General features: G+C 57.1%; 1 protein-coding gene and 1 long non-coding RNA gene across 3 annotated transcripts; both read right to left on the bottom strand.

The window, feature by feature from the left end:
- Positions 1-22,772: 22,772 nt before the first annotated feature.
- Positions 22,773-99,788, bottom strand: CDH22 (cadherin 22). Of its 2 annotated transcripts, none has more exons than XM_068150148.1 (12): positions 99,494-99,788; positions 69,699-70,707; positions 65,024-65,318; positions 57,030-57,149; positions 49,490-49,657; positions 48,422-48,609; positions 47,420-47,673; positions 39,523-39,659; positions 31,682-31,803; positions 31,276-31,393; positions 27,433-27,684; positions 22,773-25,662 (listed from the first exon to the last, which is right to left on the bottom strand). In XM_068150148.1, the coding sequence occupies exons 2-12, from the start codon at positions 69,921-69,923 to the stop codon at positions 25,124-25,126; spliced, it is 2,418 nt and encodes an 805-aa protein (XP_068006249.1). In that variant the 5' UTR covers positions 69,924-70,707; positions 99,494-99,788; the 3' UTR covers positions 22,773-25,123. The 2 variants fall into 2 exon arrangements, with proteins under 2 accessions (XP_068006249.1, XP_068006250.1); XM_068150149.1 differs by having other exon boundaries at positions 25,595-25,954.
- Positions 99,789-104,649: 4,861 nt separating this feature from the next.
- LOC137447135 (uncharacterized) lies at positions 104,650-113,492 on the bottom strand. The gene is made up of 3 exons (XR_010988800.1): positions 113,049-113,492; positions 106,385-106,542; positions 104,650-105,446 (listed from the first exon to the last, which is right to left on the bottom strand). It is a non-coding gene; the product is annotated as an uncharacterized lncRNA (long non-coding RNA).
- Between the last annotated feature and the right edge of the window lie 5,746 nt (positions 113,493-119,238).

The raw sequence follows: 119,238 nt of genomic DNA, 5'->3' as shown, positions 1-119,238 counted from the left end.
ACGCACGGGTGGAGAGGGCAGTGCCAGCTGCACTGCCATGCCATGCCCCCAGCCTGGCACCCTGCCCCAAGGACCCCCGATGGGGCTGTCCCCCCCACCAGGGCTGTGCCAGGCATGTGCCTAGCCCAGGGGATGCAGGGCAGTGCCATGTGCCAGCCCTCGGTGCCCTCCAAGCCTGGTCAGCAGTAGGGAGCTTGTTCATGGCTCCCAGAGGCAGCGAGGGCAGAGCTGCTCAACTTAATTATAATTAGTGATGCTTACCATGGGAGTTTGCAAACATGGTTTAATTAGAGCAGCCAGGCTCCCTCCACCCGCTGCACCCTCCCCGGGGTCAAGGACAGAGCAGAGCACAGGAAGAAGGAGCTGGGGCGTGCTGGGCAGGGCTTGGCTGCTGGGCCCACACCAGAGTTCCCCCTTCTCTTCACCCACAGCCATGGCCTGGAGGGCTGGCATGGCTCAGCTCGGTTTTGCTGGGCAGACATCTCCCCATGCCTCTGCAGAGACCCTTTCCCAGGGTCCCAGCACCACCAGGGCTTAATTCTGCTCCTGGGGCTGGGGAGCAAAGCCGTGTGCACCGACTCAGCCAGAGGCCAGCAGACGTCGAGCTGGGAAATTTAATCTACAGCTACAAGAAAGGGCTGTGGAGTCTCTAGATGCATGAGCCTGCTTCTTCTGTCAGGAAGAAAAATAGGAAAGGGGCGTAGGGAATTAGACAAAAGCCATGAAGCAGAGGAGGAGGGTGAGGGAGCGCAGGAGGTGGCTGACAGCAGCCCAGGCTGGTGCTGAGCCAGGGCAGGGCAGAGCCCCACGGTGGGAAAGGCTGTGCCTCTCTCCAGATGGATCTTCCAGCAGCCTCTGTCTGCTGTCTGCAGCACTTTGGGCTTATCTAAGGTGGGCCAGACTGGTGCTCTGGTTTGTCCTTGCAGCCTTACCTTGGACCGTGGCTGATGGCTGCATTGTTCCTGTGCCCAAAGCTCTGCAGGAGCTGTGGGAGTCATCAGTGAGTGCCAGGAGGGGATGGTGCTGAGCAAGAGCAACACCCTGTCAGGCTGTGTCCCTGAGTGCTGCCCAGCCACCACTGCCCATGTTGTCCCATGACTGATCAGGTGATCTGGAGGGGTGAACTCTGGCAGCCTGAGTGGGAGCATCCTGAGCTCAAGGACAGTTGTCCACTCAGGCCAGGCAGTGGCAGGTAGAGCATCCACAGAGACTGAGCTGGAGGTCTGGGGTCACGAGTGGAGAGCAGCGACCTGGCCAGAGCTGCCTGCAGTCCCAGGCACTGCACCGGGGACCTGGATGACTAATTGCCGTTGTCACCAGACCTAATGAGGAGGCTGGCCACAGCCAGATGGAAACAGGAGGTGTTAATTCTTCCTGGCAGGAGCAGTGCCCAGTTCAGAAGAGCTCCTGCACCCCGGCCTGCCCAGAGCAGCTCCTTGCCCCAGCTTCCCACGAAGGCCCTGCGTGCCCTGGCACCGTGTCCCACGCGTGGCTAAGCCCCATCAGCAGGATGAACCTACCCGGGTGCTGTCAGCGAGCAGAGCCCCCTGCACGGAGCGCTGTGCTCCAGGGGCATGGTGAGGCTCCTTGCAGGGGGCGGCTGGGGCTGGTGCCGGGGCCCTGCGCGCTGCGTGGCTGCTCACGGTGCTCCCCGTGTCTCCGCGGGGCTGCGCAGCAGGGAGGGGGAGCCGGGCTCCGTGTCGCGGTGACAGGTTTACAAATCACCACTGCTGTGTGCAGAGCCAGCTCCGCTGCCCGGCATCCATTCTCGCACTAATTACTGCCTCCCCGAGGAGCCCATCTCGCTGTAAGTGACAAAAGGCAATTAAAAAGCAGTTGTGAATAAAGGGGGACATCTCCAGAGGGCCTGGCAGGAGAGATTGAGGTGCTTTGCTCCCTGATGCCTTGGACATGTTCCAGCAGTGCAGCTGGGCAGAGATGCTTGAGTCGGCTCTGCACCCTCCTGCCCTGCTGCCAGCTCAGCCCTGGGCACGGGAACTCCTCCCAGCACCCAGCTCAGCCCTCTGCTTGCCCATGTCTCCTCCTGCCCTGCCAGTTTGCAGGACTGGCTGCTCACCCCATGCCTGGCCACTACACAGACCCAGCGATCTGTCTGGCCATGTGCTTCGTCTCCGACCACCTTCCCACAGGCAGGGACCAGGGCAGGAGCAGCAGTTCCTTGCACCTGTGTGGGGCTAAAGCCAGCACCTGGCAGAGAGCCCATCCTGGAGCTGGGAGAGTTCCAGCATCATCCCTGGCTGGGAACTGCAGGGGGACATGGGGAACACGGGGAGAGGAGGGCACAGCCACACTGGCAGCATCACTGTGCCTGCCATGGGAAGGCCACAGTCCCATTGCTGAGCTGCCACCACACATGGCCTTGCATGAGACAAAGGGCAATCAGTGGCGAGTGGCACGGAGCTGGGCGTGAAGAGCAGCTGATTGAGGAAGAGAGGCATCAGAAGCCTCTTGTGCACAGCAATCTCCTGATTGTGAGAGCAGCAGGTGCAGGTGCTGCCAGCTCACCTGTGGAGATGCAGCCACGGAACTGCAGAGCTGGAGGGCAAGAGGGGACACGGGACAGCGTGTGCCCTGCACTGTGTGTGCCCTGTCTGGCAGTGCCCTGCATTCTGCAGGCATTTCCCTCCTGCTCCAGCCTCGCAGGGACAGACCACAGGGGAACACGTGCCAGGCAAGCCCATGGGAAGAAGTGAGCAGGGGCACCAGGCCACAGCCTCCAGCTCCCCAGGGAGCAGAGCCTGTCAGCAGGACAAGCTTCGCCTGCCTCGAGCTGTGCCAGCTGCCGGTGCTGCCATGCAGCCAGCCCCGAGGCACAGCAGAGCACAGAGCTTCCCAGGGAGAGGTGAAACTGCCCTGGGCAGACCTGCAGCCCTGCCAGCCACATCACGAGAGGCTCAGGCAGCCCTGGCTCCTCTGCTCACCCTCTGTGCCGGCAGTGGTGCCAGCTGCACAAGTGTGCGGCAGACCCACGGCTGCCACGGCGTGTGTGGGTCTGGCAGGGCCACCCCACGCTGCAGAGGTGGCAGATGGCAGGATGTGCTGATGCTGGGATGCTCTTCACCATCTGTTGGGTCTAATTGACTTCCTGCAGAAGTTCTTAAAAAAAAATAATAATGAATTAAGCCAGTTGCAAGAAGAAAATTGTTAATTAAAAGGCCTTTTGATTAGCTAGACAAATATTTACCAATTATGGCTGACCCTGGCCACTCTGGTTTTTGTCTGCAAACTCCATGCTCAGCAGATATCTCAGCAATTGCATCTGTGCCAAGGATTCCCCTGTGCAATCCCCCCCCGAGGTCTCCCTGCAGCAGGGGGCTGGCCAGTGGAGAGGGCACCCTGGTGCTGCCAAGTGGAGGGAGAGCTGATGGCACTGGTGAGCTGCCCTGCTGTGCCCTAGGCATGGCTGCCCTCACCCTGCTGGGGCACACAGGCAGGCTCCTGCTCCTGCTGCACCATGCACCACGAGGATGTGCCCCTAGATGAAAAGCTCTGTGCTTTGTGGGGAGCCCCAGTGGTTGGTGCCCAGACTGTGGCCAGCTGTTTGTGGCCCCCTCTTACTCCTGGGCAGTGGTGCCAAGCACTGTGCCAGCCTCCCAGCACCCTGCTGCTGTGCCTAGCCCCACTCTCAGCCAACTGCAGTGGCAAATCTCCCTTCTCTCTGCACCCCACCAGCCCCTCATTGGCCAAGGGGCTGCAGGATGGGGAGTCTGTGCCTGCCCTTGCAAACGTCCACCTGATACCCACTGGTCCTGGGCACATCATGGCCCAATTCCCATGGAGCTGCACCAGGGCAGGACTGGAGTGGCCATGCCCTGCAGCAGGGGGAGGGAGATCCCTCTGCAGAGGGGACCTGCAGTCCCACTGTGCCAAGGACTGTGCTGTGAGGGAGCTGCTAGGAGCAGCACCAGCCAGGCACTCCCGGGGAGGGACGTCGGTTTTAATGTGGTAAGAAATTGATGGATGATTCTGAGTGAGCGAATGCTCAGTGTAAATTACCCATGTTAGGCTCCAATCCGTGGCTAATTCATTAGACACATGGTTCTACACAAAAATAAAAAGCTTTCTGCATGCATTGTTCACCAAACACTCTGAAGAAAAGCTGTGAGGAGGCGAGGCAGGCTCCTGACCCTCTTCTGCTTAAATCCTAATTCCCAGCCTCTCTGCTCCCACCACAAGAAGTGGGGATGGCTCCATTCCCACCACACAGCCTGCCAGGGATGTGCTGCCAGCGTGTGCCCATCCCCAGAGCTGTCTGGCTGTAGGGCTCAGCACCTCTCAGAGGCCAGGGGGCCACGGCACGGCACAGAACGGCACAGCATAGCACAGCATGGCAGAGCACAGCTCAGCATGATGAGCATCGACTAGCAGCTCTGGTGGGAGAACAAACCTGGCCCCGTGCCAGCTGCCTTGCCATACCTGCCTGCAGCAGGGTAGCTCCTGGGAGTCCATCCTGTAGCCATCCTTCCCTCAAGGCTCGGCTGCTGATGGCAGCAGATCCCAGGCCCTTTAAGGGCAGCAAACCTCTCATGGCTGCTCCTCCCCGCGGTGATTGGCTCAGGAGGCAGTGGGGCAGGGGTCTGCGTGTCAGGACTGCTGGAGGCCACAGCTTTGGTACAGAGATGGCACACAAGCACCCGAGGTAAGCGAGGCAGGAGGAGAGCCCACGGCTCAGCACAGCCCCTGCCCCAAACAGCTTTCACCTCCTCCTGCATCTCAAGGGCTCCCCGGGGCCCATCCCTGCCCAGTGCTTGCTGGGCTCCTGCCTCCCTGGGTGCCCCCTGGGCGTTCTGCTCCCCAGCGCTCTCCCACCCTTGCCCTGCATTTCCCTTCGCCCCCTCTAAATGTTCTCTCATGCTGTGAAAGATCCATCAGAACCCTTCCACTCCAGAGGGATGTATATTATCTAAATTTGATAAGACAACTTAATTTCTCTCCGTGTCTGTTACTGGCGATAAAACCAGGAGACTTTTATGACCCGGAGTCCTCTGTAAGATTGTCAGGAACTTATTATACAAGGTATAACTGGATTTCTCTCCACAGATGGCTCGCAGCCATGAGCTGTAACGCAATTCTGCAGCACATTTGGTGGAATAAATGCAAAGAGCTTGTTACAGCGAGTTAGATAAGAGAGATGGGAGCACGGCTCTCGCAGGCTAATTCCGCATCCGATCCGCCTTTTCCCTGCCTCTGAAGGACGACTTGGAGAAGTGCATTTCACGCTATGGAAGGAGCCAAGCCCTTCCCAGAGACAGCCGGGAGGGGCTCGGCAGCCGGCGCAGTGCCCTCGGCAGGACGGGAGCCGCTGTGCCGCCGCGGCGCTGCCGCCCTGGCCCTTCGCCCACGCCGCGGCCGTTTCGCGGCGGAGCGGCAGGGGTGGGTGCCCCCCTCCTGGCAGCTAGGGTCCCTCTCCGAGGCCCTCTGGGCAGCCTCATCCCTTACAGTTATCACACAGCCCCGTTCAGGCTCTGACCAGATAAAGACTGGTGATTTTTTATTCACTGATTTTTCAGTTGAGCATCCTGCAGGCAGAGTGCCACGGAGCAAACTCATTTATCTCCATTTGCTCCCTCCCACCTCCCATCCCTAATTTTTCATCAGAGCCTCAGAGGTGAAAAACCTTATCTGTGTGGCTCTCCTGCATGTGAAAAGCGATCATGGCCTCTCCTTGTAGGGGTCCTGATGGAGCTCCTTGCTGGAGGAGCAGTGGCTGCTTGGACTGGAGGTGTGATCGGTCCCTGTGCAGCCCTGGCCCAAGCCAGACCCTGTACTGCTGTGCCCAAGTCTCAGGTGTGGGGCTGGCTGTAGAGGCCCCTCAAGGACCACCCCCAAACAACAAACACTGCCCTGAGCTCAGAACACGTTAGAGCAAACTGGAACTGCTGTAAAGGATCAGCTGGTGACAACACCTTCTGGGTGGTGCTGGGCCCTGGCACTGTGGGCAAGCAGTGCTGGGCCCTGGCCATCAGAGCATGCCAGGCACGGCAGGGCCAGGAGCCTGGCTCAAGAGCAGAGGCTGCAGCACAACGTGGCCATGTTAGCACGGGGTGAAGGATGTGATGACGTGCATCAGGCTTTGAAACAGAACAGGTTTAAAATTCAATGGAAAGCAAGATTACAGAAAAAAAAAATAAGTTTCTTATCTAAAGGAGCCATGGAGCCAGTGAGGAAATTATGAATGTCTCGTTGTCCAAGGTTAAAGAGTGAGAGCTGAGGCATGAAAAGGCAGGAGATAAGATGAAATGTTTTCTGTTGAAATGAATGGGCTCCACTCTGCTCCCTAATAAATGGTCAGTGTCAGCGTGACAAATTAATTCTGCATTGAGCTCCATTCAGCATGTGCAGGGTGCAGAGGGGCTGGGGGAGCAGCAGAGCCCAGCCACAGCCTCCATCACCAGACCTGTGCCATGGGACCACGCCAGGACCTCACAACCTGCTGCTCCTGGAGTCTACCCTGCAGGATGGTGCAGGAAACACCTCTGTGTCCCCACAGCTGCCTTTGCTCACAGCCACAGCCTGACCCTTCAGCCTCTCTCTGCAGCTGAGGGAGAGGAGGGGATGCTTTGGGCCCCAGGCACTTGTGGGAGCTGCAGCCATTCCTGGGCACCCCCATGGCCCTGGCTGCGAATGCTTCTCTGCCCATGGGGAGGGCAGGACCACAGCAGCACCCCAAGGACAAGGGGACAGGGATGGTGCATCCTGGGCTGGCAGCTGCAGTGGCTGCAGCAGAGCTGTGCCAGCATAGGGAGCTGCTGGCAGAGCAGCCAGGTGACCCCGTGGAAGAGATTGGACCTTTCAAAAGAGACAGTGACAAATGGAGCTCCCTTCCAGCTCGAGGCACGGAGGAAGGAGGCAGGGAGGCACTTCCAGGAGCTGCCTGCTGAATGTCACCCAGACAGTGCTGCTATGGGTGAGAGGGGGCCTGGGAGAGGACAGGGTGGGACAGAAGGGAGAGGACAGGGTGGGACAGAAGGGAGAGGACAGGGTGGGACAGAAGGGAGAGGACAGGGTGGGACCAGCGGGTGCAGGATGCGGATGGTCAATGCCAGAGGTGCTGACAGTGGAGGGGGGTAGCTGGAGCTGTCCTCACCCTGGGAGAGCACAGGCAGAGAGGAGGGAACCCCAGCAGCAGCAGCTGGCAGAGCCAGGTGGCAAAGCTCCCTTTGGAGCCTGGTTCTCCCACAACGGTGCCTGGTTGAGCACCCCAGCAGGGGTGGGAGCTCTCGCTGTGCCATCCTGCTCCTCTTGCTCAGCACCACAGGTGCCATGGGAGCCCAGGGAACCCCAGCAGCCAGGCTTCAGGGCCTGCTCCTGGAAGGGTTAAACAACCTTCCCCATCTTGTGTTCAAAACACTGACACTGGAATGGAAATGGAAACAGCATCTCAGCAGCTGAGCCTAACACAAGAAAACGAGGCCAGAAATGATGTTTGTTAAAGCAAAACAGCTAATATCATCCTCAAAGGAGTTTGCCTTTTGACTTAAAAAAAAAAAAGCTAATATCTTCATTTCCATACCTTTTTTTAAGCTAATTTGTGGGAAATTAAACTGGTGAGCCCACAAAGCCTGCAGTTTAATTGAATCTTGCATCAGCCCTCGGTGAGCAGTCTCTCTTGGATTCCTTGATTAGTTCCCTCCATTAAATCATTTGTGCATCGTTTAGCTGAGCTGCTGTCATCTGGCAGGCCTGGGACCCCGGGAGCTGGACAGCTCAGTCTCCACCTGAGCAGGTGCAGAGGGACCTGCCGTGCTCTAGAACTGCCTGTGGGACTTACCCTTGCACCTCGCTGGCAGGCAGTGCCAAGGGGGCCTGCCTGCTGGCACTGGGCACAGACAGGGCTCAGCACATCCCCAGGCACTGGACATGGCACTGTGTGACTGGCACAGGGAGTGGTTGGAGCAAGCCCAGGGACAGCAGGATGGAAAACAGCAGGAGCAGCAGCACTCAGACATCTCAAAGCAGGTGCCGGCCAGGCTGTGGGGAACACAGAACAACTGTGGGTCATGCTGGAAATCCCTCTGCTCTGCCAGCCTGGCAGTGCCCTGTGCACGGTGCTGCGGGCACCAGGTCCTCAGGGTGGAATACAGATGAAGGATGCAGCTGCAGTGCTGGGAGCTGTGCGAAGTTCACCTTCTGTCCCTCCCTGCTGAACATCCCCTCTCTCTCTAAGCGCAGGCAAATCACACCTACCGGGGACAGCTCCGAACGCGGTGGGAAGAGCATTTACAACCTCCCTGTCCCGTGGCACAACACCCTGAGAGAGAAAGAGCCACTAAACCTCACTGAAGCCGCCAGGACAACCAGCACGGTGAGCCACAGCCCAGCCCAGCCCTGCCAGCTGCCTGACTCTGCCCTGCTGCACCCCAGAGACACGGGCACTTGAGGAGCCAGCCCTCCCTGCTGGGTCTGCCCAGCTACCCTGGCGCTGCTCCCTGTCCCAGCCATGGCACACTGGGTTTCTGATGGCCTCGTCAAGGCTATCATGTCCTGTAGATTTAAACAGATTTATATAAAGTCCTTTTCACCCCATTAGATTACTCTGGATTAACCTTGATCTCAGTAATAGATGCTATAAATGTAAGTCCTGCTCAGGGGGATTTCATCCATATGTTCTTGGAAGGCAGAAAGTAGATAAATTCTTAGAGAAGGCCTTACTGAGCGATTAGAAAGATTTAACCTCTTCAGAGCCAGCCAGAGCAGAATGCCCCTCTGTGGGGCGAGTGTTCAGCCCTGCTGCCTTGGGCAGTGCCACCCCCAACCCCAGGGAACACAGCAACTGGTGGGACGCTGGCATGACACTGCCTGGAGCCAACCCCTCAGCATGCTCACCCTGCCCAAAGCTCTTGAGGCAGCCCTGCCTTGATCCTCTCCTGAGGGATGCTGGCACATGAGCAGGGCTGGAGGGCAGGGCTCTGTGGGGCAAGCAGGGCAAGGCTCTGTCCAGCCACCCTACAGCAGAGCCCTGACTGTGCACCTGAGTGAGTCCCAAACGATTCCCCCCTGCACCCTGCAGGGCCGCGGGTGCCCTGCTGCGGGTGGCTGCCGCCAGCAGCTGAGCTCTGCCTGCGCGCCTTGCATGGCCTCCTCAGAGCCAGGAGCTGCCCGGTGCTGCTGCTGCTGCAGTCCTTTCAGCGTCTGATGGCTAAGGAACAGTTAATTCAAGGAGTGGTGAAGGCAGGGCAGGGAAATTCAGGCAGCAGTGAGAGCAGAGGAAGGAGGGAGCCAGCACATCGCTGTGCACAGCACGCCCGCGCCCGCAGGTGTGGCCCGAAGGAGCAGCAGCAACCAAAATTAATTCCCCATCCCCTCGTGCTGCTGATATTAAATTGCTCTAAGTGCAGGCTAGAGCCAGAGCCAAGCTCAGCTCTTCCAGGAGACTTTGGCCAGCAAAATTGCCTTCTGCTTCCTGATCAGAAAGGCACCTAATGGAGGAAGAAGAGTTTGGCAGTGGGCTGGGCTGCAGAGGGCTGGAAGCTGCTGCGATCACGCAGAAGACAGGCACAAGCTGTTGACAGCAAGCACCAGTAATGAAGAGGAGTAAGCTCTGCATTGCCACACAGTGCTGCAGGCAGCCAGGGTGCATCTGGAGTCATCCTGGCTCCTGGGGAGTCACTGTTTTTGGCTGCGGTGCTGCTGCAGAGTGCTCTCAGGGCTGGAGCTGGTGAGAGGGGCTGGCACCGCTGGCTTTGGCTTCACTTCAGCATTAATCACTGACTGCCTGTCATGCTCCTGGCAGGGATGGGGCAGCAGTAGGAAGGGGCTGCAGTTTTGCCTCTGGCAGCTGAGCTGGGTCTGGCAGGCTTGGCAGTGCACTGCCCATCCCACCCCTCGTGCCCAGCACTGCCACGGGGTGCAGGCACCCACACCTGCCCTGCCAGCAAGTGCAGTCCTGCCTGGATGGGGTCACTCATTGCACACCGACAGGATCCCCATGAACCACAGACCTACCTGCAGCAGGAGGGACAGGGAGAGGGGCTGCCCCCCAGCTCCTCTCCCCCAGGCAGGAACCTCTGCTCACATGGCAGATGCCAGCGCCAGAGGAGGACTCACACTGGTAGCAAAGTTTGATGAATATGCAGATGGTCGGCAGTGCCCTGCAGTCAGGGTCTCCACCTGATGAACTGCAGCATGAGGACAGCTGATCCAATCAAGCTGGCATGAGCAAGAGCTCTCTGCTAGGCAGCAGGCACTTGGGATGCAGGGTGGGGAATACACTGCCTGCCCTCAGAGGCCAGCGAGTTCTTTAGTGCGTTGGCCTCCCTCCCCTGCCGGCATCCACAGCACAGCCTCCTCACACAGCTCCCCAGGCAGGGGAAGCCCCACATCCCCCACATCAGCCGGGGCCCACGCTCTGTCCTCTCTTCTCCTGCAACAGGAGATGTTCCCCATGCTGGTTTTGTGTCTGTCTGCGGGGCTGCATCCTGCCCCACGCCCTGGGGCACAAAGCACTCTCTGCACCGCAGTGTATGCTGTGGCTGGTGACTGCTCCCCATTAACAGCAGTGGGATCAGGGCTGCTGGCAGCAGCACTGGGAGGAGAATGTCTCCTGACAGGCTGCTCCTCACCATGCCCCGAGCAGCCCTGCTTCATGACTGCACAGCACCATGGCAGCTCCAGGTCCTGCCTTAATGCTGCTGCCACTGTGGATTTGCAGCACAACTGTGCACACCCTGACAGGCTGCAGGTCCCCTGTCTGGAGGCACTTTTCTCCAGAGGGCAGCTCTCTGACCAGGCTGCTCCATGTGCCCAGCCAAGCCCATGCCCCTGGCACCAATTTCCCCAGTCCCACATTCCTCCAGGCCCAGAAGCCTCCAGCACAATGCTGCTCCCTGGACCTTTGCTCAGAGCATGACTGCCATGGCCAGCACCAAAAATCTGGGGCATGCCAGCCCCTGCATGGTGCCAATGAGAACCCCCAGAGCCCTGCCATACATCCCCTGTCCCACCAGCACTCACAATGGCATGGTGGGCATGGGCAGTGCAGCTCCCAGGGAGCAGCCAGGGGCAGACCAGGCCCAGTGACAGCCTTGTCACCAGCCACCAGGTCACCAGCAGCAGGGAGCAGAGAGAGCCCAGGTCAAGTGTGGTGTGGTCCCAGGCCACACTGTCCCCAGCCACTGCCTCGAGGTGCCAGGGTTTGTCCTGCCGTGCTCCCTCTCCCTGGGGGCCAGGAGGTCTTCCTGAGATGCACAGAAATTCTGCCTGCTGCCATGAGCTGTCACCTCTGATTCTGCTGAATATTTAAAAACTGCCTGAATCTGAAGTGACAAATCCATCATTGACCATCTGCCACTCTGCACGGTCACCCTGCAGCAGTCCCTGACATTTCCAGCTCTGCCCTGACACGAGCCAGTAACTCAGAGATGAAAGGCATCAGCCTGAGCAGGCTGACAGGCACGGCGCCCCCTCCCCCCAGCCCCAGGACACCGCATCCCATGCAGACAGGACAGCCAGGGTACAGGGACCCCTGCTGCCCCTCCCTGGAACAGGCTCGGTGACTGTCTGCCAACTGCTGCTAAGCGCCTGGCTCCACACACACCAGCCCCACCGCTGGCACAACCTGCAGGGCAGGACCTTTGGGACACCCTGCTGAGGGCATGGCCATGCCCAGAGCTGGCTGGGAGCTGCACCCCGGGCATCTCTCAGAAGGGTGATGTCCCCATGAACAGTGCTGCCACAAGCCCTGTGGGCAGCACTGTGTCCTCCTGCAGTGGTGCCATGGGTTCCCTCAGCAGAGCCAGCATGTGGGGCTCCAGAACAGGATCCTTGGAATCCTGCCCCTCCTCAGGGCTGCACAGGAGCCTTGCCAGATCCCTGTGGTGGGATGAAGCAGCAGGGCTGCCACGCTCTGCACAAGGACCTCTGCTAGCACAGGAAGGACAGCCCCCAAACAGGGCCCCCCCCTGTCACCTGGGGTGTGTGTCCTGTTCACTCCAGGTGGATCAGCACTGGCATCCTGCACACTCCCAGTTTCCTGGGATGGCAGCTGGGAACAGGCTGCTCAAGGCAGGGTCATACCCAGGGCTTTAATTGCCACTTGTCCCCTTGGCAGCAAAACGCTCAAGACTCCTCTGCTTGGCTGCAGCAGCTCCTGCAAGGAGCCCTCACTCAGCCCTGTCCCCCTCTGGCACCACAGGACTGGGCACACAGAGTCCCCTTGCTGCAAGGTGCACACCCCCCAGCTGGTCCCCACACTGGCTGCAGGATGAGGGGAGCCACTGCCAGCTTTACAGCGAGGCTACTGCACCCTGGCAGCATGGTCTGGGGCTCCATGACAAGGCCACCAGTGGCACTGCTCATCCCAGGCCCTGAGCCAGCAGCCAGTGCTGTGGCCAAGCCCCAGAGCCCCGGCATGGCCAACAACGCCCACCAGGGCTGCTCCCGGCTGCCCTCCCACAGAGAAACCATGGCACAGCACGCCCGCGGGACTCCTCACTACCTCTGCTGTGCCCACAGCGGCCTCTTGGGGTGGGGGAGCAGGGCTGGGTGCCAGAAGACCCCAGGGAGAATGCTGGGGACTGTGGCCCTGCACCTCCAGCTCGGCCCCGGGCACAGGCAGCAGGGCTGCAGATCTCCTGCCTGCCGTTTGCTCTGTGCTTGTAGCTGGCTCAGAGCTGCAATTTACAATCAGCCTGCTGCTTGAGCTAATTGTGCTCTAATTGCTGAGCTGTGCTCCCTCCTGTTTCACCAGAGAGCGGTGCCTCTTAGCTCCTCTTGCCAAGCCGGCACATCCCGCCCTCAGCCCCATGCTCGCTCCCAGCCCAGCCGTGCCACAGGCAGAGGCAGTTTTCCTGCCACTCCCTCTGCCAGCAAACAGCATTTCCCGTGTCTGGGAGCTGCTGGTCCCTCTAAAGCCCTCAGTGGAGGAGGTTGCCGGAGGGCACAGCCTGATCAAGCATCGGCACAGCACGGGATGTGCGTGGGCAGGCGCAGGGCATGTCTCCAAGAGACGCCTCTGCCTCCTGGGAAGGCAGCTGGGCAGCGTTTCCTTGTGGTTAGGGAAGGTCTGTGCCAAGGGAGGAGCAGAGCAGACCGCGCCTGTGCCCAGGGGATCGGCAGGATGGGGTCTAGGGACCCCATTGCCCCGCTGGGGGGCACCGAGGGAGTGTCACCAGCCGTGATTAAAGGACACAGTGACTGGAGGTGCCAGGCTGGTGCCCAGCAGCTCGCCACCACTCCCCCGTGCTGATACCGCAAAACTCGCACGTCCCCCCTGCTAATTAAAAATCCTACCGTTAAGGGCTCCGGGAGGTCGGGAACCGGCAGGGCAGGCGCAGGGCACATCAGGCACCGAGGGGGCAGGCGCAAGGGGAAGCTGGTCCCCGGGGAGCGGGGGGGCTGTAGGCAGTCCTGGCCCCTGGACTCGATGCCCCCGGCTAGGTGCGCCCAAGCCCGGTGGTCCTCGCCGTGCCCTGCGATCGCCCCTGGGGCCGGTGCGCAGTCGCGGCGGGCAGCGTCAGCAGCTCTGCAGGCAGCGCCGGGCTCGGGGGTGTTGGAGGGGCGCAATCAGCACTAATCAGGTCGCTCACTAATTGTTGGGCCTCCCGCCGGGCGGTGACGGCTGGAGGGCGGAGGGCTCCGGCTGTGCCCCGCTGCCTGCCCCTCGCAGGTGCCCAGGCTGCTGCCTACCAGCGCCTGCAAAGAACGGCGACGACGACAAAGACCCTGCCACGCTTCCGAGGGCAAAACGGGCTTAAATGGCAGTTTTTCTGGGAAAGCTCTTCTTCCACATCCCAGGAGTTTTTCTCTAGGTGTTGTGCTCCCCACAAAGCATCTCTGCACGGTGCTGGCATGGGCAGTGTCCTCCCTGCCCACTGTGCCCACTGGCTGGGCAGGCGAGCTGGGCGCTGCAGGGTGTCTGCCCACACCAAGGGGCATTGTGCCACGTTAAGGGGCATTGCACCACACCGAGGGGCAGCACACCACACTGAGGGCCATCCCTGCCCTGACAGAGGGCCCTGCCTGCAAGCACAGCCTGGCAGGATGCCCGCAGCCCCTCCTCAGCGTAAGCTTGTCCCATCACACACCCCTCCACCTGACAGGCTGGGCCCTCTGGAAATTCCCTCCATAATCACACCAAGAGCTATCAAGCTATCTAATTTAATTTCTTTCTGAAAATAAATAGCTAAAGTGGCCCTAGGTACATGCATAAACACTTCAGCTTTTTGTTGGGCCTGTTATTACTTCTCCCAGCTTGTGTGGTTGTAATGCACACTTAATAAGTGCATATTTATTGCACATCTCGCCCTGGTGGAACACTGAGGAGTTTTTGCTGAGTAAGCAGGATAACAGCTTAGCCTATAATGGAGAAAAGGAGAAAAAAAAAAAGGAAAAGGAAGGAATTAAGCAAACAAAAAACATATGCTGGGTAATTAATGATTGGGGTTTGAGCAGCCACAACTTTTCACTGATTATGCAAACAGGGTGTAAGTGCTAGTGCCTCATGGCTTCTCTTAAACATGGGTGGCTGAGCTCTCCTCCTGTGTGCCTGTGTGCACAGGGAGGTGATGGTGAGCACCCAGCAGCGCTGCTGGGTGTCTGTGCAGGTGCTCAGGAGCACCCAGGGGGCACTGCTCGAGTGCAGCTGCAGCCAGCAAGGGCACGCGTGGCCCCCCCTGCACAAACCCCACAGCCCTGCTCCCATCTATTGTTTTCTTGCTGCTTGCTTTTCCTCATCTGTGTGTTTGTTGCACGCTTCATTAACCCTGATAAATGTCTGATTGGTGCTACATGGGGCTGGGGAGACTGGGCTGGGAGAGGCAGCTCCAGGGATGCTGCCAGCGTGGAGCCAACAGCTCTCACTCCTGCTGGCACCCTTCAGGCTGCCCATCCACCAGCCGTGCCCAACAGCACTACCAGGTCCCTGCTGCATCCCAAAGGACAAGGTCTTGCTGTGTACCTGTAAGTGTGTGTGGGGGAGAGGCAGCAGCCTTGACTGTCCTCGAGCTCCTCCTGTCCTGCAACATCTGCAGCATCCCTGCGGAGCTGGGGGTTCCCCACGCAGAGCTGCTCCAGCACCAAGCAGCACAGCCACACAAGCCAGGACAGATGTGCAGGTGACAAAAAGCTACTGAGCTGTGGCCAAAGCATCCAGGGCTGCCACTCTTCTGCTTTCCAGAGACCATCTGGCATGGTGGGGTAGATCAGGGTGCTGATGTAGGCCACACAAGTGAGGAGGGTCCCGGGAGCGTGGCTGTCCTGGGGCTGTGGGGCAGAAGGGGCTGTGCTGATGCTGCAGGTGGCCCAGCCACAGGGTCTGGTCAGGGCTCTTGGGGTGATGCTGTGACACTGTGGGGGCTGCCCACAAACAACAGAAGGATGCTTAACTCCCTCAGAATGAGTCCTGCTGCTTGCTAGTCAGAGAAGACAGCTCAGCAGAGCACTTTTTGACCCACCAAGCTGGAGCTTGCTCTCTGGGGAGCAGACCCCAAGTCCCCATCACCATGGAGCCACAAAGCAAGGAAAGGCTGCAGGAGTGACAGGGCCATGGCAAAGCACAGGGCAAGGCTGGCAAACAGCAAGCTGCTCTTCCCATTAGCCCCTCATTAGCACGTGGCTGATGAGTTTAAATTAAGAAGCCACAACAGTGGTCCCAGCTGTGTTACTGCTGCGCTCAGGAAGAGCCCACAGCTGCTGTTTGAGGTGCCTCCACGGTCCATCAGGACATCTGACAGGCTTCTGCATGGCTGCACACAGCCAGAGCCTGCCTCAGCATGTGCCAGGGCTGCACACGTGTGACACTGTGCAGGTGTGGGTGGGTATGGGGGGCAGGACACCAGTGCTCAGCCCTGCGTCCCTGTGCTGCCAGCCTGGCCCAGGGCATGGTGCCTCCAGTCTGCTGCCAGGGCACAAGGATGTTTCTTTGTCACAGAACACCTTGCCATGGCTCTGTGCTTGCCTTTATGCTGGGCAAGGAGGGTGTGCCCCGTGCACACCTCTGGCCATGGCACAGTTGTGCCTTATGTATGCCCCCCCTGCACCCCAGTGACACAGCTGGGAGGAGCCTGGCTGCAGGCTGGCACAGCCAAGGGGCAACAGGGCACGGGCTGCTGGGGCAGATGGCATCACACCAGGATTTCTGCTACCATGAGAGGTGATACCAGCTCTCAGTAGTTATGCTGCCTGTTCCCAATGTGATGCTTGCTACTGACTCCCACTGACATGGGGGAGCTGGTGGCTGTCATGAGAAGGGAGAAAAGCAGCAACTTGCTCGTGGGCATGGAGGAAGCCAGGACCTGTGTAACAGGAGGTGTGTGTGGGGGGGTGATGGTGAAAGTGTGAGCTTATGCCTCTAACCAGAGACAGCACCCTGCTTTGGAGGCTGAGCAACCTGATGGGGTCCCACACTGGCATCCCACACTGATGTCCCATGCTGCTGCCTTGCCTGCAAGCTCAGATCAAGAAGGGCACCTGCCCTCTGTGCCAGGATATGCAGGAGGGCTGGAGCAGTCTGTCTCATAATGGGATGGGTGGCAGGCTGTCATTGAGACCACCAAAACCCTCTGCCTGAGTGCCTGAGTGCCAGGCACTGCTCACCTACCCCTCCATGTGTGGCAGTGCCTGGGGCAGGAGCCAGGCACCACTTGCTGCACCACCCTCTATTTAGCTGCCCTTAAGGACAAGATCTGAGGCCTGTGCTCACCTCACTGCATGGAGCACACCAGAGCCCTGGGAAAATCCTGCACGACCTGGGGGACACAGCAGGAGTGTGGAGACAAAGCACCAGGAACCCCTTCATTTCAATGATGATAAATGGGAGAAGCAAAGGTCATTTTCCTGGGCCAGGAGGCCCAGGAGGCTCACTGGAGGAGCAGAAAGCTGCAGCACAGAGCCTAGAGCAGACCTGCTGCCTCAATTATTTATAGGTACCACGGGTGGAACATGTTTAGGGGACATTTGTGGTGGAGCTCAGCAGTGCAGACCTGCACCAAGCCAAGAGGAATATGTCAAAGGCTTTATGGGTGGTAAAAGCAGCACATCAGTCAGAGGGGCACACACCCACCCCTCAGCCCCTGCTCCCTGCTCCCCTGCCCTGCAGGGAGGCTGCCTGCAGCCCCCGTGATGGGTTGATGGGCAAACCCATGGACACGCAGTCATAAGTCACCAGGCTTTTTATGAGTACATCACAAGGAACAAGCTTTCCCCCCAGGATTAGACTGACATCCTGGAAAAATCATCCTCTGGTTTTACAGCAGATGACAGAAAAGCAGTGGGCTCCAGAAGGCAGAGTCTGCCCTTCTGTCAGGCAGCCATGGGCAAGAGGTCGAGCAGGACCTCAGCACCCCGTGTTGGGCAGCCTTGGGGAAGCTCTTTCCTGCTGTAGACATTTGCCTGTCCCAGCCACACATTTACCTCTTTGTCAACCCCTCCTCAGCCCTCCTCAGCCCTAGGGTGGGGCAGAATGGGATGATGTGGTGCTAAGGGACATGGTTTAGGATCAGAGTCAGATAATGGTTAGACTCCATGGTCTTAAAGGTCTTCTCCAACCAAAACAACTTTATGATTCTATGATTCTGATTCTATGTCTGAGCTGGCTGGGCAGGGATGTGGCACACCTGGCAGATGCAAATCCAAGCAGCAGACAAGGGAGTAGGACCTGGCCTGTGGCTGGGCTACCTCAGCTCTGCACACAGGGGCCCATCCTGGACGGTAGTGGCCCCAGCGTGATGGCAGAGGGTCGCCGTGCAGAGGCAGTGCTGGGTCTGTGCAGCCCTGGCAGGGGAGCACAGCTACCTCTGGCTCCCAGCAATGCCTGCTGCTGGCAGGAAAGGGAAGCCTCTGCCTCACCTTGTAATCCTCCAGCCACCTTTCTGAACCTGCTGTGCTGGAGGTCCACAGGCTAAGGTCCTGGCAGCCAGAGCTGGAAGCAGCAGAGGCTCTCAGCCAACCCACCTGGACATAACACGCTCCAGCACCTCGGGCAGCTTCCTGGAGAGGAGCCCAGGACACCGAGATGTGCTGCTGCAGCACCTCCAGCTCGCTGCTCCGGGATTCCAAGCTCACTGGTCCTCGTGTCTGTTTGCATTTCTGCCTGCAGAAGATCATTTTCTTCAGAAACTGCTCCTTTGCAAGGGTGTGAATTACAGAGGAAAAGCAAGCAAGCACTATCGATCAGAGCCCGGGAAAAGCACCAGGGGCATTTAGAGCAGATTCACTTTTCTTTTCTGGAAAATGGGTTCAGAGTTATTTAAAGAGCTCAATCAGTTCATCTCAGGTCGTTTACCATTGTTTCTGTGGAGTAGCCTCCCTCAGTGCACAGCTGGGAACATCCCCTCCACACTATGGGAAGAGCTGAGCCCTTCCTGGGAGATGTGCCAGGGCAGCAGCCCTCGGCGTGGCAGAGCACAGGGTGCTGGGCACGGGGTGCTGGTCCCTGCTGGCAAGGCAGGTGCCCACCAGGGCTGCCCAGGTATGCACAGGGGATGTCCCCTCAGCTAGTGGAAGGAGCAGTGAGCTCCAGGTGCAGCAAGGGAACTCTAGAGCAGTGTGGCTGGAGGCAGCCCCTGCAGCAGGCCAGGGCTGGGCAGCAGCTCCTGGGAGCTGAACTTCCCAAGTGAGCTGTGGCTGGGCTGAGGCCTCACAGAGCTGCGTGGAAGGGCACTGGAGAAGGCTGCAAACACAGAGCGCAGCTTTCCACTGCCTGACAGCCACCTCAGAGCCAGGGCCTATACTTCATGCTGGGTGGCACCCACTGGTCATCGCACCTGCACGCCCTCACCCTGCTCCTGCTCCCCACGGGGCAGGGTGCTGAGGCTGCCCAGCAGCCTGCAGACGTAGCAGCCTCACTCCCTAAAATATTTCAAAGCTTTTTTTTCTCCCCCCTCTCTATTTAGTTATATTTTTTTCCCCTTTTGGGAAGAAAGTACTGGAGTCAAATGGCTCCTGTGGTGGAAGACTTTGCAAATGTCACCACAATCCGTGCTGCTCGGTGGCCAAACGTGATCATCTTAACGCCTGGCTTCCTAATGGCAGCAGCACTGAAGGCTGATGGATTGACAGCCAGCCCAGAGTGACACGAGCCAGAGCTGATAAGGGCTCTCTCCAGGGAAATCACAGCTTTTTAAAGATGTTGGCAGCTACTAGCAAGTACCTTCTTTTTTTCTCCCTCTCCCCCCTCCTCCTTTAAAAGGATTACAAGCATTGATTGCACTTCCTGTTTTCTTTTTATCACTGTTTCTGCTCCGAGTCTGCGAGCTGAGCCTTTCAGACAATTACTGTGTGATAATGAAGGCGTGGTGGGGTGGCTCTAATGAGTGTTTTCAATGCCTAATTTGCGTGCAGCGTGGAGGGATTTCAACAGCCGCCTGGTTCCTGGCTGAAGGTGAGTGACTTCTGACCGGGGAGGAAGCTGCTGGAGGCTGACTCAGCTGGGGGGGGATCGTGTCTGCTAGCAGAGCGTGCTTCCTCCAGCAGAAGAGGGATTAAAACTTCCCCAATTACTGTGATTAAAACACTGGCTGAGGGGATGCATTCTGTTCAGACACGGCTGCTGTCTGCTCCTCCAGCCCACAGCTCACCTGAGCAGCTCCTCTGCACGGAGGAGATGAAAAATGCATGTCCAGAAACCTGCAGTGTAGCTGGAGAGGGCAGCTAACAACCACCGAGCACCCAACACTCACACTGGTGCTAGATGAGGGAGGGCTAAGGGCACCTGCCTGGCATCCTAACCTCCAATGCCTGGCAAAAGCACTAGCAGCAGAGGTGGGTGGGCAGCATGCCTCCCTGCACAACCCGGGAGAGGCAACTGCTGAGGCACTCAGCTCCCACTCCCATGTCTACTCTGCCTTGCTGTGACATCAAAGGGTGAGGGCAGCAGCGTGGGCAGGCTGAGCCAGGCCCTTTGCAGAGCTGGGGCTGTGCCATCACTGCACAGGGGCCCCTGGCTTTGCTTAGCTGTGTCAACCACACATCCCAGCTGCTTCAGGCTCTGCCCACCCATGCTGGGTCCAGACTTGAAAATCTCCCTAAAACTCTGAAGAACAGACTTTAAATCCTGACTCATCCAGAAAAGGAAGATGAAGCCAGGGGAGAGCCCAGGCTGGGATGTGAGCAGCTCATGTCCCACAGGAAATGTCCCAGCAGGCAGCCGGAGTGCCCACCTTCACACACTGTCCTGGCATGCTCAGCCAGGCAGCAGGGAGGTTTCAGCCCCTCTGACTGACTGCCCAGCAGCAACTTCCCAAGGCCAAGTCAAATTCAGTGATTTTGCTTCTCCTTAACTTCTCTGGCTTGTGGCAACACACAACCATGACAGCTGCCTGGGAACTCATCCCTGTCCCCACCAGTGAGTGGGAGGAGTACCTGCTGCTGCAGACCACAAGCCTAGGTCACCTCCAGGACGCTGGAAACACTCTCAGAATGGGCCAGGAAGCAGTAGAGAGAGCACAAACCAAAAGCACTGTGGCACAGCAAGAAACCCCTGACAAGAGAGAGCTGCTCTCTGCACTGAGCACGAGGAGCAGAGACACAAACTGAGACTGTGCTGAGCAGGGCAAGCCTGGTACCAACCCTAATGGAAGCTCAAGGGCTTGGTTAATGGGAGGGCACAGGGAGTGGTGTATTAGCTGTGGCAGGAGTCAGCTTCCTTGGAGGACACGGGGGGAAGTGATCGCCCTCCTGAGCAGCGCGAGCAGACGGCAGAGGCTCACACAGCCTTGCTTGCCCTCCCTTTCCAGAGATGTATTTTTCTCCTGGGGGTGCAGATATCACTGCCCTTTTTTCATTGCCCCTTAATGATCCCAGTGGATCACATCCATCTTTTGTAAATAACTCCCTGGAGGAGGCTTGGACACCTTGCCTTCTGGAGCTCACCGTGGCTCAGAGTGAAGGCAGCAAAGGTGACCTCTACAGGGAGTGGAGCTGCAGCATCCAGCTGCTGCCACAGCACAGGGGCACCGACCTGGGAGCACTTGTTCAGAAAGGGACAGTGGCAAATGCCACCATGCTCTACCAGCAGACAGCTGTGGGCTGCATCCCGTGGGGCAAGGGTCCTGCATTGGCCTCAGAGGGGTGGTGAGGGGATGGCTCAGGTGAGGGTCTCAAGAGCCCCGGGGAAGGCTGGGGAGCACTGCAGGAGCTGGGGCACCTGAGGAGCTGCTGTTCAGCAAAAACACCAGACAGTGCAGCACCACACTCTGCTCCTGCCAAACCAGCTGCAGCACACTTCCTTTGGGCCAAGAAACACCTGAAGCTGCTGCCATCAGCACACAGGGCACAGGACGGCTGGGTTCCAACCACTGCCATCACTCCTGAGCACACAGCAGCCACCTCCCCACACACCCACTTTGCTCTGCCCAGCCACTGCCCTGCTGCCCCCCTGACAAATGCTGTGTGCTCCACAACCCCAGGGACTGCCTCTGGAAACTCACCTAGAAGCATCATCTTCACCCACCAGCAGAGCACCTGGGTTTGCCAGCTCAGCCCCTGGGTCTAAGACATACTTGCCACTGGACACTAGCCTGCAGAGCAGGATGGGCTGCTTCTGCAGAAACACAAAAGAGATCAGCTGGCTCTTGCCCTCCCCTGCAAGGAGCCAGAGGCTGCTGTGCAACTGCTGAAGAGAGAGAGAAGCTGCTACAGAAAAATGTCCTCAAAAGGGGCTGTGTTGAGGGGGCTTGGAGCTCTTAGAACATCTTCAGAGATGCTTCTGCAATCAGAGCTCTCAACAAGCCTTCTCTTTTGTCACTAAAGGTCTGCTTCTGGCTGGCAATTTATTGCTTTGAGCTCCCTCTGTTCTTTCACAATATCCAGAAGTAAATCCTTCTGTGTGACCCAGGCTCATCACACTCAATGGTAGGCACTTGTTAGCTCTGGCAGGAGCACACTAACTGCAGGCACTTCCTCTCTCAACACCAACTTGGATGATTCAGCCAACTGATCCCCAGTCTCAAGATAACTGGGCTGTTTGTTTGGGTGCCTCAAGTTTGGGTGCCAGCAGGATTAAAAGACAACACAACTCTGAGCTGGCTGAAATATCAGAGCTCCTGTTTCTAAGATCCTGACCTGCAAACCCAGTGTGGAAGCACACAGCAATCATCAGCACCCTTTGCAAACAGCAGCTGGCTGATGTGCCCAGAGCTGCTGGAGCACACAACTGCTGACAGTTGTGTGGGCACCAAGAACCATGGGGCTGCCCCTGGCTTCAAAGGGCACAAGGCTAAAGATGCACTTTGGAAAGAACATTAAAGAAGGCTGTTGGCTCAGAAAGGAAGGAAGGATGACTCCTTCCCAGGACAAGCTGCTGCTGCTCTCCCACAGGGACAAGGCTGCTGGGAGCATGCCAAGGAGCCTGTGGTGGGCTGCAGCAGCTTGGGTCCTGGGCCCTGAATGCAAGGGTGGCTCTGGCTGGGAGCAGCCATGGCATGCAGACACCATGGCCAGCCTGGGCATGCACACCCAGCACCTTGTGCCACTCACAGCACAACCCTTCTCCTCCTGAAGGGATGGAGAAAGCCAAGGGCACTTTTGTCCATTTCCCTCAAATTCAGACATGAGAGTTGACTCTTCTCCTGGAGAAGCTCTTTGTGATGAGCATGTCAATGAAAACAGGAAGCAGCATCCTGCCAGTGGGAAGGAGACACGGCAGCTGCTGGCTCCTGGCAGGGAACTCACTGTGCCAGGCTGTGCCACGGCCTGTCCTGCCAGCAGAGCAGCCAGACTGGTCCCTAAGGGAAGGTGAGGATGGGACTATGCTGATGGTGGCACCCGAGGAAACAGAAACAAGACGTAGTAAGCAAGCGAGATTCAGGTTAGACGACAAGGAAATAATTTATTCCCGGGTCCCAGAAAGACCTTGCAAAAATAACCAGGGTGAGGAAATTAACCTCCTAATTTCATCTGGGTAGAGAAAGAAAACCGAAGTGACTCCATCAGACGCGGTGGCAGCTGCCAGCTCCTGCCGGAGGCGGCGGCTGCAGCGCAGGCGGCCCCGCGGGGGCGGCCGGCCCGGCCCCGCACTCCTCCCATGCTTAGGTGTGGGACAGAAAGGAGCCGCAAGCATGCGGGCATGCCGGGAGGGCTGGCTGGGGAGGGGGGGACCCGCTGGGGGGCTGCTAAACACGGACCCTGTCAGGCCCCATCGCCTACGGACGGGGCCCTACTATTGCACAACACTTTTGCTAGAGGAAAGGCCAGCTCCGGAGGGACTCAGGCACAGCTCTTCAGCCTGGAGGGAAAACACAAACACGTTCCTGAGGAAAGAGAGGGCTTCTCCATTCTCCTGCTCCAGGGCATCGCCGTGGCCAGAGCTGGCACTCAAGGGCCAGTGCAAAGCAGCCCCTGGGCCCGGCTGCCTCCCCAGCATCATCACAGTGAACCAGCAGCACGCTGGGCGTGGGTGCCGGCAGCAGGCACCTGCCACCTCCTTGGGTGGGGACTGGAGAGACTCCGAGAAGTGAGCAGCTCCTGGTCCTGGTGTGAAAGCCAAGGTGCAGCTCCTGTGTGGGCAGACAAGGTGGCAGTGGGTGGGTGCAGCCAAGGGCAGGAGCAGCGGCGGAGGTGCATCCTGCAGCCAAGGGACCAAGGCCAGCAGCCAGGAAGCAAAACACAGTAAAAGGTGACCAGGCATGGACATTTACAGTCACATCTCTGAGGAGAGAAAACACTGGGGCTAAAGGAAAAGGACAAACCCAATGACAAGCCCAGGATGTGTCAGGCCTCGGGAGACCTCACCGGTTACCCATCAATGAGGCAGTTGGGAGTTTTTCCAACGTGAACAGAGAAGGAGCTGCAGTGCTGCTCAGCTGACTCCAGGGAAGTCAGCAGCTGGAAAGGTGCCAGACACTGGGCACTTTTCTCCAGCACCATCTGCAATCCTGATGGCCTCCTCCTGACCTGCCTCCCAAACCCAGAGATTTCATGCCAAGGCAGCTCTGCTGCAGGAGCTCCTGCAGGGCACTGTGTCAGGGTGGGGACACCCTGGGCCCCCAGGGTGTCACAGACCCACTGCCCAGCCTACCGCAACCAGCTTAGTACCAGCAGCACCAGCAGGATCTGGCCTCAGGCATGTGTCCTGAGGATGGTTCTCTATTGCCAGTGGTGATGCTTTACTGTCAGCTGGGTGTAAGCAGGAATTATCCCCCCAGAACAGGGAACTGGAGTCCCCTCATGCCCTACAGCATAGTTCTCTCGCTGGTATGCAGCTCTCCTCAACACTAAATGATGGCCAGGGTGCACTGACCTCTGCACTGTGCAGCCCACCCTGGCCCAGCTGGCCCCACAGGGGTGACAAAGCCAGCCTAGGGTGTGCCACTCCCCAGCACCATGGCTCAGGCTATAGCACCATGGCTCAGGCTATAGCACCATGCTTCAGCAGCGGGCAGGATGTCCCCATCTGTCTCCAGGGCTGTGGTGCACATGAGGACCTTGCAGACAATGCCTGCTTGGTGGGAAAGAGAGAGCTCCATCACATCACCAGCCTCTTTGAAAGGTCTAAGCACTGAGCAGTGAGGAAGCTGCAGCTCGGGGGGGTGTGTGTGGGAGTATGTTTTGAGGTGGGCTGCAGGGCAGCAGTCACCCCGTGGCAGGACGTGACTGTGGAGCCTGCACCCAAACACGCTCCCACACTGTGCCACCTGCTGGGCACTGCCCAGGAGCCCAGGGGCAGAGAGCAGAGGGCTCCAAAACCCCAGCAAATGTTAAAAGCTGTCCCCTCTGCAAGGAAGGCTCCCACAGAAATCAAAGCACGTCAGATGCTCTGACTCAAGTGACAAAAACAATTTAGACAACAAAAGGCTCTCGGTTTACTCTTCCTCTCCTGAACTGGGCTCACTGAGCAGATCTATTGAAATGATAATTTGCAGGGGCAGAAACCCCCTCCAAGCTATCTGGAGCTAGATTTTCTTTCTTAAATTAACGGGTAGTGCTTCAGTGGAGACTGCTGATAGGGAGATGAGGATGGCTGCAGCAGCTCCTTTGGGCTCTCCAGCCTCGTTGTGCAGGTCAGAGGTCCCCGGGACGGGAGGCGGTGGCCAAGGAGCACATCATTGCCCGGTGCTCCTCGGTCCTGTGCTGCTGCCCAGCGCCTGTAGAGCCCAGCTGGTGGCACAGGCTGTCCCCTCACGGTGTGGAGCCCTGGTGCAGGGGGCATCAGGGGCTGGCAGGGCGTCTAGGACTCCTCGCTGTCCTCCTCGCCCCTGCGCCCAGCGTACAGCGCCGCCAGCTGCCGGAACCGCGGCCCCCAGCCCCCCAGGTAGGAGAAGTCCTGCTCTGAGCCGCTGGACCACGTGTTGATGGAGCTCAGGGAGGGCACGGGGGAGTCTGAGCCCTCGAAGGCGTAGGTCTGGAAGGAGTCGTAGGGCGGCACAGAGAGGTCCTCGTCTGCCTGCTGCACCTTCCTGCAGATATAGTCTCTGAACACGGAGAAGTCCAGGTCTGGGCTCTGCACCCACTGTGGGAGGGAATGGAGCTGGGAGGCTGGGTTTCTGCTCAGGACCCCTTCTCCTGGCCCCCCACCTCCATCGCCACCTTTGATCTCACTGAAGTCATAGAGGCTGCGCAGGGCTGACATGTCATAGGCCTCCGTGTCCTGCTCGCCACCCCCTTCGTCGTTGTATTTGATGACATTGTCCCTCATGTCCTCGTCATCCTCGGCTGCCAGATGGCTTTTGTGGTGTCTCTTCAGGGTGAGAATCAGAAGGACCAGCACTGGGAAAGGAAGAGACGGTCAGACGGGCACGGGGGCTCGAGGCAGCTGCGCTCCCACGGGATGAGGACAGCCCCTGCCAAGACCTGGCACCCTCGGGCATGGGTAGCCCCACACCAGCTGCTTCCCATCAGCCAGGCTTAGCGGATGGCAGCTGGGCTGCGTCACCGGCTTGGAGAGAGCTTTGCCTGGGCTCCAGTGCGGACCAGGAGCTTCCTTTCCCATGCAGTGCCACCGCTGAGACAGGAGGGACAGATGGATGAAGGCACAGCTGGACAGACAAACGGATGGATTCTGCAGAAGATGAGTAGGAAAAGGGGGGTGCATGAATCAGAGCAGCAGCCAAGGGTGGGGAGGGTGAATGTGGAGCAGATGGCAGTGAGCTGCAGCTGTGTCCTGGATCATCAGCCATTCATCCCATCACCTTTAAAGCACCCATCTGCACTTCAGTCCTTTGGGGAATTAGGCAGAAATTTGTTTGCACTGTGCTGGAAAATGAAACCAGGGCAAAGTGCACCCCGTGGGAAAGAGGTTTCTCAGTGCAGATGCAGCAGGAGATGGGGACCAGAAGTGTGCCAAGGAGAGGAGACGTCACTGAACACCATGCTGGCACCACAGATGTCCAGAAAGCCTCAGGAGCCACCTGAGAGCCAGCACTGATGCCAGAGGGCTTGCAGCAGCAGTGTCCATCCACTGCCCTGTGCTAAGCCTAAGGGGACTGCAGCACCTCTGTCTGTGCCCTGTCCCTTGCACACACAGAGCCGTGCTTGCCCTGAACCTTCACACCTTGCCCTGCAGCCCAGCACAAGCTTGTGCCTGTGTGGCAGTGGCAGCCAGCAGCATTCCCAGGGTGCAGACCCTGAGCTGGGCAGTGTTCTGGTTTGTGTGCACCACTTCCTGCCCACACGCTCCAGTCCTGACCCTCCCAGCACTCCAAGGCAAGAGCTCAACTGCGTGCCTCACCCCTGCCACCCTTGCCCACCACACTGGCACACACATGTGCCCCATGTGCTGCAAGATGCCTGCTGTGGGCACAGCATGGCAGCTGGCAAGGAGCTCTCAGCTCCGGCCTGTCAAGGTGAGGAGCAGGCTGGCAGCTTTGCAGGCTCTGCTGGTCAGCAGTTCAGTGCCTGCACACAGGGAGCCCTGCCCTGGAGCCAGGGTGCAGGAGCTGGGTGAACATGGAGGCTTCCAAGAAGGATCTGGAGGTGCTGAAAGGTGTCCAGAGAAGGGCCATGAGGATGATCAGAGGGCTGGAGCTGCTCTGCTATGAGGACAGACTGAGGGAGTTAGGGCTGTTCAGTCTGGAGAAGAGAAGGCCCCGAGGAGACCTTCTTGGGGCCTTCCAGTATCTGCAGGGGGCTCCAAGAAAGCTGGGGAGGGACTTTTGAGGGTGTCAGGGAGAGATAGGACTGGGGGGATGGAGCAAAACTAGAAATAGGTAGATTCAGGTTGTATGCTAGGAAGAAATTCTTCCCCGTGAGGGTGGTGAGAGCCTGGCACAGGCTGCCCAGGGAGGTGGTGGAAGCCTCATCCCTGGAGGTGTTTGCAGCCAGGCTGGATGTGGCTGTGAGCAGCCTGCTGTAGTGTGAGGTTCCCTGGCCATGGCAGGGGGGTTGGAACTGGATGATCCTTGAGGTCCCTTCCAACCCTAACGATTCTATGATTCCCTGCTGGTGCCCACAGCAGCTGCTAGCGCTCATTGGGGTGATGCTGGCTGGAACGGGGATGGGACAGGATAGGAGGAGGCTGGGGACGGGCGGGCAACTCACCGACCAGGATGAGGACGCACACCAGCAGCGCGATGAGGGCTCCGGGGCTGAGCGTGGCCGACACGATGTAGGCAGTGCTGTTGCAGGACTGGATAGCTCCGTCGCTGTCGCAGCCGCAGACGCGGATGGTCAGGGTCCCCGTGCTGCTGAGGGCTGGGGGGCCGCTGTCCACTACCAAAATGGGGAGCAGGTACACGTCCTGCTCCTGCCGGTTGAACCCCATTCTCTGCGTGTGCACCGCTGCGGTGTTGTCTGCAGGGAGGAAGCAAGCCCACGGCAAAGTCACTCTCCCCAGCGCGGACAGCAGTGCTCACCGTGAGCTCCCGCACGCTCCTCAGCCACTGCTTGTGCGCCAGCTCCAGCCACCACCCGAAAAAGGGACAGGGCCTCCCTCCTCTCTGCTACCGAGAGCACAGAGCCAGCTCCTGGCTACCCTGCAGCCAAGCCCTCAGCAGAGTGCTGGGAGTTTTCCAGCACCTCTCGAGCACATGCCCCTTCACTGGGCATCTTGGTGCCAGCCCAGCTACCTCGCTGGCCAGCCCACCCTGGGCATGGGAAACTCGGCAAAGGAGCAACAGCACACAGGTGTCTGAGCCCTGATGACCAACAATGCAGTAGAAGCAGTCAGAGAAAAACCTTCCAGAAGGGGTGGCACAGAGCAGGAGATCAGAGTAAGAAATCAGTTGCTGACATGGAGACCAGAGCAGACAGGGTGGCATTGAATTCAGGTAGCATTGAACCTGCAAGAGCAGTTACTGCCTCTAAATCTGACAGCTGTGAGTGAGAGGTCCTGCCTCAAACAGAGGGCCAAGTACCCCCAGAATTCTTTCTAAGTGCTGAAGGAGCAGGCAGAGCTCCTTCCAAGCCTCCCAGCCGAGCTAGCTAGCTCCTCCCCATGTGCTCAACCCAAACCCTGCTGTTTCAGGGGCTCAGCCAGCCCATGCTGATCCCATTACAACCACCACTTCATGGGACTCTCCAGAGCCTTGCTGCCAGAGATGAACCCAATCCTAGCATTTTGCTTTTGATTGCTGTGATTTTCAGCTCTTCTATCACACATGACATGCTCTTAATGAGACCTGCAGAGAGTTCAGTCAGCTGCTCACTTAGCCCTTGAGCTCTGGAGTCAGTAGCTCCATGTGTCACTCCGTGTTATCCAGCACCCCTTCCAGGTTGCTGGGCCTGGATGCTTTCTGCCATCTTTTCCAACATAATGAGCATTTTCCAGGAGAACAGGATTCCAGGCTTTAATTGCCTTTGATCCTTCTGTGATCAATTTTCTCAGGCCAGAAAGAGCCAAGCAAAAGGCGAGTTTGGAGGCAGACGACGGCGAATGCCTTTGGAATGCCATCAACTGGATCTGGGTGACATCAGCTTTTCCCTTTCTGCCCATGGTTACCACTCAAGGTTTATTCCTTCTCTGATGAAGGAGGAACTGCTGGAGCACTCCCTTGGGCAGAGCAAAGGTCAGGCTCCCCTGCTGCCAGCCCTGCTAGGGCTGGGTGCTCTTGCCCTGCCCGACAGACTCTAGCAGGAGCCGGTCCCTGCCAACGCTGAGGACCGTCACCTGCCCCAGGTGGCTTTCTGCTGCCTTGCAGGAGGCGAGGGAAGTAAGTGCAAAGTAAAAGAGAGAAGGATTTAAGCAAGAGCCCTGTGAATCCATCTGTGCTGACATCCATCAGTGTCACTCCTTGGCTGCAAAAGCAATATTTATAAATCACGTTTCAAAACTGGCTACAAATTTGTACAGAGAAACAGATGGGCTGGTGGCAGCAGTTTGTCACCACTGATATTTATACGGAGGAGGAGAGACAAGAGCGAGGGGAGTGGAACACTTGAGAGGGATGCAAGGGGGAGGACAAAGTGGTGCAGCAAAGGGAACCCACAGGAGCAGGGCGTGAGGCTGAGAGCACGTGGGGTGGTCACCAGGCTGGAGAAGGCAGGCGGGAAGCCAGGGCAGGGAGCTGGCACCGCCACACACGTTCGAAACGAGGGGTGCCACCATCTGCAGAGGCAGCCTCCTCCCCTGGCTGTGCATCACTTGGCAATTGGGAGGGCCTGCAAACGCCCTCAGAACAGCCCTGCAGCAACAGATTTGTTTTCCCGGGAGCAGCAGGCGGGAGGTGATGCCAGCTTGTACTCATTTTATGCAGTGTTGCACCACATGCAAGGTTTGTGGGATCATTTAGCTTGAAGGACTACCCTGTGCAACAAGAGCCTTGTCCCACTCAGGGGAGGAGCAGCTTGAGAGGAGGCAGTGGCACACGAGTCTGTGTCCTGCACTGCCATCTCTGTGCTCGCTGCTGGTGAGCCCCAGCTGCACCAACGGGAGGGTGTGACCCCTGCCTGTGCTGCTCATCACAGCCCAGCCATGGTGCACCCCCCAGCTTGGAGCAGAGAGTGCAGCTCGGGCCCCTTGGAGCTCCTAGGGGGGTCCAGAAGGAGGGATGCTGGGGCAGGTTTCCTAAGGTCCTTCAGGGAAAGCGAAGGGAGTTAATTGCTGGGTGTGGGGCCAGATCTTGCAGAGGATTAAAGCTTGCTTACATGATAAGAAGCAAAGGCCTTGTGAGCAGCTGCCCCAGCAGTGGAGGGGGAGGGTCCCAGGTCAGGGCCAGTTGCACATTTTTTTAGGGCATGAAGCCACATCAACCCTTCTGCGATTCTGAGCTGAAGCTTTTTTGCTACAAGTTGCATTCTGACTACCCCTAACAATGCTGAACCAAACCGAGCAAGCAGGATCTATGGTGATACTATGATACTATGATCTCACAGCAGCAGAAGGCTCCTCTGAGAAGCTCAGGACAAACTAAATCAGAACTTCTAACAGATGAAATTGCAAAACCAGAAAAAACACGGCTTAAAAAAAGCCACAAGCCAGGTCAGCACTTTGGTGTGGTCTGCTGGCTTCCACCTGGGCTGTTCCCCTTTGACAAGTAGGTGCACACACAGCTAGAGAAGATCCCAGCAGCTGCCAAGAGTCCCTGCTCCACTTGCTGCTGCAACCAGCACTTAAATTCACCCAAAGCACCAGGCAAAAATAGGAAGGATATAACTGCCTCTCGGAATTGCTCTCTTCCACACAAACACAGCATGACCTCCTCCCCCTGCCAGTCTGCAAAGCCAAACGGCAGCCAGGGCTCAGCCAGCGCCTGCATGGCACCCCTCTGTCACAGCAGCTGGTGGGGATGGAGCCATCCAGAGCCCAGAGCTGCCTTGAACTCCGGAGCTTCCCAGAGGAACAGCCAGGCCCTGCCTAGCTGTGCTTGCAGAGGACAGGATGAGCCTCAGGGAATGCAGAGGAATCACTCTCCTAAGCCACCACTTAGCAGGGAATCCAGCTGCATTCCGGATAACCTGCAACGGCCAAGGGCTGCGCAGGACTTCTGAGCTGCTCTGTTTATCAGGACCGTGGGGCTGCCCACCCACACAGCAGCCCTAGGATGACCCAGTGCTCCAGGATTTACCTTACCTTGGAGAGGGATAAATCATAATGTTGAAAAGAGAAGCAAGTTCATCTCTAAATCCATGTCATCTCCTTGCCTGCAGGCAGGTTGGAGATTTCACATCAAAAAAGAAACTGAGAGCCCTGAAAACACTGAACATTGAGCAGACAGCGTGAGAGGAGCTTTGGCTCTGTCTGCAGAAGAGAAGAAAGCTGGCAGAGCCTCCTTGAGGAACTCCAGTTGCTGTCTGACCAGCCCAACCATTTCAGGTTGGCAAGGAGCCTTGTGGAGGGCCCAGTGTGTCCCAGGCCCCATCCAGCACAGGTGGACCAGGAGCCCACAGCCCCATGGCTGCTCCAGCTGGAAGCTGCAGGACTGGGAAGGGCACAGCAGGACTTACCCTGAATATCCAGCAGAGAAAAGTGGTGGTTGTTGGTAGCTTCAGGGGCCAGTGTGAAGTAGAAACGGTGGCCACCCTGAGGCTCATCGCGGTCCACAACGCTTATTGTCTGGATCAGCTGGGAAGAAAAAGCAGAGGTGAGGATCAGTGCTGGCTCCACAGCCCCTCTCATGGGCCCCACTCATAGGGTCCAGCCCAGCAGAGCATCACCAGCTTCTGCCACAGTAAGGGATGAGCTCTTGTCCCCACAGGTGAGCTTAGCTGTAGGATACCAGCAAGGTGGTTCCCAGTGTGACAGAAAGGGAAGGACAGGCAGGCTGACACTGGTCCAGAGTCCTGCTTGCAGTATGATGCCATTGCAGGCATTGATGGGGAGCTGGGAGAGGGGCTGGGGGACTCCTGCTACCTGGCCTGGCTTGGCATCCTCACACACAGCAGCTTCATAGGGGGTGGCGAGCTCAGGAGGATTGTCGTTGACGTCCAGGATCCGGATACGGAGGGAGGCTCTCGACACCTGTGAGTGATTATCTGAAACAAAAAAAGCAGCAGAGCTTCAGCAGGAAATGCCATCTGCTGCTAGCAGGGAACAAACCCTCCTCATCTCTGCCTGTCCAGAGGCCATTGCTCATGCTGCCAGTGCAGAAGGTGGCACAGCAATGTACCTCTGCCCACCCACGCACGGACCGGCTCTGTGGCTCACAGAGCATGGCTCAGCCTCACCACACCTTGTTCCAGTAAAGAAACCCAACCTGTGTTCCAAGGACTCCTGAAATGCTGGTGTTGGCATGACCTACCCCTGGGAAAGCTGAGTAGCCCCAGGCAAGTCCCTGTGGCAAGGGTCGGTCACCACCGATGAACATCTGTGCCGCAGCACCGAGAGGGGACCATCAGATGTGCAAACATCACCTCCTGACATGGAGCCCGACCCTTAAACCCCAGGGGACAGCAGCTATAGCTGAGAGGTGAGTGAGCAGAGGCCTGATGTGGAACAGCTGGGACTGGCCAAGAGAGGTGGTGATGAAGCCAGTCACACACAGCTCCGTGGCTCCCAGGTGAGTGTGGCTGCACGCTTGCTGTTGAGGTGTGGGGCTCCCACCCTGGACCCAGGCCATGCACACTGGTTTTTGCATTACCATCAGCAGTTTGAATGTGAAGCTGGCACCATCTGCCAGCTGGCACAGGGGGCCTAGGGCAGCCCCTTCACCCCTGTGCTCTGCAGCCTGTGCCTTGTGTGGGCAGGGGGCCCCAGGGGCCCCAGCTATTCCTCTCCCTTGGGCCGGGGCTAGGTCTGCACCCATTGTGCCACTCTGGACTTTGTGCCAAGGGGGCAGGGACCACATTTACAGCTCCTGTCCTGCAGTGCTGCTCTACCCTATGCTGGCACCAGGAAGGCACCCTGAGCCCTCTCTGTAACATTATAAATGACTCTGGAGGACCTCATGTTGTCTGAAGCACCTCATGTGCTCCCAGAAACCAGAGCTCCCTCATGCTCCATCGCCTTGGTTTTACCCAGAGGCTGCAGCTGTGACAGACCTCATGCCTCTGTCTCCTCACCCAGGCAGGAATTCTGCTGCCTGTTTGTCTCTAGAATTACTGCTGGCCTCTGCAGATCTGGTGGGGGAAGGACCCAGGGGAGAGGAGATTTAGTGCTGCTCCATAATTAGCCAGGAACCTAAGCCCCCCTCCCCAGAGCTGCCTTCACCCTGTTCTCGTGTTATCACTCCCTCCCACCCAGACTGGCTGCTCTGGTGATTAGATGGTTGGTTTTGCTGGGGAGGGAGGCAGAAGTCGTGACTAAAAGCCTGGAACCTGCATTATTTTAAAAGGCACAGTTGGGGCAGTGAAAGAAATGAGGCTGCTCCTGGGGAGAGAGGAAGGGGAAGCAGTGGGATGGGAAGGGAGCCCAGGGCAGGCAGAGGAGTCTGTCTGCTGCCCACCAGGACCACAAATGAGCAGAAGGTTAAAGGGTTCACTCCTGAAAGAAGGACAACAGCACCTTATCACCTCCTCCTCAGTGGATAACCATCTCTGCTGCTCAGCTCTGAAACAAACTGGCATCGCCCTGGAGGCACTGCCAAGAGAAAGATGAGGAAGGACAGAAAGAGAAGGGAAGAAGAGGAGCCTGGGAGGAGAAAGAGCCCAGGACCTAATCTCATCCTGAGTGTGACCTGGAGGAGCAGTTCCTCTCCTGATGCCAGAGCTGACTGTGAAGAGGAGCTCATCCCAGTGCTGCCACGCTCCACCCAGGATCTCTGGGCACGGAGTGTGCCACAGAGGCTCTGTGGGATCAGCTCAGGACACCTGGGTGAAAACAACAAAAACACTTGGATGCACTTGAAAAAAAGTTCTCTCCAAAACATCTCTGAAATGTTTTCTGTCCCTGTGTGGCACAGGCTGGATTTATGCTGGTCGAAAGTGTGATTAAGATTGTTTTGATGAGGAGAGCCTTGCTAATGCAGACTCCCCAACCTCTGACCTTTGCTTCCTCTACGCGCTCACAAATGCACCGCCCCCCCTCCATCCCCACTTGAGCTCCAGCACACAGGGCTGGAGGAGGGCGCAGAAAAAGCCCTTGCAGGGCTCTGCCGAGCACCACTCAGCTCCCTGCTGGGGCAGAGGGGGGTGCCCGTGGGTAGGCAGAGTGCAGCTGGAGAGGCAAAGTCATCTTGCATGGCGGCGCCTCTCCTCGGCGTTCCAGCTCAGCTGACTGACATGCAAATTAGTTTAATTATTTCTTCTTCTAAAATAAATTATATTTTGCAGTGGCTGCAATATGTTGTGTCAGGCAAAATTACATTCAATATTTTTAAACTAATTGATGTCAGCCTGGAGAAAACCTGACTGACAGCGGCGAGGCGAGCAGGCTGCTCCCCCAAATGAAAATTAAACACGCCGCTTTCCCCGCATTTCCTTCAGGAGTTGGGATGCTATTAATCTGGGAAGGCTGAGGAAGGAGACGCGGCACAGACACGGAACAAGGAGGGAGGACGCTGGAAGCGCAGCGGCGCCGAGCGGGAAGCCCCCGGGGCTGGGGGCTGGCGGCTGCCCCTGCCAGCGCGGCTGGAGCCTGCTGGGGGCGGGGCGGCCAGAGGTCTGCCCACCGCTGCCATGCCAGCAGCAGGGCAGCTCAGGATGGGCAGCAAGGGTGGGCTGGATGCCCAGGGCTGAGGTGCTTCTCGGTGGGCAGTGTGGAGAGTGACAGTGCCCTGCCTTTGAAGCAAGAGAAACCCACGGTCCTGCTGCGTGGCAGCGCTGAGGCCAAGCCTCAGCTGCTCTGTCTGAACCTTCAGCCACATCCTAAAGTATTTGTCTTTCTTAGTTAAATTAACCATGCAAGCAATCTGACCAGGACAATATTCCTGTCTTATACCTTCAGATAAAAAGACCAACAGCTCAGCCTCTCTCTGGGTTCCAGGCAGCTGAGTGCCTGTGTCCAACACCGAGCAGCTCTGGGCAGCTGCTCTGAACGCTGCATGCTTTGCAGCAGGAGCTGACAGTGATGGGAAGGGATTGCCAAGCTGCTTGGCCACCCCTGCCACAGCAGAAAAGCAGGAGATCCACGGTATTGCTGCACTGTGATCCAGCCCTTCCCCTGCCACACCCTCTCACTAGCTCACACCTTTCCATCCAAACCTCTGCTGCCAGGCTCCAAATCCAGCCCCTGCAGAAGCACACACACCACTGGCACTCCTGCCTGCACCCAAACCACATGCAGGACAGGTAGGTGCCTGGCTGGGCCTGAAGCACCGTTTGAGGAAAGCCCAGAGGCTCACTGCTGGTGGTGGCAGCAGCACCTGGGGAATCTCAGCTCCTGGAAGCTGTTGGTGCACTTGCCCCTACACCAAGGCTCAATTGGTTATAATGCTGAATTCAACACGTTCACATTGGTAGGGAAGCCAGGAGAGGCAGGGGAGGAATTTATTCCTCACTCTCTCAGCAACTGGGGGAGAACAAGATGCCAGAGAGCAGGATGGGGCACCCTGTCCCGCAGTGCCTGCGCCACGGCTGTGAAGCACAGGCTGCTGGCAAGCTGTTAGCGGAGCTGCCTGGCTGCACTGATGGCAGGGACGGAGCAGGGCCGTGCCAGGGGTACAGCTCGTTGGACACAGAGCCTGGGAGCTGGAGCTGTGGCTCCCAGCTGGGGGGGAAGCAAAGCGGAAGCGGCGGTTAAGCCAAGGGACATATAAATGGCTCTCACCTCTCCCGAGTCCTGCCCAAACCCAGCAGCATGAGAGCCATTAAATCGCATCCAAACACAATGCTCTGATTACAGCCAGCCTCCAGCAGGAAGATTTATCATCTCAATTACCAGCAGTGGACACAGCAGTCAAGGCCTCATCAGTTAACATGAGCAAAGAGGGAAACAGGAAGAGAATCGCTAATATTAGCCCAGGGAAGGTAAACAGCTTGTGAGGGAGATGAAGATTTATCTCTGGGAACGCTTGGCCTGCTACCAGGGCAGACCTGCTGAACAGCCCCCAAGCTCCCCACTGCCCTCCATGCTGCGAGCCCAAACTCTGCTGATTGCCAGCTGGCCGAGCTGGCTCCTCCTGGGCACTGCCTGTTCTTGGGGGGCCTGCCCCTTGCTCCCCCTGGCAGCAGCTGACAGCCCAGCTGGCCCCAGGGGCAGCCAGGCACTGCTGCAGCTTCCCTCACCACTCCTCAGCCCTGCCTGCACCCCTTGGCTCTCTACAGGAGGGGTGCATGCCCCCAAGCACAGCCTCTGACACAGCAGCAGAGGGTCTGAGGGGTCTCCCAAAGGTCGGGGGGGGTCAGCAGCTTGAGCTGCTCAAGCCTAACAGACAGGCTGCCTGCAGGAACAGTGCTGGCAGAGGCAAACTGCCCTTCAGCTGCTGCTGGGTAGACCCTTCCTGGGCAGTCCTGCCAGCAGGCAGTGCCAACAGTTTGGAGAGGTTGCTAGAAACAAGACCTTGGTCCAAGGTGCTCCAGGCCACCTGCCCAGGTGCTGTGGGAAGCGAAAGGGCACAGCTGCCTACCAGCTCTGAGGAGGAGCTGGGGTAGCAGGCATGAGCCTGGGCAGTGAGGATGCCTTGCAAGTTTGATCTGTTCCCTCTGCAAAGTTTAGCTCTGGCTGCTGAAAGGGTAAGAATATTTTGCCACTTGCCTCTGCCTGGCTGGCTGTGCAGCAGCCTGCAGCAGCCAGCTGCAACCTGCATGCCTGCAGCGAGCACCACAGGGCACTGCCAGCTGCCCCTGGCCCCAGACACCTGTGTGCCACCCCACGGCCCAGGCTCCTGCTGCCACAGCTGGTGCCAGGCTGCCAGCTGCTGCAGGGCCCCATGCCAAAAGCCCTCTGTCCCTGGGAAGGCTCTAGCTTTACAAGTGCCCTTCCCACCAGAGGATTCGGACACAGATTGCTCTTTAACTTCAGTATCAGTCATTAATATTTCATGATTACAAAACGCTGAGGATAATGTGGCTGGGAGGGACGTCTGGGCAGTTAAAATGGATGAGTCAGAGCTCAGTGATGGGAGGAGGCAGAGCACTGAAGGCTCCTGGGCTGCTGAAGCGATGCAGCCTGACAGGCTCCCTGCTGGAGGGGAGCTGCAGCATTTACTGACTTGCTCCGAGATCCCTGCTGCTGCGTGCAGCTGCTGTCCTTCTGATTATTGTCACCTCCACTTCCTTCTGGGTGCTGGCTTGTGCTGCCATGCCCTGATCTCCCCCTCCCCTGGCTCTGAGCCTTCCTGTAGACCCCCTAGGTATCCTGCAACTTCGCGATGAGCTCCCCCCTCTCTGGTGTGGCTGGCAGTGCTGGCGTGCCTGGGCACCACTGCCTGATGCCAGGCAGGGCTGGAAACAGCACCCCAGCCAGAGGGTGCGGGGGTCACCAGAGCAGGCAGGCACAGAGCACCGGTGCAGAGGGATCTTGGGGCATGCTGCAGAGCCAGAGACATCCCCATGGGCAGTGCAGTCTGGCCAGGACCACTGCTCCTCCTCTCCTAGGGCACTGGGCCCTGTGCCCTGGCAGTCCAGCCCCACTGGAGCAGACAGCTGCCACTGCAGCAGGAGCCAATCTCTGGCCCCACAGCCAGGCCCTGACCCAGGTCCTAGAACATGAACAGCATCTTCCTGCTCAGAAATGAGCAAGGGAATGAGATCCTAAACAGCATCTTCCTGCTCAAGAATGAGCAAGGGAATGAGAACCAGGACTCTGAGGGGTGTCTGGGAGCAAACCCTGGGGAGGGATCCTGTCCACAGGCCTTGGTACACATCTGCAGGTGTCAGAAAGTGCTCTGAACCAAAGCAGCTCCAGTACCAGCTGCCATGGGGGGGCAGAGCACAGCAGGTCCCAGGTAGCCCTGGTGACTTTTGCATCCAAAATTGTGATGAATACAGCAGTGCCTTTCTGCTTCCCTGCAGGGTGCCTGGGACTGAAGCCCCTTTTACATCTTCAGGCTCAGAAAAAGGAGGAACACAGAGCATTCCCTGGGGCCCATGGGGCCAGATCCACTGCTGTGCACGGGGAGCTGCAGAGCCCCTGAGCAAAGGCACCGAACAAACACGAAGGAGGGCAGCAGGATGTGCCCAGGGCAGCTTCCTACCCGCGGCAGAACACCTGGAGAGAAGCAAAGCCTCCTCTTTGCTGCTGCTGTTTTCCTGCCTCAAGAGGAGTTTATTCAGAGATCCTTTGAGCAGCAGGACCCAGGTTTGCTCTTTTCTTTCATCAGTAAAGAAGAAAAGATAAACAGAAGTTCTGCTGGAAGCGTCCACGCCAGGCTGCGTCGCCTGCGCTGTGCCAAGGGAGGATAAACTAACAGAACCTGCAGAGCCACTGAAGCTGTTTACCCTCCCCGGGCTCTCCCAGCTGGGTGGGAGCAGATGTGGCAGCGACTGTAAATACAGCTAAAGAACAGCACAGCCGGGAGGGAAGGAAGGGACCATCTGCAGGGCTCTCCTGCGAGGGTCAGAAAAGAGCTCGCTTCAGAAGGGGACAAAAGAGCTTCACCTCCCCCTCTGCCTGAGGCTGCTCCTGAGGGGCTGCAGGGGGAGGTGAGGCACTGCAGCCGAAGCTCAAGCAGCCCGGTGGTACTGACACTGGCAGCACCACTGCTCCCCATCCCCAGCACAGGGACACTCTGCCCCCACGGGCTCTTTCCCCTGCTGCAGTGCTGGGACCTCTCCCCTGCGCCTTGCCGTGCTTTGCCGTGCCTGCAGCCCCACCAGAGGCAGGGAGCTCAAGGAGGAAGGGCATGGGAGGCATCCCAAGGCACAAATCCAGAGTACAAATCCCAGCCACCACAAGTCCCCAGCAGAAGTGAGTGCTGGCAGCCAGCTGTGCCACAGGGCTCCAGCTGATGGGGCAACTGCCCCCAGCAGATGGCTGCAGCTGATTTGAGCACAGACTCCCCCTGACCCCCCAGAGCTGCTTAGCAGGTGCCAACATGGTGCCAGCTGTGCCAGGCTGGCTGGCTGGCAGAGCTGGTGGGTAGATAACAAATTTGATTAGTGTTCGTCAAACACACTTGGACCACACTCCCTTGGCAGTGCTGGAGTCAGGAAGGGTATTTTTAGGTTGCCTGGGGAGATGCCAGACTTGGTGCTGCTGCAGCTTTATCCTTCCCTTCAGCATTCATTAACATTTGATTTTGGCCATCTCTGTGGTGAACATACCCAGAGTTCCCTCCTTGCCCTCTGTGGCCCAGCCCAGCCCAGCCCAGCCTGCCTGCTCCACACAGCATCCCACCTGTTTTAGGTGATAACCTTTAAATTTGGGGTTCCCCTTCCCCCCCAGATCTTGAACAGAAAGTAGTAAAATGTAAACAAATCACTCTTGGGTGTAACAAGGAAAATAAAGGTGATTCTAAACAAACCCACTGGAAGAGATAAAGGATTCAAAGTGGTTGTACCTAAACAATCTTCACTTCTCACTTCTTTGCTCTGGGAGAGACATTGCCTTGCTTCTGCTTGACCTTGGCTGCATTGTTCTGGTATTAACTTCTCTGCTTCTCTCTCTTCTCCCTGTTGTACAGGGAGGTAAGGGGGGTGGGCAGAGGGGCAGAATCTAGTAGCTTTGACCAGGATGGGGTCCTTGTGCTGTTTATCAACTGTAAATGGCTGTAAGTGTTGTACATCCTGGACATTTTGCACACACTCACTGCACTCCCTTGTAGATTGGAGTTCTGCTTCTAAATACAGCTTGCATTTGCTTCCAGCTGGGCTGGGCTGGCAAATTCAACTTGGAGGGGGGCAGGGAGGGATTTTCAAGCCACCACACCACCTCACCTGCTTCCATGGCCAGGACAGTGATGTTGTGCCACCCTGCAGTCTCCCTGTCCAGGACCTTTCCTGTCACGATGGCACCGGTGTTGGCATCGATGTCAAAGATCCTCTCCGCGTCGGTGCTGCGGTCGATGGCGTACCTGAGAGCAGGCAAAAGGGAAAGCTGTCAGCTGCAGGTGCCAAGCCCAAGCTGGCCATCAGCCCCAGGAACTGTCCCTGTGTCACCATTCTTCTTCCTCTGCTGCAGCACGGGACACAAAGGCCCAACCTCTGCCAGGTACGAGAGCAGAGCTCAAGGAAAATGGAAGTGCGGCTTTCAGTGCAAAAAGTAGAACAGCACTCAGGCAAGGGGAAAAGCCTGCTCTGATGGGAACCTGATGCTCAAGATAGGGGGATACAGAAATCACAGGCTGTAACTCCCTAGTGACTCTGGGAAGCTTCTGAGCTCTAGGTTGAGGACAGTCACCACCCCAGAGCAATGCAGAGCATTCCTGCTCAAGGAGCTCACCTCACTAACCACCCTCCCTCCTGATGCTGCCATGGAACCCACCCAAGAGAGACCTGGAAGGCTGTGAACCAGACCTGCAGACAGCCTGAACTACAGCAAGGTCTCCTCTGAGTCCAGAATGACCCTGGGCAACTGCAGCAAGGGCCCTGGAAGCGGAGAGGTGTGGAGCAGCCAGGATCCTCACAATCAGCACAGCACAGCATTCCCAGCAGCCCTGAGATCTGCCCTGGTTTTGCCTTCCCAGTTTCACAGGAGAAAGCTCAGCAGCTCCTGCAGCTCTGACTGGCTCCAGCTGCTCAGCAGAGACCCTTCACACAAAGCTTTCATTCTTCTCCATCAGATGCTTCAGCACTGCTCCAAACACTCCCTCCCTGGATGCCCCATCCACAAGTCCACCCACTCCCTGTGCCAGCTCTGGAGGCCACGACTCCCACCTCTTCCTAAAAGAGGAGGCAGACACTCAGGCTCAGCCCCATGCCTTAGCCATGCCACCAGGAGCCCACACAGTCAGTCCCAGGGGCATGCCCTGCATTTCCAGCCGTTGCCCATGTCACACAGGGAGCAAAGCAATCTAACACCAAATCAAGCCATAATTAGATGTGTGCCCCGTGGGGATGGGACTGGAAGGGAAGCCCAGGCCAGCTGAAGCAATAGGTTAGGAATCCTGGAGGTCTCCAAATCACAAACAACCCAGCATGATGTTACTGCCACAGCAGCTTTCACACGCAGCACATCCCCAAGTGATCCACGGAATGAAATATTACAAGGCAGCAAAGAGTACAAAGGATCAATTACCAAAGGGATGGCTGTGAATAAATTAAAAGCCCTCAGTCACATGTCCAGCAACAGAAGGAAGACAAATGTAGGGACAAAGCAGGCTGGAGAGCTGAGGAGACAGGACAGAAAGGGCAACTGGCCATTGGAATGTGCTGCCCAGGGGGGTGGTGGAGTCACTGTCCCTGGGGGTGTTCAAAAAGGATTGGATGTGGCACTTGGAGCCATGGTTTAGTTCTCAGGAGGTGTTGGGTCTTAGGTAATAGGTTGGACTTGGTCTCTGAGGTCTTTTTCAACCTGGTTGATTCTGTGACAGTGCTGAGAGGCCACATCAGCCAGAAGCAGAGCAGTGCAGGCTGCTGGCTGGGAGCACACTCAGTACGGTGGAGTAGCTCCATATGCTGCAGGGCTCCTTCCCTGACTGCTCCTGTCTCACCTGGCACAGACCAGCTGTGGTGTGCAGGTCCACCACCCACAAGGCTCACACCTGGGGAACAGCAGCTTGCCTTCTGCATGCCAGGGCTCTACAGAGGCATGGGTGGCCTCCTGCCTTTGTGTCCCATGCTCTGAGGGGAACCAGCTGCAAATGAGAGTCCTCCCTGAGGGTACCTCTCCTCACAGCTGGGCAGCTCTGGCTCTAGTGAAGGCACAAACAAAGGCACTTCTGTGCTGTTTAAAGCATTAGACAGTACCAGGTTATGTTCTCTAGCTCTCTCCCTTTCAGACAGACAGGGTGGTGAGAGATAAAACACACCAGCATGCACTTGGAATGAAGGCAAAATGTTCCAAACCCCTCTACACTGCACCTGCACACTTGCACAGTGCAGCATGTTCTGCACCTGCAGGGCTGGCTTCCTGCCCCCTCCCTGCATCCACAGGTGATGGGCATCTGCCACACAAAGCCAGGTACAAGCCTAGGCACCTCTGAACCAGCTGCCAGGGACTTCCAGCCATCCTGGCATTTTCTGCCCAACTCCCAGCTGGAAACAGCCTCTCCAGGCACACAGCCAGCTCCAGGAGGGACAATGACACTCTCTTGGCACACACTGCAGCCTCTCATCCACTCTGTGCTCACTCACTGCAAAGGGAAGGCAGAGGGCTGGCTGTGCTGACTTGGACACATCAGTCCAAGGTAATGCTAGAAGGAAGAACAGAAACTGGGCTAAGATCTCTCTTCAGGAGCATAATTGCTGCATTTGCATAACTGATTCCACTGTTCTGCCACACCACCTGGCCTTCAACACATCCTGTTCTTCCCTTCCACTTTTTGCCAGGGCTGGAGTTCAGGATGGTGCTTTGCTCTCCACAAGCCTTCCCTGCTTCTCAGGTAAGAACATCCCTGGTTTGCTCACACTGGTGTCACTGCTGCATAAACAGAGATGTCTGCAAGAAGGAGCTGTGCAGAAAGCCCAGTTCGAGGTGGGAGACATCCCTGAGCCTGGAAACATCTGACACTGGCTGCCTGCATGGCCAGAGGGCAGGAGGGGCAGTGCTCTGTGTCATGCTACTGGCAACCTTTTGTGCTTCTAATTGTTTTGCTGCTAAAACCATCTTCTCTCACTTCCAAATTGTCTGCTGATGACTGACTGCCCATGGCAGGGCAAAACCAAACCAGAAATCTGGTCCCTTTGTCACCACCACTCCAGAGAACTGCCACCTTCTCCACACTGTGCCAGGGGAAGGGGACAGAGCTCTGAGTGCTGCCTGCCCTTGCCACAAAAGCAGGACTGAGCCTGCTTCTGGGTGCTGGGACTCTGCAGTTGGCCAGGCCACACTCTCCCTCTGCACAAAGTGCTGTGGAGGCCCTGGAGCACCAGGCTGGCAATGGATCTGAGGACAGAGGGAGCACAGGGATGTCCTTCCTTGCCTTCAAAGCCACGACCCACTCAGAGCTCTGATCAACCTGCTCTACACAACACTTATCTCCCCTTCCAAGAGCTTATAGCTATCCCTGTGCCACAGCAGCCAGAACCAGCAGCTCTCTGCTGTGCTCAGGCATTTTGTGCAGTATGACCTTTCCCAGCTATGGTCCATCACAAGCCTCTCCACCTCTAGCAGCCCAGCCCTGGTGAGATCGCACCTAGAATACTGTGTCCAGTTTTGGGCTTCAAGAGAGACAGAGAACTGCTGGAGAGAATCCAATGGAGAGCAACTCCCCTCTGAAGAGAGCCTGAGAGCCCTGGGGCTGTTTAGTCTGGAGAAGACTGAGAGGGGATCTGATCAATGCCTATAAACATCTGAGGGGTGGGTGTCAAGGGAGGAGGCCAATCTCTCTTTGGTGTTGCACAGTGATAAGAAACAACTGGCTCAAGCTTGAACATAGAAGATTTCACCTCAACATGAGGAGAAACTTCTTTCCAGTGAGGGTGATGGAGCACTGGAACAGGCTGCCCAGACAGGTTGTGGGATCTCCTTCTCTGGAGACTTTCAGGATAGGATAGGATAGGATAGGATAGGATGGAAAAAACCTTTGAGATCATCAAGGCCAATCTATCACCCAACACCATCTGATCAACTAAACCATGGCACCAAGTGCCTCATCCTGTCTCCTCTTGACCACCTCCAGGGACAGTGACTCCACCACCTCCCTGGAAGCATTTCTGTGCAGACTGCCCTGGCTGCTCCTGCTTTGGCAGGAGGGTTGGCCCTGATGATCTCTGGAGGTCCCTTCCAAGCTCTAATGTTCTGTGATACTCGGCCATCCCACGGAGTCAGGCAGTGCTTCTCACCTGGGGAGAAGCAACAGCGAATCCCTGGGTGCTCCAGGGACTGGCTGTGTGCTCAGTTCCCCCTACAGCTGGCTGGTGCCTGCTCTCTGAACTGCAGTCCCCAGCTCTGCTTGGCATGCAGACCTTGTCAGCCCTTCCCCTCTCCCCCTGCCGGCAGTGCCTGTTGGTTTGGGTGTTACAAGCGACTGTTTAATTTCGACAGCTTTCTGGGTGCTCAGCTTTCTCGTGAGTGCGTTTCTCAAGTAGTTCTGTTTCCCTTCACCCTCCCCTGAAAGCGAGGAGGAGCACATTTTCTGCCATGTGTTTTGTTAACAGGGAGCTTTTCAACCACTGTGTGAAAGGGTTTGTGTTGTGTTTGGGTTTTCCCCCCCCTCTCCTTTCCTCTCTTTTGTGTGGAAGCAGGTTGTGGCTCTTGCTGTGCTGTTGGAGTCTGTAAATGCCCGTGTCCAACACGTGCCCGTGGAGTTGGTGAGTGCCAAACAGGAATATCTCTGAGAACCTTAAATCCCAAGCACTGTCTTCCCACAGCAGATAAAGCCTAGGATGCACACAAGCAGAGCACAGGCTCCCACTGCAGAGAGAAAAACAAAAGGCTCCCATACAAACAGCCTCACACACACAGACAGTCTATCACTGTACTACCTCACACAATGGCTCAGCTGAGAAAAATCACACTGCACCCAGGAAATGAACAGCTGAAGCCAAAAAGCCAACTGGAAACCAAATTCTTTCTGGGGATAAAAAAGAATAAGAGTGGTTCCAGGCTTTGTTCAGCAGCAAACAAGGATGGAATGAAATAAAAAGCTCTGGGCCTTTGGAAAGGCTTTTCCTGCCTGTACAGGTGGGTTTGTCTGCTCCCCCTGAGGGCACAGGCAGCCCCTCAGCGTCACTATGGAGGGAGTCTGTCCCCCTAAGCAGCCACAGCAGGGGCTGCTCCCTGGCCACCCCAAGTGCCAGCTTTCCTCCCACCTGGGCAAACCCTGCCAGGGGCTCTACAGCCACGCACAGCCAGGAGAGGGGCAGTGAGCCATGCCTCAGGGATGCCTGATGAGGAGTGGGCAGTCAGCCCCCCACAACCCTCACACCTTATAACAGGTCACTCTGTGGGACCCAGCCTGGCTCATCTGGAAGGGATTCATTCTCACCCCAAGCGACCACATCCACGTGGGATGAGCAAGTGAAGCACAGGAGGGCAGGGGAGTGCCAGGCTGAAAGGTGCCTCCAGTGCTTCAGGCTGGATGGTGCAGCCTTCTGTGTGCTGGCCTGGGGTTGGAAACAAAGAGCCAAGGGCACCTCCTTTCCCATTTGGCTAAAAATACTTCCAAACCTTGTTATTGGCAGCCCGGTGTCAGCAGGACCTGGAAACGCTGACAGAACTGAATTCTGCTCTGCTGTCTCTGGCAATCCTTGTTCCCTCCTGCCTCAAGGGGAGAATGTATCTCATCACAACAGAAGGTTGTGGCTCTCCCCCACTCACAGGGCACAGCCAGCACACAGAGCAGAGTCCAGGAGGCAGCAGCCACTGCAGCAGCACAGCCACATCTTCGCTTCCACCTCCAGCAGACAAGGATCAGTAAGTTAAAGGGATCCACTGAACTGCTGCAGCTTGAAAGGGTTCACATCAACTTCAAGGAGCTGAGGATCAAATGCTGGTTGTGCTGTCAAGCCCAGTTGCTCTCTAATGTATCAAAGGTGAAGTATAAGTGCTGGCTTCTTGTGGCTGCATTTTGGAGCAGTGCACTTGAGATGCAAGGCGACTTACTGCCGGCTCCTGCTGACGGGCGAGTGTCACATCCTGGCAGGGTGCTGCAGCAGGCTTGGATTAATGTTTGTGCACCACTTTGAAGCTGTGAGCAGCCTTCGTGGCAGAGTATTTTATTAAATTACCTGGCTAGCCAGAGGACAGGCAAGCAGGAGAAATCCAGCAGCACCTTCCACACTGGTGTGACCAATACGACCTTAGCCTCCACTTGGTACGTGCTGTGATGGCCAGGAAGAGTCTGGGCAAGCACCAAAGGGGCATCAGATAGGGACTGAGCTGCCACTGCTCACAGCAGCAGGCTCTGCTAGAACAGAGGGGACTGGAGAGGTGGATGGGTAGAGACCAAATGCCACAGGGGAGCACGAGGGACACAGGATGAGCTCTCTGCCCAGGGGTAGCTGGAGGGAGGACACGGATTTGAATGCATCAAGCCTGATAAGGGAGAGCTCACTGCAATTCCCAAGCTGCAGCAGGGAGCTCTCTTGGCTGGGCCCTCGTGCCTGAGCATGAGGCATTGCCTTGTCTGGCACTAAGCTTGCTGGAAGAGAGACACTTGCACAGCAAAGGTTGGGCTCTAACCCTCTTGCTCCTGCAGAGCACTTGAATCTGCTTCTCTCTGCTCCAAGTCCCTCCTGCACAGCAGTAGAAAGCCTGACTCCACGGCTAGCTTTTGTTCTGTCTGCAAACAATGCAACAGGCTCCAGAGGGAAGCAGCTCAAAGAACAAGAGGAAAAAAAAGGAGGATGAGAATAGTTCTGTCCCCAAGGCACCTTTCCTACAATTACAGATCAGAAAATCAAATCTGTGTTCCGTAGCACTGCTAGGAACAGCGGAGTGCCAAAGCAACCACACCACGTGTCCAGAGCCTGCACGCGTCCCAGCAGCTCCAGCCAGCAGCCACGTGCTTAGGGCAGGCCACAAAGAGAAACTGGACACAGCCTAAATGGAGAGGGCAGCCCCAGGACAAGGTGAGCAGAGGCACTTTGAGAGCAGTGCCCAAAAGACAGCACTGAAGAGTCCGAACGGCGCAAGGCTCCGGTAGGGAGCTCCTGGCGTGCCAAGGCTGATTCCATTCACATTCACCCCAAAGACAACCTTCAGTATCCAGCCTTGTGACACGACACTCCCTGCTGGCTGCCAGGCATCTGCACTTGGCAGCTTTCCACGTGTAAAATGCTCTCTGAGCTTCCTAAACGTCTCAATCTTCATCTCTGTGAAGATCAGGAGGTAGCCCTTCCTCCACCTTGAACCAGAGCCCGTCCCACGATGGGTGCACAGCACTGGAGCTCAGCACCCCGAGCAGCCACCCCGGGACGTCACCAAACGTGATTGGCCACATCCTCCTCCATCCACATCCCAGTCCCTGCTGTGCCCCAGTTTGAAGCTGCCTGGGCTGGGCTGGCTGCCTGCAGGGCTCTGGGAGGCAAAGGCAGCGCCGCTGCCTGCAGCCCTGCCGTCACCTGGCACCAGAACACACATTTCAAGGAAATTTTCCACACATGGAGGATTTTTCTGCACAGCAGCTTTCCAGCTCAACTGCTCCCCACTCCAGCCAGTTGGCAGAGCCAGAAGCCTGCTTTGTTGCCTTAGGTAATAACAATTTAACAAGGTAACAATCTCTTTAGCCACAAATTAATTGGAAATGGGAAATGTCCTGTGCAGATAAGCTGCTAGGCCTGGATTAAGTCCCCTGCCCAAATAGAAACTGCTCTGATCTTTGATCCCCGTGCACGCACAGAGCCAAGCTGTGGCTCTGCAGCCCCAAGCCTCACCTCAGCTCTCACCCTTCATTGCTGCCCTCCTGTAGTGCTGGTAGCTCACCTGGTCTGTGTCAGGCGCTGCTGCAGATGCCTCGCTGGCAGCAGCAAGGACATGCAAGCATCACCCTGCTGCTGCCCTGCCAGGAACCCACGGCCTGCCATGATGTCCCTGTCACCTGTGTGAGATGCCTGTGCTGTGCAGAGGCTGCCACTCACCCCCCGGGCACCTGTTCCACAGGACACCACCTTCATCACCTCTACCTTCACTGCTCCTCCTCCTCTGCCCCATCTCCCCTCTGCCCCAGCCGCGAGCCCCCCAGCCACGCACGCGCCTCGCCCGCGGCTGGAAGCAAGAGCTGAGCTTCACCGGACAGGATGGTTTGCTGTGTCTGGGTCCAGGGCTGTGACCACCCCCACGACAGAGCCAACGTGGGCGTCCTCCTGGACCTCCATCAGGTTGGAGGGGGGTCGGAACTCGGGGGGCTCGTCGACGTCCAGCACCGAGACTCGCACAATGGTCTGGTCCCGGAAGGTGCCCAGGTCCACAAACCGTGGGTCCACGAACTTGTTGAGGGCCTCCACCACCACAGTGTGCACTTTCTTTGACTCATAGTCGAGAGGCTGGGACAAGAGGAGAAGGTTAATCATACCCAGCCCCGGGAGTCCCTTGCTGCCCCTTCCTTCCCTGGCAACCTCAGAGACACCACAGCCACCTGCTCCTCCCCCATAGCGCCTCCGCGGGGGGCTGGGAGCTCTGCTCTGCCCTCCCATCGGCAACACCCGCACCAAGGAGGGCAGGAGTAAGAAGCAGCCTCCAGCCCAGGCTCTCTAGGGCCCCCAGTTGGGTGTCCAGGGTGTGGGCAGGCAGGACTCGGTGGGAAGGCAGCATGCTGTGTGCTAGAGTGAGCAGGCTCTGAGCATTCATCACCCTCTGCTCTCACTGCTCCAGAGGAGGAGAGCTGAACGCAGCAGCCTCGGGGAGCCATCACTCTTTCCTGCCTGCATCAAGTGTTTGCTTGATTGTTTTTGCCACCAAAAGCAGATTCTGTCAAAGTGCTGCTGGTCAGGTAAGGAATTAGGTGAGCATATTTCTTCCCTAACAGGTGCCATCAATAATGGCTGTAAGCACTCCTCTCCACAGCCCTCAGTAGAGTGCTGCTGCTCCTGCTCCTTCTCAACCTTTCCCCTCTCTGTTTTGCCACCCAGGCAGCAGAGGCAGGCCTGCACCTGCAGCAGGCACAGCAATGCAACTGCTGCTGCTGGAGCAGTGCTCAGAGCAGTGCTGATTTCAGCTGGAATGCAGCAGCAGAAGTCCCCACATGGAAGGGCCCTCGGAGGGATGTGCCCTGCCTGTCCTGCCATCTCTCACCTTCTGTACCATGATGACAGCCTCTTGGGTGTCGCTGTCCGTGGTGACCCTGAACATCTCCATCCCCTCCTCATCCTTGACCTGGTAGGTCATGTCTGTGTTCTCCCCCACGTCAGAGTCCTCTGCCTTCACTCTCCCGATGGCAGTGCCCACGGGGGCGGTTTCCACGACGCTGAACTGATACATCTCTGCAGGAGGAAAAGGTGCCAGGGTCAGGGCTTCTGCCTTTGAAACCCCTCCACTCTTGCACAGCCTTCACAGATCTCACTGGGGACAGCCTCAGACTGTGAGGGCTGCCCTAACCCTGCCATTGTCCATGGTCCAGAATGCAGCAATGTTTCATGGTGCCAGGGGACTCAAAGGCTGATTTCTGCTTGGCTGCTGCCCTGCTGTCAGTGTTCTCAGACCCTTTGCAGACTTCACCATTTCCAGTTTCTAGGAGATGCAGATGAAGAGCTGAGCCTCCTGCAGCTTCAGCTCCTTTTCTGCTCTGCCAGCCCCTGCAGCTGGTCTCTGCACTGCAGCAATGGCACTGCCCCTCTCTTCAGGAGGAGTCACCCCCTCCCCATGCCTGAGGAGGGTCCCAGACCAGACACAACAGGAGCCACAGGTCACTAGCAGTGACTTGGAGAACAGAGCTTTGGTCTCTGAGCTGGGCAGTGTCACCATGCCTCACACTGGGGTGGTAACAGGCTCTGTGCAGCAGCCAGGAGGTACCAGCAGCCTAAGCCCCTAGGAGACAGCAGCAGGACAAGGCTGCTCCCCCCCCAGCACTGCTCAGAGAGGGCTCAGGAAAGCTCCACCCCTGCAATCTCCCTGGGCTGGCACCCGGAGCACCGAGCAGCCAAGGCAGCTGCTGCTGTCATGCTGCCAGGCAGGGATGCATCCACACCCAGGCAAGGAGCTGTGTGTTGTAGTATCTTGGTGCTGCCAGCCTGCAGGTGGCACGAGCAGCTGGGCAGACGTGTGCCAGGCTGTGCTGAGGGCTGAGCATCGCTCCCACCACCCGCGAGGGGCCAGGGCCAGGCCCAAAGGGCAGTGCTCGCCCTCCCTGCTGCCATGACTCACTCTGAGGGAAGCGTGGGGGGTTGTCATTGACGTCAGTGACCACGATGGTGACAGTGGTGGAGCCAGAGAGGCCACCCAGCTGCCCTGCCATGTCCGTGGCACGGATCACCACCTCGTACCGGTCCTGCGTCTCGCGGTCCAGGTCAGCCACGGCCGTCCGGATCACACCTGGGAACGAGGAGCACAGGCAGGTCTCAGAGATCTGCAGGGGCAAATGAGCTGAGGCTGGGAGCAGCTGCTGGAGGTTTGCTCCTCCAAGCCCTGGCTCTGTACAGGACCAGCTAAGAGCTCCCAGACTGTCTGCATGTGGCAGATGCTCCAGAACCTCACCGACCCTCATGGCCCATCCCTGAGCTCACCCCAGCATGGCCATGTCCCTCATAGCTGGCAGCCCAGAGCCAGACAGCACTCAGATCATCTCACCAGTGCTGAGCAGAAGGGACAGGTCACCTCCTTCAGCTCTTCTTAACCCAGCCCAAGGTGCTGTTGGCTGCCCTTGCCATAGGAGCACGCTGCTGGCACCAACCAGCATCTGCTGGGTCCCAGCGTGAGGGGGAGAGAAGCCCTTTGCAGTTGACCAAGGGTTGCAAAGGGAACCACCTGAAGTGAACCAGCCCAGAAGGTGGCCCTGAAAACACCCTTGAAGCCCAGGAATGGCCACAAGCCCAGCATGGTCCTGGCAAGTCTCTGCAGCTGATTGTGCTGTGCCTGGAAGGTCCCAGACTGCTGCTCCCACAGAGGGCTGCCAGCAGCTCTCACAGGGTTAAACTCCAGCTCTCTTCTTCTCTCCAGGGAGGCCAGGGGCCGGGTGAAGGGTTGGTGGGGGCCAGAGGCACAGGAGTGAAAGCTCTCATGCAGGGGCTGCACTGGGGCCAGCCTGAAGGTTTTCAGAGAATGGCTCTGAAACATCCCAGGCTGAGTCACGAAACCCCTTCGGCACAGATCTGCGGCAGCCCCACTTATCCTTATCTGCTTGGGCAGCAGCCTGGCTGGCCACAGCATTCCTGCAGAGCATAGCTGCTCCAGCCCGAGCTCCATTTCACAGCTGCCTGGAGGGCCCTCCTGTCCCATCAGGAACAGGAGGAGGGACAATGTATCTCCACAAGCTCCCTCATTTTCAAGCATCCCTGTAAGTTAAGGAGCCCAGAGGTGATGCACATGGCTCCGTGGCAGGGCCTGGGCACCTGGACACCACGAAGCTCTACAGGATCTCTGTGCATTTGTCAAATGAAGCCTCTGAAGAACAAGTGTTTACAGGTCTCCAGTAGCCAGCTGGGCTTGGTGGGAACGGCCAGGAGTGCAAAACACAGGAATGCAAGGCAAAAGACAGAGCAGTAAACCCCAGAGCATGCTGACAGCAGAAGCAAGGACTCCCCCCACAGCAGGGTTTCATTCACATGGAAACAGAGAAGAAAGAAATGACTCTGCCCTGAGGTGGCACCAGGGGCACAGAGGAGAGCAAACAGGGATACAAGGACACACTCCTGATGCCACCATGCCAGCAACACCCCAGGACAGTTAAGACTCGGCTCCAAATCCCCTCCAGCTCAGTTTAACATTCCCACAGACTCAGACATGATGTTTTTGTAATTGCTTTCTCTTCCAGGCTTTTCTGTTAGCTATTAACTGGCTTTACCTCCTCCTCCTCCTCCTGTGAGCTGCCAAATCCAGCTTTCTTTTGTCTTCCCACTCATCCTGGCTGTGTGGTGGGGGTCCCTAGAGAGGGGGGCCTGACCTAGAGGGAACAAGGAGCTCCCCCCTCACCAAACTGACAGCAGAGAACCATCCAGTTGCTCCCAGCAGCTTGCAAGACATTTGCAGGCATGGAAGAAAGCAAGCAGCACAGAGCACCACAGCCATCCAGGCACCTGGCTCCAGGCAGATGATTCTGGGAAGCCTTCAGCACAAGCTGAGTGCGGGGAGGGGCGAGCTGGGAACCAGCAAGCTGTGAGGAGACAAGATGTGGCTTCAGGGACACGGCCCAGTGCTTCCAGGCATCTGCCCTCCACAGCCAGCAGGTTGCCAGAGTTTCCCTGTTCTGTGTCTGCCAGGACCTGGTGCATCTCCTGACAAAGGCTGTGGGTGGACAGCTCATGCCAAGGAGTGGCTGGTGCTGTGGCCCAAAGGCAGTCAGAAATGCCACTGAGCTGGAAGGATGAAATCCTCCCCACTTACACCTTTGCATGACATTATGAGTTCAGCAGGAGCTGGCAAGGCTGTTCTGCAGGCTCTGAAGACATTTATCCCTCCTTGTTTTCTGAAGCTAGCAATTATGCCAACAGTTACCCCTGTTAGGATTTGTTACAAAGGCATAACAACTGTCTCAGATCCCTGCAGCACCCCAGGCCTCATGGGCAGCCATAACTGCACCCAGCTTCCCTTGCCCCTCTGCCATCTCAGTGCTTCAGTTTCCTGGGCTTCCACTGCCTTCAGCCCCAACGTCTGGAGAGGAGACTCTGCCTCACCCACCAGCTCTGCAGCACTTCCAGCATCACTTGGGTAACTCTCAGCCCTCCTGTCCCTCGATTGCCAGGGGCCACGCTCCTGGTGGGTGTGCAGCTGAGATGTAGCATGGAGCACTGCAGAGTTTCTGCTGGGGAGCATCCCAGCCCCTGCAGGGAAGGCAGGGTGGGGGCCAGGGTCTGCACCAGCTGCCTTGCTCATCCTGGGTCTGCTCAGAGGAAGCCATTTGGCCAGGAGCCCCACCCCCACCTCATCCGAGGGGGCCAGAAGGGGGTGACCAAGGTGCCTCCAGGCACACGTCCCAGGAGAGCTGGAACCTCCCACGGGAGAGCAGACCTGGCCCTGCACAGCACCCAGGGCTGCTCTGGGCTGGCCTCAGCTGGTCGTGCAGATGGCCCTCTCCTGCCACTCCACTGTGAATACCAACTGTTATTTCTGGGCATGCAGTAGCTCAGTGAAGTTTAAGCAATTCTGTTAATTAACAGGGTCTGAAGCGTTTTATAATGAAAATGATTCATGTCAGCACAATAGTGATGAATTGGGATGAGAGGGAAGAAGCTCCTGCATTCACTGAGGCAGTAATGACTCCACTGAGCTGCTTGCAGTGATATAGCTCACAATACACCAGGCAGGATGGGGAGGGAGTGCTCAGGCGCTTCCCAGAACACCTCCAAGGTCACTCATCCCAGCAAGGAGCAAGTCCAGGCCGCCCGGCACGTGCGGAGCAGGCAAATGGCCCCAGCTGGCTCTGCTGCTTCCAAAGGCATGAGGCAGGCAAAGCCCTGCCTGGGGCAGGTGTGCAGGCTGAGCACAAGCCACCTCCTGCCAAGATGCTGCTGTTTCTCCAGCATGGATCAGTGAGGTCTGGTGCAGGTGAGCTGCCCCATGCCCTGGGAGCCCCAGTAGGACAGTCACTGAGCAAGCTACTCCCCCTGGATCTGATGGGCTGCTCCAGGCTGCTCCCACAAGTGTCAGGCTGGTTTTGTCTGTCAGGCTGAGGCACCACTGCCCATTTGCCTAGAGGCCTTGGAAAAACCAGGGTCTCCAAACATACCCCAACACCAATTCCTTGCACATGCCACTACAATTGTTGCCTTAAACACCCACCAGCAGCAAACTTGCATGGTTCCATCTCCTCGAGCCAGGACAGCCTCTGGTCCCAAACCCTGAGCCCCAGAGGCTCTGCAAGAGCAGCAGCACCCTGGTAGCAGACCCTGTTCTCAGGATGCAGAGACAGAGGAGGCAGAGACCTCCAGTGCTGTGTAGAACATGAGAGAGTCCTTGCTGTCATCTCCTCCTTTCCCAGGCAGGACAACTGCCAAACTTTATCCTTCCCAGACACTGCTAACCAGCAAGAACCACCTTCAGCTCAGGCTCATCTCCCCAGCTCTTGTCAGCATCTGTTAGAGCTGAATGATACACACACACAGCACACCTGCTGGTACCAGGCACATGGAGCTTTCCAGCATGAGCCTGATGAATCAGTGGAATTACCAGGCAAAGGGACACTTAGAGCACCACATAAATGCCATCCAACCTGCTCAAACAGCAGACACTCTTTGGGTCATGAAAACAAAGCAGGACAAAGCACTCAGCAGGTAAGTGCCTTGCAGGAAGCCCATCACTACAGGCTCTGATAGCCACATCCTCAGAGACCCTCTAGACAAGGCACCTTCCAGCTGGAGTCAAGAGTGCTCCATGCCACAAAGCCCAAAGCCAGGAAGCTGTGCAGCAGTACCCATGGCTGTAGCCTCAGGAGGTCCCAAACCAGCTGAGGTTTGTGCACTAGGCTCTGGAAAGGGCTTGTGATCATTCAGCTCTGCTAACAAGAGCCATCCCCTTCAAGAGGTGTCACTTCCCTGCAGACTCCTCACCATGCTCAGAGTCCTCATGCCTGTGCACAGCTCTGGTGAACCAGCTGCTGGGATGGGGCAGAGCCCTCCATGAACCCAGGAGTGCACACAGCCACACTCCCCCCAGTACCTGTGAGCAGCATTTCTAACCAAGTGGCAAGAGCAGCAGAGGAGCAGCTTCTGCCTCCCACCACCAGCCCAACCCAACAGCTCTTCCAGAGCAGCAAGCTCCCAGCAGCTGCTCCCCCACTCTGCCCTTTCTACCCCAGGACTAGGGCTGTGGTCAGCTTCTAAGCAGGGCAAGGCTGGCAGGTAAGGATGGAATGACTGCACACAGATAACCACCACCTTCATCCCAGCAGGCCAATATTTCTTGTCCTGCCCTCCCTGGCACAGGTACCCCTAAGCTCCCTCCAACTGTCCCCACATTGGGAGACAAGCTCTAGAGCTCAGGAGCTGCTTTAAATCACCAGAAATGCCAGACTGCTTTTCAATCAGCCTCCTGAGTCGCTCATCTCCCTCCAAAAAGAGGTCTGAGACACTGTGGGAATCCAGGGCTCACTGGATGTGGCAGAGCATGGCACCCAGACAGCCTGGGTCTGCCTTTGGGAGGACCACCAAACCCAAAATCCCAGCTGAATACCACAGCCAGTAACACCTGAGAGCAGGAGACAGACAAAGCCACCTCCACACGGTCCACATCCTGTCCTCAGGTATGCAAACCACACTTGTACCTGCAGCACCCACGCTGTGAGGGACAGCGCACAGGGAGCTGCTTGGGAGGGCAGGGAGGGGAGAGAACCCCCAGGTTACGTGGGGTGCAGGGGAGCACAGCCACAGAGCGACCTGCAGAGGCAGAGGAGGAGGTCAAAACCAAAAAGGTGAAACAAATTGCTCCTCATTACCATAGATTATAAGAAATGTAACATGCCAGGGTTTTATGGCTCTTTTTATGGCCATTAATAACAATGGTGGCTCCCAGAGTTATGCTGCTGCTACGGATAATTAAGTCTTATGCTCAGGGCAGGAGCAGGGCCACCCAGAGCAATCAGAGCAGGAGTCCCAGGTGGAGCACTAAAAAACCTGTTCAAGAGCAGAGTGGGAGCAGGATGGGATTTGCTTGGGTGGATGTGCTGGCTCCTAGCCAGTACCAAAGGGAGAGGATGAAGCAAGGTCCCCTTGGCACCACCAGTCCTCACACACCTGTGTCCCCAGCAGGGCACAATGAAGCAAGGTCCCCTTGGCACCACCAGTCCTCACACACCTGTGTCCCCAGCAGTGCACAATGAAACAAGGTCCCCTTGGCACCACCAGTCCTCACACACCTCTGTCCCCAGCAGTGCACAATGAAGCAAGGTCCCCTTGGCACCACCAGTCCTGCACACCTCTGTCCTCAGCAGCAAGTCCACGTGGGCTGGCACTGACACAGGGCACAGGGCCCACGCTGGGCACAAGGACACAGTGGGGCAGGACAGACTGACCTGCATCTAAAGTGGCTGAAGGGCAGAGCTGCACACTCCTGGAGCCCAGGTGAGGCAGCTGCCAAGAGCTGTTCACAGATCAGACATCATCACCAGAGTCAGCACCAGGGCCAGTGACAGCTATTCTGGAAGGTGACATGCTCGGGGGGGGGGCGAGGAGCCGAGGACTCTTTGCAGGCTGTCAGCAGTTTGCTTTTATCATGAGCAAGCAGAACAGTAAATCATCCCCTTCCCCCCACCCCTACCCCTGCCCCAGTGTCTGAGGCAGCCAGCCTGAGAATTAAGACACCAAAAGGCAAGGAATCCAGGATTTGGATTCCCAGAGTGACATTAATTCTCACCACAGTCCCACAGGGCATATCTTACTTTATGCCTTAATACAGAGCATTAGTGCTGTTGTGGGAGGCTGAGCCTCTGCACGTCCTGGCTTGTGCGTTTTGCTTCCCAGCGCTCCCTCTCCGCTCGAGCAGCCAGGCTGCTGCTCCCACAGAGCTGCCTCGGATCAACAGCACCTCGCATGCACCCGAGCTCTCAGTGTTCCTGCCCCCAGGAGAACAAAGCAAACCTGGGAGAGCAGCAAGCCCAGGTGCAGCAGCTTCTGGGCCAGGAGTGGTGGCAGCCCCAAGCTGCTGCTTGCACACCCTCCCCACGGCTCCAGCCTCTGTCTGGACACCAGCATTTGCCACCACATCCCCTGCTCGCAGGAGCTACTGAGCCTGAGCTATCCCCCGAGGGCAGCCAGGGCTGGGCACACAGCTGGGGCTAGCAGCCCAGAGCGGTTTCCAGGAGGTGCAGTGGTTTCATGCAGAGGCTCAGACACCTTCCTTACGCTCTCCTTACACCAGAGCAGATTCCACTGCCTGACACGAAGCCAGCATCAACCAGCACCGACACGGGTCAGCCTGGCACGCCTGGCACTCCAGCCCCGCCGACGGTCACAGCCTGGGTCACTGTGGCTTTGTCACGCAGCTTTCCAGCAGGAGCTGCAGCTCCCCAGCCCGCTCATCCTTTGACAGTTTGTCATTAAACCTGGGTATTTTACTGCATGCTTTGTGCCTTAAATACCCCTGATTAGCATTTGAGTGTTCTCCCTCCTCGGAAAGCTTGCAAGGCTCCCATTAAGGGTAATGAGAGTCACACTCCTGGGAGGCAAGGAGAATATATACCCCCAACATCTCCTGGTTATGGGCTGCTCTAACCAGTATGCCAGAGCATCATCTGCTGGGGATTTATTACAGAGGCCTTTTACTACAGACTCCATTATAAGTTATTAAGGAAGGGAGCAGCTTCTACTGTTCTTTCATTAAATATTAATAGAACATTTATAAACCAATCCTTAATTTAATGTGTTACCTTTAATCACAGCCCTGGCAATGCAACAGTGCAGCCTGTGCAGCCCTGGAACCTTCCAAGCTGAGGTTTGAGGTGTCCTGTGCAGCGAGCACAGAGGGGCCCTGGTCAGTGCCAGCCGAAGCAGGACACGCTGGGCTGGCAGCTGCCAGGCTTGCTCCATGCTGCTGCCTGCCTGCAGTCGGGCAGCAGCCTGCAGGGCTGCCGAGCTTCCTCTCCACACCCAGCAACACGGCACAGCAGCCACGGCACAACATCAACAGCCAGCGTGGGGGCACAGACCTGCTGGCATCCAGCAGCACACCGAGCGGGCACCGGGCACAGGGCACACGGCGCCGGGCACACAGCAGCGGCTGCTCTCCCCGTGCCCCGGCCCCGCTGGGTGCTGCTCACCTGTTTTGCTGTCCACGGTGAAGTGCTGCTCCCCCTCCAGCACGCTGTAGACTACCCGGGCACTGCTCCCATAGGTGGGGTCGTCGGCGTCAGATGCCATCACCTGCATCACTGAGGTGCCTGCAGCGGGGACGAGAGGGAGAACAAAAAGTCATGGAGGAGGAGAGAGAAGCAACAGAAACCTCAGGGCCAGGGACTGGAGGAACATGAAAGCAGAGGCCAGCACTCATCACTTGCACATGGTGGTGAACAAGAGAACAGCTGGGGGCAAATGCAGCACTGCCTGCCCACAAAAGCCTGAGAGCCAGGACCCCAAATGCCCTTCTGTCCTGCAGAGCAGCAGGAGGGACAGGGCCTTGGGCTGTCTCGGGGCTGCTGTCTAGACTGGACACCTGCTCCAGATCACAGGGCTGAACAACTGAGGCCTTTTCTTCCAGCAGACCTCTGCTGGACCACCTGAGGAGGAGCTGGGGAGGAGACTTTATCACCGTTAGCTGCCCCTTTCCTGCCAGCGATGAGCAACCTGGTAACCTCCAGCCTGCAGAGGGACCTCCCTGCCAGGGCCTGGTCCACCCTGCAGCACCACATCTCTGCAGCAGACCTGCACAGGGGTGACAGCCATGGGAGAGGAGAAGCTTTCACTTGCCCAGAGCCAGACACAGCACCACATCCTCATGCTCCACACGTAGCAAGGCAGGAGGACTATAAATAGGATAAAAGTCCATCAAATGTCTGCAATTAAGTTATTGATTTTCAACAGTGCCTCATTAAACTGGGTGCTTCACTCCAACTGTCCCTGTGATGGCTTTAATTTGACATCATGTTCAATTTGACAAAAGCAGGACCCAGGACATGAGAATTGCAGCTGGGAGCAAAGGGGCTGAGATCTAGAGACAAGAGAGGGAGGAAGCAGGAGAAACCTGATCCTACCCACGGACACCTCTGAGGAAGGAGAGCTGCGAGGACCAGAGGCGCAGACAAATCAGAAGCAGCCTTTGTTCCCATGACACAGCAGGGAGAAATGGAGCTGGAGCCATCCAAATGGAGGACAAGGAGCTTCAGACCCTGGTGCCTTCCCTCCTCCCTTGTCAGGGGACTACAAGCCCACAGCTTGCAGGCAAGCCGGGCAGCCAGGATGCTTCTGCACCAGCCTGGCCGGGACTCAGGCAGGAGATGAGGCAGTGGAGATAGCGATGCTGCAGTGAGCAGCTGGCATGCACAGGCTCCCCCAGTCCAGTTCAATTCTCATCTGCTGGAAAGGTTGTTCCCTGAAGAAAATGAGCAGTTACCATGGTTGCTTTTCATTCTCCCAGGCTGCAGCTCTGCTGATAACAGAAGAATCCCCCTCATTGCTCTTCAGCAACAAGCTAGTTTGAGTCAACTTATTGATGCTTTGCTGTCCCCAGTGAAGTTGTGGTGCACCCCTGCCAGGCACAGCCACAGCAGCTCCCTGCCTTCCAAACAACTGCTTAAGAAACACAAGCCCTGCATTTCCCTGGAAGGGTCTGTCCCACCTCCTCCTGCCCCTGCTGCCCTCACACAGCTCTTCCTCCAGGACTGAGCTAAGGCAGACCACCCCCACGTCAGCACCTGCACTGCACAGCCCCTTGGGCACCCTGGGATGTTCCCTTGGGAAGCCTCTGATCAGAAAGCTGAGAAGGGATCAGATAAGGCAAGCTCACACACCGAGGTCTCCAAGCATCCCTCTCCAAGCTGCAGCAGGGAGGCTCTGTTAGATGCTCTTCCCAGCCTGGCAGCAAGCAGGCTGAAAGCCCACATCCAGTGCCACAGTGGCACCCACTCCTGCACCCATCAGCACCACAGGCAGAACATGCTGAGCCTGCACAGACATCCCACACTCCAAGAGCCACCTGCCCTTGCCCTGGCACCTCAGGGGTGAAGGGAGCCCATCAGAGTTATCTGCTTGCCTGCCCCTGTGTGCAGTACAACCTGTGTCAGGACTGCATGCAGGCAGAGCAGGTGTCCTCAGGACAACCCCACAACCCTCTGTGCCACCTCAGTGCTGGCATCCCACAGGTGCCAGCCCAGTGACCATTACACTGGGGCTAGCCACTGAAAGTTTGCAGCAGGCTCTGCATCTCATGCAGCTTCTCCCCAGATACATTCCCTTGGTGCCAGCACCCACCTGCTGCTCCATCCCCATCACACACAGCCACACTCGTGCTCACCTCAACATTGCAACACTGCATCAGTGCCCAGGCCCAGTGGGAAGGAGATCTGTGCCCACCCAGGGCTGGCTGCGGGAGGCAATGCAGCCCCTGGCTGCCGGCCATCCTCCAAGGGCCCTGCCTGGGCTGTCCCCACTCAGCATCCTGAGCCACCCTGGAGACCTGCCAGGGACATGAGCCAGCCCTTGACTCTGGCAGGCCATGGAGATTAACCCTGTCTGCTGTGCTGTGCCCAGCTGGCACTGGCAGCACCGAGAGGGGCTGCTGGCACCCAGCTCCCAACAGTGCCTGGTGATGCCATGGGAGCCATTTCCTGCTGCAGCCATGGGCACAGAGCAGCCCAGCACAGCTGCCCCCCACTGCAGCACAAGCTGCTCAAGGCTGCCCTGAGCTGCTCAGCCCCAACTGTCTTGGTCTGGATGGATAAGGCTCTGCAGAGCACCTCTGGAATACCATTGCAGACGTGTCCTGGCATCTGTCACCACCACCCCCACAGGACCTAGAGTCTCTGGGACAGGGTCAGTGATCCTGGGAGGTGCCATGTGAGGCTGATGGCCTCAGACCACTCAGTGTGTGCCACTCACTCCAGTGACATTTAGCCAAGCTCCAAACACATCCAAGAGCAAAGATGCCCTGCTCAGAATCCACAAGCAAGCTGGCAGGACCTGGCACTGCCCCAGAGACAGCAGCACAGCCAGGCTCCAGGCCTGCAAGAGGTAAACAGGCAACAGCAAAAGCCAAGACCTGATGAATCTGACAGCTCCTCCTCGCAGCAGTCTTCACCTCTTCACCTGCTGGAGGTCAGAGCCTCCAGCCACTCTCCAGACCAGCTCTGGGGCTGCCAGCTGCACCTCCAGCTCAGCCCGAGCTCAGAGAACAACTCCTCAGTCTTAGAGCACCTTCCCTGTGCAGACCTGGCTTGCTCCAGGACAGCACATGGTCATTTCAGCCCTGCAGACTAGAAAGGCCCCTGAGGAGTGCTTTGTCATGCAAAGCCACACACCCTGGACTGATGCCAGAGTGCAGCACTCCCATCACAGGGCCCTGGCTGCTGGGAGGGCAGCTGAGATTTTATAAACAGCCTGGCTTACAGCTTTCATCCTGCCCCAACACATGCAGTGGCTGATGCACCCCAGAAGCAAGCAGGCAGGGCACCAGGGGGAAGAAAATAAACTAGAGGAGCTTAAAAATTACTGGAGCAGAATTGAGCTTCTTTTGCAATCTCAGGAACATCCTGACTTGGTAGAAAGCCAAATCCAACCCAGAGGAGATTCACTGCAGAGCCCTCACACCCTGCAGGACCAGCCTGAGGGAGCTGACCTGCCTAGGGTGGAATCACTCAAAAACACAGCTGTGGAAACATCCTTTGGGGTGGCTGGCCAGAGAAACCCATTGCACAAGGCCTCCCAGCCCATGGCCCCAAGCAGGCAAATGAGGTGTCTTGGGGAGCAAACCAAAGCATTAAGGGGGCAGAGCTTCCCTGAGGGGCTTAGCACATGCTGACAGGATGAGAGAGCACTGCAGGTGCTCAGGGCAGAGGCCTTGGAGGCTGCACCATGACCGACAGTGCTGCATGGAAGGGGTGGTCTCACTGAGGACCAGCAGGCAGGGGCCCAGCAAGTGCTTTGAGCACTTCCTACCCAGGAGAAGAGCTCACTGCCTGCAAGTCTTCTGGCTGCATGTTATTTTTCTCTGCTTCCAGCTGGGAGATTAAACAATTTCTCTCCACAATAATCACTTCTGCATTCAGCCAGCTTTGTGCCAGAGCCAGGGCTTGACCCCACGTTTCTGTCTGTGCAGCCAAATCGTCTCTAATCTGGACTTGGTGCTACACAGAGAAATAAGGAGAGCAGAAGGCACCCAGGGAAGAGTGATGTCCTGGTGGGAAGATGCATGTTTCCCAGCGTGTCCCTCACCCCAGGCTCTGCATGCTCCCCAAACAGCCCAGAGGTGAGCTCTGGGCTGCAACACCCACTCTGTGCGAGCAACAAGGTTGTCTTGCAGGAGACACTGTGCTGGATTTGTGCTCATGCCTGTGTGCAGCAGACCAGCGTTAAGCAGACCCCAGGGACTCCATCAAGGGACCAGATGCTAATTTTAGCATCTGTTATAAGCTGAAGCTCCTGCAGTTCCCAGGCTCCAAGCACAAACCTCTGCCCCTTTACAGATCCCAGATTCTGACCTTACCTTCCCAACCATCTTGCACCTGACAGTTTTGATCCATCAGATTGGAGCAGCAACCCACTTCCCTCTGCAGAGGTTTGCAGCCAGTCTGGATGAGCCCACGGAAGACAGACCCTGAAGTTCACTACACTCACAGAGACCAGCTGGAGAAATCCCCAAGCTGAAACTGGTTGCTGGCTGGGGGAGTATTAAGAGGAGCATGATGTGCTGTCCCTCCTCCTCCTCAGGCATCCACTTAGGCCACTGTCAAGACAAGACCCTGGAACAAGTGGCCTTTGGCCCACCCTCAGACTTCCATTTTCAAGCAGCACATTGCTGTCGCCACCAAAATGCTGCCCCAGCCCCAGGCCAGAGCAAGGGGCAGGTGTGCTGCAAACCCAGCTACTCTGTGAGCTTGTGCAGCTCTCTCTCATTTGTTATTCCCTCTTAGACACTGAGAAATCAAATGACTTTGCCTCCCAATTAGTACTCCTTCATTATGCAAATAATGTCCTTTGATCTGCTCCTGCTGTCACGGAGCGGATCTGACCGTATTTGTTTTATTCCTCTTTATGCCCCAGGAAGGTGCCCACTTCTGGGAGCTGGGACTGTGCTTTTGGCAGGGAATGAAGAGCTGCAGCTAATAGCTGCTGTGAGAGGAAAAGCCACCCACCCGGACAGCCCCAGGCGAGGTCTGGGAAGGCAGGAGCCTGAGAGGAGGAAGGAGGAAGTTGCCTTTCACTTCTCCGTCTGGGGCACAGAGCAGAGGCTGTCAAAGCAGCAGAGACAGGGAATGAACAGCTCCATGCCAAAGCAGCAGAGACAGGGAGTGAACAGCTCCATGCCAAAGCAGCAGAGACAGGGAGTGAACAGCTCCATGCCAAAGCAGCAGAGACAGGGAATGAACAGCTCCATGCCAGCCCCTTCCCTGGCAGAGAGCATAGCTGTACCCCCATGGAGCCAGGACCAGGCATATTCACCAGCAGATCCCTAGGCACTGATTTTGATGTATTCATGAGCAGCCCAAGCTCTCCTCAAGCTGCTCAGCCTTCCTGCCTCTGCTTGGCCAGCACAGAGGAGCATCTCCATCCACACTCAGGAAGGCAGCAAGCCATGATCTGCATTCACTCTCACATGAACACCTTCCAGGTCTAGGGGGGGATGACCTGTCCAGCTCAGAGACAGCAAACAGTGCTACCAGCCACAAAAAGAGCCATGGCCGCAGCTGCACCTGGCCTCCCTGCCACAAAAGGGGCACTCCCCCACAAGAAAGTCCTGAACTGTCCCAGGCAGCATCCCATGTCCTGCACCCTCAACCCTTCCTATAGTGGCTGGGGCTGAACCTCACATGACAGGTCCATGAGCCCCATCTCCCTCTGTGCCCACACCAGGACCACAGCGGAGGAGCAGGGCAGCTGCTGAGCCCCAGAGGGCTGAGACAAAAACTTCTCAGGCTTGCTTGTTTACACTTTCACAGGATGTGTTCACCCTGTCCCCCGTGCTGCCTGCACCTGAGCAAAGCCCTGGGAAGCCAAGGGAGAACAGAGAGGGAGCTGGGGACTTGCGGCAGCCACACGTGGGTCCCCTCCAGCTCTGCCTTCACCCCGTGAGGGCCCATGTGGCAGTACCACCTGAGGCTGCAGTGTGAGGCTCTCCCTGCGCTGTCAGCTGAGCCATCCGCAGGGTGAGGCTGCCACGGAGCAGCAGGCCATGGGCTCCCTGCGGTGGCCAGGCTGCAGCCTAGCTCCGAGGCTGCCACAAGCAGGCAGGCACCCGCCTGGGAAAAGAGCAGCAGGCTCTTGGCTCCAGCTCCCCTCCTGGGCGCGCAGCTCGGGAGCACAGCCCACGCCCTTCACAGCCCCGCTCTTTTAAAGTTCTGAGTGTTTTAATTTGCAGGAATCGCCTCCTTTCATGTTGTGAAACCATGTTTCTTTCTCCCTCTGATCTCCAAATCCGCATAGAAACTGTCTCCTTTGATATGCCTTGTTCCCATCAGCCTGATCAGGCGGCTCGTAATTGTCAGTGCTTTTCAAAGGAGCCGGGATCCTTGTCTAACGCTCAGAGTCGAGAATTCCTTCCTTTGTAAATGTTGCTCAAGCAAAATAAATTGATTTAACTCCCCTCTTCCCTTCGGGAACAGGATGCCTCCTACTCGGCTGCCCGTCTGCTCCTGCTCAGGAGCTCAGGGCTGCAGTTCAAAGGGTCACTCCGACTCGGGAAAGGATTGCACAGGTACATGGAAGAGGAAGGAGAGCCTGAGGTGCCTCGGCACAGCCTGTTCTGCATTCCACAGCAGACATCCAGGCAGCAGCAGCTCCTCTGGTGTGGGCAGCTCTGGCACATGTGTAGCTGCTGGAGGCCATGAAGCCTCCCAATATGCTGCACATCAACCACGGAGAGGCAGAGCTCTGTCCTGAGGCAGCACAGACGTAAGCACCATCCCCTGCGCTCGCCTCACAGGATGCATCTCCGCTGCAGGAGCACCTCTGGACCCAGTGGCTCGGCTCTCCTGCTCTGCTGACCGCCCCCCCCAGTGCTGCTCAGCCCTGCTCCCCAGCCCCAGGGGCTCCCCACCTCAGAGCTCACTGCCTTCTTGGCACTGTCACTCTCCCCCTTGCTGACTCAGTGCTGGGGACCTGCCTTATCTCTGATGCCAGTCAGTCTTTTGCAGGCTCTCTTCTACCTGCAGCCTTTTGGAGAGCAGTGATTGATGGCTCCCTGCCTGCAGCACACGCTGGCACACTCAGGCTGCTGCACACTCCGGCCAGGCAACGGAGAGAGCCCAACGTGGGTGGAAGCAGCGTGGCTCTGGGCAGTGACACAGGGCACTCACTCTGCCTGGGCTGTGCTCAGCAGCGTGGGCACCCTACCATCAGCCAGCAACAATACTGAGCCCATGTATCATCTCCCTGTACCAGAAGTATCACCCCCCTGTACCCCTCCTGCAAAGCTCACTGCCCTGCTCCAGCATCTTGGGGGATGGACTCACAGCTGTGCCGCTTGTCCCTGCCTAGCCCTCAGTGAGGCTGGGCACCAGTGACCCGAAGGATGTCTGGTAGCAAGGGGATGGGCAGGCTGACAGTAAGAAGGCAAAGTGACACTTCTGTCACAGGGCCCATGAATTCCCCAGTCTCAGCCAACAATTCCTGACAGCCAGTGAGAGGGGCTCAGCAGTGCAGTGTGGGGTTGCATGAGGGGATGCCTGGCCAGCCACAGGGCTCTGGAGCAGCAAAGCAGCACTGAGGCAGCCAGAGGAGGAGGACCACCACCACCAACTCTGCCTGATCTGAGCACCAGCAGCCACGAGCCCCTCAGCACTGCAAGGGCTTAGTCATCCCCTCCCCACCCCCCAGCATTTGTGAGCGAGGGGGCTGTGCAGAGCCAGGGTGAAGGCACAAGCAGGCAGCTGGCACCACCAGGAGCTGTCTTCAGGGCACGGCTTAGGGCTGAGCGCTCAGCACGGGCTGGCAATCAGCGCCGGGGATTTGTTCACTTGTTTTCCTTAAGCCACCTTATTTCCTTTTCCCTTTCGGCTCCCTAGCTACGCTCTCAGCTGGAATCCCTGGGATTTGCTTGCGGGTGGTGCTGCAGGGTGCGGCAGACCCAGGGTTTCCCAGCCCGGCGCCTCCCACCCAGACCTACCGACGGGGGAGAGCTCGGCCACGCTGCCGATGTAGGGCCCCTCGAGGAACCGCGGCTCGCTGTCGTTGATGTCCTGCACCTTGATGATGAACTCGGACTCGGGCTCCAGCAGCTGGTCCGTCTGCCGGTCGCGGGCCTGCGCCCGCAGCGTGTAGAAGGTTTTCTGCTCCCGGTCCAGGCGCTCGGTGGCGTGGATGTCCCCTGTGATCTCATCGATGAGGAAGATGGTCCCGGCGCCCTCCCCGGAGATCGTGTACTTGATGGAGCCGTCCCCCTCGTCCGAGTCCGAGTGGATCTGCCAGGGACAGAGGGAGAGGGTAGGAGCAGGCTGGGGCCATGCTTGTCCCCCGCCGCGGCTGGGATTGTCTGGGTGTGGAGCCCCTGCACAAGGTGCCCGTGGTCCCTGCATGCCACCCATCTGTTCCCTCTGCTGCTGCTGGAGCAGGGTGGCACAGAGCACTGCCAAACAATGCTTGTGCAGGGTGGAAGGCCCAATAAACCAGAACTTCAGCTCTGCCTGGGCCACCATATGCTCAGCAGATCACAAACGCCACCAGTACCCACCCACATCACCAACCAAGGGACAACCCCCACTGCTGTGAAGTTAGACAATGAGGGAAAGGGAAGGACAACTCAACAGCACTCCAGAAACAAACCCCCCACGACACACCCCAGGACCCTGGCAGTGTGGGATCACCCCCCTCCAAGCTGCAGAGCAGACCAGGGTGCAAAGGCAGCTCACCACCAGCATCTGTCCATCCATTTTCTGAGCAGCCCACGCTACAGAGTCCCTCAGCCTGTGAGCTCCCACACTCACTGCGCAGCTGGTGTGGGTTTACATGGCAAGGTAATTAGGGGTGGTCAGCCCAGCCCATCACATTCAGGGCCCCCACCTGAGCAAAGCCTGCAGGGGAAGGAGGCCAGTCAGGCCCCATGCTCAGGATGAGTAACACATGCTGGGGAAGATGCCTCTGCAGCCAATCTCCCCCTCATTTTCTAATTGAGACAATGTTTGAAATCAGGAAAAGAAAGGGTAAACAGCAGGTCCCCATGGACCAGGAGCTGACTGGAATCCAGGTCAGATGTCCAGAGATAATTTTATTGGTGGCATTAAACTGAGTTATGATGTTTCTACAATCCAGCCACTTATGGGAGATCTATTAACAGCAACTGGACAGGCAAAATGCATCTTGACAGAGAGCAGCATGGGCACCAATTGGGACAGCCCAGAACAGGACAGGCCCCAAGAAAGGTTTCATCAGCTGCTTTCATTAGCTTCCTGCAATTTCTGCTTAGAATCAGCAAAGTCATGTGTGTGTGTGTGTGTGTCCAAGAGGAAAAAAAAATAGGGGGAAAAAAAGGCCATCCATTAATGGGCTAATGAAATATGAAAATGTTTATGGGCCATTCAATCTTCCAAACTGCACTTCTATAATCCACCTTGCAGACATACAGCTCCACCAGCAAGAATTTATACCACAGCTGCCTCTTTTTTTATGCTGGCTTCATTATATTTGTCTTGTTGGATACAGTTTATATCTTTATTTCATGGGTGAGGGGCCCATGCCTCAGACAATTCGATGCATTTTACACAGCGTTCACAGATTACTGCCCGAGTGGAAACATCTCCCAAGGCTTGCCTGAGGAGGAGGCCTTCACTCAGCCAGCAAACAGGGCTACGAGCCCAGCAGTGCTTGGTTGGCTTCACCACCGACCTGCTGGGGCAGCACCCCTTGGAAAATGCCTGCAGGGATGCTCTGCAGGACAGACTGAGAGGGCTGGGGCTGTTCAGTCTGGAGAAGAGAAGGCTTCAAGGAGAACTGATTGTGGCCTTTCAGTATCTGAAGGGGACTACAAGAAAGCTGAAGAGGGACTTTTGAGGGTGTCAGGGAGTGATAGGACTGGGGGGAATGGAACAAAACTAGAAATGGGTAGATTCAGATTGGATGCTAGGAAGAAATTCTTCCCCAGGAGGGTGGTGAGAGCCTGGCACAGGTTGCCCAGGGAGGTGGTGGAAGTCTCATCCCTGGAGGTTTTTGCAGCCAGGCTGGATGTGGCTGTGAGCATCCTGCTGTAGTGTGAGGTGTGAGGGGTTGGAACTGGCTGATCCTTGAGGTCCCTTCCAACCCTAACAATTCTCTGATCCTCCCCTGATGATGCTGCCCCAGCCCTCCCCGCTGGCTGCTGCAGAGCTCACTGCCCCCTCCGCTTCCTGATCCTCTCCCCAAGGTTCACTGCTTTAGAGCTCAGCCCTTTCAGCATGAAGAGGTGCAGCTGGTTTGCACAGTGCAGGTAACAGAAACTTGAGTTGTTCTGCTGAACACCTGGCTCATGATTAATAATTAGGGCAGAGATAAACCACCAAGCACCTCTTCTCAGCGTCACGCTGCGCTCTCAGAACATCCTCTTCACAGATTTGCTCATTGCTGATGGCTTGGAGCAGACACCAGCATCCCTGCAACTGGAATGCTAGGAAGAAAAATGGAGCCTGGGCTCAAGGGGCTGTAGAGCCTGATTTACAAGGGAAGATTAGAAGAGCTAAATCTGTGCTGCTTGGCTAAACAACAACTCATGGGGGAGGGCTGGATGACAAACTACAGACACTGGAGGGGAGATGCCACAGGCTCAGGCCACATCCCAGGGATGCTCTCTCCTGCCTTGCCTCTTCCTGCCACCACAGTGGTGTGGTGGTGAGAGCAAGTTCAGTTCTCCCTCCCCCTGGAGGGTCCCTGGAGCACCGCTGTCACCACTGGGCACAGCAGGAGAGCAAAGATGGGCAGGGCTGGCACGGCACAGACCCACGCCAGCCTCACTCTACCTCCCCCAGCTCCCCCCATCCGCAGAGGAGCAGAGGGGCCCCGCGGCTCTGCTCCTCCAGCCAAGGACAAGGGTGTCCCCAGCAGCCAGAGCCACCCAGAGGATGGACCAAAAGCTGATCTGCTCAGTTAATCAGGAAAAGCCTTTCCTTGTCCTAAAAGGGCTACCACCAGCAATTTTACAAAGCCATTAATTACTTGCCAACAATGAAATCGAAATTAAATGTGAGCAGAAGTGCACATTCCTCGTTAGAAGTGATTAAACAAAGCCCAGATACACACACACACACACACAAAGCACTCTGGGGCTGGAAAAGAAAGAAAAGCAAATGAAAACTAGCCCCCCCTGCCCCCCCCCATGAAGGCACACTCTGTTTGCTCCAACTCACAAAGCTAGACTTCATCAATTTTCTTTAAATATTAGCAACTTAATTAAATCTGCTCTTCCCCCCCCCCCTTTAATCCCCTCCTCTATCTAAAATAGATCTGTCCACATGCAGAAGTTTGTTACTAGTGCTGACCCCATAATTCTATTTAAAAAGAAAAAAACTACCCAAGAAATCCACATCAAACTGACAGCAGCCTCAGGGGAAATTACAGTTCAGAAGGAGGATTAACTGGAGAACCCAGATTTCATGGAAGCTCTCTCAGCCCCCTCGGAAGGCTCACGGAGGTGTGCAGGAGGCGTCCGTGGAGGGCCAGCCCCGGCCGCACGGCAGGGAACTGCGGCTGCCCGGGAGGGAAGGCTCACGGATCCCCCCCCCCCCCGCCCCAGGCTGTGCCAGGGGGGCTGACACCCTGCCCTGGGAAGCCAGGGGGTCACCCCAGCCCTGGCTGCTCCAGGCAGATACCCCAGGGCACCCCAGCTTCTCCCAGCCCCAGGGAAAAGCCCAGCCCTGGGCTGCCCGCAGCCCTCCGAGGCGCTGTTCATGGGATGGCTTTCAGCGCAGGCTGGCTGCTTGTGTGGAGCAGGGTGGGTGGTGCAGTGAATGATGTGGAAAGGGGCTGTAAAATGGGTTAGTTGTAGGTTCTTGAGTTCATTTTGGAGACAAGGTGGTTGCTAGGCTACCCCTGGAGTTTGACAGGGCCTGATGCTTCCAGTGGCTTCCCAAGGGAGCTGTGAATTAGCTGTAACTGCACTGAGCACGGTGGCGGCGAAGTGCAGCTTCGAGTGTCTGCTGAAACGGACACAAATCACCACTGAAATCCCAGCTGGACCCTAGCCAAGAAGCCCATTTTCCAGCCTTCTCCAGACTCATGACCAGAAAGGCAAGGCCATGAGACAGCCCTGCTGCAGGAGCTCTTGGGCATTTTCCTTTGAGGACAGCCCATGCCCCACCGGTGCAGCTCTAGCTGCCTTGCACAACACTCCTCTGGCTGGTCTCTGGCTGCCTTCAGCACTGCACAAATAACACAGCTGGGAACCACAAGGCAGCTTCTCCACAGCTCCCAGGAAAGGACAGAGCCCAACAACCCCATGGTAAAGTGCTTGTTCAACCTCAGAACACCAGGAGTGGTGCCTGATCTGCACATCAGTACCAGCACAGCAGATCCTCCTAGGGATGGCACAGAGCCTTCCTCACCTCCTCCAGCACACCCAGAGCTGCACCCCTGCTTACACCCACCCCAAACACCATGGGCACCAAGAGCACAACTGGAAGAACACAGACAGGAGTTATGGTGTGCACCTGCCCTGCAGTCCCTGGCAGCATATTGATGTTCCCAGCAGGGCTCCTGCCACCCCAGACTCTACCCCGGTGCTCAGGAGCAATCTTCATGCAGGTCCTCTCTCTCTCCACCCCCCAGCCTCGGCTGTGCTGCTGGCTGGCTCAGCCCCACGGGGCACAGCGTGGCCTTACCTTCCCCACATAGAGTGGCTCGGTGCCTGTGTACTCCTCCACCACAAAGAACTGATTCCAGACCCAGCCACGCTTCACTCGCCCGCCGGCCAGCAGCGCAGGGTCCCCTGGCTGCCCCAGGCCAGGGCCCTCCACTGCAGTGTGCGTGGCCCAGGTGCCCAGCTCCTGGATGGCACAGAGCAGCAGCAGCATGGTCCGTGAGAAGCCCTGCAGACCCTTTGCCATCGTTCTCTAGGAGGCTGCATGAGCAGTAGCTGTTGGACAGGCAACCAGCATCCTCTAGGAGAAGAGAAGGGGAAAGTCCACAGCAGCAGCAGCAGCAGCGTGGGGCTCAGCAGCCAGTGCAGAGCAGCTCCATCCCTGCTGCATGCTGTCCTCTGCAGTCCCAGTGGGCTGGAGTCACATCTGTGCCAACAGGCATCCCGGGCCACCCGCTCTCGGCGCAGGAGTGATCGGTGCTGCTGCCTCACAGGCTGCTCCTGGCTCTCCAGAGAAGAGTCTGGCAGCTGGCATTTGTCCCTGGGGCAGAGCCACACAGGTCCCAGCTCAGCTGCCACAGGTCTGGCCAGGGAGAGGGGTCACAGCAGGGAGTAGAGTCTCACCAGGGAGCAAAGTCACAGCAGGGAGCAGGGTCACGCACAGCCTGCTGCCCACCTCGGCGGCAGCCCCACAGTGGGGCACAGGGCACGGGCACCCACAGCTGGCACCCACAGCTGGCACCCACAGCGAGCAAAGAGAAACTTCCACCGATGGTTTCAGAGGAGGTAAGAGGAGGAGCTGCTGTGGCCAACGTCTGCCTGTCCTGTGGTGGCCCTGGGCTTCGGTGTGAGAGGTCTGGCAGCGCAGGGCCCTGTGCCACACGTGTGGTTCACATTTGTAACTCCCATCTGCAGGGGGATGAGGTCTCAGCAGCTGACGAAGGGTTCTGTGCCCAGCTGATGCTGGCCGCTTCCATCCTGTGCTGGCTCAGGCAGGGAGGAGCAGGGCAGCTGGCAGCATCTCCAGGAGCCTGCAAAAGGTGAGGGTGTCAGTGCCAGTGTGACAGCAGAGCTCTGTGCCCCCCTGCACCACCCATGCAACCTGGGTCAGTACCTCCCACCCTGCCCGGCCCCAGGTGCCTCGCAGCAGAGCCCAACCCCACAGCTCCTGCCAGAGCAGGCACCCTAGAAAGGAGGGCAGCAAGCTGCAGAGCTCTCACCACAATGGACATTTGCTCCAGCAGGAGCTCTGAGACCCAGATGCTTTAGTGCTGAGGTACCAGCTCACCACACTGCCGCTGCTGCTGGTGGGAGATGTGCAGGTAGCATCCCCAGCACTGCACAGCTGCTGCTGCCTGCACAGGGCCAGGCCACACCAGTCCTGCCTGTGCCAGCAGCTGACAGGGAGAGCTGCTGGCTGTCCAGCTTCTGCTGCTAGCCTTCCCAGCTGAAATTTTCCTGGCATCTCAGTTCTACAGCCATGGGCTAGGAGAAAAGCTTTTGCTCAAGGACTCACCACCCAGGTGCCTTTAAAGCTAACCAATAAGAAAGGGCTTTGGAGAAAGCTTCAAGCCACCCACAAGGCACTAAGGGTAAAGAGATGAGACCTGTGGCCAAGGGCAGGTTGCACTCAGGGAGCATCTGGGAGCAGCATCCACATCTCCCTGCACCAACACTGTGAGCTTCCACCAGAGCTCTTCCAGGACCCTCAGGCAGAGCCACTCATGAACCCAGCACACCTTCATCTGTTTGCAGAAACAGTCTCCTCTCATCTGTTCTAACTAGGAGGGGGAAGGAGGATGATCCTGAACTAGAAATTCATCTGCCCCCTACAGAAAGGGAGCTGGACTGTGCTCCACACAGCCCCCTGTGAGGTTGCTAAACAGCCTCAGCTGCTCAGAGCAGGGGCAGCTCAGGAACACTTCCATATTGTGTCCAGACCAAGAGGGCAGCTTCCCAAAGCACCCAGCCAGCTGCACTGCCACTCCTGCCCCTGCCTGTCTGCACAAGCACTGACTAAGCAACGTGGGGCATCAGTGCCAGGCCTGGCTCCATGCTGCCTGGCCACGTTTCCAGGGTGGATGTCATGCCACCTGCACAACCTCTTCACACACAGCAGCTGCTCTGTGCCATGCACAGCTGAGCACTCACACACTGCTGCCCTCCTGTCCCTCAGTGGCACCTGGAGGTTTCCCCTCCATGTCCACCTGCCACATTCCACAGACACACAGACAGACACACAGACAGACACACAGACAGACATCAGCTGTCATGTGTGCAAGCCTTGTGCCCTCCATGCAGGCTCTCCGCTGTGTTCATGTGGCAGCAGTCACAGTGCAGCAGCACCAGCACTGGCACCTTCCCAGCCCTCTGCCCTGCCAGGCTCTTTGGTCAGACATCTGGGCACCAGCCACCTCAGGGTGCTGCTGGCAGTGCTGTGACTCTCTTGCAGTCAGGCCTCCCCATGCAGAAACCATTCCTGCCACGGCTTTGCCACTCTTGCCAGTCTGGTGAGACCATAGCTATCATCAAGCATATCTGACACCAGAGGCTACGTGTACCTGGGGGAGCGAGGTGGCTGCAGATGGGGGTTGGAATGAGAGGCTCCTTCCCACTCATCTCACAGGGTAAAGCAACTTCATCAATCAAGGTCCTCGCTTTGGAGCGAGAGAACTGAGGCTGCCTCAGCTCCAGCAAACTCCAGCGCAAGACACCCACGGCGACAAGCACAGCACACCTACAAACCTGGCTTGAACACTTCAGAGTGAAAGCCTAGGCTGAAATTGGAGCTAGAGACTAATTGCTCTCATTCTCCCACCTCCTTCACAGCTGCTCATTGCTGCAGACCTTGCTCTGAGTGCCAGGGAAGCCTCTTCAGGCTGCTTTAGACCCAAGGTACCTGCAGCAGGAAGTTAGTGCCCGCTTCTAGTCTGGGCTGTGCACGGCTTGCTTGTCCTGTTACACCAGCAAACACTGCCAAAGCTGCAGGTGTGAGACGTGCTGCAGCTCCCCCAGCACCTGCCTTGCTTCTCACTGCTCTCTTGTCCTCCCTCTCGATACTTGAAGGTGTCCAGAGAAGGGCAATGAGGCTGGGGAGGGGTCTGGAGCACAGCCCTGGGAGGAGAGGCTGAGGGAGCTGGGGTTGCTTAGCCTGGAGAAGAGGAGGCCCAGGGGAGACCTTCTTGCTCTTTACAACTCCCTGAAGGGAGGCTGTAGCCAGGTGGGGGTTGGGCTCTTCTCCCAGGCAAGCAGCACCAGAACAAGAGGACACAGTCTCAAGCTGTGCTGGGGGAGGTTTGGGCTGGAGGTGAGGAGCAAGTTCTTCCCAGAAAGAGTAATTGGTCATTGGATTGTGCTGCCCAGGGAGGTGGTGGAGTCACTGTCCCTGGAGGTGTTCAAGAGAGGATTGGATGTGGCACTTGGAGCCATGGTTTGGTTGTCATGAGTTATGAGATAATAGGTTGGACTTGATGATCTCTGAGGCTTTTTCCAACCTGATTGATTCTATGATTCTATGGTTCTATAACCTCCCCACTTCAGTGTCAGTGATCTCATGCTGCCTTGGTCTTAGCCTCAAAATGATGCTGTGCTGCCACAGGATGAGATGTCCTTGGCCTCATACATCCTGTAAAGAGGGGCCACATGCCTGCCCCTGTGAGGACTGAGAGGTTTCCAGGGACAAAATTGCCAGGAGGATTAAAATGTGTAGGGAAGAAGAGTGAGCAGCAGCAGTTGCTGCCTGCCCGGTGCTTTATTTACCCAACTGAGCCTGAGCTGACCTTGAATTCTGGGCAGCAAGCTGAGGGAAGTTGCTTTGAACTCTTCTGGCTCAGCTGAACACCCACTTGTTATTCTCTGTGGGAATTTGGGGAGATTTTCAGCAGAAGTGGAAAGCTGCAGACAGAAAAGAGGGGGAAAAAAAAAGGTGTGAACACCTTCAATCTTCCACTTCATCACTCAGGGCTGGAGGATAAATCAGGCACCTGCCAAACCTCTGTTGACAAGAACCCAGTTTCCTCCACATCTGTCAAAGTCTGGTTGGGATTTTTAGCCTCCTTTTATAGCTCCTATCCAGATGCCCCCTGCTCTCTGGGCTTTCAGCTCTGGTTCTGCCAGCCCTGCCCTGGGCTGTCTGGGGCTTGCTGCTTTCCTTTCTTGTCACTTCTGCTGGTTTCTGGGGCCCAAAGCAGTGGCAGCAGGAGGCAAGGAGGAGAGATGTTGGTTCCTGGACTGTGCCACGGGGATCAGCTGTGGTGCTGGTGGTTTGTGGGGGTTCTCTGCCCTGCTGTGTGCAGCATTTCTGGCTCCCAGTGAGACAGCAGGGCACAGATGCAAGGCTGTTGGTAATGCAACTTCTGCCTTTCAGATGCAGCTATCTGTCCCAGTCCTAAAACCAAAGACCTGCTCTGAGCAAGGGAGCTTCCCTCCACAGCCTGAGGCACTCAGCCCACCCCAGCAGCTGTGACAGAGATGCTGCAATGGCTACAGATGGCTTCCCCATAGCCACCACACCTCACCCTTGGTCTGGGGGGGAGGAGGGGGGCAAAGGTCTCTGTTGCTCTCTGCTGGGGATGCCAAGTCCGTGGCAAGGATGTGCAGGAAGCCTGGTGGCTGGATCAGTGTCCCTTGCTGCAGGCAGGCATGGGAGGAGCAGCAATGTCACCCTGTCCTCTTGCCCAGCAGCAGACAGTCTCCTTTGTGTGCTGGTTTTTAGCTTCAGCTGGGTGTTAATGCCAGTTTGGCACTACCTTGCAGCTGCTGTTTGGCCAGCCCCCTGGCTCAGGCTAGCTCTTCAGAAGTTTCTTACAATAACCTTCCCCAAGATAATCTCCTGCCATTTATGGATTTGGCTTCCTACCTGGGGTCCCTTGTCATTCCCTGCCAAGTAATTTCTGGATGAGTTTTCATTCCCTTTCAGTTTTTAGATCAGATTTGGGCTCTTGGCACTGGGGCCTCTCTCTTTCGTTTGCCTGGGGTATTTGTGTCTCATTTTTTGTCCCCCCTCAGCTGCTGAGATCTCTGATTCTGCTGCCCTCTCTTAATGATGCTGCTCACAAGCCCTTGAGATCCGAGGTGTTTCCTTCCTCTGCTGAAGCAGTTGGTGGGTCCCAGCACAGGTGGTGCTTAGAGTGCAGCTTCCATGTGCCAAGGCTGTGCCTTAGGTCTGAGTGCTGAGTGCCCTGGATTGCTTTTCAGCACTTCAGGCAGTCAGGGTCACGGCAAGGAGTGACTCACCTGGGATCCCTTCATCACCCCTTGGAAGCAGCCCCCTCTCTCCCATTGGGTCAGAGATGGAAGCACTCCTGATGCATGGGGCAGGGTGGGGTGGCAGCAGGAGCCTGCACTGCAGGGGGTGTGCTGTGTGTCTGTCTGTCCAGCTGTGCCAGTGCTTGCTGGGTGTGCCCCAAGCTGCTGCTTACCCAGGCTGGAGCACTGCATGGAATCACCAGAGAGGGGTGAAGAGGTCAGAGCCTGCTGGTTGTGGGCCAGGTCTCCAAGGCTTCTGCCTCTGGAGCTGACAGGTTTGTGAGGCTAGGGAGTCCTCCCCTCGGGGAAGCAGGAGGGCAACCTCTGCTGCTGCTGCTTGTTTCAAGCAGTGCTGAGTGTTCTGCACATACCTGCAGTGCAAGCAGGATGCTGAGGGGAGCAGTGAGAATGTCCAAGGAGCAGGAGGGACTGGATGGGGCTAGGCAGGGCTGCTGTGCAAGGGATGCACCACACAGGCACTTGGGGTCCCTCTGCTGAATGGCAGGAGGGGACCTGATGTGCACAAGGGCTTGGAGGGCGAGAGGAAAGGGAAATCCTAAGTGGCATAGCAGAGCAGTGGCTGCTGTCTCTGGGGCCAAGCAGGCCTCAAGCAGGGCAGGGTTAGGGTTAGGGTTAGGGCTGAGTGCTGGATGCCCTGGCCACAGGCAGCAATCCTCTCTGGGGCTGTGCTCTCTCCTTTCCACCTGACTGGTCTCCTCGGCACTTAGAGGCAGGGCTTTTGCACGCTCAGCTAGGACAGAGCTTTGTCACAGAGGCTGATTGCCCTGCTTGGTTAGAGCCTCCTGAGAGCCGTGGTCAGTTGGCTCCTTGTCCAGGGATGCTGTAGATGTGTGCTGCCTGTGCCGGTGCAGCTTGCTGTGACCACCAGCTGCCCCCTCACCTGCAGCCACGCCGGGCGCAGAGCTCCTTCCCGACTCGGGGGTGGCTTCTCCCAGGCCCAGACGGGGGGGAAATCTCGTCTGTATGTATGCAGCTGCCTTTGCTCCTGCCTCCTCTGTTTTTAAAAGCAAATTAAAAGTATTGTGTTCACGTAGACAAGGCATGAAAATTCCATATTTGGGAGAGAATCGCTGCAGAGCGAGACCGTTATGGCTGTGAAACCTCTTCCCCAAGGCAGCCTTTGAGATTTCCCTTGCAATTAAAATGCCTTTGAAACTTGGACCAAAGAAGATTTGGAGGAGGGGAAGAAGAAGAAAAAAAAAACAACAACCAAACCCAAAGTCTCCTGAACTTTGAGAATACCTTAATGCATTTCGTTTTGCCTTCTCCAAAATGTGTTTGTCTGAGAGCTTTACCTCACTCTGGGCCTCCCCAGTGGTGGCTGGTGGCAGAAAATAACTGAGCAGGAGAAGTCAGAAGGTTGTGGCTGGCTCCTCCTCTAACAGCTGCTGCACTCTTCCCTCACAGAATCACCAAGGTTGGAAGAGACCTCAAAGATCATCAGGTCCAACCCATCAGCACAGACCTCCTGACTAAACCATGGCCCCAAGTGCCACATCCAGCCCCCTCTGGAACACCTCCAGGGATGGGGACTCCACCACCTCCCTGGGCAGCACATTCCAATGGCTAACAACTCTCTCAGGGAAGAACTTTCTCCTCACCTCCAGCCTAAACTCCCCCTGGCGCAGCTTGAGACTGTGTCCTCTTGTTCTGGTGCTCTCAAGGCAGCATCAAAGGCCACGAGAATTAAACTTAGAGCAACTTAAAAGGGAAAAAAAGAGGGAGAAAATGGATGTTTAGTCAGACAGCATTGTGTAGGTAGATATTGCTGGGGGTAGTGGTTGACAGCTGGCTGAACATGAGCCAGCAGTGTGCCCAGGGGGCCAAGAAGGCCAATGGCATCCTGGCCTGTATCAGAAACAGTGTGGCCAGCAGAAACAGTGTCCTGTGCTCAGCACTGGTTAGGCCACACCTTGAGTCCTGTGTCCAGTTCTAGCTCCTTAATTTAAGAAGGACATTGAGACACTTGAACATGTCCAGAGAAGGGCAATGAGGCTGGGGAGGGGTCTGGAGCACAGCCCTGTGAGGAGAGGCTGAGGGAGCTGGGGTTGCTTAGCCTGGAGAAGAGGAGGCTCAGGGGAGACCTTCTTGCTCTCTACAGCTACCTGAAGGGAGTTTGTAGCCAGGTAGGGATTGGTCTCTTCTCCCAGGCAAGCAGCACCAGAACAAGAGGACACAGTCTCAAGCTGTGCCAGGGGATGTTGGATGATGGAGGTGAGGAGAAAGTTCTTCCCAGCAAGAGAAATTGGCCATTGGAATGTGCTGCCCAGGGAGGTGGTGGAGTCCCTGTTCCTGGAGGTGTTCAAGAGAGGATTGGATGGGGCACTTGGGGCCATGGTTTAGTTGTCAGGAGGTGTTGGGTGATAGCTTGGACTTGATGATCTCTGAGGTCTTTTCCAACCTTATTGATTCTATGATTCTGATTCTGTGGTTCTATGAACTTGACCTGGACTCTGTGCAAGGTCACCCAAGAAGAAAACAGAGGAAGAAGTCCCTGGCTGGGGAGGAAACAGAGGAAGCCCAGAGAGATACTTCCAGGACAAGCATGCCTGAACTTTTCCTGAGTACAATGAGCCTTCTGCACAGCTCTCAGCTGGGGCTGGGGTGACATTAGGGAGAGATCCTGATTGCTATCATCTTCTGCCTGCCCCCTGTGCTCTGTGGCAGGGCTGAAGACTTGCTGAAAGGCAGATTGCTATCAAATGTTGCTTTGCACAGGGCAGAGCTGCTCTTGGGGGATTTCATCCATTAACTGTGCTTACACAAGACTGTCACTGCCTAAGTAAATAATAAAAGCAATTTAAATATCCTCTTTCAGAAGCCTCTGCAGATTTGAATCCCCTGGCCCCTTCCCTCCAGCCTTTGTGCCTGCAGAGCTGCTGTGTGCCTTCCAGAGCAGCCTCTCTAAGCCACCTCTCACTTGCCTGGCAAGATGTGCTGAGATGCTGCAGAGGACAGGGGATCAGAGTGTGTGCCTTCTGCAGGCTCTACCTCAGCAGAGGGCTGCTGTGGGGGTTCCAGAGCTTGCAGTGCCCCAGACCTGTCTAGCTTGCAGCTGCTCTCTGTGGCACCACAGGACTCTGACATTGTCCCTCTTGACTTTTCTCTGAACATTTGGCCTTTAAAAGCCACATCACTGCTGGGCCCTGCTGGGCAGTAAGGACTTGCAGTGCAGCTGGATGTGAGGAAGAAGTTGTTGCCCAGGAGGGTGGTGAGAGCCTGGCACAGGTTGCCCAGGGAGGTGGTGGAAGCCTCCTGCCTGGAGGTGTTTGCAGCCAGGCTGGAGGTGGCTGTGAGCAACCTGCTGTGGTGTGAGGTGTCCCTGCCCATGGCAGGGGGGTTGGAACTGGCTGAGCCTTGAGGTCCCTTCCAACCCTGACAGTTCTGTGATTGTATGAACTGTCCTGGTGTGAGGGCACATCCCACACCATGCTCTCACCTTAGCAATGCATACTGACATCTTCCACTTATCCTTGGTGGCTGTGGGTGCTGCAGTGGGCAGAGGGAATGGGGGCAGCAGCCAGGCTGTGGTGCTGGTCCCTAGTTAAAGTCTGCAGAGCATTCCCTGTAGGGCTGAGTGCTGGATGCCCTGATTCTCCCACTGCCCAGCCCAAAGGGGTGATAGTAAAGTGCCTCCTGGGTGCTAGCAAGGAGCTGTGAGGAGCTAAGGGGATACAGGTGGGTGCTTGGCCATGGTGCCTTGGTCCAAGGTGCAGGAGCATTGCCAGAGGCAGGGTGGGATGTGGGATGCACTTGCCCTGTGGCCTAGCCTGGAGTTTCTTGTCTGGCAAGGCTGCCTCCTTCCTCAGCTCTGGGTTTCAGGAAGTTCATAAAAGACAAAACAAATATCTTTGCCTCTTCTTGTTTTACAATAGCCAGTAGAGAAAGTGAGCTCCAGAGAGCCTGAGCTCCTGCCTTAGCCCTGGGCCTGGAGGTGATGAAGCATCTCCAAGCTTTGCAGGAGCCCTGCTGGCACAGTCCCCGCGGCGCCGCTGCTGGCAGCCTGCTCCTTGCCCCAGGAAGGGGAGGATGAAGAGGCTCTGAATTCTGTTTGACAGAGGCAGAGGTGGTTCCACACCGTGTGCTGCACTCTGGGCAGTGCCAGAGAAGCATTGCTGCTAAGGCTTTTTGCTGCCCCACCTCCCAGCAAGGCTGCCCACATGCTCAGCTGAGGCAGATGGGCTCCCCGTGGCTGCAGGCTCTGGGCTGGCACCAGCCTGGTGCCCAGCGCTGCTGCTGTGCTTGCACATGGCCTCAGCTGTTCCTTGTGGCTGGCACAGCTGGCACATGCCCGGTTCTGCTCCTGCTGCCCACCCTCTGAGCTCTCAGGTGAAGGCACACCGGGGTTGGGAGGTGCTGGGCAGGGCATGGAGGGGCCTGGCTGGTACTGGGTGCGTGCCCCACAGTTTGAAGGGGGTCTCTAGACAGACTTGCATGTCTGGGGAAGGAGCTGGTGTGAAGCTGTGCTCTTCTTGCTGCTCAGAGAGCAAAGCAGGTGTGGTTGCTCTCTGGGGAGCCTAGCTGCAGCTTTTGTCCCTCACACTCCTGTCCTGGGTTGTGTCCGAAGCTGCTGCCTGTTGGAAGCAGGCCGCTGAGAAGGCTGTGCCTGTGCTCTCCATCTATCTCCAACTCGCCCCGTGCCTCTCCCCGGGCTCCTCTCTCCGCTCTCCCTGTGGAGTTGCTACCCTTGGTGCTGAAGCTGAGGGAACAGCGTTGGAACCATGTGGCCTCCTCATGACTTCAGTGAGATACCTGTTCCAGACCAAGCAGGCAGACCTTGGGATGCAGGCACGCCACAGCTCTCCCCCAGCCCCCTGTGGCAGTGCGTGCTCTGCTTTTGGGAAGCACGAGGAGCACCTATCCGGAAGCTGTGAGGTTGGGGTCCTGCACCTGAATGCTGGAAGCAGCTGCATCCTGTCCCTGTTGTGCTGCTCTCTGCTCCTTCCTTGTCTTTGTTGGGTTGTCTGGCTCCCAGTTTGAACTCATTTGCAGGTAGCTAACTGAGCACTGAGGGCATGCCCAGGACCATGGCATCAGGACTGACCTATTGCCTCTCAGCAGAGAGCTTCCTCCTGCAGCCTCCATTTCCTCATGTTCTTTGGGGTGTGGGTATGCCAAGGAAGAGCAGGAGAGGGCCCAAGCTTTAGGGAGCTCCTGTCTGTTCTGTGGCTCTGCCTTCCCAAGGGTGGCACAAGCAGTGGCTTCCTCTTGCCTTACTCCTCAGCAATTTTTGGAGCATCCTTGCTGTGATTTTGAGCAGTTGGAGCAGTTCTGGTGCTCATGCAGGCAGCCTGTGCAGCCCTGCCAAGGAGTGCCAAGGAGCTGGAGCAGTTCTGGTGCTCATGCAGGCAGCCTGTGCAGCTCTGCCAAGGAGTGCCAAGGAGCTGGAGCAGTTCTGGTGCTCATGCAGGCAGCCTGTGCAGCTCTGCCAAGGAGTGCCAAGGAGCTGGAGCAGTGCCAAGGAGCTGGAGCAGTCCTGGTGCTCATGCAGGCAGCCTGTGCAGCCCTGCCAAGGAGTGCCAAGGAGCTGGAGCAGTCCTGCTGCTCATGCAGGCAGCCTGTGCAGCTCTGCCAAGGAGTACCAAGGAGCTGGAGCAGTCCTGGTGCTCATGCAGGCAGCCTGTGCAGCTCTGCCAAGGAGTACCAAGGAGCTGGAGCAGTCCTGGTGCTCATGCAGGCAGCCTGTGCAGCTCTGCCAAGGAGTGCCAAGGAGCTGGAGCAGTGCCAAGGAGCTGGAGCAGTCCTGGTGCTCATGCAGGCAGCCTGTGCAGCCCTGCCAAGGAGTGCCAAGGAGCTGGAGCAGTCCTGCTGCTCATGCAGGCAGCCTGTGCAGCCCTGCCAAGGAGTGCCAAGGAGCTGGAGCAGTCCTGGTGCTCATGCAGGCAGCCTGTGCAGCTCTGCCAAGGAGTACCAAGGAGCTGGAGCAGTCCTGGTGCTCATGCAGGCAGCCTGTGCAGCTCTGCCAAGGAGTACCAAGGAGCTGGAGCAGTCCTGGTGCTCATGCAGGCAGCCTGTGCAGCTCTGCCAAGGAGTGCCAAGGAGCTGGAGCAGTCCTGCTGCTCATGCAGGCAGCCTGTGCAGCCCTGCCAAGGAGTGCCAAGGAGCCCAGGCAGGACCTCCAGGCCTGCCTTAGCTGAGGCAGCAGGCTGGGGGATGGGGAGGGAGGACTCTCACTGAACCAGAGAATTGTTTTGGTCGGAAGAGACCTTTAAGACTGAGTTCAGCCATCAGTCTTCTTCTGCTCTGCTGCATCCTTTGTGGCTGATGGGGAGCTCTGCATTTGCTGCTAATTGTGAGGGCTTGTCTCAGAGGAGCAGCACTGCTGTGGCCACCCTTCCAGCACTGCTGTGGCCACCCTTCCAGCACTGCTGTGGCCACCCTTCCAGCACTGCTGTGGCCATCCTTCCTTCCAGCACTGCTGTGGCCATCCTTCCAGCACTGCTGTGGCCACCCTTCCAGCACTGCTGTGGCCACCCTTCCAGCACTGCTGTGGCCATCCTTCCAGCACTGCTGTGGCCATCCTTCCAGCACTGCTGTGGCCACCCTTCCAGCACTGCTGTGGCCACCCTTCCAGCACTGCTGTGGCCATCCTTCCAGCACTGCTGTGGCCATCCTTCCTTCCAGCACTGCTGTGGCCACCCTTCCAGCACTGCTGTGGCCATCCTTCCAGCACTGCTGTGGCCATCCTTCCAGCACTGCTGTGGCCATCCTTCCTTCCAGCACTGCTGCAGGCACAGGGAGCACTGCATGTGCTGACAGGGCACTCACCTGGCCCCTGGCTGGGATCAGCCCTCCCTGGGCTCTGAGCCTGCAGCTGTAGGAGGCAATAGCTGCAGGAGTGGGAGGGGTTGGGTAATGCTATCTTTGTGTGCTGTTGCCTGCCTGTGTGTTCCCCCCTCCCCCTCCCCCTGCCGGCCTTCCCCTGCGTCAGGCTGCGTTTGCAAAATGAAATAAATATTGACACGGGCAGGATGCTGTTCAATTTGTCCTGCTCACTGGGCTGTGGGCAGCTCTGACAGAGCAGGGTGTAAAGCAGAAGCTCAGGATGTAATTTCTGCTGTCAACATGATGTACAGGGTGGCTGTGCCACAGGCACCCACCGGCTGCACGGGCACCGCTGGCGAGGGCTGGGAGCTGTGCTGGGGAGCAGGATGGCAGCAGCAGGGTGAGGTCAGGGGGGAAACCATGCTGGGCCCAGGCACTGAGAGGCTGGAGCTCCACTGCTCTGCACCACAGGAGCCTGGGGGCTGCTATGAGGGTGCCCCTGCAGCGCCAGCTGCCTGCCAGCTCTGGCTGCAGCTCCCACAAGTCAGTTGTGGCTTCACTGCTCACACCTGGCAGAGACAAGAGGCCCTTCCAGCTGGTGGGGGAAGGTCTGCAAGGAGAGAGGGGAATAAAGGTTGAGCTGCTCTTGGATGCTGTGCCCAGGACCACCTGTGGTACTTTGCAGCCCTGGGCACCGCTGAAACCTGCTGCAGGACTCGGGGCTCTCGGGCATGCTGCCCCTGCAAGAGGTCTGTGATGAGGCAGCCAGCCAGGTGTGCACACAGAGATGGGACACCACACTGATGCCAGCTGTGGCCTGAAGCTGTGACAGAAGATCAGCTGGCTGAGAATGGATGGGTGGAGAAGAAGAATCCAGTCTGTGGCACTGAGCCATGCCACAGATGTGGCTCTGAGGGCTGGGGCTTGCAGTAGGTTGTGCAGATGAGCTTTGCAGTCTGGAATCAGAGTGTCTCAGAGGTGCACTGAGGCCAGCTGGGTCACACCACCTCCACTGCTGCCCCTGTGAAGAGCATGCAAGGAGCTCTCCTGAGTGTGGCTGAAGTTCAGACACGAGACAGCCGCCAGCAACCACATTAGCTCAGACTTCAGCTCAGCAGCCAGATGAGAAATGTGTTAAAGAGCAGCATAACGACTGAGACTCTAAACACAAGGTTGTGGTTCCCACAGCAACGGCAGCCCAGCCCATGCTGCTCGGTGGGACTCTCCTCTCCTGGCTGTAGCTGCTCTGTGGAGTGCTCAGATGCAGCAGTGCTGAGCGAGTTGCCTTGGGAACTGTGGCCCAGCTTGTCCAGCAGCCAGGCAGCTGTGCTGCTCCGCTCGCCCACTGTGCCTTCCTTTGCCCTTGCTTCCTCCTCCCTGTCTTGCTTCAGTCTGTGCATTCCAGCTGCTGCTTTTACTGGCTTGCTGGTAGTGTTTATGATTTAGCTACTCCCATTTATGTGCTGCAACCCTGGCAAGGCTGAGGGCCAAGGCACAGTGCCCGCGTCTGAACGCATGGCAATGCCATCCCCGTGCTCGAGCAAGGCTGGCTCCAGCCTGTGGCTCAGGCAGTTGGGTGGTGGAGGTGGGATGCAGAGGATGAGGAGGGCTCCTGCTGCCCCCACAGAGCTGGTGTTGGTGCTGTCTGCCTGCTGTGTGCCCCCAGCTCTGTGTGCTGCCCTCCTGTCAGCTCAGTCAGGGCCCCTGGGTGCTCATAGTGCCTGGACGGGCACTGCTGGGCTGGCTTTCCTTCAGCCTCCCTGCATGTTCAGGAGGCTGTCAGTGGCTGCAGAGCTGCTCTCTGGCAGTGGCACTGCTGCCTTGTCAGGCTTCTGGCAGGGCTTTGCAAACCAACGTGGAGCAGCCTGGATGGCAAGGAGAGGGCGGCAGGGAGACTTCAGCAGCTGGTGCCTGCCTCTCCCCATGGCTCTGCTTAAGCAGCAGTCCTTGAGAACATGTGCAAGTGGAGTATTTATTGATAAGTTCTTCCTGGCAGTTGCATTTACCAGGTCCAGCCCATCTGTACTCAGACTTTGGACACAGCTGGAGGCATTGACAGCAAAAATGCTACAGAGTGGCACAGGCAGAGGAGCTGGGCAGGGAGTTCTTCCCTCACAGCTTGCCCTAGGAGCTGGCCAAGCTCTTCTTCTGGCAGACCTTCTGCTGTTCAGGCTATTGACATCTCTTGCTGCCTCAGGGGTTTACTCCAAAATAGCCACAAGTTTCCCAGATGTGAGGAACTGGAGAGCTGCTGGTGGTGGCAGAGGTGCAGCAGATCTCATTACATGCATCCTCTGGACGGTTATGTACCAGGAGCTTGTGACCATCCAACAGCCAGGCCAGGGCTGGCCCAGTGTATATGGCCCCACCAAGCAGTCCCCACTGGCCCTGCCAGGGCAAAGAGCCCTGTGGAGAGAGGCTGCATGGAAGCTGGCCTCCCCCCAGGGCAGAGCAGCTCCTTCCCTCCCTCCTTGCCACAGCCCTGCTCCTCCTAGCACAGAGCTGAAGGCAGAGGCCCCTGCTGTGCAAGCTAAACCCGAGCAATGGAGAGAAGAGGACAGAACTTCCTTCCCCAGAGGGACCCCTCCAGGAACAGGACCGAGAATGGGGAGCCCCTGGAGACAGGGGTGGGAAGGCTGTGTCCCCCCCAGAGCCTTGTGTGGCAGACCAGTTGCAGGTGGCTGCAGCAGAGGCAGAACCTCACTGGGATGTACAACCAGAGGGAATCAGACTTTTATACCCTTCCATGCCCAGAAAGTTCTGCTCACAAAGAACAGGAAGAAAGGAAATAAAAGGCTTAACAAATGGTGGAGGAGCAGGGAGCTCAGCCCCAGCTCCCAGCCCAGCCCAGCCCCTGGGTAATCCAGGCAGCAGTTTGTTTCTGCTCTCCAGTATCATCTCCCCAGCTTGATCTCCACTGTCGCAGTGTGATGGTTTCACCCCATTAGCCTTGCTTAAAAAAGTGATCCAGGACTGGGGCTGTTATTGGCCACATAAATCAGGAGGCTTTGAATAGGGAGCACCTTTAAATAAACAGCTGATGGCAGTGAAGTCCCAGGATCATTATTAATAGCTTTTCATTTCGGTGGCTGCTGTGCTGTGACATTCTTCCCCAGCACAAAGCCTCTGCTTCCTATCCCCAGCACATCTGATCCCGGGAGTCCCCCAGGCAGGATGAACGACTGCACCTCGGTGTTAATTGCACAGCCCCTTCCGCTGGCGGAATGCTAATGCTAACCAGCAGGAGGAGGAGGAGGAGGAGGAGAGCTTGCACAGCAGCAGCGACGGGACACCAGCTCCACTGCCTTCCCTCTGCGCAGAGGGGAGGAACCACAGAAAGGTAGGGGCTGGAAGGGACCTCCAGAGATCATCCAGTCCAACCCCCCTGTCACAGCAGGACCACACAGGAAAGCATCCAGGTGGCTTTTGGAAGTCTCCAGAGAAGGAGACTCCACAACCTCTCTGAACTCCTGCTGCTGTCCCCCCAGCTTCCCTGCATCACAGAAATCACAGAATTGTCAGGGTTGGAAGGGACCTCAAGGATCCAACCCCCTGCCATGGCCAGGGACACCTCACACCACAGCAGGTTGCTCACAGCCACCTCCAGCCTGGCTGCAAACACCTCCAGGCATGAGGCTTCCACCACCTCCCTGGGCAACCTGTGTCAGGCTCTCACCACCCTCATGGGGAAGAACTTCTTAAGGTCTAATCTAAATCTCCCTTCCTCTAGCTTGGACCCATTCCCCCTAGTCCTGTAACTACCTGACACCTTAAAAAGTCCCTCCCCAACTTTCTTGCAGCCCCCTTCAGACATTGGAAGGCCACAAAAGGTCTCCTCAGAGCCTTGTCTTCTCCAGACTGAACAATCCCAACTCTCTCAGCCTGTCCTCACAGGAGAGGGCCTCCAGCCCTCTGTAGTTCTATGAAGCAATGACAGCACACAGGAGATACAGCAAAGATATCCCAGTGGCCTGCAGCCAGTGACCTTTGCTGTGTGTGAATCAGAAGGGCTGCAGACAGCAGTAAACTCCAAAGCAGCTGCTTGCCTGCTGCTTGCTCCTTCCTATACCCAGCTCTCAGCAAGGGGATTCAGGGCACAAGCACCCACAGGGGCAGAACAGAAGTTCACCTAGGAGAGAGAGCTAAAGTCCAAGCAAGCATCAGAAAGCTCTGCAGTGTGGCTGAACAAAGTCAAAAGAGACCACTGCAGACAGGATGTGCATTTCTTGGAGGACTTCAAGAAGAGAAAGCAATTAAGAGTGTTAAATCTCTCTTAGAATCACAGAATTGTCAGGGTTGGAAGGGACCTCAAGGCTCAGCCAGTTCCAACCCCCCTGCCATGGGCAGGGACACCTCACACTACAGCAGGTTGCTCACAGCCACATCCAGCCTGGCCTTCAAAACCTCCTTCTGATTTCAGTCTTTCCCTAACTGGAGTCTGACTCATTGATGGAACAGCATAGCAGAGAGATTAAGAAGAACACCTTAGGTTTCTGGATGTGCTTCTGTAAGCCAGAAGCAGCCTCCCCTCTGCAAGCCAGAAGCAGCCTCCCCTCTGCAAGCCAGAAGCAGCCTCCCCTCTGCAAGCCAGAAACAGCCTCCCCTCTGCAAGCCAGGAGCAGCCTCCCCTCTGCAAGCCAGGAACAGCCTTCCCTCTGCAAGCCAGGAACAGCCTTCCCTCTGCAAGCCAGGAGCAGCCTCCCCTCTGCAAGCCAGGAGCAGCCTCCCCTCTGCAAGCCAGGAGCAGCCTCCCCTCTGCAAGCCAGAAGCAGCCTCCCCTCTGCAAGCCAGAAGCAGCCTCCCCTCTGCAAGCCAGGAGCAGCCTCCCCTCTGCAAGCCAGAAGCAGCCTCCCCTCTGCAAGTCAGAAGCAGCCTTCCCTCTGCAAGCCAGGAGCAGCCTCCCCTCTGCAAGCCAGGAGCAGCCTCCCCTCTGCAAGCCAGAAGCAGCCTCCCCTCTGCAAGTCAGAAGCAGCCTTCCCTCTGCAAGCCAGGAGCAGCCTCCCCTCTGCAAGCCAGGAGCAGCCTCCCCTCTGCAAGCCAGGAGCAGCCTCCCCTCTGCAAGCCAGGAGCAGCCTCCCCTCTGCAAGCCAGGAGCAGCCTTCCCTCTGCAAGCCAGGAGCAGCCTCCCCTCTGCAAGAAACTCCAAGCACTTTGTCAGGCAAAAGCAAATCATAAACCAATGAATGATTCCTCCTCCACCTGCTCCAGCATTGCATTTGCAGTCTGTGGGCCAGCAGCCAGCAGCCACACAGGCCCTGCAAGCAAGAGAAGAGTCGTGGGCACCACGTATGCAGAGCAGGGCAGCCTCGGTGTGCCACCAGAATTGCTGCTTCCCCATCCCCAGGCTTCAGCATCCCATTGAAGCATCAGCTCTCAGCAGAGGCCAAACGTGCAAACTGCAGCTGAAAAGGAGAACATCTCTGAAAGCTCAAAGCCTGTGAGAGCAGCAGACTGGAACAGAATCCACAAGCAGCTTCACTTTCATGTCACTCCCAAACCAACGGCACAATGAGGAAGGGACGGCCTGGGAACAACCACTCCACTCAGCACCAGGGATAAAGGGAGACTAATTGGCCAGTTCTTTAAACCAGGCATAAAAGTTCAGGGCTTTGGTGTAAAACTCCATCAAACAAGGCCAGTGCCTGCAATTCTTGGCATGCCAGGATGGACACAGTACACAGCGTGGGGCTTTGTGCAGGTCACATTTCACAACCAAGCCCTTTGCCTCTGTGAGTCCTGGCAATGGAGAGACTGTGAGAATCCTCTCTCTCCAGCACAGCAGCCTTGAAGGGGCTTTCCTGATCTATCTGCACAAAGCAGGGGCCTTGGGGCCTCGTATGTAGGTTCTAATGTTATCATCAAAAGGAATAAAGAGGGCCGTGGCTAAGTGAGAGGAAGCAAAGCAGCCCAGGGAACAAAGGGAGGAAGAGAGAGAGATCACAGCAGCAACAGGGAGGACAGGAGAGCAAATGGACAAAGTCCATGGGAAAGAAGAGAGCCAAGGAGCGGGATGCAGACACGTGGGGAGGGCTGTGCTGGCACACGTGAGCGTGGCTGCACACAGGAGGGGGCACCAAGCAGGCAGGTGCCAGCATCTGCAGCCCTGAGTCCTGCATGTTTGCAGCCTTCAGCAAGGGACCTCCTCCCCCAGAGCGCTCCAGTTCCTGGGCAGGACTCCTGTGACCTAACTCTCTCCAGCCACTGAGTCCCAGTGACAGTGAAAGAGCTTCTCAACCAGATGGAGAGAGGCTGGCTTTGAGTACCCTCCTCATGAGCTCCAACCCTATCCCCCAAACATTCCTGTGCTTGTGCTGGGCAGACCTGGCAGCACCTGCACACAGCCCTGCTCCCCCTGCCCCCAGGCAAGCTGGGCTTGCTCTGGCTGTCACCCTCACACCCCCTGCCCCTTTGCATCCTGCTTGCTCAGTCACTACACTGCAGAACCTTGCTGTCTCTCCCTTTATCCCCTGGGCTGTTTCACTTCCTCCACTCTCTCCACAGTCCTCTCTGGTGGCAATCATGTGGGAACTCGTGCACATAGCCCCAGAGTCCCAAGCATGTGCCCAAAGAGGGGCAGGTCTCCCCAGAGCCCATCTCCCCCAAAGCCATGCAGCCAGCTGCTGAGACCCTGAACTGCACCTGCACCACACTGTGCCAGTCCCCTGCTTGCTGCCACACCAGACTGCAGGCCTCCATCCCTCCTAACACTACAGGAGGGAAACACTGGACTGGCTGAAGCCAGCCACATTGAAGTCAACTGAGCACTGCAGTGCAGACAAATGTGCTCCTTTGTGTCCTACCCTCCAACCCTTCTCAGGCTGCTGGGCTGCAGCAGCCTCAGGCAGAGTTTGGGCATCCAAAGGCAAGCAGCACCACAGAATCACAGGCTGGAAAAGACCTCTGAGATCATCAAGTCCAGCCTATGACCTAACACCATGACATCAGCTAAGCCATGCCACCAAGTGCCACATCCAAGCTTCTCTTGCAGACCTCCAGTGATGGTGACTCCACCACCTCCCTGCCAGTCCATTCCAGTCCAAAAGCACCCCCCCCCCACTGGACTCAGGGCTGTGCACCTCTCTTGGCACTCATCTCTCCCATCAGACCTCCCAGTGAACTGACAGCAAAACTCACAGCTGAGCACACAGTCCCTGTGACTGCAGAGCAAGAGAGCACAGCTGTCCTGAGCAGGGCTGACAGGTTCAGGGCTGGGCCAGACACAAGCACTGCACTTGTGCAGCACCCCTCAGCTTGAGGCAGATTCCCTCATCCTGGTGCACAGAGGCAGAGACAGAGCTCTCACACAACCACCTGAACTTACCCACCACCTCACACCCTGGCTAGAAAGGAAGAAAGAAAAACCCTCCTTGCTCTTTCTAAATATACCTGGGAGGCTCCAGGTAGCCCAGTGATGGACCAGATATAAAAAGAAGAGAGAGATGAGTCTCAGTGCCAGCCTTTGATCCCTCACAAGGGAAAGGCACGTGCTGCCTTGTGGAAGGCAGAGCCAGGCATTGTGTCCTACCTCTGCTTAAGCCCAGCTCAGCTGTGGTTTAAGGAAAAAGCCTTCCAGCCTGGGGCTTTGTGATCCTTGCCTCACATTTTCATTTCACAGCAGCTTTTCACAACCAGGTACAAGCAACACAGATTCAGCTGCATGATTTTCTGCTCCTGGGACAGTGTAAAGCTTGCAAAAAGCCCTCCCTAGAAGCAGCAAAGCACAGCAGCCACAATCCCAGCCTGGCCACAGGTTAGCTCCTGTCCTGCCAGCTCCACCACTCTGATGGCCTGAGGCTCATTTACATCAGCTGAGCTGCAGCCCAGCTGCAGGAGGCTGGAGGCTTCCAGCACCCATTTGCCTCTCTAGCTTCTCACAGCACAAACATGCCTGGCAGCCTCACAGGCAGTGGCATGCCTCTGCCCAGGCCAGCTTGAGCATGCCTTTGCCAGCAGAGCCACAGCAGTGAGACTCACAGAAACATTCAGGTTGGAAAAGTCCCTCAGGATCACCAAGTCCAGACATTAACCCTACCCTGCAAGGGTCACCTCTAAACCATATCCCCAAGCACCACATCCAAACCACCTTGAAACACCTCCAGGGCTGGAGACTCCACCACCTCCCTGGGCAGCACATTCCAGTCCCTGACCACTCTTCTTGGGAATTTTTTTCCCCTACTGTCCAGTCTAAACCTCCCCAGTTGTAGCTTGAGGCCATTCCCTCTTGTTCTGTCACTAATTACATGTGAGAGGAGACCAGCAGCAGCCTCTCCACAATGCCCTGTCAGGGAGCTGTAGAGAGCAGTGAGGTCTCTCCTCAGCCTCCTCTTTTCCAAACTAACCACCCCCAGCTCCTTCAGGCACTCCTCATCAGATTTATTCTCCAGGCCCTTCCCCAGCTCCTTGCCCTCCTCTGCCCTGGCTCCAGCACCTTCACATCTCTCTTGTATTGAGGTGCCCCAAAGTGGCCACAATACTCCAGGTGTGAGGCCAGCAGGGCTGAGGCCACATCTCCCCCTGCATGGCCCAGGTCTAATGAGGGTTTGTTTGCAGAGGGCACCAGGCACCCCGAAGGGGCATTCAGTTAAAGGTGCCTCATGGTCCCTGCACTGGGTCTGGCTGGGATAGAATTCATGATTGGCTTCCTAGCAGCTCCCATGGTGCTGAGGTTTAGGTCTGTGACCAAAACAATGCTGAAAACACCCCAATGGTTTGAGCTACTGCTGGGCAGTGTTTACAGTGTCCCTGCCACACTCTGCTGCTCCTTACCTGCCTCAGTAAATAGGTTGGGGGTACAAAAGGAGCCAGCAAGGGCCACAGCCAGGCAGATGGCATGGAATATCTCTGCTTAGTTTGGGTCATCTAGCATCATGCTCAGCAATAAAAAAGGGAGAGGAGGGAGCTCAGGGGAGCTTACAGCCACCTCTTGCTCAGGAGCAGGCTGGGCATCAATCTCCCCATGGAAAGTGCTGAGTGCCTTTGAGTCCTTTGTTTTGTTTCCTTTCTCTCTTCTGCCACTTCTTCACTTACTAAACCATTTTTATCTCAGCCCACAAATTTACTTGCTTTTACTCTTCCTTTCCTCTTCCCCTGCTCCACTTGGGAGCGAGGGAGTGTGTGCAGGTGGCTCTGTGGTGTGTAGCTGCTCCCTGGGCTTAACCCACAGCAGCCCCACAACTCAGGGCAGCACCCCTGCAGCCTGGTTCACTGACAGAGCAGGGGAGGCCTGAGCCTGTTCTCAGCACAGTAACCAGAAGGCAGCAGCAGCAATGGCACAGTGAGAAGCTGCCACTCTGCTTGCACAACACTTTGAGCCTCTCAGTCCCAGGATGTGAGCTTGCTGCAACCCTGTCCTGGAGCAGGCCAGCACCACCAGCTCCTCCAGCTGCCATCACCTCCCAGTGAAGCACACAAACCCCCACCCCCTCCCAGCTCCAATTCACCTCAGCACTCGAGGGGCAAAACCAGTTCAAGCCTGAAGTGATGTTGCCACCATCCTTCCCAGCCAGACCTGAGCCTCCCATCACAGAAGGATGTGAGCAGTTTGGGTTTTTTCTTACAAAATCCATGAATGCTCACCTGTGGTTGCCACTCCAGCTGGGGAGGGCTCAGTGCTTGCATTTCACTTCATGCCTCAGTAGCTTTGTGGTACCAAGGAAGGGAGCAGCAGCATCTGCCAGCACGACAGACAGTGCTCTAGGCAGGGCTAATGATGTCAGACTTCACAATGCCAGCTCCAGCTCACAAGCTCTTATCAGCCTTAGCTAATCCATTGCCAGATCCTGGGCAAGGCACAGCAAGGCCATGTCTGCATCTGCAGGGTCAGCCACAGTCCCTGGGCACTCGTCCCACAGTCTGTGGAGGCTCTCAGTTACAGCCCCAGTCCGTTGCATGCCCCCACACCAGGCTGACCACCAGGCTGGCATCAGCCTCTGCCACACCTGCAGTGGAGGTTGTTCATGTCTTGCATGGCTACCAAAGCTGGGCCAGATCAACCCCACCTGAGAGATGAACCTGGGTAGCAAGGCAGAGGGGAGAGGTTTGGGAAGGATGTGGTCACTCCTCAGCCCCAGTGAGAGCAGCAGAGCCATCGCCCAGGGGAGCATCCTGGTTCTAATCTCAGCTCTCACAGCACCTTCCAAATTAATTTGTTAATTGGCTGTGTACAGGAAGCGAGGCTGCATGGCTCCCTCTGCCGGCACGCGGCCCGAGGAAGAGCTCCCTGCTCTTCCTCCCCTCCAAAGCCAGGGCACAGCCAGACCTCCTGCGGCTGCTTTGGGTGCCCGCGGGCAGAGCGGACCTCGCTCCTCGGCAGCCGGCACTGCCGCAGCCAGTCCAGGGCCCCGGGGATGCCCAGCGGAGGCCAGCTCTGCCTTTGGGCAGCAGCCCCGGAGCAGCAGCCCCAGGCCACCGAAAGCAGCCCAGCAGGGCTGCAGGGACAGGTGCAGGGCTGATGTGGAAAGTCGAAGCAGGGCTGTGGTTCCTTAAGGACTCTGCTGATGCTCAGCTATTCCTGCCTGCCTGCCTGCCATCAAAAGCTTCAGCTGTATTTCATAAGTGGGAAGGCAGCCAAGCTCAGGAAGCTGGCAGGGTCCAGCTCCTGAAGGAACCTCTCACCTGTACATCCTCAACCTTCTAGACTCCAGTGACAAACAATTCCCTCTCCCGCTCATGCACGACAGCCACCAGCAGCCACCTGCCTTGTCAAGGGCCAGAACAACAGGGGAGGGAACATGTTCTCACACTGCTAAAAATGCAGTTAATTGTGGAAATTCAGAAGGATCCGAGGTCAGCTGGAGCCTGGTGGCAGGGGGAAGGACAGCTGGTGTCCTGTGTGAGCTTAACGAGCCCCTTTGCTCCCTTTCAGTACCTGCCCATCTCTACATGCTCCTCTCCAGAGGAGGTGGCAGGGTGCCGGTTGTGGAGAGGAGGAGGTGCTCTGAGCTTAAGAGCCACTTTTAATGACAAGGATTACTGGAGAAACAGCATTTGGGGGATTTGGGATTCCAGGAAGCAACTGCAGTAGGAGCAGAGGGAGATAATCCCAGCGTGACAGAGCTGCAAGGAAGCAGGAGTGGAGAAGGGAATGCAGCATCCACAGGCACACACAGAAGCTGCTGCCTTGCACAGAGGGTCCCACACAGGGAGAGCAACCACCCCACAGCAGAAAGAGGCTGTCAGGACAAGGGCCTGGCCCAGGGCTCCCTTCTGCCCTGGGATGGCCAGACCATGAGGGTTCCTAAGCCTCTAGAGCAGCTAAACCTTTACCTGTCCTTCCTGACCAGCCCATGTGGGGACTCAGACCCAGAGAAGCAATCTGCCCCACAGCCAGCTTGCAGCTCCCAAGTGACTTGTGAATGAAGAGCCAACCAGGGGAATCCAGGCTCTGCCAGGGAAGGCAGCAGGGGGACACTGAGAGAAGCAGACCTAGGACAAGGCCTTGGGATGAAGGATGCATGCCCTGGGTACCCCATTCCAGAGCCTCTCAGGTGGGCACAGGCCCTCAGGCCCTCTGCAACCTGGGGTCAGTTTGCACTCAACTCCTGTGTGCCAACCTATAGGGAAGGGCAGCAGTGGTCAGGAAAAAAGGATTAGAGGCAGATGGGTGCCACCCACAGAAGCTGTGCTGAGCTCCTGGAGCTTGGGACAGGGCTTCCTGAGCTGCTCCTACAGCCCATGGGAAAGGCTCTGTGCTGCAGGGCACTGGGTGCAGCTCACCTGCAAGGAGCTCTCTCCTGCCAGACCAGCTCCAGGACCACATCACTCACTCCTGCTCTAACTCACTTTTGCAATCAAAACCTCAGGGAGATGCTAGCTGTGGTTGAATCCTGTGCCTGCTCCTGCAGCTGCTGTTTCCCAGTGCCACCCCTCCTTCCTGTGCCTTTCCCCATCCAGCAGCACACCACTGCCTGCCCACACTCACACACAGCCTTCTGCTAAAGGGAGGCTGAAGCTTCTGAGGCTCCATTTATTGCCCAAGATGTTACTATGGTGACTCCCTTCACATTCCATCATTGGCTGCAGAAAGCTTCTGGCCATCAACTCCTTCAGGTGAGTTGAGGGCTTCAAGTCACCTGCAGCTGTTAAGGACACAATCTGTGGTTAATTAGGAAGAGATTAGCAAAATCCCATCTGAAGTGGCAATGTTAGCAAGTGAAGAGGGATGAGCCCATGTCTGCTTTCCCTTGGTGTCCTCTGGAGTACTGAGGCAGGAAGGAGCAGCACAGAGGGGTGGGGGAGATCTGCAGAAGGTATTAAACAAAGAGTTCTGCTTGCATGATTCCCTGGAAGGAATTCCCAATCAGCAAGGCTCACACAGCTGCTGTAGCCAGAGCAGAGGACCCCTTCACCTCATGCAGTGGCTGGCCCTGACACATTGCTTCCCAAACCAGAGGCAGGATGCTCTCAGCCCTGCTTGGTAAGCACCTGGCTGGGTGCTTCTACAGGGCAGCCTTGGATCCATGGCTGCTGCTGCCAAACACCAGGCCAGGCACCACCTCCATCGCACCCACAGCTTCCACCATCAGCTAATCAGGGTCAGATTCAGCACAGGCAATGGCACTGCAGAGGGTGTGAGACAGGCAGGGCTGCCCTCTGCTCCTGCAACAGTTTGACAGCAGTGTTAATAGGCACTTTGCCAGGAGCCTGCCCTGCAGGGTGTGAGCTCTGTCACAGGGAAGTGTCACACTGAGTCAAAACTCAACGTGCCCTCTTGGGTCTGCTTTCCAGGCTCATTGATGGCACTGCCAGAGCCAGAGTGAGGGGCAAGGGGGTGAGTAAAAGCAGGGCAGGAGGATGGGGCACAGCACACAGAGAGAAGGCAAGTGCAGGTTTCCCAGAGACAGGAGGAGCAAGGCAGGACTAGGAATCCAGAGAAGTGCTGCCCCTTGCTGAAAAAGTGTCACCACCTTGCAGTAGTATCACCTTCCCTTGTGTTTAGTGAGCTGTCCTGAGATGGAGCACCCAGCAGAAAGGAGACACTTGCTGAAGAGCAGCTTGCTTGCCAGCACTGCTGGTAGGTGAAGCAGCAGTGAATGATCCAGTCCAAGTCCAAACCCGTCCTGCCTGCCCTTCCTATTCCCAAGGGCACATCCACCCCAGCTCTCAGGAGCAGGGGTTTCTGCTTAGCAGGCTCTGTCTTTCACCTTTTGCCCATAGAGACCTTATAGGACCTCTGGGGAGAGCTGCCTGGAGCTGCCCCTGTCCCCAGCTGGTGCCAGTGTGCACACGCTGCCACAGCAGGGCACTGGCAGAGGCTGGGTCAATGTCAGAAGGAGGTGGCAGAGCAGACACTCTGACACCCCGGGCTTGAAGACAACAGCCATGCCCAGCTCATTGAGGCTCAGGCAGCCCCAGATCCCAGCCCAACTGTGAACATCTCTCATGCTCCCACCTCCTAGCATTGTGGTGTGTCCCCTTCCCCTGTGCACCACAATGCTAACAGCAAAGGGAGCTCTGCAGCTGCAGTGGGCTTCACACCTGGCTGCCAGCTGCCACATGCCAGTGCCCACAGTGTCCCACAGGCCCTCAAAGGGGAAAAGAGCAGGTGCTGTAATGCTGTTAAGGAGCCAGAGACATCCATTTGCTTGCAGGGAGGACTCAAACCACACTGCAGGAAAATCAGAGGAACAGCACCACCAAGACCCACAGCTTCCATACAAAAAGAAAGAACCTCCACTCCCTGCAGGCATCCTGGCCAGCCTTGTGGCACTAGGGAAGGCTGAGACTGCTGAAGAACACATCCACATCTGCTACCCACACACTGCACTGCAGAACCTCCACTAAAGTGCCACCCAACAACCCTTCCCCAAGAGGGTAACACAGGACTGTCTCCTCCCAGCTGCAGCAGAAGAGACCATGAGAAGAAAGAAGAATGAAGGAGAGACAGATCCAGACTAAAGTCTGGGCTGCTCTCTGAAACCAGGGCTGTCTCAAAGAGTGAGACTGAAGATCACTGCAACGTGCAGTGCTCCTTTTATGGACTTTGCAAATGGTAAAAAGTGAGGATGAAATGAAATTGGGAACTGGGAGGGTGGGGTCTCTGTAGTGACCACCTGCAGGAACAGACAGCTGCCCCCTCCACAGCTCTCTGAAGCAGAAACTAACCCACAAGCTGGATGCAGCTGCAGATGGAGAGGTCCCACAGGTCTGAGCAGGTGGTGGGCACCCAACCCATGCAAGGTGAACAGGTGAGTCCCAGCACAAACAAAATGAGCTCCCCATATACCAGGTCTGCACAGAAGCAGGGAAGGCAGCTGGGCAGCGATTTGCAGCCCAAACCCAGCCACCAATACCTGGCTTTTCTGCTGGGGGGGAGCAGGGACTGTGCTTCACAAGCAGCAGGGCTCACGGGGACATGCAGCCATGAGCCCTGCAAACGCAGTCACAGCCAAACCAAAGGGACAGAGCTCTGCACCCTCAGCTGCACCCCAGGGCACAGCCCATGCACAGCCACCACAAGGACAAGGGGAAATGGGAGGAGCCCTGCTAGGTGGGGAGCAAGTGGCTGGCAGTCGCCAAGGGTGCAGGGCAGGAAGCTCTGAGGGCTACAAAAGGTCCTTGCAAAGCTGGACCCCCATCAGCCACCCTTCCCCGTGAAGAAATGCAGTGGAAAGAAACTGGTGGTGGAGACAAAAGAGATCCAAGGACCAGCAAAGTGTTCACTGCCAGCTGAGGCAAGGGATCTGCTTGGGACTCACCCCCACCTCAACTGGACATGCAAAGCAGCTCACCCCAAACGAGCTGCGCCTGTGCCTGAAGATCTCCATGGACTTGCCTGCAGGAGAAGTCCCTGCCTGTAAACCCCGAGTTGCATAACCACATGGTTAAAAGACAACGACACAAATTCATCCACAGCTGTGCTCCAGGGCTGCAAACACTGCTCAGGGACGTGGTGCCAAAAGCACACAAGCAGCACCCCACCGCTGCTCCTCCAATCTGTTTTTCTTTACTTTCCCAAGCAGGGACAACTTTCCAATACTTATTTCTATGTGATGGCACTTTAAAGGTTATTAACAAGGTCAGAGCAAGTCCCACCTGAAGTCCACTCTTGTTTTAAAGCCTCCACCATCAACCTAATCTTTCCAACAGGATGAAGCCCGTGGGTAGCACAAAGGGTTTCAAACCAACAAACCTTCCCCGCCCCAAGATTTCCAGCCAAAGTTTACTGCTGTGGGTGAGTGATTAGGAGCATGACAGTAAAATTTATTAGGGAAGAAAGTCAGCTCAGCAATTAGAATCAGAGAATTGTCAGGGTTGGAAGGGACCTCAAGGCTCAGCCAGTTCCAACCCCCCCTGCCATGGGCAGGGACACCTCACACCACAGCAGGTTGCTCACAGCCACCTCCAGCCTGGCTGCAAACACCTCCAGGGCATGAGGCTTCCACCACCTCCCTGGGTTTCAAAGTGCATAACTGTGGTGGTTTGAGCCTTAACTGGGATTTAAGAGCTCACCCCCCCCCAAAAGCTGATCAGCCACAACAAGCAGAAAATTACAGCCTCCCCCCTTCCCCCCCCACTTCCAATCTCTACACACAAGCAAGGAACTATGGATTTTTATATATATGTTTAATGAGATTGCATTTTAAATCATAAACATAGCAAATTGTATGGTAAAGAGCTGGGGGGGGGGGGGGGGGGAATTAGGAATGGAGGTGTTATTTTTAACCCAGGGACAGCCTTTTCATTTTATTTGTTCCTGGAGACCTGCTTAGCTTCTTTTGAACAAGGGGGGGGGGGGAGGGAAGGAGGAGTTTTAAGCCTGACCTTGTTTCAGTGGCCACTTCTCTGTCCTAGGTATGAAATCACCATATCAGATTAGAAAGTGTCACTGCACCAGCAGGCAAAGGGCATGTTTTACCATTTTTGGGGTTTTTTTTTTGGCTGCCTCTTTTCGCCCCCACACTTTTCCCCCACCCCGTCCCAAGCCTACCAGTTTCAGTGTTGTCTTATTCAACGACCAGCAGCTTCTGCAGGGACCCAGCCTCACTTTTGCTCTGACCCCCCCACCTCACTGGAGCAGAGATGCACCTGACACAAAAGGCAGCACAGAATCTGGGGCAATTTAGGCAGATTTCAGTGAGCCTAACTTGTGCTGCACTCAGGGAACTGCCTACATGTGCAAGGGTCTCGTCAGTGAGCAGCAGAACCAGGCTTTGCCCTTAAACACAAGCACAGCACCAGCACAGGAACACCTTTCAGATCCTACTTTCCATCCCCCCCCCGCCCCTATCTGATACCCCAAAGCAGAGAAACAATTCATTTTCAGCATTTGAGAGCTGATGTACCAGGATCATGATCTCCAACCCTGGTAATTGTTTGCTGCAAATACTCCTTACCCAGTGCCCATGAAAGAGGTGGAAGGCATCCACCGGTCTCACAGGGCAAAGCCTGGCAAAGCCCAGGCTCTGTCTGAGCTGGGCACAGGATCTACAAGTACAGAGATGGGAGGCTTCAGCTATTCTCTGAACATCAGATACCCTGAAGACACAGGAACAGGTCCCAGAGAAACAGTCAGCATCTGAGATTGCCCTGTTGGCGTGCCAGCCTGTGGTGTTGACCATCATTTCAACACAGGGTGGTTCAGCAGCAGAGGAGCAGTGTAGCAGTGGGGACAAAGAGGACATCTCCCTGTTTATCCCCTCATGCCATGCAAGCAAGCTCTGGAGAGCCAGAGCTCAGGTGGAGCCGTCCTTCTTAGCTGTCTCAGGTCCAAAGGCTTCCCTGAGATGCACTGCACTGTCTTAAGGAGTTATGTTTGAAGTCTTTGAGCCTGGCTCTCCTTGCTGCTGTCTACACCATAATCCCTGCAGCTGGTCTTGTCCATGCATGCAACGAGTTTATAAGCACCTTGATCTGTGATGTGGCACAGATCTGCCCAGACTGTTCCAACTGTTAGCAATCACAGGAAAAAGAGACCAGAGACAACTGCTGCATCCCTCTCCTTGTCCTGCCAGCGCCGTGAGCCACCGCAGGAGCCCAGCTGCCACAGGACACCGAGTGAGATGGACTTAGTGTGGCATCTCTGGTCCTGGCTAAGCTGTAGCTGGGCATGCAGGAGGAGCAGCCGCGGTGGCAGCTCCCAGAAGGCTACTCACAGCCATTTGGGAACCATGTTTTAAATGAGGAAAGTGCTAGTTCTGGCATAGTTATTTTTAGTTTGCCGTTAGAGGACTGTGGCTCTGCACAGAGATGTTACAGGGCTCCAACAGGACTCCACAGCCATCTCGTCTGTGCTTTCCCCCAGGTCCCTGAGCAAAGACCCTGTGGGAACTTGCGTGAAGGGCTCTTGCCTCAGAATGGGGAGAGAGCTCCTGGGTGGGAAGAAGCCCAAAGATGTTTCAAGACGCCACCAGTTCAAACGGCCGTTTAAGCAGACGAGCTTTAATGGCATGGATGCCGAAACCCTGCCGGCGGGAGCCGCGGGTGCCACACGCCCTGGCAGCGATGCCCAAAGGGGCACAAAATGTCTGGCCACACCTGCCCCCCAACACTGAAGGGACTCAACGCTCCCGCCCCGGTGCGAATTTCGGGACACCCCGGGGCGCCGGGGCTGGGCGGCCCGAGGTAGCGGCAGCCCTGGCCCCAGCCGGCGGTGCCGGAGCAGGGCCGGGTCCTCACTGCCCCGCGGGGAGCACCGGCCGCGGCCCCAACGAGCGGCGGCAAAGTTTGCGGCGCGGCGAGGAATGGAGAAGTTGGGCTCCCCCACGGTATCCGCTCAGCCAAATACCCCGAGCCCAGCCGAACCCCCCGAACCCTCCGAGCCCCGCCGCCTGCGCCGGTTCTTACCTGGGGCGGCGGCCGCGGCGCCCCCGCAGCGAGGGGCGATCGGTCTCCCGCGGCATCCTGCGCGGCAGCGGCACGGAGCGGTGCTTCAGCTGCTCAGCACGGAGCAGATCGCAAGCTCGGTACCCCGGCAGCCCAGTACGGAGCGGATCGCAAGCTCGGTGCCCCGCAGCCCGGCACGGAGCGGATCGCAAGCTCAGTGCCTCGGCAGTCCAGCACGGAGCGGATCGCAAGCTCGGTGCCCCGCAGCCCGGCACGGAGCGGATCGCAAGCTCGGTGCCCCGCAGCCCGGCACGGAGCGGATCGCAAGCCCGGTGTCCCGGCAGCCCGGTGCCCCGCAGCCCGGCACGGAGCGGCTCGCAGTCCGGCGGCTCGCGGAGCCGGCTGCTGGCACCAGGCGGGCACGGCGCGGGCGGGGCGCGGTGCGTGTCTGGGGGTGCATGTGCGGCCAGAGCCGCCTTCCTCCCCCTCGCTTCCTTCGCTCCCTGCCTTCCCTCCTTCTCCGCCAGCCCAGCCTAGCCTCTGCTGGAGACTCTGAGAATGCAGCGCCGGGTCCCCGCCCGGGACCGGCGCTGGGCAGCCGGCCCCGGGGACCTCCCTTGAAGAGCGGCCGCGGGGACCGGCCCTGGGGACCCCGCTTCAGGGAGCAGCCCGTGGCGTGCCGCGAGGCGCGGCTCCAGGACCTGCCCCACCCCTGCCCTCGGCCCCCGCCCGGCCTCGGCCCTGGGCTGCCGTAGCTCCCGGGGGTGGCTACGCGCAGCGCAATCCCCCTCCCCAGCCCCTAGCCCCTGTACCGGGCCTGCCCAGGAGCCGTAAGAGAGGCAGAAAGCGAGTGGCGGCACCGGGGGCAGACCGAACCTCCCCAGAGCCCCTCCGCGCCCGGAGCTGAGAACGCACAAACTCTGTGCATGGCAGCGCGGCGCTGAGCCGGTGCCAGGACACCCAGCAGGGCAGGGAAACCCTTCCCTAGCCCCGAATCCCCAAGGCCCAGTGGCAGCTTGGCAGGAGCTCCAGGAGGGGCTCTGGGCATCACCGGGGCTGGAGCTGGGGAGTGGCAGATGTCCACCTGGGTGGCCATGGCAGCTGGCATCCTCAGCACCTGCCTGAGATGCCTCCTCCAGAGCCCTGCCTGAAGCATGGCAGGCACCATCCTGGCTCAGCAGCACTTGGGGGTCCCAGGGGCAGGAGCAGCACAGATGCCTCCTGGAGCACCGTCCACAGGAGAGAGCCAGGTTTACAGACCACCCTGGCCATGATCAGGACAGATGCAAGGTGGAAGCAGGGAAGAAGCTCAGGACTAGTGATGCTGCAACATCATTTTGGTACAGATAAATCTGATCATGCAGGTCAGTGTTTAGCCACACCTCAGGCAAACACTTGGACATCTTCCATTCTCCACTGCCCCAAGTCTCACATCTTACCTGGAGAAAACGCCTCCTGCTTCCACAGCAATCTCTGGCATTGAGCCTTGGAGTTTGGCCTGGGAAGGAACACAGGGGAACACCAGAGAAGGGAATGTTCAGTTTCTCCACTTGTGCAGCGCTTTGCACAAGGCAAATGAAACCTCTCCTTGGCCAGTATGGACCAAGGAACAGTAGTAACCCAGCAGCAGGTTACCCACAAAGCACCCAGGTCTGGTGTTTCCTGCACAGGGAGGTGGCCTGCAGGTCAAGGAGAGGTGGATGTGGATGTGCAAAGTGGTTTACAACCCCAGCAGGAACCCAGGAGGGATGAGTCTTCCTTTCCAGTGCCAGGGGATGAGCAGGGCACAGATCCAGCAGCAGGCTCAGGCAGATGTCTTCCTCACCTTTACAACGGCTGCCACAAGGCTTCCCATCCTCATACTACTGCATGACTCCCATCCTCAAAGGCCAGTGGGACTCTGAAGAAGACCTGGGAAATGCTCCACACCAGCCCCTTCAGACATGGAAGCATCAAGGAATGTCCCCAATCCCAGCATGAGGGTGAGCAACCTTCCATCTGCAAGCACTGCTGCCAGAGCATATCCCACTTGTGCCTGAGGCTCTTGTAGGGCAGGAGCAAAGCCTGGAGCACAGCTGCTCCACTGCTATGTCTGCAAACAGAGACCTTGCTCAGTGCCAGCCTAGCCCCTGGGCAGCTGCTAGGCTCTTGTGCCAACACTGACACAGCCATTGGGAACACCCAGCTCCTTTCCCTGGGACAGCCAAGAGGCTGCTTCTCAAAATGCAGATGGAGCTGAGCCCACCTGGCAGAAAGCACCCAGGAAGCTGGTGTGATGGTGGAGATAGGTCCAGCCCTCATCTGTAGTTTGGGGCCCATTCCTGTTCTTGCTAAGAGCCCCTGACCTTGAGGTCTCTCCTGCCATCATCTCCTCCCTGATGTCATAGCTGCTCCATGTCTACTCATTGTAGAGAAAGGGGGCTGAGACAGATGACCTTTAAAGGTCCCTTCCAATACAATCCATTCTCTGATTCTCTGCCCTCTTGCTGCTGCCCTGCAGGGTGGTGGCAAGGCCCCAGCCAGGTCTGCCCCAGCCCAGGTCCCAAACAAGCCCCAGGGAGGACTGTAACAAGGTGAGCTGTGGACAGTCCTTCTGTGAGACCAAACTCAGCAATGCTCCAGAGCATGCCCAGGCCACACAGCAGCACAGGTCAGGAGCTGCCCTGTGGGGAGGGAATGATGGAAGATGCAGAGCAGGGGAACAAGGACCACTGGTGCTGTGGTTGCTCCCTTTGTGAGTGTGGTTCCCCCCCACACAAACACTGAACACAGCTCTGCCCCACAGCCTCTCCCAGAAGCTGCCATGCCACTTTGATGCCCTGTCCTGTACTTCAGTGCCAGGATGGATGGGATACCCTTGGCCTTGGCTGCCATACCCTTTAACTCCACGGCAATTTAGTCCTCACCTGGCTTCTCCATTCCTCCTATTCCCAGCATTCAAACAGCTCTTTTGTATTTCTCAGTTGTCTTCTACCTGCACCACTCTTCCCTTTCTCTGACAGACTCTCCCCATCTCACTGAGCTTCAGGCCCCTTTGCTTTGTTCTCTCCCTATCTCTCCCTTTCTTTCTGCTAGTGACTTGTTCCTTTTCTTGTTGTGATTTGTCTCCTCTGCTGCTCCTTCCACTCATCTATTCTCCTTATCTCTTTTTGCTCCTTCCTCTTCCTTTTCCCAGTCTTTGCACTGCCCCCTCCCTTCCTCCTCCCTGTGCCTTTGTCTGCAAGGAGTCGAAAGTTAACAGCTTTTGCAACTTGATCCTGAGCAGCTTTCCCTGGTGCTTTCATCTCCACAACGCGCCTGCAAAACTGCTCAGGCTGAGGAGCAATCACATGAGCAGCCAGAGAAAGACCAGAAAGAAAGAGGACTCCCCACACGGGATGGAAATTTGCCTCCTCCAGGAAATCTTCCTGGTTCAACCAGCACTGAGGCTCTCTCTCTCCTCAGCTCCTGTGGGCACAACATGCTCCTTGTTTACCAAGCCACCCCTTCCTGGCCTCAGCCTCCTTGGTGTGTCTACCCCTCCTGGGAGGGATAGACACAGGGGTGCCTGAGAGCTCCCCACCACCTCTTGCCAGCCAAAAAGCACCCATGGCCAACCTGCTCTCCTCCCCTCTCGCTAGCAGGGAGGGCCAGGGCTGTCATTCCTGCTGTGTCACAAACCTGCAGCCATGGGGCAGAGCTGCTCACATCAGGAAAGGTGCTCTGCCTCCTGTCCACTCCTGCTGCCCCATCATGCAAAGGTGGCAGAGACCTGGCAAGCCCTCACAGCCGGTGTCATCAGCCCCTCTCCGCTGCCAGCAAGAGCTCTGTGCCATGTGTTCTGGGCTGGGCTCAGCCTTGTTTGGGGTGGAGCAGCTGCAGACAATAATGTCAGGAAAATGCAGGAGAGAGGCTTCTGAGCCACTGCTTTCCTGGTGCTCTGTGCAGCTGGTGCTCTGCAGGGCTCAGGTGTGAGCATGGAAGTGTGGCCACTCTCACCTGTGACCCGTGGGAGGGACTGCCAGAGTCAGCAGCAGAGCCCTGTGCTGTGCCAGCTGGAGCAAGCCAAAGTGCTGTCTGCTTCCTGGGGAATTTGTTGCTGAGATGCCCATGAATCCTGGCCCTTTTCACAACTTTACAGGAGATTAATCTCACTAAATCCTCCTACTTCTTCCCTACTGGAGGAACAGATTCAGCACAGGACAAGCTCTGTGACTCACCTCTCTGCTGGCAGAGCCAACTCCCATTAATCTAACTCCCTGTCTCATGTCCACATTTGTCTGGCAGGCAATCCATCTGCAGCCCAGGTCTCTGTCCAGGATCCAGCTCCTCTGTCAGTCAGAGCTTACCTAACCCTGAGGACCCTGCAAGGATTGTCCCTGACAGGACAGGGGCAGACTGCAGCCCACTGCCCAGGATGAAAGCAGGGGGCAGCATCTGGGCTGGATGGGTTCTTGCTACTCAGAGCACTGTCTGGCCCCAGTGGCAGTGCCCAGCAGAGCTGTTTTCATTCTTTGCCCTCACCCTGACTCATCTGAGCAGAGTTATGTGGCTCAATCCTACCCAGTCTCACTCTTCATGGGGTGCAGGATTCAGTCTTCTGGCCTCCAAGTTCACCTGGAAAGGAGCTGAACACTGGCTGTTAGGACTGGCAGACAGGGCTTTGCTCCCAGAGCTGCAGCTCTGGATGCCATGAAGGCTGCATGGAAGTAGCCTCTGCAGCCCCTGGAAGCCCCAGCACTGCGATTCCTGCTGGATAGGAGCAGGAGCTGAAGGCAGCAACTCTGTGCTCACACAGGTCCTGCAGAGCTGGGCACTCCTTAACACCCCAGAAAACATGCCCAGGTGAAACCAGAGCTGACAACACATGCTTGGGAGGGGCCCAGGCCACTGCTGCCTTCAGTTTGGCAGGGACACAAGGGCCAACCCCCCCAGGCTATTGCCCAAACCATTTCTCACGTTGCCACTCCACTTACTGCTGCCAGCCAAACAGCCCTTGCCTCGCTGGGGCTCTTTGGTGCTGCCTTGGGTCTTTGCTGAGGGCATTCCCTCCATCCCACACCTTCAGGCAGTGCCTGTCACCAGAGCCTGGCAGCTCCCCCATCTTTATTCTCCCCAAGTACTGTGTCATTTGCAGACTCCATGGTGTCAGCCTTCTGATTAGATTCCAGTGCCTTTATGAATAATTTGTTGTGCAATTATAAAGCAAATATTTAATTGAACTTTATGTAAAATTGCTTCTGCCTGTGAGCACTGAACCACTGTTTTGGGACAGGGTGTGGTGTGACCACACCAGGCCCCAGGAGCCCTGTGAAGAGGCTAGCAGCAAACTGCCAGACCCCCTCCGCAGCAGCCTGTAGCCCACATGCAGGCAGCTGGCCCTGGCCACCCTCCTCTGAGCCTATGGAGGGTAGAGAGCCAGGGTGTGGCTCTGCACTGGCCCCAGACACTGCCATGGATGCACAAGCTGCAAGACTGCAGCACAGCTTCCTTCCCCTGGGAGCATGCCCTTGGGCACTAGCAGGAGAACCTCTCCTCCTCCTCAGCTGAGCAGCAGAAGGAAGCAGCTGGAGCATTCCCAGGGTGGGAGCAGTGCTGTGCTGGAAGAGCCCAGGAGGAAGAACACCACTGGAAAAAAACATCCTTGCCACAAGCTGTTGGCAGTCAAGTTTGAGCAGCAGGATAAAGCCCCTGGCTTTGCTTCTTCCCAGTCCTTTCCCTTGCAGGACAAGCCTGGAGAATGCAGATGGGAAACGTGGATGGCAGCTGACTCTTGAAGGGAAGGAGAGAATGCCTCTGCTTGCTGGCCATGCCTCAACACTGGGCACCAGTCTGAGCTGGTAACACCAGCTCTGGCCCCAGGGTGCCCATCCTGGCAGGGGCTGCTCAGCACACACGAAGGTCACTGCAGAAACCCTCTGTACCACGGCATCCCCTGCAGGCTCAGCTGGAATGGAGGGGGTCTGGACACACCTCAGACTGGCCATGGCATTGCCTGTGGAAGGAAAAGCACCTGCATCAGCAAAGCAACAGGGCTGGCCAGAATCCTAATTCACCATGGCCTGTGAAAGAGGCTGCAGGGCCCATTTCCAGTGAGGCGAATCTGAAATGGAAAGAGGCAAAGGAGTGCACTGAAGAGATCAGAAGCTCCTTTCCAAGCAAGAATCTGGTGCAGGTAATTGCTAACTGACCTGGAGGGGCTCTTGAAATCGACCTAATGCAGCAGATTCTGCTGCTCAGAGTGACTCCAGGGCTGGGGATGGGCACACATGTGAGCAGCACGGCCAGCTGAGGGGCTGGCTTGACAGGACAGGCTGCTGTGCCATCCAGGGGGAGGCCAGGGAGAAGGTGGTGGTGGTGACCTGTGTGGTGCTCACCCCCATGAGCTACCCTAAGCCTAGCCAGGGTATGTGCAGCTGGGGAGAGGGCCTGGTTAGCTGTGGGAAGCTGGAAGCTTGTCCTTGCATGGGGCAAGCTGCCTGCAGTACAGGGGCAGAAGGGTGTGGAGCCCAGGCTGGAGCAGCTGTGCTGCCACACTGGCGAGGGCTGGATGGGGAGTCTGCCCAGCTGAACTCAGCAGCTGAGCCACTGGAGCTGGACCATGAGGTGGGAGCTGGAGTGCCTGCTCCAGTGCTGAAGGGCACAAAAAGGCAAGGTGCCCTGCTGGCAGAAGAGCACGGGGCTAGGTTTCTCCACACAGACCCACAGCTCCCCATGGCAGCCTGGAGATACCTCCTTCCCCAGCAGCACCTTCCTGCCTGTCAGCTCAGCTTGGGCAGCCCCTTTGCTCAGCTCTCCCTTTTGGGGCTCCAGATGAAGCTGTTTGACTTTACCCTGTGGCTCCCTGCTGCCAGCTCACCCCAGCACCAGGTCCATTAGCTGCAGCCTCTGGCAGCTCCCCTGACTTCCCAGCCCTTGTTGTTTTCCACTCACAGGAGTTAAAGGCTCCTTTCAAGATGCACCTTTCTTCTTCCTCTGCAGCCCAGGCACTTCTTTAATAAACAGCATTTGTACTGCCTCTGTGATGTGTTTGGCTTCGAGCTTTCATTCCCACTGCTGCTGGTGCCCAGCATGAAATGCTGCCACTCAGCCTGTAAAAATGAACGGTTGGGGCAGATAGTGGTAGCAGTGGTTCAGCCTTTGCCTTGCTGGCCCACTCCCAGGCTATGCCCTGAGGAAAGCCCACAGGGAAGCGTTTGGCTCTGCTGGTGGGCTGCAGGCAGGCAGAGGTGAGCTGGGAGCAGCCCCCTGCTGTGGCAGGGGTTGGCACAATGCCCTTCTGGCACTCGTTTCAAGTGGCCTGATCCTATGACCTACCACCCTACTGCTGTACCTTGAAACTGCTTTTGTCTTGAAGTTAGCTGTGGCACAGAATCTCCTGCCTGTGTGCATCCCTTCCCAGGGTGAGGGCTGGGAGCTGCTCTGCCTGCCCTGCAGCCCCCCAGAGCCATGCCGATGGCTGCAGCTCTCCGGAGCACTCAGATCAGAGCCTGCAGCTCTCCCAGGGCCAGGGCTTAGGGCTGCATTTGTTAACTCAGAGCTTTCCAGGAGCTGCTCCTGCTCTCAGCAGGTGCTCCACGGCCACTGCCAGTGCTGGTTTCTCCCCTCCAGGGGGTGCCCCCCTGGGTGGGCAGAGGAGCAGACCAGTGCTGCTGCAGCCTCTGGCTCTTGCACACACTCTTGCCTTCCCCTTCCCTGCTGCTGCATGCAGAACTCTGCAGCTTAGGCTGCGTCCACAATTCTCCCAGCTCCTCAGCTCCAAGCTTTTACTGCAGGTCTTTAATTCTGTCACATAATGATTGACTGCTCCTGCTTGCATGGGAAGGAGTGGAAATGTTAGCCTGACTCCTTGTTTTGTGGGATGCACAGCCACATTTTGTCATGTTTACATTTTCCCCTTGCACATCCCTTTCCTCCTCCCACCCGAAGCAGCGTCTGGGGCTTTCTCCTTAGTGCTTCTTTCATCTGCACTAATTGCTGTTAAGTGGATCTCAAACTGCCTGACAGTTTCCGTTCTCTGCTGCGTCCCAGCAGGGAAAGATTTCATGCTGGACCCTGTGACATGCTCGTTAGCTCTTCCCCGAGCTCCTGGAAACTGCTGAAGTTCAGGCTTAAATTTTGTCAGAGGCACCTTGGAAGGAGAAGTCTCTGCAGGAGGAGAAGGCTGCCTCTGCTGGGGCTGCTGCTGAACCAGCCCTGGCAAAAGGGACCCAGCTTTCTGACCAGTCACTTGCAAGGGGTTCAAAATCATTCCCCAGAGTATCCTTCCATGCCTTCTGCCACCCTTGACACCGTGCAAGGACAAACCCGCTGAGCACTGACGGCAGGACGCCCCCCCGGGACACAGGGAGGGAAGTCCTAGCTGCTGTGCAGCTCTGTGCTGTTCACTGCACCCTGGCAGAGCCAAGCAGCAGTGCTCTGCAGCCAGCAGAGGTGAGGAAGCCAGCCAAAGGTGTGGCACTGCCCCTGCTCAGCGTGCTGCAAGCCCTTCCTTCCTCCACCAGCATCTGGGGACAGGAGGCTGCTGAACCCAGAGGCACTTTTCCCCCAGCAGTAGCTGCTCCCTAAATCAGCTCTGGCCCTTAGGTCAGCTCTCCAGCAGGTCCTTTTTGCCCACTGCCTTCACTCATGCCTCAGAGCTGCCAAGACACTCACCCTGCTCTGGCATCCGGCCCCTGCTGGTGCCATCACCGTGGCATGGTGCTGTGGCCCAGTCCATGGTGCACAGGGACCCTCCAGCGCTGGTGCTGGGGAGCTGCCTCATTGCACAGCAGCAGCCTGCAAGGGCAGCTGTGTGAAACAAATCCATTGCTGCTGTGGTGCCCCAGGAGCCTTGGCCTCCAGGCTGCCAGGACCAGGAAGATGCCACCTGAGCAAGGTTCAGGGGGGGGGCTCCTTGGGGAACCCTTGAACTTGCCTTTGGAGAACTGGCAGCAGCCTGCACATGGCCCTGGGGCAGGCATGAGGAGCAGGCTCCACAAGCCACTTCCTTCTCTTAAACTTCAAACACACCACCAGACTTAAATTATTCACTTGTAATCCCTGGAGCTGGCAGCAGCTCAGAGAGGCTCCAGCTCAGGTGATAAGAAGGAAGGAAAAAACCCACCAAAACAACAAAACCAACCCAACATATTAAATTGAAAAGCTCTGAGTCATAACATGCAAAAATGCACTGAGGACAGGGCCCAGGCCAGGAGGGGGAAGCTGAGGGCAGGAAGGGTCTGACACTGGCAGCGCTCTGACTGTGGTGGAGGCAGCACAGAAGATGAGGGAACTCGAGGCTGGGAAGGCTGGCAGGGCTGGCTGCTCCTGGCTGCTCTGCTCTCCTCCCTCTTCTGACCCCTCACAGTGCTTTGTCCTCTCGCTGTGGATGGGGTAAGAAATGAGCAAAGAGATGCAGAGGGCTGCAGTGAGCATCCGACCCAGGCTGAGAGCAGGGTCTTGCTCTTCCAGGTGGCAGTCAGGGGCCTGCCCTCTCCCTCCCCACACCCAGACCCCTGGCTCAGTCTCTCAGGAGAAGGTGTTGAGGATGCCCAAAGCCCAGGAGTGGAGCAGCTGTGTCACTGTGCCAGCAGCACCTCCCAGGCCTGTCCCCAGAGATGTGAGCAAGCTGCCCAGAGCTGCTCTCGCTCCGGCACCGCTCCTGGGAAGCTCCTGGTTACTGGGACCCAGCAGCTCCAAAGCTAAACCAGAGAGCAGCTCCTGGCAAGGCACAGGCTGCAGAGAGCTGGAACAACAAAAAGCATTTGAAATGTCTTGCTTCACCAGCCTGGCTGCTCCTGTGCCCTCCAGCTTTGGTCTGCAGTCAGTGCTTCACCACCCCTGAAACAAATGGCATCGACCAGGGAGAAACATTCCCCACTCAGGACTGGAAACATGGCCTGGCACAGCTCCCCAGGAGCCAGCAGCCCTCCCCATCTGCCAGGGACAGAGCAAGCAGCAAGCACCTGGGGTACTCCTGCTTTGCCCTGTGCCACACAGAAATGTCTGCAGCTGGTGGCACAGCTGGAGCCCAGCTCAGTCTCCACAGCCCAGCAAGCCCAAGCCCCACACCTCTGCCTCAGGCCAGGCTATGCCAAAGGCAGAGGGTCTGGCAAGAGGGTGGTGGTCCAACCCTTCCCAGGAGCTCTGGGGATGCTTGCAGCAGACACAGACTGCCCTGGCTTGGCCTCAGTGGCTCTGCACTCCCAGAGCTTGACACCACCAGGGGAAGGGCTTCAGTCTGCACTCTGTCCCTTCGCCTGCTGCCAGGGGCACCCTGCAGATGGCTGTGGGGAGCACAGAGAGCAGCAATACAGACCCTGACCACACCTGCCAGCAGATCCCTGCTCCCAGCTGTTCAGTGCCCTGAGAACCCCACAGGGCAGAGGGGAGGCTGCAGAGAGGATGTGTCTCACACAGCTGGGCAAAGTCCTGGCTTTAGAGTCTGAAGGGCTCACGGGAGCCCACCAGCTCCCCATGCCCATTGCTCGGGCTCCAGAACCAGGCTTAGCTTTCTGTTGCCAGCCTCTTGCCACCCAGCTCAAGCTGCCTGAGCTGACTCACATCCCCGGGCTCTCCATCAGCTCTCACCCACCTGACAGATGAGGAAAGGTGCTGCAGGCACCGTCAGGGGTGTGCTGGCCTGGCCTGAGGGGGGCAGGCTGAGACTGCTGCTCACCAAGCCTCTGCAGGCAGAGCAGCTGCACCTCCTGCTTTGGCTGCACCCTCCAGTGAAGGCTGCCCAGCGGCTGCAGGGAGCAGGAAGGCTCCTCAGAAGAACAGCCAGCTGGGAAGGGCTGTGTGGCACTGATAACAGCTGCTGCTTGGCTTCTCTGCCTGGCCAGCCTGGATGGGGCACACGAGTGCCAGTGTCTGGGGCTCTGGATGAGGGGGTGAGGGGCACATGCCCTGAAGCCAGGCTGGCATCTTCGCCCTTGAGGAGTCCCCAGCACAGCTCCTCCTGCTAGAACCTCTCCAAGGAGTGCTCAGTGAATGCACAACCCCCTGGCATGAGGGTAGCTGGAGGTGCCCTCAGTGTGGTCAGACACCTTGCAGCTGCTGAGCCAGGCTCCTAATGCCCACAGCAAGCACAGAACTGAGGGCTGTGGGGCAGAGGGAGAAGCCAACACCTCTTCCCTACCAGGGCACTCAAGGACTTCATCCCTGCCCTAAGGCAGATTTGTAATTTGGGTGGGGGAGAGGAGTGCTTGCAAAGCCCAAAGCTGGGCTTTTCACCCCATTTTCCCCCTTGGTGCCTGTGAGACAGGCTGCTTTGTTAGGCAGGGGAAGGGACCACAACAGTTGAACCAGAGAAGGAGGCAGAGAAGGCAAAGGGAGCAGTCACAAAATAATCAACCCAAACCCTAAAGCCCAAGCTCCCACACTTGGCTTGTTCTCAAGCCCCTCTGCACCCTTTTCATCAGCAAATCTGGACCCAAGCTCAGCCCAGAGAGGTTGCAGAGCCTCCTTCTCTGAGGACTTTCAACCCCCCCAGACACATTCCTGTGAGGGTGCCCTGGGTGCCCCTGCTCTGGCAGGGAGATTGGACCTGGTGATCTCCAGAGGTCTCCTCCAACCCCTAACATTCTGTGGTTATCTGAGTCTGTGATTCCAATCCCTGGGCCAGCAGTGCCCACACTCCTGGGGGACACTGTGCTTGGCTGTAGCAGCAGCACAGACCTTCCTCTGGGCACCTTGGCACTCGAGGGCCACGATGCCTCAGACAGGGTCCTCCCTACCTGACAGAGCCCTCCCCACCTCTTCCAGATCTGGGCAACAGGGCTACAGCTTCTGGCCTGGCTCCATGGCAGAGGCTATGCCTCAACAGCTGCCCTGCAGCATCAGGGAAGGGCAGGGGCAGCAGCAAAGAGGGCAGCTGAGGGCAGCCACGACGCAGAGGGCAGCCTTGCCCTCAAGATGCCTGCAGGAGAGCCTTCTTCCTGCACAAGGCCAGTGCCTTGGTTCTGCAGCAGTCCTATGCTGACACCCAGACCCCAGCAAAGCTGCCAAGAGCCTCCCCACTGCACTTACACCCTACCGACCCCACTCTTCACCAGCTCTTGTAGCCTGAGGGGGCACTGACCCCAGCTCCCCAGCCCATCCCAGCTGCCTGCTGCTGCAGAGCAGGGCCAGGCAGAGAGCTGAGCAGCCAAGCCCTTTGCTGAGCAGCCTGGGCTGCCTTGCCTGGGGCTCAGCATTCAGAGGAACCCTGCACTGCCCTTTGATCAGCAATTTCTCTCCCCGTGCCAAAAGTTTCCTGCAGCCTGGCGTTTCCACCCGGTGCTCAGCCCAGGTCCCAGGAACCTGGCAGACAGGTGTGAGGGATTAGCCACAGGGAGGGTGGCTCTGACAGGAACCAGCAGCAACCACAGGGGACAGGGAAATGTTTGCTCCATGTGAAGCAAAGCAAACATGTGGCCTACTTCTGTATCTACAGAGAATTAATTGGGAAGCTCCACAACGCAGCAGATTATAAATTAGAGTCGTTTTCACCAACTTCAGCCCATTCATCTTATGTCACACCAGGCCTGGCAGCTCAGCCTGACGTGGCCACGTGCAGCCCCAGCCCCCAGGCTGCTCTCTGGTGGCCCAGGAGGGCTGTCAGCAGCCAGCCCCATGAGCAGTGCCTGCCCGAGCCCACGGGATGCATTGTGTGTGGGGCTGAGCCGAGGCACACGTGTGCAATGGAGAGCAAACTCAGAGCCTGGAGGGTGGCTCCAGAGGTGCTGAGTGCCATCAGTGTCACCTGCAGGGCTATCCACAGTGCTCTGCTCCAGGAGGTCACTGCTGGGGACACCACCCATGAGGTGCAGGGAATGCTCTGCATGCTCAAGGCAGCAGAGGTCTGGGACCTGCACCTCACAGAGAGGAAATCTACTCCCAGAGAGGTTCCTGTGCAAGGGGCAGCAGTGGCCCACCCCTGCTGAAGTCCACATGGATAAGGCTCTGTGATCAGGGCAGAGCCCACCAGATGCCCCAGCCCAGATACCCCATGCCCCACATACCAGGTCCCAAGCAGCTGCTGCCTTGTCCTGCCTGGCTGGGACTCTGTGGGCACCCCAGGGCAGCAGCCAGGTGAGCAGTGTCTGCCACAGCATGGGCCCATGCCAGAGCAGCTCTCCACCCTCTCATCACTGCTCTGTGTCAGCTGCAGCCCCAGTCTGCACCTGGCTGGCTGATAATTTGTGGCATCAAGAGGGAGTTTGTTCAGCTGGCAGTGCTGACTGGTGCAGGAACACTGCTGGCAGCAGGAGGGCACTGCAAACTGCTCCGCAGGTTGGCACCAGCTGAAAGCACCACTGGGGCAGGGATCGAGGGGGCAAAGACAAACCAGAGCCCACACTGAGAGCCCAGCTCAGTTCTGCTGACACTGAGCAGTGAAACAGCACTGTCTCTGCTCCAGCACTTCTCTCCCTGGTACAGCAGCCAGCGACAAAGGGACTTTGTGTCCCTGTGTGTGGGGCAGGGAATTACCGTGGCAGAAACCAGCCAGCATGGGAACTTCAGGACAAGAAAGGGGTAGAAAGGAGCTGAGACAGACATGGGGGGTAGCAATCAAAGCAAGTGTAAAGGGGATGAATCATTTACTGCAAGACACAGTTGTGAAGTCACTTACTGTGGCTCTGTGCATCCTAAGCAGGGTCGGCAGCGTCTCCAGGCCCTCCCCGGCGCGCTGAGCGGCTCCCTCACAATTGGATGCGTGAGCCTGGGCTAATCTTATGAGAGACTCCAGAAGATCAGTTTAGTATTGATCATGTGCTGAATTTAAAGGCCTTCTACATCCATCTGCTGCTGCTGCTACTCAGGTGACAGCTCAGCTGGGAGCTGGGCGCTCGCCGGGTGCCTGCACCCCAGAGCCTTCTCGTTCAGCTCCAGCCCATGGCTGAGCCCAGGCACAGCAGCTCGGGGGACAAAGGCAGCAGCTCCCTGGAGCTTGGTTTATGACCCAGCAGTCATTCAGCTGCTCACCACTGATCCTTTTGGTGATGTGCTCCCCCGTGGGTCAGTCTGCTGTGATTCTGTCATCCCTGGTTGGGGATTGCAGTGGATCAAAAGTTCATCCAACAGCAGCGACTGCCAGAGACCAGCAGCAAACGAGTGCCAGGGTATAGGGAAAAGTTTGCACAGAGCAGGACCTAAGGCCAGCACCCTGCACTTGGGCACTATCCCCAAGGGGGTTCCAGCTGCCACTGCAGGGTGGCCACAGCTCCTTGTCCTGTTCAGCACAGCCCCCTGCCAGCTCTCAGAGAGGTGCTGCCAGGAGCCACTGCCTCCTCCATGGAGTAAAGACTTGGCCTGGGGCACGGAGGAGGAAGCTCTGAGCACTTGGTGCCTCTCTGGATGCTGCAGACAGGACTGTGGACTGAACAGCCCCTCCTGAGCAGCCAAAGGCCCCTGGTGGGTCCTTTTTTTCCTGCAAAACAATCCAAGTTAAATGCATGAGAAGCCTACTGATATACTGGAGTAGAGGAGCAGGGTAGGAAAACCAAAATCCCTCTTCCAAGACCACATTTTAGTCAACAAAAGGCCTCTATTCCAACAACTCTTAAAGAGTAAGTCAGTGGCATTCTCACAGAGTATGAGTGGCTGAAAGCAAGGCTGCAACATCAAAAGGCCTCTTAGTCAGCAGAGAGAGCAGAAATTGTGTGGACATGCTTTGCAACACCTAATGCTTCTTTAAAATCCCAAGGAGAAAATTGGAGTTGAGAAAAAAAAAACCCCAAAGCAACCATTTGTGCAAAGCCCTCAGCTGGGGTGAAGGGAGGCTGAGCTGCTGCAGAGCTGCCCACAGATGAAGGAGTGCTGGGAGACAGCACTCTGGACCTGGGGCACTGAGGACCTCAGTGCCCTGCACCTGCTGGGTGCTGAGATGCAGATCTGCAGTCCAGACATTGATAAGGCAACCAATTCTTTTGCTGCTGTTGCTGCTCTGTTTTCAGCTGCTGCAGCTCAGCATTTAACCTTTACCATTGATGGAGCCTAAGCATGTTCTCCCAGGCTCTGGGCAGGCAGGCTGTCTCACAGCAGGCAGAGAAATGCCTTCCCTTTCAGCCTGGCAAATCAATGTGCTGCTGTGCGCCTGGCAGACTCGCAGGGGTGCCCTGCTCAGAACACATGGAAGGAAGGGTCTCAGAGGTGGCATTTCTCCAGACTGCCAGGTCTAACAGAGAGGTGGGCAGGATCCTCCACCTCACTGGGAAGCAGAAGAGCAGCTCAGTTTCCAGCTGGGAGGCTGGCTCTGGCTGTTGCTGTCACAAGCCCGTGGCTCTGCCAGAAGCTGAGGCTCTTGTTCAGCCTCTTGGGGTTTCAGATGGCACAGAAAGAGTTACAGGAAGGAGCAGCAGAGTAATCATGAGCTAATATGGTCCCATGTTTTTTATCACTCTCTGAGCATTAAATTGATAGCCTTGTACCAAAGGCCAGGAGTGTCACCTCTCAACCTGCTGAGATTCATATAGCCCATGGACAGAGGAAAGCTGCAAGATTTATACAGGCATCCATAAAATTAACATTTGGATGAGCAGGGGGGAGAAGAGAGAGCAGGAACTGCAGCAGCAGGCTGGCAAGGACCTGCTGCCCCTGTGGCTTGAGCCCAGCAGGCACTGCTGGCTGGGGGCATCCTGCACTGGTGCCTGCCTCAGAGCTGCTCTATTGCTAGGAAGGAGCTGCCAAGGAGCTTCCAGGACGTGGTGGAATTTTGGTAGTGCCATGGGGAGTAAGTGACAAAGGCAGGTCTAGGCCACAGCCCAGGTGTCCCCAGGGGACCACTCCCTGGTCCTGGAAGCAGCCTCTCTTGGTTTTGCTTAGAGCAGACAGGAAGGGCCAGACCCTCTCTTCACCCTCAGCTTTCCACACAGCTCAGTCTGTACTGACTGAGCAGGCACCAAGTGCAGCAAGGCAGTGCTTGAACAGCCCAGGGAGACAATGCTTGAACAGCCCAGGGAACCCAAGAGCTGTACTTGTGGCCATGAAATGATGGCCCCGGGCACATTCCATTGCCTTAGAGAGGCCAACAGGCCCTGAGAAGACCTTGCCTATTTCTTACTGCCCCAGGACTCCATCCCACCACCCAGGAGCCCAAGGGCTGCCCCTCAGCACAGCACACACTGGACACCCAGCACCTTGGCAGCTTCCAGGCTGCACAGCAAGGTGGTTGTGTGCATGTCAGTGCAAATAGCACTGAGCCTGTTCAATGCTCCACTGCTTGCAGAGTCAAGTTCCTGGCACCTCTGGGCCCTTCCTCCACACAGTCAGGATGATCCTCCAGCCCTGCCACAGACCTAGGGACACCACAGACCTGCTGGGATACTGTGGTGCACAGGGCCACACACTTATCCCAAGTGGCTGATCCTGCATTGCACAGCACCCACTTCTACCTCTGGCCACCATGGGATGTCCCAGCTGAGCTGCAGGCTCACCCACTTGGCACTGCCTCAACAGCCAGGGCAAATGGAGCCACTGCCACTGCTGCCTGCAGTCTGACTGCTTTGCAATTAATGGAATGAGAGGTTTTGTTTATACAGGAATAAATCTGTGTTAGTGAGGAGAATCCTGCTGCCACCCCAACAGGCTCTAAAGCAAGGCCAGGAACTTGGAAGAGGGGAGGAGGTTCAAGTGTGTGCTGCTCCCAACCAGCAGCTGGGCCTGCAAAGGGAAGTGGGGAGGGAAGGGTGTGGGCAGAACTCAGTCATCTGTCTGGCTGCACACAGGACCCCCCAGCTCTTTGATTTCTCTTGGTTCCCCCCACATGGAGCTAGCAGAAGAGTCTAGAGCACTGGTCAGGCTTAGTCAGGTGTGTCAGCTGCTTCCCTCCCTGGGAAGGGGCCAGCAGCTGGCCCAGAGGTGTAGGGAAAGCAGAAGCAATTTGGAGCCATGCTGCCACAGAGGGGACACATCCTGCTTTGGGCCCCTCCACCTCACAAGCCTGTTCAAAAGAGTCCTCTGCTGAAGCCAGCAGCAAGGGCTATGCAGGAGGGAATCCCTGTGCAGGGATCCCTGCTCTCCTCTCTTCCCCAGGAAGACAGCATTAATCCTTGTCGCCTGCCTGTGTGGGAAACCAGGGAGACACAGAATCCAATTAGACTGAAATCCTGCTCTGGCTGCCACACAGCAGCTCCCTCTGACAGAGCTGAAACCAGGAAGGCTGCATTAGGATTCCAGTGGAGTCTGGCAGGTAAGGATGGCTTTGAAAGTGCAGCACCAGCCCAGGGAATGAGGGAGGCACCGGTGCACCTTTCCCAAGCCTCTCTCTACACCTCTGCCACACACCAACCTCCCTGCTCCCCCTGCAGCACCACTCCCTCAGCAGAGCCTGGCTGTGTCAGGCAGAACCCAAGGACTGGAGCTGGAGCTAGAAGTCCTCCAGGCTGGTTTGTCTACCAGAGGGCCTCCACTCTTCATAACAGGAGGAAAAGCTCTTAGGGACTGAATGGCATCAAAGTCTCACCTGCTGTGGGAGGACAAGGTGGCATGAAGTGCAGTGCCAGGGCACATCTCATCACTCACCAGCCCAAAGCATCTCTGTGCCTGGAGATCCCTTCAGCACCAGCATGGTGCATGCCACTCTCAGCTCCCTGATCCCTCCTTCAGCAGGGACTGGCCCTGTGCTGCTGGCTCTCCAGAACGACCTGGGAGACAAAGCAGGTCCCAACCCCCCGGGGGCAGTGAGAAAAGGCACCGAAAGAGGCAATCCTCTCTGGGCCAAGCTCAGCACAGCCTCTAGCCCTGGCCAAGCACAGTGCAAGGGGTAACTGCTGCTGACTGCTACACCCTGGCAGTGCCTGTGGCAGCAACTCTCCTGCCCCTGATGCCATCAGAGCCACCTCTGCTGCACTCTCACCCTTCCTTGCACCCACAGTAAGTTAGCTGCTTTGCATTTGGCAGCAGCAACTTAACAGTATTAATTCATTGTGCTCTGTCTTTAACAAACACCATTATCATATCACCAGCCAGGATTATGCAAATCCTGCAAAAGGAATTATTCCTCTCCCCAAAGTCACCTTGATTTATCAGTTTTAGCCCAAAATGAAACAGGAGTTGCTTTGGATAAACTGTTAAACACACAGCTAGAGTCAGGGGGGGCTGGGATGGCCCCACAGGGCACGATAAAACAGCCAGGCCAGGCACAGCTGTGCCCAGCTGGGTGATCTTTCAGAGCCACAGTGACACAGGGGCAGCTCTCTATCTTCCTGCCCTTTGAGAATCCAAAAGATGCATCCTCCCAGCCACTGCTGCCCACCTTCCAGCTGGGACAGTCCCTCTGCAGACACCTCTGCTCTGCTGAGGATGGGGACAAGGGAAGCCAGAGGCTGGTGCAAAGGTAGAGCACAGGAGGAATGCAATGGCAGAGGCAGGAGCAGGGAAGGCAATTCAATTTTCAGAGGCTGTCCCACCAATTCAGCTCAGAGAGATGATAAGAAACCCATTTCCAGTGCTAGGCACCCTAATCCCCAGCCACCCTGCATTTCCATTTCCCAGAGGTGCTGTTTCCTACAGGGAGGCATTTTCCCATCCAGGTTTGCTAGCAGGGGTAGTAATGAATTAAATACCAGTCCCTCCAGCACTGGTTAACTCCTTCTGTGTCTATTCCTGCCACTTCTGCAAGTGCTGGAGGGACAGGGCAGGGGAATGGCTGCTGCACTGTGCCCCACAGGAGGAGAACAGAGCTGGGAGCCTCTCACAGGTTCTTCCCAGTGGCCTGCAGCCTGAGATGGGGAAAAACTGAAATGCATTGGCAGTGCAGGCAGTGCAGCTTGGGTCAGCAATTTGTTATTGCTCAGGGCAGGACCCTGAGACTCAGCTGTGGCATGAGTCATGCAGCAAAGCTACACCTGATGTTAAAACCATCAGACAGGCTCCAAGTGCTGGAGGACTGACTTAAAACTACATCTGCAAGAACACAGACACATCGAGGAAGAAGGAAGCAAACCGTGCAGGGATGGCTGTGCTCCCCACATGCCCCCCCCGTGTGTGTGTCCCACACCTCCAGTTTCACTGCAGTGCATTCCTTCAGGCTTTATCCCTGGGGGAAGAGGAGCACCTGGTGGAAGGACAGAGCAAACACCAGCACCACTGCTCCTCCTCCAAGTGATGTCCCGACTCTGGAGTGTGAGCTGCCTTCAGCAGTAATTGAAACCAGGCTCTTTAACACAGGTGCCAATTACTGCCTGTTAATGCAAAGAGCCCTGGTGGATAAAGCAATTACCCAGCTCTGCCAGGCTGCAAAGCACAGGAGGGGAGGGCAGGGTTACTCACCAGAGTGTGGGTCTTGAAGGACAGCTCTGTGCCCCAGCAAACCCTCTGGCAGTGCTTACCAGGGCAAGTTCCTGCACTTGTGCCCTCCAGCGGCCCAGCCCCTGCCCCTTCACATGGAGAGTGCCTTGGGAGAACCTCAGTGCTTGATGACAACGAGGCTCCTCTACCTGGGCTAGCATCAAGCTGAGGGTCAATTCATCTTTGATGGGGGTTACATCAGTGTCCTATTTGCTCTCCACTCTTTGCCTCCTGTACAGCCTCATCAGGCGATGTGCTGGCAGCAAGCTCAAAGGCAGGGAGTGGGAGCAGGCTGGCAAGGTTCCCTCTGCATGGTGCTGCAAGTCAGGCACGGTGCCCACATCTCCAAAAGGGCTCTCAGTAGAAGGGAGGATGCAGGCAAGAGCTGCAAAGGCGATGTGGAGGCTGGAGAAAACGCCTGCCAGGAACAGAACGGAAGAGTTCAGTTTGCTATCTCGCCACAAATGGAGCCCAAGAGGTGGTTTGATCATAAGCACTTCACAGAGGAAAAGTGCTTGGTGTGAATGAGCTCT

The sequence above is a fragment of the Melanerpes formicivorus genome, unplaced genomic scaffold (genome assembly GCF_026170545.1).
Source record: "Melanerpes formicivorus ecotype bairdi unplaced genomic scaffold, bMelFor1.0.p_v2 SCAF_19, whole genome shotgun sequence".
Lineage (NCBI taxonomy): Eukaryota > Metazoa > Chordata > Aves > Piciformes > Picidae > Melanerpes > Melanerpes formicivorus.
Note: the sequence above shows the minus strand (reverse complement) of the source record. Positions and strands in the feature narration are given on the sequence as shown.

Coding starts and splice junctions, on each gene's coding strand:
- CDH22 (XM_068150148.1), bottom strand. CDS start 69,923: ATGGCAAAGGGTCTGCAGGGCTTCTCACGGACCATGCTGCTGCTGCTC. Junction 65,319..69,698: donor AGCCACTCTATGTGGGGAAG/GTAAGGCCACGC, acceptor TGTCCCTGGCAG/ATCCACTCGGACTCGGACGA. Junction 47,674..48,421: donor CTGTCATCATGGTACAGAAG/GTGAGAGATGGC, acceptor CTCTTGTCCCAG/CCTCTCGACTATGAGTCAAA.